The 144,179-nt window shown below is 41.0% G+C and overlaps 1 protein-coding gene and 1 non-coding gene across 8 annotated transcripts; one reads left to right on the top strand and one right to left on the bottom strand.

Moving 5' to 3' along the window:
• Positions 1–70,176: 70,176 nt before the first annotated feature.
• AKAP11 (A-kinase anchoring protein 11) lies at positions 70,177–118,427 on the bottom strand. 7 transcript variants are annotated; one of them, XM_065901599.1, is made up of 13 exons: positions 118,316–118,423; positions 112,897–113,026; positions 107,339–107,448; positions 101,540–101,656; positions 98,338–98,385; positions 96,713–96,847; positions 91,645–91,909; positions 86,127–90,624; positions 83,811–83,966; positions 80,606–80,689; positions 79,777–79,823; positions 76,327–76,487; positions 70,177–73,959 (listed from the first exon to the last, which is right to left on the bottom strand). In XM_065901599.1, exons 3-13 carry the CDS (start codon positions 107,396–107,398, stop codon positions 73,819–73,821), a joined length of 5,712 nt encoding a protein of 1,903 aa, XP_065757671.1. In that variant the 5' UTR covers positions 107,399–107,448; positions 112,897–113,026; positions 118,316–118,423; the 3' UTR covers positions 70,177–73,818. The 7 variants fall into 7 exon arrangements, with proteins under 7 accessions (XP_065757671.1, XP_065757670.1, XP_065757672.1 ...); XM_065901598.1 differs by lacking the exon at positions 112,897–113,026 and having other exon boundaries at positions 118,316–118,427; XM_065901600.1 differs by lacking the exons at positions 112,897–113,026; positions 118,316–118,423 and adding an exon at positions 118,286–118,305.
• A 15,664-nt stretch (positions 118,428–134,091) lies between these two features.
• On the top strand, positions 134,092–134,164 carry TRNAR-CCU (transfer RNA arginine (anticodon CCU)). The gene has a single exon. It is a non-coding gene; the product is annotated as a tRNA-Arg (tRNA).
• Positions 134,165–144,179: the final 10,015 nt, after the last annotated feature.

Raw genomic sequence — 144,179 nt, 5'->3', positions numbered from 1 at the left:
CTGGGTTCGATGCCTGGGTCAGGAAGATCCCCCAGAGAAGGGAATGGCTACCCGCTCCAGTATTCTCACCTAGAGAATTCCACGGACAGAGGAGCCTGACTGGCTACAGTCCATGGGGTCACACAGAGAGTTGGACATGACTTAGTGACTAAACAACAACAAACAATACTGAATACTGGAAAATTGCTAAGAGAGTAGATTTCAGGTACTCTTACCACACACATACACACACACACACACACACACACACACACACACATACACACACAAAGGGTAACTACTTGAAGAGATGTATATGTTAATTAGCTTAACAGTAGTAATCATTTCACTATGTATAGTCAAACCATCATGTTATACAACTTAAATACATACCATTTTTTATCACAAAATTTCAAATGTCTTCAGAGCTCTGGCACTGTCTCCCTCTGCTGGACAGGTGCTCTCCAGAAGGGTGGAAGATGGTTGCCAGCTCAGAGGCCCAGTAAAAGGAAAGTATTCGGTGATCGTTATTCTTGCCTGGAGAATTCCAATGTACGGAGGAGCCTGATGGGCTACGGCCCATGGGGTCGCAAAGAGTCGGACACGACTGAGCGACTAACACTTAGCAGAAACGTCCCAGGGAGACTCTGCTTAGGTCCTGGGCCATTCCTGAACTACTCATGGGACACACGGCCACCTGAGGCAGGGTGGGCTTGGCTCAGGGAGTGGAGTGTGTTCACCTCTTGAGAAAAGCATTCACTTCCTAGAAGGGTGACAACCAATGCTGGACAGGCAAAAACATGCAATGTCTCTTCGCCACCCTGAGCCAGTGAGGAGCCAGAACTACAGAGACCTGCAGCAAACTGGGTTGCCCCATGCACCCAGGATCCAGTCTTCTTATATGTTTCCAATGAAATCTAAAGAAAGAATTGAGGTCACGCTTTAGCGATGTGAAACGTGACACTGTTTTTGCTGCTTGACTCTTTTGCTAGGTTGTGTCTGACTCTTTGTGACCCCAGAGACTGCAGCATGCCAGGCTTCCCTGTCCTTCCCTATCTCCCAGAGCTTGCTCAAACTCATGTCCATTGAGTTGGTGATGCCATCCAACCATCTTATCCTTGGTCACCCCCTTCTCCTCCTGCCCTCAATTTTTCCCAGCATCAGGGTCTTTTCCAATGAATTCGCTCTTCACATCAGGTGGCCAGAGTATTGGAGCTTCAGCTCCAGCATTGGGCCTTCCGATGAGAATTCAGGGTTGAACTGTGGCACTCTACTGTTTTCTATAGTTGGATAAGGCTCTTCCAGTTTGGTGAAGTTAAATACAAATAGCCATAGATTTTGCTGCAATTGTCAAAATGTTTCTATGACTCATGGGATGAATGAGAAAAATACACAAAAAGGTCAAACTTACACTGAAGTCAGATCATAATCACGTCCCTGAATTGTGACAACCCACGAATCAAGTTTCCCACTGAGAGCACATTACTGACTTATTTTTCTCCATGGAGGGTGCTTGACTACCCTAAAGCAGATTATCTATGAATTATCTGAGATCAGCTTTACACCCAGGTTGGCATCCTGTCAGCAGTCTACACAGCTCTTTCCTCTACCACTGAGTCAGCCTGCTGAAACTCAACTGTGACTCCCTGACCCAAGAATCCAAATGTGAAACTACCAAATCACCTAATGAGACACGTGCATGCATGCTAAGTCATTTCAGTCATGTCTGACTCTTTGAGATGCTATTGACTGTAGCCCTCCAGGCTCCTCTGTCCATAGGGTTCTCCAGGCAAGAATACTGGAGTGGGTTGACATACCTCCTCTAGGGGATCTTTCCAGCCCAGGGATGAAACCAGTGTCTCTTAAGTCTCCTGCATTGGTAGGCAGATTTTGTTTTGTTTTGTTTTTTATTACTAGTGCCATCTGGGAAACCCCCTGATGAGCCAAAGATCAACTTAAAAGACAACACTCTTTCGTTAAACACTGATACTGAAGGCCTTAAGAGAGTGATGATGTCTTTCTACGATAAGATCAGGACTATCTCTAGAACTAAGGACACTCTTAACACCCTGATGGTCTGCCCGTAAGTAGGGATTTCTGAGGTAGGTAGGCTTTATAGTCAGAGGAGAAGGTCTCGGATACCCTATAGACTGTGTAAAACCCAGCTCAACCAGAAGAACTTTCCCTGACTTTGTGGTAAGTTAATTTTTCTCACCCTCAAACCTCTGCCGAACAGATCCATGTCTTAGTAAAAACAAGCTCTCAAAACTCATAGAGGACTTGCCGTGTGACCAGAGTGAGAACCCAAAGATGAACTGGAAAAGGCACCTCTAGGTGAGACGCCACTGTGAGCTCAAGCTCCAAGCTCTCCAACTCCAGACACAGCAAGGATTCAGGAAACACTTTTCAAAATAAAATCACACTGCAATATCAAATAAATATTTTCCATGGAAGAGAAACACACGGTTGTAAACAGGTCAAAGCCATGAGCTTCAAAGTTTCCCAGTTAAGAAGGCAGAGAGGGGCAAAGTTTGACTCCTCCGGGCTGATATTCCCCTGGGCTGATAGGGAATGAAGACTTCCAGGCTCAGCACAGGGCCTGAATAAGGATGGAGCCTGAAGCCACAGGTGCTGCTGACCTTCCTCAGCTATAAAAAGCAGCAGGAAAACCATAGCCACTGCCCTAAACCACTGGCCTTTTTATAAAATCCAGGAAGCTCCAGCGATGAAAAGAAACAGAGACAGCATGGAACCCCATTCTTTTTTAATTGAAGTAGAGTTGATTTACAAAATTGTGTTAGTTTCTGGTATACAGCATAATGATTCAATTATATCTATATAATTAAATTATATATATATATAATTTTTACAGATTCTTTTCCATGGCATGCTTAGTCGCTCAGTCGTGTCGAATTCTTTGCGGCCCCGTGGACTGCCAAAGATATTGAGCATACTTCCTTGTTGGTTATCCATTTTATATATAGTGGTGTGTATATGTTAATCTCAAACCCCTAATTTATCCCTCCCCTCCCCTTCCCCCTTCTATGTCTGTGAGACTATTTATATTTACTAAATAATTTCATTTATGTCTTTATTTTAGATTCCACATAAAAATGATATCATATGATATTTGCCTTTCTCTGTCTGGCTTACTTCATTTACTATGATAACCTTTGCATGTGAATGTGCTAAATCGCTTCAGTTGTGTCAGACTCTTTGTGACCCTATATGGACTGTAGGCTCCTCTGTCCATGGGATTCTCCATCCGAGAATGCTGGAGTGGGTTGCCTTGCCCTCCTCCAGGGGCTCTTTCCAACCCAGGGGTCAAACCCACGTCTCTCACATCTCCTGCATTGGCCGGTGGGTTCTTTACCACTAGCACCACCTGGGGAGCTCCACAATAATCTCTAGGGCCATGCATGTCATTGCAAGTGGCATTATTTCATTCTTTGTATGGCTGAGTAGTATTCCATTGTAAAAATATAGGGCTTCCCTGGTGGCTCAGATGGTCAATAATCTGCCTGCAATGCAGGAGAAAAAACATGAAAATGAATCCTTCAGTAGAACATTTTATTATTATTTAGAGTTTAGCTAGCATGAAGAGCTAAGAAATGAAAGTTAGTCACTCAGTCATGTTCTACTCTTTGTGACTCCATGGACTGTAGCCCACTCTGTCCATGGGATTCTCCGGGCAAGAATACTGGGATGGGTTGCCATTTCCTTCTCCAGGGGATCTTCCTGACCCAGGGATAGAACCCAGGTCTCCTGCATGGCAGACAGACTCTACTGACTGAGCCACCAGGGAAGAGCAGTGCAGACCAGGGTTCAAATCCCTGCCCATTGCATAAATATACCACATCGTGTTTATCCATTCATCTGCTCAAGGAAAGCTAACTTGCTTCACGTCTTGGCTATTGTAACTAGCGCTGCTATGAACATTGGTGTGCATGTATCTTTTTGAATTAGAGTTTTCTCTGGATATATGCCAAGGAGTGAAATTGCTGGATCATTTGCCAACAAAGGTCCGTCTGGCCAAGGCTATGGTTTTTCCAGTGGTCATGTATGGATGTGAGAGTTGGACTGTGAAGAAAGCTAAGGACTGAAAAATTGATGCTTTTGAACTGTGGTGTTGGAGAAGACTCTTGAGAGTCCCTTGGACTGCACCGAGATTTAACCAGTCCATCCTAAAGGAGATCAGTCCTGGGTGTTCATTGGAAGGACTGATGCTGAGGCTGAAACTTCAATACTTTGGCCACTCATGCAAAGAGTTGACTCATTGAAAAAGACCCTGATGCTGGGAGGGATTGGGGGCAGGAGGAGAAGGGGACGACAGAGGATGAGATGTCTGGATGGCATCACCAACTCGATGGACATGAGTTTGAGTAAACTCCGGGAGTTGGTGATGGACAGCCTGATGTGCTGTGATTCATGGGGTCGCAAAGAGTCAGACACGATTGAGCGACTGAGCTGAACTGACTGATGGTGGGTAATTTTATTTTTAGGTTTTAAAGAACCTCCATACTGTGTCCAGTCTGCTCAGGCTGCTGTAGCAAAATACCATAGACTGCAAGGCTTAAATAAGAGTTTTATTTCTTGTAGTTCAGGAGGCTGGAAGTCCAAGACCAGGTGCCAGCATGGTTGGGTTCTAGACTCACATCCTGGATGTTTTCCATAGTGACTATACCAATTTACATTCTCCACACCCTCCCTGGGCCCCATTCTGAGTGAAGCCACCACACTGCTTGGTGGCTGCATGTATGCATTCCCAGTACATGGGCAGGGAGGAAGCCCAGCCGTGAATAGTCAACCTGGTTCTGGAACAGGGCCTCTGGGAGCTAGGTAGAGTAACATTAAAATCACTAAACAGGGAAGAAAATAACCCAAAGCTAGAGAGAAGGATAAGCCAGTCAAGATGAGCATGCTAACCTAAATTTTAAAGGAAATCTAGCCCCAGACCTAATAGAGAAGAAACCAATTCCCCTGGGGTGCCCTGTGTGAATTCTGACCCACAGGAATCATGGGCAATAATAAGTGACTCTTGTGGTTTTCAGCCAGTCCACTCTGGAGTGATTATTATGCAGCAGCAGATCTCAGTCAGGCAGCAAGGTAATTTTCCCACCTCTCCTGCTTGCTGGCTTTCCCACTGTAGCCAGAACATTCTTCTTCACAAACAAAGGCAATTCAAGAAGTTTGTATAAAAAAAGAAGAAATTGAAATGGAGTTCTGTGAAGAGGGTGAAGGGTTAAATAAAATGGTGATTTAAAAAGTGAAGTGGTTAAAAATTAACAGTGAAAATATTAATATAAATCAAAACTACATAAGAGAAAAGAAAAAATTTAAAAACTAAAGTATAAAATTTGAAATAAAAATTAAGAGTAATATAAAGAAAAAGAATAAAAGAATTTTAAAATGAGAAAATCCAAAAAAAATAAAGGAAATCTAACTTAAGGAAGTCAGCTAACAATCTGAAAAACCAGAACGATATTCTCAAAAATGGAAATACCTGAGTGATCTCAAAAACTATCTTAAATAAGTGTGCTTGAAACTTTCAAAGAGATAAAGCAATTGCATGCATGAAGAACAAAAGTGAAAGGCTTTTCTTCTGTGTATAATTAATATAAAATGCTGTTCTTAAATAAGGCTTTAAGAACTAAGCTTAAATTTCTGATAAATAATCAGGACATGTGAAAAGGAGAAATCAGCCTCCCTTTCAGAGGAGAAATTGGGAAACTGCCAGTTTTAAGTCAAAAGTTAACAAAATTTCTTAAAAAAAAAAAAAAAGAAAACACCAAAAAAGCCCAAAACAATTTATTAGGACTGTTCCACTTTCAAATGACAGAAACTCAAATCAAAGTAGCTAAAAAAAAAGGAGACTTTATTGGCACACTTGACTGAAAAGTCCAAGGGATATGGATTTGGATTTAGGTATGGCTGGATCTAAGTGTTTAAATTATATTATTAGGAGTTTTCTCCTTAATTCTGCTAAAGCCTCTGCTGTGGCTTTATTTTAGAGGGTATCCCAGGTGGCACAATGGTAAAGAATCTGCCTTCGAATGCAGGAGACACGAGAGATGTAGTTTCCACTTCTGGGTGAGGAAGTTCCCCTGAAGAAGGAAATGGCAACCCATCCAGTATTCTTGCCGGGAAAGCTCCGTGGATAGAGGAGCCTGGCAGGCTACGTCCACGGGGTCACAAAGAGCTGGACACAACTAAGTACACGCAAACCACACACGTGACTGAAGAACACCTGGTTCTGAAAAATAACCAGTTACAAATCCTAAAAATTAAAACTACATTCATTAAAATTAAAACCTCATAGACTGGATAAATACTGAACATAAGTGATGAGAGAATTAGAAAATGGAGGACAGTTCTGAGGAATTCACCTAGCGTACAACACAGGAGATAAAAGGATAGGAGACCTGAACAGGAAAATGAGAGACATGGAGGACAGATTAAAGCAGAGTTAGTTTACTCTTTCCGAGCCTGCGGTGAGGCAGGCACCGTCATCCCATTTTGCAGAAGAAACTCTGCAGCCAGAGTGTACAGATCCTGCCTCTTTTTTGCTAAGAATCATTGATGAATGCTCATTCTTGGGCCAAAGAAATTGTACTGCAGCCACGCTGAACATAACTAGATCCTGTGGACCATTGCCATGAGCCCAAAGCTGAAGTTATGAATAATTTTTTAAACATTTTGGGTAGAGTGTGATAAGTAGAATTTGCTTACCGAGGTACACTTGGGAAGGGAAATGTCTAGCCTTTTCAGGCTGCCATAACAAAACACCATAGACTACAAGGCTTAAACAACAAGGTTTATTCCTCACAGTCCTGGAGGCTAAAAGCCTGTATGGTTGGGTTCTAGTGAGGACTCACTTCCTGGCTTATAGACAGCCACCTTCTCACTGTATCCTCACAAGACCAAGAAAGAGTTCTGCTCTCTTCATCACTGTGTATGGGCACCAGTGTCATCAGTGGGGCTCCACTCCCTGACTTCATCCAAATCCAATTACGTCCCCAAACCCCACCTCGAAACACCACCACCTGGGGAGAAGGGCTTCAGCACACGAATTTGTTGAGGGGACACCAACAAATAGTCCATAGCAGGAGGAAAAGCATAAGAGGAAAAGAAGGAGGAAGAGAAAGGGAGGAAAAGAAACAAGAGATGGTGGGGATGGAGAAGACTCGGGGGCACCAAGGACTTGGGCCAGAAATGCACGACCACCACAGGAAATTCTCCCCAGGACCCCAAACGCCTCCCCACCAGAAGAGGAGACGGCTCACACCTGGCTTCAACAAAGAGCCCCCCTTGCAAACCCTGCCTCAGTCTTACATCAGTCACAAAATGCTGGGCTTTTTAAGACCCAAAAGGCAACTTGTCTGGCACTCAGCCTCTTGAACTACAAACTCTGTATGTTTTGGAAGCAGTAGATTTATTGACATTCTGCTTATTAAAATGATGTTTGAGAAAAAAACGGTCTGCTATTTAAGATGCCCAAATTGAAATGCCTTTTCCAAAGAAGAAGATGCAGGTAGAAAAGCACACTGATCATTCATTTCCCACCTCCCCCCACCCCCATCTTGGTCCCTGACACATTCATTATTCAGTGGACTTTCAAGTTAGACCAAATGCTCCTTCCACCCTCTTACATTCCGCTGACGCAGGCATTCAAGGAAGATGCTTTAATGACCTTTCTACATCCTCTGGCCTAGCAGCTCTATCCTATACCATTTGAATATTCTCCACTTTATTGTCTGGACTTGGGCAAAAGCCATTTTCAGTTCAGTCATTTATGGCTTTCTTATCTTTGTGATGAAGTTATCATTAATACCATTTAAATAGTCTCTGTTTTATCATCTCTGGATTTTTATGGACTTGAGCAAAAGCCATTTTCCGATTGGTCACTTATGGTTTCCTTAATCTCAATCAAGTGAGAAAAATTTCGTTTAAAACTGCATCTAATTTAAGGCTTCAAGATCCAACTATGTATTTCTACTTACCTGTGGTTCCAAATGATTTCAGTATTTCAACTTTTCTTCAAGGCTCCCCAGATCAGCAGAGATCACCTTTCATCACCCCCTCCCCACCTTAGCCAGGAAACTGGTGAATGACTTTTTCCACCTAAGACCACAATTTCTGAAACCACTTCCTCTCCTCACTCTCCTTGACCTCGCTTCAGCATTAGGCCCTATTAACTGCACTCTCCTTAAGACCCTCTCTTTGGCTCTGTGTTGTATGTTTGTTAAGATCGTGGCATCCACAGACCTGAATTTGAATGGCCATCTGACACTTTCTAATTGCAAGACATTGGGGAAGTTGTTTAAAACCTCCAAGCCTCAGTTCTCACACCTCTAAAAGAAGAATGATAACTCCCACTTCAGAGGAAGTATGGTGAAGACAAAATCAACTCCTCATAGAGTGTTTAGAAAGGTCCACAGTCTCTGTGAGAGCTCAGTAGGCGGACCCTCCCCACTTCACATGCCACCTCCTGAACATTAATTAACTCAACCCAAGCTGCTTCGGTCCTCAGCCACCTCCTCACCTCTGAGGCTCCCCTGCCTCCCTCCCAATCTCACCTGGGGACCAGCCAACTAGCCTCACAGTTTTACATGCCCTAAATGAAACTCGAAGAGATGACATCCCCTCTGGTCTCAATTTTCATGTCTGTAAAGCAGATGCAGAGTGAGTGAATAAGTCAAGATTCCTCCTAATGCCCCTTCCTTAATAATCGAAGTCACTTCTCCTGCCTCTTCTCCAGCCCTTTTCTTGCCCCTTCTTTCTTCCTCCCCTCCCTCATTTCTGAGGTCTGGAACAGAATTTGGATAGTTAACCAGATGACGATAGTCTAGGCTGGGAAATGCTCGTATAAAATTCTGGCTCTCAGCCTCCACCACCTGGCGCAGCTTTGGCTCTGGAGGTGTGGGCTAACACGGATGCTTCTGATAGAAGTGGTTCTTGAGAACCTTCTCAAGACAGTCCAGCTTGCAGGCGTGCATGCTAACTTGCTTCAGTCATGTCTGATTGTTCGTGACTCTATGGACTGTAGCCCACCAGGCTCCTCCATCCATGGGATTCTCCAGGCAAGAATACTGGAGCAGGTTAGAATACTGGAGCGGGTTGCCATGCCCTCCTCCAGGGGCTCTTCCTGACCCTGGGATCCAGCCCGAGTCTCTTATGTCTCCTGCATTGGCAGGCATGTTCTTTACCCCTAGCACCACTTGGGAAGCCCTAGTTGTTTTGTGAAGAGCATAAAATCCATAGGGAGATTAGGGTGTTTCCCCCCACCCCCGGCATTAAGCTGACTACGTATGTTAATAAATTATTTCCTTGAGAGAGAGCTTTGTGTAGCCACTCTGGAGAACAGCAGGCACTATTTAAGAAAACACTCCTTCCTGACACCCTGCTATCCGGCAGTTCCACTGAGGTACAAGGATCCTAAAAAGAGCTGTGTGAGAATGGCCACCATGCCAAAGATTTGGAAGCAGTCTTGGTGTCCACTGAGCGAACAGATTGATAAAATGCATACGGACTTCCCTGGCTGTTCCGTGGTTGAGACTTCGCCTTCCAGTTCAGGAGGTGTGAGTTCAACCCCTGGTCAGGCTGCTAAGATCCCACAAGGCTTGTGGCCAAAAGAACTAAAACGTGAAAGAGAAGCAATATTGCAAGAAATTCAATAAAGATTTTAAAAATATTCCGTAACAAAAATCTTAAAAAAAAAAAAAGGAAGCAACCATTTGGTTTAAAATATATATGTAAACATAAAATGGGTAAATCATACTCTGGAATAATATTCAGTAAGTAGAGGCTAAGAAGTAAATGTACACTACAGTATATACACAACTGAGACATGAATCTCATAAACAAAAAGAAGGAATCAAGAATTTATCCTGGCCTTCCTCTATGGGTTATACTGTGAATAACCAAATAATTTATCACTGGAACTTTTGTTATAGAAGTGCTCCAGCTAATAAACAAAGAATGCTAGAATTAGAAGGTCACCATCTTTTAACACCAAATTGTGGCAGACTCTAAGATGACCCTGTTTATCTCTGGTATTCACACCCTCGTGTCATCCCATTCCCTTAAATACCGATGGGACCTGTGACTTGCGCCTAATCGATAGAATACGGTAAGGTGATGGGATGTCTCTTCCCTGGTTACATTACATGTGACTGTCCTTCCATCTTTCCAGTCTTTACAGACTGTCTCTCTTGGCTGGCTTTGAGGAGGTAAGCTGCTAGCTAAAGAGGTCCAATGGCAGGCTTCTAACTAACAACTAACAAAGAAATGAGACTCTCTGTCAGACTCACCCAAAGGCTTGAACCCTGCCAGCAGCCACTAGGCTTGGAAGCAGATTCTCCTCCAGTCAAGCCTCAGACCACACTCTAGCCCTGATCAACACCTTTTTTGCAGCCTTCTGAGAGACCATGAAGGCAAGGTCTCAGCTAACTTGTGCCAGGACATCTGACCCATCACCATGAGATAATTAATATGGGTTGCATTTTCCTTTTTTTTTGCAAACCACTAAGTTTGTGGCAATAGTGTTATAAGCCAAAAGACAACTAATACATTGATAAACTAATAAGATCCTAGGTTTTGGTTACCAGGGGCTGCTAATATTACACACACACAAAAGAGAAAACCAAATCTGAGATGCTGATGGGAATAACACAAGACAAACTGTGAAACAGTCTTGTCAAAAAAAAAAATTATGTATGAGTCTGATCAAGTGTCTACCTTCAGCTACCTACTTAAAAGAAGCACAGAGATGAATCACACTGTGGTAAATCTTATAGGACAAACAGCTTGTGTTCTTCAGTCAATAAATTGAAAGGGAGGAAAAAAATAAACACAGATTCAGTGGGAAATTTATTACTTAAAAGAGACTTAAAGAAATATCAGTCAGTCACCATGTATGAGCCTTAGCTGAGTTCTGATTCGTGCAAACAAATTATGGAAAGAAATGACATTTATGAGAGGATTGGAAATTTGAGCACTGTTTAATGACATTCAGGACATATTTCCTTTTAAAGCTATTGATAAGGATATTGTGGTTATGTTATCTTATACAGACACACACTGAAATATTTCTGGATGAGATGATCCAATGTCTGAAAGGAAGGAAGTGGGTGGACTGTAGATGGGATGGGCTTGGCAACAGGCTAATGGTAGTTGAGGCTGAATAATGGGTACAGGAAGTTTACTTACTCTTTTATTTCTTTTGGGGTATATTCAAAATCCCCAATAATAAATGGTTATTTAAATTATAAGTTGACAAGAAAACAATAAATATGTTGCAAGAACACTTATAAACAAAAAGATAGAAACCTTAGAATAGTTTCATATGGAGAAAGAAAGGAGATAGGAGAATGCAGACAAAAATAAATGAGTAAAGCAACCCCACTCCTGGGTATATATTTGAAGGAAACAAAATCAGAATCTTGAAGAGAAATCTGCATCCCCAAGTTCACTGCAGCCAAGGTACGGAAACAATCTATGTGTCTATTGATAGATGAATGGATAAAAAAGATGCAAGATATACATATATATAAATAATATTCAGCCATAAAAAGGAAGAAAATTCTATCATTTGTGACAACTGACTGAATCTTCAGGGTTATTATGGAAAGCGAAACAGATCAGACAGGGAGAAACAAGTATCTTATGACATCACTTATATGTTGTTATTGTTCAGTCACCCAGTCATGTCTGACTGTAAGCCCATGGACTGCAGCACACCAGGCCTCCCTGTCCCTCACCATCTCTAGAGGTTTGCTCAAGTTCAAGTCCATTGCATCAATGATGCCATCCAGCCATCTCATCCTCTGACACACTCTTCTCCCTCTGCCCTCAATCTTTTCCAGTGTCAGGGACTTTTCCAATGAGTCGGCCCTTTGCATCAAATGACCAAAATACTGGAGCCTCAGCTTCAGCATCAGTCCTTTCAATGAGTATTTAGGGTTGATTTCCCTTAAGGTTGACAGATTTGATCTCCTTGCTATCTAAGGGACTTTCAGAAGTCTTCTCCAGCACCACAGTTCGAAGGCATCAATTCTTTGGTGTTCTGCCTTCTTTAGGGTCCAGCTCCCACAACCGTACATGACCACTGGGAAGACCATAGACTTCACTATATGGACCTTTGTTGGTAGAGTAACGTCTCTTTTCAACACACTGTCTAGGTTTGTCATCGCTTTCTGGCCTAGAAGCAATTATCTTCTGATTTCATGACTGCAGTCACCATCTGCAGTGATTTTAGAGCCCAAGAAGAGGAAGTCTGTCACGACTGCCACCTTTTCCCTTCTGTTTGCCATGCCTTAATGGGGGTCGAATGCCATGATCTGTATTTTTTTTATTATTTAGTTTTAAGCCGGTTCTTTCACTCTCCTCCTTCACCTTCATCAAGAGGCTCTTTAGTTCCTCTTTGCTTTCTGCCATTAGAGTGGTATTACCTGCATATCTGAGGTTGTTGATGTTTCTCCCGCTTATCTTGGTTCTACCTTGTAACTCATCCAGCCCAGCATTTCTCATGATGGGCTCAGCATATAAGTTTAACAAACAGGGTGACAGCAGACAGCCCTGTCATACATCTTTCTCAATCTTGAACCAATCAGTTGTTCCATAAAGGGTTCTAATTGTTGCTTCTTGACCCACATACAGATTTCTCAGGAGACAGGAGAGATGATATGGTATTCTCATCTCTTTAAGAGCTTTCCACAGATTGTTATGATCCACACAGTCAAAGACTTTAGTGTAGTCACTTATATATGAAATCTAAAAAAGCTAGATTTGAGACTTCCCCGGTGGCCCAATGGTTAAGATCCCACACCGCCACTGCAGCTCAGGTTCAATCCCTGGTCGGGAAACGAAGATCCCACATGCCATGCAGCATGGTCAAAACAAGAAAAAAAGCTACACTCACAGAAACAGAGAGTAGATGGTTGTTACCAAAGACTGGGGGTAGGGAAAATGCGGAGATGTTAGTCAAAGTACAAACTTCCAGGTACAAGATTAATAAGTTCTGAGAATCTAATGTACAGAATAATGGCTATAGCTTACAGTATTGTTGTACACATGGAAGTTGTTAAGAGAGTAAATCTTAAATGCTCTCACTTCAAAAATAAAAAGTAACTCTGGGAAATGATGGATGTGTTAACTACCCTTATTGTGATCATTATTCCACAATATATACATATATAAAATCATCAGGTGGCACACCCCAAGCTTACACAATGTTATTTGTTAAATATGCCTCGATAAAGCTGGGGCTGGGGAATGAGTAAGCAAACAATGAATTAATAAAATAGGTAAGAACCCTACAAGAACCAGTGATGACAGCAGTTATAAACAGAAAAGTATGAGGAGCTCAACTAACTGCTCATTGAGCTCCAAAGGGAAAAACTATGTGCATACAATCCTGTGTTCATTTCCCCCCATTCTCAGCTTTTCAGGGCTTCTTTATGACCTTCGACAAATTTGTCAATCTATTCCTTGAGGGCACTGAGCCCTCTGTCAGCACCTTCAGGGAGGCCTCCTGAGCAAAGTGCTTTCCTTTGCAGTTGGTGGTTGGAAAATCATTAAAAATTGTTTATGAGAGAGAGAAGAGAAAACCGGGTGTGATGGGAGAGGGTGGTGCGCGGGGCACTTCTCGGGTCCCATAAGGTCCTATTTCTTGACCTAGGTGGTGTTTGCACTCTATGTTCACTCCGTCATAACTCACCAAGCTGAATATTTGTGATTGATGCACTTTTCTATACAATATTATATTTCAGCTATTTGCATTTTTAAAATATACATTTCTTTCTTGGATTTTCTAGGAAGTCTCAGTTGTCTCAGACTTGATGCCCTGGACCCCATCACATTCAGCAGAAGTTCTATATGCTCTCTCCCTCTCTCTCTGTTTTCTTATAGCCAATTGTTGAATTCTAGTCAATTAATTGAGAATAGGATGCGAGTAGGAAAGTAGCTTCATCACTCTCTTGCTATGATTTCTGGCAAAAAATGCTTAACCTCCCTCCACATCATCTTCTCGTCTATAAAGTGACGGTAATAATAGTACATGACACGTATAAAATTTGCTTAGAAAAAGTAACTGACACATAGTTTGCATTCAACACATCTGAATTTTTTAAATTTCCTATTTGCCATCTTTCCTTAAGCAAATTTCCATCAGGACTCTCATCAGAAGAAACAGTTCAGCATCCACGGAAGATTCATGACTCTGGATCCTTTGAGCAAGACCTGAACCTCATTATCTCTTCTAACACTCTCCTCCCGTTCAAACTCCTCTAGTCCCCCAGGCCCAACTCCCATGCATGCCTTTGGGAAGGTTTCCCTAAACATTCCTGCCGCTATGCTTTCTCCTACCTCAGAAAGCTCATCAAATCATTGGGACCCACACCTCGATGGCCCACATCATCTCTGTTGGAGAAGCCTTCATGAATCCTGGAGGCCACAGCAACTTCACCTACATCTACATGAGAAAAACATCTGTGTCCTGTAAGACCCTAAGGTTCTAAGTGAAAGATCTGAAATCAGTGGCTTGCCTCTGGTCCCCAGCTTCTTTCCTGTCCCCTTTCCAGTCCTTCTCAACTTCTCACTTACCTTCCTGGTGAGGTAAGTACCCAGAAACACTATACTTCTTTCACCATCTCCCTACCAGACCAGCAAGATTTTGTAACCAGTCAATCACACTTGTGGATTGTCCAGTTTGCACCTTTCTTGAAGTTTATTCACATCTCCAGGGGCACCTCAGCTGGATGTTTATATTTGAAGCCATTGTTACTTGTATTTATATATGTATTTGAAGTTGTTTAACTCTACTTGTAGAGCAGTAGGTTTCTCCTCCTTTATGAAATTTCAAACACCAGTAGACAGATGATTAATTAATTTGAAGAATATCTTTAAAATGATCTACTCTTTTGAAAGATATTCTGACCTAAAAATAATAATTATTCCATTGAACACTTTCATTGTGCCATTACTGTGATGCTTAACAGATTTTAAATAATTTAGTCCTCCATTGATGAGATGATTGTTATTTCAGTTTTACAGATGAGAAAACTGAGACTTGGAAAATTAGAAGACTCAGGTCATTACAATGACCAAGACTGCGCAGTCACAGTTTGTGTATGACTAATGAAAAGACCCTGATTCTGGGAAAGATGGAGGGCAGGAGGAGAAGGCGGTGACAGAGGATGAGACGGCTGCATGGCATCACTGACTCAATGGACATGAGCTTGGGTAAACTCTGGGAGCTGCTGATGGACAGGGAGGCCTGGCGTGCTGTGGCCCATAGGGTCACAAAGAGTTGGACATGACTGAGCGACAAAACTGAACTGAACTGAATGGAATGAGAACTCAGAGCAATCAAAGTGTCCTAAAAGGACACTTCAGGAGTGATTCATGAGTAAGGCAACACATGGTCTCTCCTTCCCATCCCATCCCCAGATATCTCCTCTCTCACATCCCCCTGAAAAGTCCTCTGGTGTGTTGGAGTCTGTGTCTTTGATTTTTTCCCCATGACCTGGGAAGCCCTGACACATGGTCAAACTTTCTCTCCAAACCCTGCTCTCACCACTGTTACCCTTTTCCAAATGTGCTGTGCCCTTTCATTCATATATTCATTCAATCAGTATTTATTGAAAACTTATTATGTGTCAGATGGTAGCCCTGAGAACAGAATGGTTAGCAAGACAGATATGCTCCTTGACTTCCTGTTGCCCACAGTCTGGTCTTTTCCAGACCGCCTCCATGCTGTTCCCTCTATTCATAATCCTCGGCCTTCCTACTACTCCACACTCCACCCCCCAGCAAAGCAAAGTCCTACTGAGTCACAAGATCCAGCCCACACTCTTCCTCCTCTGCCACCTTCCCCAACACCCTGGGGATGACATTCAAAGTACTGAGCAGCCAGTTGGGCAATCATAATGGACACCAACTGTCAGCCACCAGTTTTCCAGAGCTCCAAACTTTATTTCTACCCTGTCATAGCCCTAGTCGGAGGTCATCATCCTGCCTGTGGGACCACACAAATATTAAAATATTTAAAGTATGTTCTCCATGTCTTCTTGCCTTATCCTCCACCTACTCTCCCCACTGCACTCACAAACACATGCAAATGTGCCTGTGAACTTCCCAAAGGCAAGAATCTTTTTTATCTAGGACAATAGCATACATAATCCAAGTACTACCTAATAGGACCTCAATGCATCTATTAATATATTAAATGAATGAGTTGGGGTAGGAAGTAATCTGGCCTTCATCCCAGAGAATTTTCTCAAATACCATCTCTCTTCAGATCAACATATCTTACTTGAAGACTCAAAAAAAAAATGTTTTAATTTGTGTTAGGCCCATTTTCCTTTTCCTAAAGTGCACCAGTCCTTATCTAATACTTTGGAACACATTCCTATGCTTCTTCTTATTTGCTACCTCTGGTTATCAAGTTATAACAAAATAATTCTGGTATGGACTGAAATGGTGTCTCCTCCCATGTGTTGAGGCCCTAAGCCCTAGCATAAATCAGCATATGACTGTATTTAGATATAAGGTCTTTTGAGAGGTCATTACATTAAAATGAGATCATTAGTTAGGCCTTAATCCAACAGGAGGCGGGCATGGCAACCTGCTCCAATATTCTTCCCTGGAAAATCCGCATGGACAGAGGAGCCTGGCAGGCTACAGTCCAGTAGGTCGCGGAGTCAGACACGGCTGATCGACTAAGCACAATCCAATAGGACTGGTGCCCTTTATTCAAATTTTTTAATCCTTTTAACATCTATGTTAATTTTTAAATTTTATCTTGGAGTACAGCTGGATAGCAATGCTGTGATGGTTTCAGGTGGACAGCAGAGGGACTCAGTCCTACATGCACGTGTATCCACGCCGCCCAGGCTCCCCTCCCACCCGGCTGCCACGTAACGTGGAGCAGAGTTCCCTGAGCTCTAGATGACTGGTGCCCTTAAAAGAAGAGGAGATTAGGACGTAGTTGCTGAGGGAAGACCATCTCAAGACCCTGGGAGTAGTCAGCTCTTTGGAACCAAGGAGAGAGGCCTCAGAAGAAATCAACCCTGCTGACACTTTGATCTGGGACTTCTAGCCTACGAAAGCTGTGAGAAAATAAATCTCAGTTAAGTCACACAGACTGTGGTACTCTCTTATCGCAGCCCTAGCAAACCAATACAAATACCAATCTCCCTTGCGATGAGTTATTGCTGTAGCAAATAACACAACTTTTCAATGCATGTGTACTATGTCCAAGTAAATTAGAAACTTCCTGATGTTAGTGAATTTGACTTATTTCTTATAGAATCTCTCATAAAACATCATACCATTTACATGCACAATAGATACTCCGTGAAAATTTCTCATTTCTTAAACTGCAGAATATATGAGAACATTTCTTTGCCTTCATTTATCCCGGGGCTTCTCGAGATCAGCATTATTGACATTGGAGAATGCTTTGTCACGGGGGCTGCTCTGCGCCTTGTGGATCTTTAACAGGCATCCCAGGCTGGACCCACTACACACCAGTAGCACCAAAGCCCTGCTCTCCCCATGTCGTGACGAACAGAAAGTTCCCCAGACATTCGGAAATGTCCCCGAGAATCCAAGACACTCCTGGCTGAGCACTATCAATCTCTGGGGATGCTAGCCTCGCCTCCCCTCCTGGATATCGTGCTCAAGTTCATACACATCTGGGGATCCCTCGGAGACGTGTGCTATGAATCTCAAGCATCAGAAGGGTAACAAGAAAAGTCCAGATTGATTGGCAGGAGGGCAGCTGGCTCAGCAGAAGGTGAGCTGGTAGAGCTATCTGTCCAGTTTGGCTGTAGGAAGAGGAGTCCCTCCAGTAGGACCAAAGAAGAGGCTAAAAATGTCAGACGGCGGTTTCTGCTGAGTCAGAGCCCAGCCTTCTCTTCCCAAGACTTTGCCTCCTGCTCACTGGTCACTAGCTAGGATCAACACAGACAAGGAGTTATTTCTATCTCCAGGAGGATTGACTATTTTAAATGAGTTTGTGGTTCTGGGCCATTTCTTAGTGGAGGAGTCTCCACATCACACAAACCACCAGGGAAATTGCCACTAATTAGCATGCTCGTTACGGACCTTAGGAAAGAAGGTGGCGGCTGAAAGGGCCGGCGCCCCAGCACTGTGGTCTTCCCTTTGAGGCCGGCCGGGCACACGGGGGCTGAGGCTGGGGTTCAGCAGACAGCACGGCCTCTGACTCCTGAAACCACCTCTTTCTTGGAGAACCATCTCGGGATGATCCTCTGGACCCCGTCAATGAGAGACTCTCAGGCGTGGAAAAAAATCCAATGATGACGCAAGGAGGGTAACCCAGCTGGTCTTCTCCACCAAGACGCTGGAAGAACGATGGATCGTACTATGTGGCCAAAAACTGCAGTCCAGTCTGCTGGTTCCAGTGTCTCTACTGTTTGAGATCATACCCCCATGAGGCAGAAGCAGAGGCAGGAAATAAGACGGACTAGGAAGGGACTTCTCATACCAACAATCAGGAATTTGGACTATCTCTGGACTCGTCAAAATTCCCATGTTGAGAAGTCTTTTTCTCTGATATTTCTGGGGGAACCATATTTAAGACACCAGTGACTTCAATTCTGTAATCCTTTTTAAAAAAAAAAATTTTTTTTTTAAAGAAATTTGACCATACTGCACAGCATGTAGGATCGTACATCCCAGACCAGGGATCGAACCTGTGCCCCCTGCATTGGAAGCATGAAATCTTAACCACTAGACCACCAGGGAAGTCCCAAATCCCTGAAATCTTGTGCTACAAGGATTCCCAGCATTTAAATAACTGTAACAGAGACAATTAAAAGCTCCCCAAAGAGGAGAAGGAAGCCTGGTATTCTCCAAGTTTCTCTAGAATTTCATTTTTTGCTGCAAAACCCAATATCAGACACATCAACGCTTTCCGTTTCCACTTTCTGAATGACTCACCATGCTGTTTACCATCCCAGATGTACCAAGGGTATCAGTGAGACAAGACGTACCCACACTCAGACTTCAAAGGAAGTCTGTGCTGGGTTCTTACTGCAGACCGTCACACCTGCTCCCTCTCTCTCATCTCTGCCCTGGGAGACAGATGCAAAACTGAGCCCGATTTGACTAAAGGGCACCCACACATCTGGAGCTGGAGTGAATACTCACAGGCCACAGGCTAAATATGTCGAGGGGAGTTTCACAGGGGCCCCCACAGCTTCCCTATTTCCTTTTAGCAAAACAGCGTGATGCACAGAGTTCTGCTTATAGGATGCAGCTTGGGGACTTAATAAAGGCAAGGGACTTCTTGCATCTCTTTAGGGAGGGGTTAAGTTTAGCTGTCATCAACCCTAATGCTCGATACAATTTCCTTTGTCTTTGTACCATTTTCCATTGCATGTTGAATTGCCCACTGAGGTCTTACTTATCTAGACAAAGACAATAATGGCCCCTTGACTTAGAGCTTACTAGAACAGCGTTACTACTTTTGTAGTAGGTTGTAATAGCTGTAGCATGGTTATTGTTCATTTTATTTAACAAATAAGAAAAAATAGAAAGGCACCAAAACTGATACAGATGCTAGAGAGGCATAATAAGCTAAAAGGACCCATAATGTGAAGTGGGGCTTTGTCTACCATCTTGGAAAAGAGTGTTAGAGAAGTCATTTTTCTTTTTCCTTTCAACATATACCGTGTTCCGTGAGCACCTGATCCAACGAGAAAATAGCAAGTGTGGAAAATTTAGGATTTAGCCCAAGCTGCTGTAGCACGGCTACCTCAAAACACAGCCCCTCAAACAGAATGGACACGTACTTCCTTCCATTGGAGGAGTGCAGGGGTTTGGGGCAAGTCAGAGCAAGAAGCTAACTTTGTTCCATGAGGTCCTCCAGGAACCCAGGCTCTTCTTATTTTCTTCATTAAGTTTTAATCTACATAGAGTCCAATTTACTTTTTTTTTTTCTTCAGATTTTGTTTTTGGATGTGGACCATTTTTGAAGCCTTTGTTGAATTTGTTACAGTATTGCTTCTATTTTATGTTTTGCTTCTTTTTGCCAAGAGGAATGTTGGATATTAGCTACCTGACCAGGAATCGAATTTGCATCCCTTGCACTGGGAGGCAAAGTTCCAACCACTGGACCATCAGGGAAGTCCCCAATTTACTCTTTAAATGTACCCTTCTACCTTGGAGCTTCACTCTTCCCCCAGAATGTTACCCTCATCTACAGCACCTCTTCTCCACTCCACCCCACAGAAAGGATGAAAGACAGCCAGGCTGTTTTTTGAAGGGAGTTCACATCCCATGGACCAGAATGTAATCACATACTAGCTTCAGGGGAGCCTAGGAAATGGAGCCTGTGTGCCCAACTAAAACTTGGGAGATTCTGTTACTAAAAGGATAAAATGAAAAGTGAATACAACAGGAGATTATGCCACAATATCAAAGTCTTAATGAAACTTATGAGCAGGGTTATTTACCAACATCTTTTATCAAGTGAGAATGTTATTCAGTCACTAAGTCGTGTCCAACTCTGTGACCCCATGAACTTCAGTATGCCAGTCTTCCCTTCCTTCACTATCTACCTGAGTTTGATCAAACCCATATCCATTGAGTCGGTGATGCCATCCAACCATCTCATCCTCTGTCGTCCCCTTCTCCTCCTGCCTTCAATCTTTCCCAACATCAGAGTCTTTTCCAATGAGTCTGCTCTTCGCATCAGGTGGCCAAAGTATTGATGCTTCAGCTTCAGCATTAGTCTTTCCAGTGTATCAGGGTTGATTTCTTTTAGGATTGACTTGCAGCCCAAGGGACTCTCAGGAGTCTTCTCCAACATCTTTTATCAAATGAGAATAAAATACCCTTTAGTCAAATGAGAATACAATACTAGTATTTGTATTAGAATATGATTTGTAAGCTATCAACAAAGCAAAGGTTTCTTGCAGCAGTATCCCTTATTTGTTGTAAGTATCCTTCCATTTTTTTCCCAAAGAATCTGAATCAGAAGTATGAAATTTTCTGTCAAACACAGGAGGCTGTCACCACATAATGTCTTTGATATTTTCCTTTAGCTAGATCTGAAATTTACTTTCAATGACTCTGGCAATCATAAAAGGAAGAAATCTGTGGAGAAAGAATCTTTTCAGCCCAAAGCAATTCTGCAGTCTACGGTTCAGAATTTATCTGGCAACAACAAGAAAACAAGCCGGTGCTGTTCTCTGAATCATATATTTCCTGCGCTATCAGCGTTGACTGGGATCAGATCTTAATTTCCCATGAAAATGCAAGAAGGATGAAGTTCTGTGGAACATTCATATTCCTTTAGGTAGTTGTTGCTTTGATGAAACATGACTAATTGTTGGCAGAAAAAACTTCTGATTGAGAGTAGGAAAATAAAACATGCTATCAGTGTGTTAATGATGAGATTTTTATGGTGTTCCTACAAAACAAATATATGATAATGTTGATTTTAAATGATCGAAATAGTAGTGACTATGATGTTTATCTGTTTAGAAAATACCAGCGCCTAAGAGCAACATTTCTGTAATCCATTGTCATGATGTATTGAACTGAGTGGTTGACTCAGCAGAAGGAGACATCCTTCCAGTCTTAATAGCAGGAATAACAGTAACAATAACAACATCAATAATCACAGCAGCTGTAATTTCTTTATTCTACTATTTATTGGCCACTATGCTAACCACTATTTATGTAATCTTTCTTATAATTGTCACTATGATTTTGTTGTTGTTCAATCGCTAAGTGTGTTCGACTCTTCGTGACCCCACGGACTGTAGCGCACCAGGCTCTTCTGTCCTCCACTATTTCTTGGAGTTTGCTCAAATTCATGTCCATTGAGTCAGAGGTGCTATCTAACCGTCTCATCCTCTGCCACCCCCTTCTCCTTTTGCCTTCAATCTTTCCCAGTATCAGGGTCTTTTCCAATAAGTCAGCTCTTAGCATCAATTGGCCAAAGTACTGGAGCTTCAGCTTCAACAGCAGTCCTCCCAATAAATACTCAGGACTGATTTCCTTTAGGATTGACTGCTTTGATCTCCTTGCAGTACAAGGGCCTCTCAAGAGTCTTCTCCAGCATGACAATGAAATGGCGAGGTAAATACAATGGGCATTATTCTCATTTTGTGCTTAGCTGCTTAGAAGTGTCTGCCTCTTAGCGACCCCCTGGACTGTAGTCCGCCAGGCTCCTCTGTCCATGGGATTTCCCAGGCAAGAAGACTGGCGTGGGTTGCCATTTCCTTCTCCAATTCTCATTTTAGGCTCAGAGATTGATTGCCTAAGCTTACCCAGTCACTGCAGCGGTGGACATGATGGCGGACATGGTGCTTTCTCTGTGCCAGACCATGTCCCGCAAGCAGTGAAGCTGAATTCAAATCCATCGTATGTGTGAGGCGTGTGATGCCTCGCAAAACGAGACTTCTGTTGTCAGAGTCAAAAGCCAGAATCATCACAAGCCTCAGGCTTCCTCCTGCTGTATGCAGTCACTAAAGAGGCTTCAGATAGTGCAGCTTTGAGCAACCTAACAAGTCCAGGCAGTGGCGTGGGATTCTAAAGTAAATCTGAACCCTGGAGCACCTGCCTTCTCCTATAACCAGGTACACGTGGTTGAAGTGGGTGAGGGCCAGGCTGGCTGCAGAAATGCTGGACTGAAACTGTGGCTGCCAGCAGCTGTGCTCTCCTCCAAATCCCACAAATTTGTCTGAAACAGATAAATAAAATGCCGATCTGAAAGATACACCCCACACCCTCAAATATTCGAAACGGAAACATTGAAAGGAAGCCACTATGAACCAAGGGAGAGAGATTCCATACTGCTTTTTAATCCCTTCTAGTACTTAACAGCCCCACTCCAGTGTCCTTGCCTGGAGAATCCCAGGGACGGCGGAGCCTGGTGGGCTGCGGTCTGTGGGGTCGCACAGAGTCGGACGCGACTGAAGCGACTTAGCAGCAGCAGCAGCGGCACTTAACAGACTGTCTTTCCTGTTGTGTGTGTTCCAGAACGCTCAGTAAATAGTTGTGATCGTCTTTAAGGAGGGAAAAAGTAAACGGGAGTTGACTAAGCCAGCGACTTAGGAGTCTTCCTTGATTTTAAGCAATGGATTTATGACTAGGCACTTTAACCAAGAGTTTTGGCTGGTTGATGAAATAGATGATGGTACCGAGAAAGGTTAAATGACAGAGTTCTCTGTTGTGACTTCCTTCCATCACATAGATAGAAATAAGAATGCTCTTGGTTGTCAAATTGTTTTTAATTGCAACAGCCTGCATTCACTCATCTAGAATGTAAACTTCTGGATGTGGTATGTACATATACAGTGGAATATTACTCAGCCATAAAAAGGAACAAAATTGGGGCATTTGTAGTGATGTGGATGAATCTAGAATCTGTCATACAGAGTGAAGTAAGTCAGAGAGAGAAACATGTGTACTATATATCAACACATATATATGGAATCTAAAAAATGGTACTGGTGAACCTATTGGTGGGGCAGGAAGCAGATGGAGAGAGCAAGCTTGTGGACACGGGAGGAAGGAAAAGGTGGGACAGGTTGAGAGAGCGGCATTAACGTATGTACAGTGTGCTGCGCTCTCATAGTCGCTCATGGGCACTCAGTCAGGTCTGACTCTTTGCGACCCCAGGGACTATAGCCAGCCAGGCTCCTCTGTCCATGGGAATTCTCTAGGCAAGAATACTGGTGCAGGTTGCCTGGCCCCCCGCCAGGGCATCTTCCCAACCCAGGGATCGAACCCAGGCATGGCAGGCAGATTCTTTACCATCTGAGCCATCAGGGAAGCCCATGAATACTGGAGCGGGTAGCCTATCCCTTCTGCAGGGGATCTTCCCAACCCAGGGATCGAAGCCAGGCATTGCAGGCAGATTGTTTAGCAGCTGAGCCACCACGGAAGCCCATATACACTGTCACGTGTAAAACAGATAGCTAGTGGGAAGCTGCTGAGTAGCACAGAGCCCTGTAATGACCCAGTGGGGTAGGATGAGGGCAGGAGGGAGGCTCAAGAGGAAGGGCATATATGCACACATATAACTGATTTCCTTACAGCAAAAATTAACACAGTGTCGAAAAGCAATTATACTCCAAAAAAATAAGAAAAATGCAATGTAAACTTCTGTCTGTAAACTACGCTTCAAAAGTTTCTGGAAATTCATGATACATGGCTAGTGGAAGATACATGGACATTCACAAATTATACTAATATTAATTACTTGGGCTATAACTAAATTTAAAATAAACTCGCCCAGTATTATTATTGTAATTATTAGTATTAGTAATTGTATTTACTTGAATCATACCACTCAATGTCTTTGTCCTAAAAAAAAATTTTTTAACCCATAGTTTTCAGTTGTTGAGACAGCTTTTACAATTTCATCTCCCTTCTACAGAAGCTCATGATTATAAGGGTTAATCAAATATTAATAATAGTGCCTCAGACACTATCTAACTCTAAACATTTATACTTCAACATGCTTTCCATCATCTTAGTGTCTCCCACCCACACAGGGAGGTTTTGGAGGGTACAGGTTCTGTCTTATAAGACATCATATTGAATCCACCGTATCACGACCCCGATAAATTCCCACAAATCTTTCTAAAGAGAATAATCACCTTAACTTGTAAATTCCTTGAAGGGAAAGATTTTATATCTTTTTTTATCAGTAGTGACTACGAAGTCATGTTCATGTGGGATGTTTGATCACTACCTTTGATGAAAAGAAAGAGAAACCAGAGTAAACACGTCAATCATCACATCACTTGATAAGCAAACTGAAGATGATTTCAAGTGATAAGTACCAACAAGGCAAAGAGATGCTTGACATTTTCAGTCATACCCAATATTTCAAAAATGCAGCTACTGAAGTGTGAACTCTGCCTGTGTATTCAAGGTCCAGTGTTGCCTCAAAGACCCCAACCACAGAAAAGCAGTTTAGAAGCTTAATGGTGACGTTCACATTAATTCTGTTTATATTTACTGAGCAACTTCTAAGTCCAGCGCTACTTTGGGAGATGTGAGAAATACTAAAAAACCAATGAGATTCTACAAAGAGGAGAGTACTAATAATTCAAGGCAATTATCTCAAAAATTAATGGTATATATGGCCTTGTTTCTCCTGGTTTACTAATGCTTTGTTCTTAGGACCCCTTTAAAATTATAGAGAAACTCAAAAAGCTTTATTTGTATCTATCAATAATTACCATGTTAAAATAGAAAACTGTTAATATGTAGTAGTTCAGTTAAAAGTAACAAAAGTGATACCACTGCTTATTAATAGAAATAATATGTTCTTAGGCAAAATAACTATTTTTCAAACAAAAAAAGTGAAAAAATACTTTTCTTTGAGAAAAGTATTGCTGGTTCACATTTTTGCACATTTCTTTAGTGTCTGATTTAGTAGACAAGAGTTGGATTCTCAAATCAATGTCTATTATGTGAAGTTGCTCAGTTGTGTCCAACTCTTTGAGACCCCATGGACTGTAGCCTACCAGCATCCTCCGTCCATGGAATTTTCCAGGTAAGAGTACTGGAGCGGGTTGCCATTTCCTTCTCCAGGGGATGTTCTCAACCCAGGGATCAAACCCAGGTCTCCCACATTGCAGGCAGACATTGCTTATTGGTTCTAATAAGAACCAATCAAAAGGAGGCTCGTGAGTAAATTCCAGCATAATGAAATATTAAATAGCCATTAACAATAATGACAAAGACTTCTACTTTTTTCCAATAGAAAACTAAGATATAGATATATATTGTTGAGTAAAAATGCAAGCTGCATAATGCCATTTAGGTAAAGTTGCATACATATACTCAAATTATATAAATTCATAGAAAGATGTCTGGATAAATGTGTATGGATTTGTTATCTGAAAAGATTTGGAAATGAGATTCTTTCCTCCTCTTTTCTAAATTAATTAAATGTTTATATTAACCATGCATAATCTAAAATGATTTGTTTAGTGTAGGACTTTTTTCAAAGAAGGCATTTCTTTAAGCTTTGCAACAATCCCACTCCAGAACTGCTTCTCTCCTGGCCACTGGAGACGTCTTTGGCCAGCATACTCAAACTTGATCCTGCCTCAAGAAGCAGGATATCTTCCTCCAAATTTCTTCCTTGAATGAGCTTTTTTTGCAAATCACTTTTTAACTTCTGATTATATTTGTAATGGATTTCTTCCCTGATGACTCAGCAGGTAAAGAACCTGCCTGCCATGCAGGAGACACAGGAGACGTGGTTTTGATCCCTGGACCAAGAAGATCCTCTGGAGAAGGAAATGGCAACCCGCTCCAGGATTCTTGCCTGGAAAACCCCATGAACCGAGGAACCTGGCGGGCTACAGTGCATGGGGTTGCAAAGAGTCAGACATGACCAAGCACACACACACAATACTCGTAACAGATGTTGTTTGGAGAAAATCACCAAGAATATTGACAAGCATCACTTCCATTGAGTGGCTCAATATCTCGTTGCAGTTTCCCCTACTCTTTCCTAGTCATTTCTTTCCATGTTTTCTATTATGAAATTTGAGAAATGAATCCAGGAAATCCTATCAACCAGCTCAATAGCCTCTTTCTAGAAGCCCTTGCTTTTGTTTATGTAGCAGCAGCTACTGGACAGCTACCCTGACAGACCCACTTCTGGGTGGAAAATGCTGCAGAAATAAATTTCCTGACATGTAACCTAATAACCTGACAATATGTAACTTAATTTCCTGATATGTACCTCTTTTGAAGCTTCGTCCAGGGTCTGGATCTCTTGTCACACATAGGAGGTGGTACCTATACTCAAAGTGCTTCAGTGACTGGGACATGTTCCACTTATAGAGTAATTATATCTCATTTGGAGGATGAGAGAACCAACCATGGAAAGGTTCCTTTCTGTTTCCATAAACATTTAGAAAACATACACGTACCCCAGTGTAGCAGCAATATTCACAACTGCCAAGACATGGAAGCAGACTAAATGTCTGACAGATGAATGAATAAAGAAAACGTGGTATGTATTTATATATGGAATATTACTCAGTCATAAAAAAGAATGAGGTCATGCCATTGGCAGCATCATGGATGGACCTAGACACTGTCATACTAAGTGAAATAAGTCAGACAGGGAAAGACGACTATCATATGATATCCCTTATATGAGTAATCTAAAGAAAATGATACATGTAAACTTATATACAAAACAGAAATAGACCCACAGACATAGGAAAAAAATTAATGGGGACTTCCCTGATGGTCCAGCAGTTAAGAATCCGCCCGCCAGTGCAGAGGACACGGGTTTGATCCCTAGTATGGGAGGATCCCACATGCCGCAAAGCGCTAAGCCTGTGGGCCACCACTCCTGAGCTCCAGGGCCCGTGTGCAGCCATCGCAATGAGAAGCCACACACCGCAGGAAGAGTGGCCCTTGCTCACTGCAACTAGAAAAACCCTCATGCAGCAACAAAGACTTAACACAGCCAAAAGAAGAAAGAAAGAAGACAAGCTTTCGATTATCAAAGGGGAAAGGACAGGGAAGGGATAAATTAGAAGTCTGGGATTAACATATATCTGCTATTCTATATCAAATACATAACTAACAAGGACCTAATGTATAGTACAGGAAACTATGCTCAATGTTTTGTAATAACCAAAAAGGGAAAAGAATCTGAAAAAGAATATAGATAGATGTGTGTGTGTGTTTGTGTGTGTGTGTGTGTGTGTGTATATAATTGAATCACTTTGATACCTGAAACTAACACAACATTGCAAATCAACTATATTTCAATTAAAAATAAAAAATAAAAATTACCCCCCCCCAAAAAATATGGGTAAGATCAGATGAAGGGAGAGTTATTAACCAGTGCTAGATACTTCCCTGTATATTAGATGGAAAGTAAAAGTGAAGTCGCTCAGTCGTGTCTGACTCTTTGTGACCCCATGGACTGTAGCCTACCAGGCTCCTCAGTCCATGGAATTTTCCAGGCAAGAGTACTGGAGTAGGTTGCCATTTCCTTCTCCAGGGGATCTTCCCAACCCAGGGATTGAACCCGGGTCTCCCACATTGCAGGCAGACACTTTACTGTCTGACCCACGGGAAACCTCTCAATAACCTAAATTTATACTTCAAGGATAATTCAATATTCTTGAAGAGATGAAAGAGGAGTGGAAAATGTGAAATGTCCGTAGGAAACAAAATATTTGGAGCATTTTCTATATATGAGATGTTTTTCTGGTGTTTTCAGATACTCAAGAGGTATACATGCAACACTCTTGTGAGACTGTTATTTTTATCCTTGCTTTACAAAAGAGAAATATGAGGCTCAGAGAAGTAGAAAAATGTATCTTGAGGTCACAAAGCTGAGATGGTCTAAAACGTTCCAAAGACTGGGACAAATAAAAATATGTGTTGCCCTCAAACTAATCATTTAATTTCACTTGTATGAATCATCCAATGTGTACAAATTAATTTGAGTGAAAAGGACAGAGAGAGAAATAAATTCTTTGATTTTTAGTAGGGCTGGACTGTAAAACTGCAATGCACTTTACCTTAGCATATTACTTATTATTTTCCTCTTTGTACACAGCAATGTGCTTTATACCCTTGGAAGGAATAAAACTGAATACAGTTAAGTAAACTGCACATCAGAATATTACAATGAACTAAATAACCATAATTGAAGGGACATGGGAAAAGTATTCTTGAAGTTCAATTTTTGTCCAGTCTTTTATAGCCTACTTACCAGATTTTTTAAAAAAACAAAATATTTTCTTGGCTTATCTCACTCTTTTGACTAAAGAATGTAAATTTTCAGGGGCCTAATATTTGCTGCCACATCTGCTTTTCTCTGCTCATCAGCTAATCTATGTATGTTTTCCTGACTCATTGACTTAACACATTCTAACATGTCCTCCCACAATATGACAGATTGCCATTCTGATCAGTACTAACCAACTGAAGATAGTTGGGAGGAGGGCAATGCCATCATAACAGAAGGAGAAGCAGGCTTCACAGGCATCAGAACACAACGCGCTTGATTTGATAATTATCACAATTAATTACCATGAGAGCAGCTGACTGTGCTGGACCCAGTACTGACATGGGATCTAATTTTGGCACAAGAGGTCATATGACTTTAGAGAAGCCACTTCAACGCCCCCCCCCCCTTTTTTTTTTTTTTTGTAGATAAGGAAACAGAGATCTGAGGAGTTAAGATGTTCAAGACTTTTCCAGCTTTAAGGTGCCAAGATAGTAAATTCATGTCATTTTTCAAAGCCACTATTTAACATGGATATGCTTTATTTTTATTCAGTGTTTGATTTACCAACCAAATCACTTTTTAAAAGAAACACTTTTGTCAACAAATATTTTAGAGTATGCTCCAATTTTCCACCATGTTTCTGCATTCTTGTAACCTGAGATATTTTTACTTTGTGTCCATATGCTGGTTCTCATCTTTGGACAATAATTGGGTGGGCTACTGACTGCTTACAACACTAAATCTTTCTGATAATGCAGGAAACTATAGGCCTAAAGTTACTTCCATCCTGTCTTCTAGTTTTATTCCCACATAAATTATAATTTTCAATTCAACTCCTCAAACATTTACTAAATGCCAACACATAAGCCAGGCAAGGCTTTGAATTCAAAGAATAAACGCTTGCTAATAGCAAATACTAGACCACCTGACCTGCCTCCTGAGAAATCTGTATGCAGGTCAAGAAGCAACAGTTAGAACTGTACATGGAACAACAGACTAGTTCCAAATGGGGAAAGGAGTCCATCAAGGCTGTATATTGTCACCCTGCTTATTTAACTTATATGCAGAGTACATGTAAGTACTGGGCTGGACGGAGCACAAGCTGGAATCAAGATTTCTGGGAGAAATATCAATTACCTCAGATATGAGGATAACACCACCCTTATGGCAGAAAGCAAAGAAGAACTAAAAAGCTTCTTGATGAAAGCGAAAGAGGAGAGTGGAAAAGTTGGCTTAAAACTCAACATTCAGTAAACTAAGATCATGGCATCTGATCCCATCACTTCATGGCAAATGGATGGGGAAACAATGAAAACAGTGAGAGACTTTATATCCTTGGGCTCCAGAATCAGTGCAGATGGTGACTGCAGCCATGAAATTAAAAAATGGTTGCTCCTTGGAAGAAAAGTTATGACCAACCTAGACAGCATATTAAAAAGCAGAGACATTACTTTGCCAACAAAGGTCTGTCTAGTCAAAACTATGATTTTTCCAATAGTCATGTATGGATGTGAGAGTTGAACTATAAAGAACGCTGAGCACAGAAGAATTGATGCTTTGAACTGTGGTATTAGAGAAAACTCTTGAGAGTCACTTGGACTGCAAGGAAATCCAACCAGTCAATCCTAAAAGAAATCAGTCCTGAATATTCATTGGAAGGACTGATGCTGAAGCTGAAGTTTGGCCTCCTGATGCGAAGAACTGACTCATTGGAAAAGACCCTGATGCTGGGAAAGACTGAAGGCAGGAGGAGATGACAGAGGATGAGATGGTTGGATGGCATCACCGGCTGGATGGACATGAGTTTGAGTAAGCTCTGGAAGTTGGTGATGGACAGGGAAGCCTGGCATGCTACAGTTCATGGGGTCACAAAAAGTTGGATATGACTGAGTGACTGAACTGAATGCTAATGGAAAACAGCAAATAACAGCTGACACATATCAAGTACTTACCAGGCATTATTCTAAGGACTTTATGTTTATTACTCATTTAATTTTCACAACTTGTAAAGTAAGAGCTATTTTTACCCCCATTTTACAGACAAAGTGTTAACTGCTCAATTGTGTCTTAACTCTTTGAGACCCCATGGACTGTAGCCCACCAGGCTCCTCTGTCCATGGGATTTTCCAGGCAAGAATACTGGAATGGGTTACCATTGCCTTCTTCACCATTTTACAGGTACGGTGAAGAAAATTACCCAAGATGACTCAACAACCACATGGCAGAGCCAGGATTCACAGCCAAGTAATCTTGCTCCAGAACCCTCGTTCCTCACTATCACAGAGAAATACCAACTCATAAACAATAAATTTCATCTGAGAGGGCTTCTCCACTCCTGTGGGATTAGTAAAAGCAGAAGCCAAACCCCCTCCCAAACCTCTGAATCCAAATTTTTAGCAAAAGGATTCAACCAGCATTATATGTTTTAAAAAAAAAGAAAAGAAAGAAAGAAAAGCTCCATGGAAGAGACTTCCCTGGTGGTCCAGTGGTTAAGACTTCACCTTCCAATACAGGGAGTGCAGTTTCAATCCCTAGGTGAGGAGCCAAGATCTCATATGCCTCTGGGCCAAAAAAGCAAAAGAAGCAATACTGAAACAAATTCAATAAAGATTTTAAAAATGGTCCACATCAAAATAAAATCTTTAAAATTTTTTTAATTAAAAAAACAATCAAAATCCTCCACAGATGATTTTGGTCCAGTTGAAAAGCGCCATCATACAGACCCTAATAGACTTACAGTGGAATTGGAGGCATGGTTGGGGGCACCCAGAGTGGTTCGATAAGGGGTATTCAGGAAAGACTCTCCAGAGGACTGACACATCCTTGCATGCTAAGTCACTCAGTCGTGTCTGACTCTTTGCGACCCCATGGACTATAGCCCCCCAAGTTCCTCTGTCCATGGGAATTGCCAGGCAAGAACATTAGAAAGGGTTACCATGCCGTCCTCCAGATCTTCCCCACCCAGGGATCGAGCTAGAGTCTCTTACATCTCCTTCATTGGCAGGTAGGTTCTTTACCACTAGCACCACCTGGGAAGCTTAAATAACACACGAACAGGCTCCGAAAGAGTGAGTAGGAATCTTCCAGAAGGACAAAGAGAGAAAGAGGAAGGAGGTCATGTGTGGAGAGGCACAGAGGTGTCTAGTACTGGGGGACTTTAGTGTGGCTGAGTGTAATACTGAGGGGTGAGCAGAGAAGTAACTTGGAGACTTCATTATGGACTTATCCAAGATAACATTAGCATCCAATCTGCATTTTTGAAAAATGCCTTTGACCACTGTATGGAAGGATTAGATGAAGGGAGATTGTAGGTGGGACAATTAGAGTCTGTCAGAAGCCCAGGAGAGAGGCATCTCCTCTCTCCTGGAATTAAGTTGGAATTAAGAGGAATTAAGTTGGCCAGCCATTTTAGGGATGAGGAGGAAGGAACAGTTCAGGAGAAGAGAATCAACACAACTTAATGGTGTGTTGAGGTGAGAGGGAAGGACCAGTCAAAGAGAACTCTACAGCTTCTGACCTTGGTAAATTGATGGCTGATGGTGCTATGAACCAGAATAAAGGAGAAGAGAGAAATTCTGAGGCTCCGCAGAGCTTCTGCAGATGGCAAAGAATCTGCCGACAATGTGGGAGACCCAGGTTCGATCCCTGGGTCGGGAGGATCTCCTGGAGAAGGGAATGACAACCCACTCTACTATTCTTGCCTGGAGAATCCCATGGACAGAGGAACTTGGCAGGCTATAGTCCATGGGGTGGCAAAGAGTCAGACACAATTGCATGAGTAGTTTGCAGTGCCTAGGCAGCATGCAGTCAGATATAGAAGACTAACACACAAGGAAATAAAGAGTAGCAAGCTTTCAGGGCACATTATCTGACGTGATAGCATGTGTATGGTCCAGTAGACACAGATATCTGAGGAATACAGGGTGTCCTTCAAATTCCAGAAAACCTCCCTATCCACCTGCCTGTTAGAGAGGTTCTGGACACATGTTGGCCACATGGCATGCAGGATCTTACTTCTGAACAGGGATCAAACCCATGTCCACTGCAGTTAAAGTGCAGACTTTTAACAACTGGATCACCCGGGAATTCCCTCCATGTACCTGTTTGTAGCACTCTCTACCTGGTACCAATGAGTATACCTATCTGTCCCCTCTAGTAGGTGATGAGTTGCTCAATGCCAGTGATTGCATCTTTGACTCCCCAGCAGCTAACAAACACAGTCATAACTCAGATGTCCCTATCTGTGCTTCTGCGGGTAAAATGTCACTGCTCCCTTCTTGCAAAACATGGGGCTCATCCCCGCTGTGAAGTGCAAGGTCAGGTCTCAAGAGAGAGATTAGCCCTTCATTCATTCATTAACTCAACATTTATTCACTACACACTTGGGAGAGCTTTGGGCAAAGCGATAAAAGAAAATTCCAGGGCATGGGGATCAAAGGTGGTCTGATAAATGATTGCAGGAAAAGTTCAGGGTCAAGTGGGCAGAAACCTTTGCCCCCCTCACCCCTGCAATTTTTCTCAACTCAGCAGCCAGAGTGATCCTCTCAGAACATAAGCTGGTGAGTTGATGGAGGCTGGCTGGTTGGGGCTAGCCTTGTTAGGCCAGTGGGGGACCACTGGGGCATCTCTCCCCATGGTTCTTCAACAGCTACCTGGGAGGACTGCTTTGTGTTTTCAGGGTCCCCAGCAGGAATAGTGGAAGCTCCATGGTCTCTTGAGACATAGAGTCAAAACTTCCTCAAAGAAATTTGGTCAAAGAAGAAATACAAAGGATGGGGAAGTAGAGTTCATCTCTTAATAAGAAGAGTTGTGGGAACTTCCCAGGTTGCCTAGTGGTTAGGATTCTGGACTTCCACTGCCATGGCCCAGGTTCGATCCCTGGTCAAAGAACTGAGATCCCACACACTGCAGGGTGTGGCCAACAGCAAGAAATTAAAAATAAGAAAAGGTGCAAATTCTCATTATCAGAGAAATGCAGATCAAAACCACAATGAGGTACCATCTCACACCAGTCAGAATGGCTGCCAAGTCTACAAACAATAAATGCTGGCGAGGATGTGAATAAAAGGGAACCCTCTTACACTGTTGGTGGGAATGCGAACTAGTACAGCCATTATGGAGAATAGAGTGGAGATTCCTTAAAAAACTGGAAATAGAACTGCCATACCACCCAGCAATCCCACTGCTGGGCATACACACCAAGGAAACCAGAACTGAAAGAGACATGTGTACCCCAACATTCATCGCAGCACTGTTTAAAATAGCCAGGACATGGAAGCAACCTAGATGTCCATCGGCAGGCGAGTGGATAAGGAAGCTGTGGTACATATACACCATGGAATATTACTCAGTTATTAAAAAGAATTCATTTGAATCAGTTCTAATGAGGTGGATGAAACTGAAGCCTATTATACAGAGTGAAGTAAGTCAGAAAGAAAAACACCAATACAGTATACTAAAGCATGTATATGGAATTTAGAAAGATGGTAAGGATGACCCTATATGCGAGACAGCAAAAGAGACACAGATGTAAAGAACAGTCTTTTGGACTCTGTGAGAGAAGGTGAGGGTGGGATGATCTGAGAGAACAGCAATGAAACATGTATATTATCGTATGTGAAACAGATCGCCAGTCCAGGTTTGATGCATGAGACAGGGCGCTCAGGGCTGGTGCACTGGGGTGACCCAGAGGGATGGGATGGGGAGGGAGAGGGGAGGGGGGTTCAGGATGGGGAACACATGTACACCCGTGGCTGATTCATGTCAATGTGTGGCAAAAACCACCACAATATTGTAAAGTAATTAGCTTCCAATTAAAATAAATAAATTAAATTTTTTTTAAAAGCAGAGGTGCAAATCACCATGGCCATTTTGAAAACCAACCTTAGAAGGAGACAGAAGGAATAACTGAACTCTACCATGCTGAACTCAGATTTTCCCTCTAACTTTTTATCAGTACTGATTTTCTTATCCTCAACCCCCATTCCAGTCTCCCTCACCTGCCCAAGGGCAGCCATCCTGATTTGTTCACCGTGCATCTTTTCTTCGTATGCGTGTATGTGCTCAGTCGTGTCTGACTCTCTGTGACCCCATGGACTGTAACCCACCAGGCTCCTCTGTCCATGGAGTTCTCCAGGCAAGAATACTGGAGTGGGTTGCCATTCCCAACTCCAGGGGATCTTCCCGACCCAGGGATCAAACCTGCGTCTCTTGCATCTCCTGCATTGGCAGGTGGATTCTTTACCACTGTGCCAGCTGGGAAATCCGTTCTCGAGATTCATGTATCGGTGTTTTGTGTGCACAGGCTTTTACTTCGTGTTAAAGGTATTTCATGTGTATCTCACCCTGTTTCTCACTTTACTCATCTTTGTACCTTTAAGATAGATCTATGATGCTCCATCTAACATGCTTGTGTTTGTGGATCTACCTCACTTGATCATGATTGATTTATAAAACCATTGTTGGATTCAGCTAACATTTTAAGAATTACGCATCTACATTCAACAGTGAAATGGGCCCATATTGTTTTATAGTTTTAGAATGTAGTCTATATGATACTAATTTTTGGTTCTTATGGCAATTTCCTTTATGGCTTAATAAATGTTCCATTTTCTTTCTCAGTCTCTGCCTGTGTCCCTCTTTTAAAATGTCTATGTGTGAGGTTCTCTTTATCTTGCTAATGGGTCTTTTAATCTTTTATCTGTAATTCTGGGAAGTTAGTCTCCATGATTTCTCCATAGATTTCTTTTTTTATATTTTTCTCTTTCTGATGATTCCTATCAGATGAATAATGGCATTTCTACTTCGGTCTTTGGTGCCCTTGGATTTGACTTTTCTCTTAAATTTCCTCTCCAGTTTCCTTCTGGCAAAGTCCCTCAATCTTATATCCTAAATCATAAGCTTGGTCTCAGAGGTACTATTCCAAGTATTTATCCCTTCTCTGTGTTACTGATTCAACTATTAAATTTTTCATACATGCTTCTAATTTTTTTTTAACTCCTCAGTTGGTCTTATCTTATAGTTCTAATACTGTACCTTATCATATATATTTGGTTTCCCAAGCGGCACTAGTGGTGAAGAATCAGCCTGCCAATGCACAAGATGAGAGTTCGATCCCTGGGTCGGGAAGATCCCCTGGGGTAAGAAATGCCAACCCTCTCCAGTATTTTTGCCTGGGAAATCACATGGATAGAGGAGCCTGGCGGGCTACAGTCCACGAGGTTGCAAAGAGTCAGACATGATTGAGTGACTGAGCACATCCAATATATATATAATGTGCCATGCGTTCAGTCATGTGCTGTATATCAGGGACAGTTGGGTCAGTTGGGTCTCTGTCACTATATGGCCTATGCCATCTGACTCATCTTTTAGGCAGTAACTTTCAGGTTCATTTCCTTTGGGACCAATAGATTCTTTTTCTGGGCATGTGTTTTGGAGACAAGTCCAAGCCCTAGTTTGTGTCACTGTGGGTGATTTTCAGGGGTGAGGACGAGCTTCACGTAGGGAGCCCCAGGCGTCATAGAAGCATTATTGCTTGCTCCCATTTGCTGCTCCATCATCAAACAACCACTGTAGCCAGAATTTTGCACTTAAATCCCTAGGGATGGACAAAGCTGGAACGATATCACCTCCTCAACCCAAGATCTGTAGGGAGAGGACTGGACATCAGCAGGTTGTCTACACCTGTTTCTTGCCTCTTCCATCCAGCAGGACTCTTACCCTGCCCTGCGGTCACCCCAGACCCCTGGTACCAGCCCAGCCACTGCAGAGTTCCCTACTGAGGCTGTAACAAATTCCCACAAACTTTGTGGCGTAAAACAAAAGAAATGCATTGTCTTATATGTCTGGAGGTCAGAAATCCAAAATGAGATTCACAAGGCTGAGGTCAAGATGTTGGCAGGGCTGGCTTCTTCTGGAAGATCCAGGGGAGAATACACTTCCTTGTCTTTTTCAGCTTCTCATGGCCACCTGAATTCCTTGATGTGTGACCTTTTCACCTGTCTTCAAAGTGCATCACTCTGACCCCTGCTTCCAAGGTCACAGCACCCTCTCCTCTGATTCCTCCTGTGTCCCTCCTATGTACCAACCTCCCAGATAATCTAGGATAAGCTTTTCCTCTCAAGATCCTTAACTCAATCACATCTGGAAAGTCCCATTGCCATATAAAAACAACACAGATTTCAGGAATTAGGATGTGAACTTATTTAGGAGTCATTATTCTGCTGACCACAACCATATCATAGAAGTAGGCTGAGGAATCTCAGGTTATACAAACACCTCTTTTGTGCAGAGTATTACATTAGCAGGGTGTTTGGAAGCACAGAGTTTATAAATAAAAATGAGATGAAATCTCTCCCTATAAAGAAATATATCTTACAGATAACATTTAGAAAACAGATGTGTAGATTAACAGGATGTGGGCTGTTTGTGAAATTAACCAGCTTCAAGATTCAAAAGCTCCTATACTTTGACCACCTGATTCAAAGAGCTGACTCACTGGAAAAGACTCTGATGCTGGGAAAGAATGAGGGCAGGAGGAAAAGGCAGTGACAGAGCATGAGGTGGTTAGATGGCATCACCAACTCAATGGACATGGGTTTGAGAACACTCTGGAAGATGGTGAAAGACAGAGAGGCCTGGCATGCTTCAGTTCACGGGGTCACAAAGAGTCAGACACGACTTAGTGACTGAACAACAGAGGTTCAAACTTGTCATATTTCAGGTCCATCCTGGTGGCACGGCTGTGCTGGGCCCTTCAGATTCTGGAGTATCACCGCTCCCCTGGACTTGCACTTCTTGTAGTATCAGTCTTTTTTTTTTTTTATGGAAGGATAGGAATTTACAATATTGTGTCAGTTTCAGGTATACAGAAAACGGATTCAGTTATATATAAATGGGCTTTCCCCGTGGTGCTGGTGGTAAAGAACCTGCCTGCCAGTGCAGGAAATATAAGAGACACAGGTTTGATCCCTGGGTTGGGAGGATCCCCTGGAGGAGGGCATGGCAACCCAATCCAGTATTCCTGCCTGGAGAATCCTCATGGACAGAGGAACCTGGCGGGCTACAGTCCATGGGGTCGCAAAGAGTCGGGCATGACTGAAGCAACTGAGCAGGCACACATATATATGTATGTGTGTGTTTTGGAGAAGAGTTGAAGCCCTAGTTTGTCAAAGTCCCTTTTATTTCAGTTCTTGTTATCGAGCAGGTTCCATGCCAGTAGATTCTCTTGGAATTCAGAATCAGAGAAGTGCGGGAAACATGCAAGAAGCCCGGCTCCTGTCCTCAGAAGGAGCTCCATCTGTTGGGAGACACACATAATGAATGGTGGAGAAGACCACCATGTATGGAGCAGGGCCATCACCAAGTTCCAGGGGGGTCTGGCTGGCCACCAGCGGCCAGCCTCAGTGGAAGCCTCACCTCCTTCCCAGCTGGGGAGGAGATAAGAGGGAACCGCAGCTACAGAGGCCCGGAGACGTCCTGGAAAGAGTGAGTAGGAGGTGCGTGGGGCCATCTCAGCGGCTCTGCCCTCCTCCAGCGCTGTTAGGAAGAGATCTGCATCAGAACCCTCCCTCACCGCCCCCTCCAGCCTCCTGACTCCCCTCCTTTCTTCTCGCCTCTTTCCCTAGAGGGGGAGCCAGGCAAGAGGCGTTACAACACAGGACATTTCCCCCCATCAAGTCCTTACATTACAGCCAACCCAATGCCAAGGGCTTAACAAAAGAGGGGGGCTGCGGGGCGGGGGTGGGTTGGGGGCGGAGGGAAGCAGTTGCACAGTGTTATCAGCCCTCAAAGGGCCTCCTGACCAGCGTTTCGTCTCCGGAAACTTTTTATCTCACGTTATTACAGCACCTGCCTTGAAAGGCCCAAGCGCCTCACAGACGCTATGCTGCCCCTTGAACGCAGACAGGGACTCAGCCCTCAGATCCTCGCTTCTCAGCTGAGAAAACGAGCCACGCAGATCTCAGATCTCCCTTGCGGGTGGCTCAGAGAGCTGAAGGGCGCTCAGCCTCGGAAACACTCCCGACTCTGGGACATCGAACCCTGACGGATGGCAGAGGGTGCCTAAACTGCAGCTTTGTTATGAAAGACAGAATCTGAAAATCGTCAGGATTCTCCCAACTGTCTTCTGCCTTTCATTGTTTGCAGCCCCGCCCTGTAGCTTAGAAGGGAAGAAAGACGGAAAACACGTCCCTCGTTCCTCTCTTCCGTGGAATTCATTTCCACGATGTCAAAGAGGAGAATACATTGAATTTTTCAGGCCGTGGAAAATGAAAAATGATGATCCTATGATATAGATTGAACCAGATAACCTCATCAGATATCTTAGCTCATTACGAGTATGTCTCCTTTATAAACAATGAATCAGGAAATCCACAAAGACCAGACTGACGTCATAATTCCTTTCTGGCTAATAACAACTCCTTAAGCAAAGAGAAGTGTACGGCGCCCAGCTCCTGGTGCCAAAGCCCCTGTGCACAATCCCTTGCTGTGAGGACCCTGGGAGACTGACGGCCTCGATGGGTTTATAGACTGCTTCCTTCGGGCACTGTGTCAGGGTGCAGCAAGCGTCTGCTGTAACCCCGCCCTGACCTTGTGGGCAGAATTCCCGGTGCGGGAGGTTCTGATGCTGAGAACTCAGCTTTGATCTGCGCGTGCGCACTGGGTACGCGCAGCCCAGCCTCCAGGGTCCACGTGGATTACCAAAAACAATACATTCAGGTCAGGGAGTGACAGTAGGTTGGCCATGACTCAAGACCAGTTCAGAAGCGGAGGGGACTCTGGCAGATCTCCCATTGTGGACTGACTGGTGGCATTCAGAAAACCACCATCACGAAGTCACTATGGTAATTTTATTCACAATTTCCAGTGGCTTACTTGAATGGGTTATGTTTGTTCCACAAGTAACACAGAATGCGCTGCCATCTTTTCACCCCAGATGTGGAATCACCCTTCCCGGCCGTGTCTGTTTTCTAAGCTTAAAAACAAACGATTGTATCTTCTAGGGGCTTCCAGGGAGTCTGTAATTCCCAAGCATTTGATCCACACCCACTTTAGCATCTAAGGAAATATCTGAACCAGATGACATGAGGTGAGAATTTCTAAGAACGTGGGTGCTCTTTGGAAGGGCATTTTGAAAATTATAAGGGAACAAACTCAATGATTTTCAGGCTATGGCTTAAAATAGATTGAGAAAGAAAGAATTGGGGGGCACAGGGCAGGGTGGGAGCAGGGCAAGAAGAAAAAATTAATAATAATAAAGAAAAATTAGAGTCAAAATTAATCTGTACCCTCTGCAAGGGTCGAGAACCATTCCTGACTTTTTCAGTTCCCTTGCATCTCCTGATGTTAGACCCTAACACAATGGGTGCAAAGTAGCTGTTGCCGACATTCATTCATTCTATTCAAAAACGTTTTTTGAGCACTTATTATCAGCCTGGCACTATTCTAGGTACTGATGATACAACAGGGACCAAAAAAGATCAAAACCCCTTACCTTGCAGATCTTATACTTTAATACTTTTGAAATCATCATCAACAGGATAGAGACAGAGGATAAAAAAAGCATTGAGATCACAGACCCTATGTCTCCTTTGGCATCACAGCTCACCCTAGGACTGGTGAGCCGGAGGAGAGTGCGTGGAATGGAATGGAACTTAGCAGGGAGGTCACTGATTGACTGGGGCCTGAATTTATCACCGCTGTTTACAAGGCTGTTGTAAAATAGATAATTGCTTCTATTGCCTAATCTTCTTTTGAGAATCTCTGAATAGTTTCTTTTTCTTTGCATGGTGCAAATATAAATATTTAAACGTCTTATTTCAAATAATGCACAGTCACTTGGCTAGCCGTATGAGTAAAACTGGATTGGTCAGGCAAAAGAACCCTAACTCAAAATACTTAGGAAAAAAAGGGGAACTTATTTGCTCACATGTTGAAGACAGCTAAGAGGTCATGCTAGCATCAGACTCATTGGATCCCAGAAGTTCACAAGGTCTTCTTTGGGACGCCTACTCTTTTCCACAGTTTCTCATCTCTACCTCCTTCCCTCTTGGCGTCATTTTTGGCAAGCTCCCTCCACACAGTGGCAAAGGTGGCCTCCTACGATCCCAGCTTTGTGTGATCCTCTCCCTTGTAATTGCAAGCGCCAGAGTGACCTTAAGAACCCCAGGGACTCCAGAAATGTAATCAGATCATCCTCTCTGTACCCCCCACCCCCGCCAATCTGAACTCGGCTTCTCTCTGTGTATCAACTTCATTATCCCTCCTATCAGGCACTTCCCTAGGCAGAAGGAGAAGGGGAGCTTGGGGTCAGAGATAGTTCCAGTTTTACATAATCCCAGCTCTGCAGCTCTGAGAGAAAAAGAGAGCTTGCCCTCTCTGCAGTCATATAAAATCCCTAGAGGCACTCCTGATTGCTCTGGCCTGGGTATGAGACCATCAGGCCAGCTACCATGGCCTTGGGGAGAATCTACCACAATTGGCCAGGCCTGGGTCATGTGCCCACTACTGTAGACAGGGGCAAGGGAGAGTTAAGTTCAGCTGGCAGTTCTATCAAATTCAAATGCATTCCTCTCCCTTACCTCCTTCTGATTTGCATTGCTTTTAGGAAAATGACCTAAAGCTTTCCTCACTGCTCCTCAGTTGCACTAACTCAAGTGTAACTTTCAAGTGCTCAGTAACCACCTGGAGCTCTGGCTTCCATATTGGACAGTGCAGCTCCAACCCCCTGGCCTGGCCTCTCTTCTTTTACCCTGGGGAGTTCAGAGCATTTTTTTTCCTCTTTCTTTTTTAAAATGTATTCATTTATTTTTAATCGGAGGATGATTGCTTTACAATATTGTGGTTCCTACCACATATCAACAAGAATCAGCCATAGGCATACATATGTCCCCTCCCTCTTGAAACCTCTCTCCCACTTCTCACCCCATCCCACCCCTCTGGGTTATCACAGAGCACCGGATTTGAGCTCCCCGCATCAAACAGTAAATTTCCACCGGCTATCTAATTTTATATATGGTAATGTGTATGTTTTCAGGCTACTCTCTCAACTCATCCCACTCGCTTCTTCCCATCTGTGCCCACAGGTCTGTTCTCTATGTCTGTGGCTCCATTCTTTCAAAGCATTTGTTTGAACAGGAAGCTATTGTACTAGTTTACTACTGCTGTTGTACAAATTACTATAAACTCAGTACCTTCTTAGAACCTTCTTAGATTACAGTTCTGGAGGCCTAAGTCCAAAAGGTGTCTCACTGGCCAGAAACCAAGGTGCACAAGGGCTGTGTTTCCCTCAGGAGGCGATAGAGAAGAATTCGTTGTTTTGCCTTTTCCAGCTTCTAATGCTATATTCTTTGGCCAGGACATCTCCCTCTGTCTCCAAAGCCCGATCACAACCTCTTCAAATGCCTTCCTGCTTCCATCATCACATTGCCTTCTGCCTTCTATGTCAAATCTCTTTCTGTCTCCTGGCGATTCCATGTAGGGCTCATTTCGGATAATCTCCAAATTTCAGAATCTTTAACCATATTTGCAAAGCCCCTGATACCGTATAAGGTCGCGTTCATGGATTTCAGAGATTTGAACCTGGAATATCTTTGGGGGACATTATTCAGTCTGCTACAGGGTAGGTAGAGGTAGAATGGGCATTTTAAACAGAAGAAACAGCCTGCACTAGGACCCACTTGTGGATTGGAGACAGTGAGTCCTTAGAAGTGCAACACCAGTGATACTGAAGTGTAAAGAGAGAGGAAGGGTGAATGAGACGAGGCCAGAAGAGTGGGCAAGAACCAGACCATTGAGAACCCATGCCATGAGAAAGAGCCTGTCTTTTTCCTAAGATAAACATAAATCCATTAAGGATGAGGGAAAGGAGTATATTTGCATTTTTAAAAGCATCACTCTGGGACTTTCCTGGTGGCCCCACAGTTAAGATGCTGTACTTCTTCTACAGGGGACATGGGCTCAATCCCTAGTTGGGGAACTAAACCTCACATGCTACAGCTAAGATCCCCCATGCTGCAGCTAAGACCTGGTACCACCAAATAAATGAAAATAAATATTAAATAAAATTAAGTCAATAAAATAAAAAAATAATAATAACATCACTCTGTGTGTAGAAAAGGGACTTGAGGAGGAGGGCCCGCGAGGATGGCGGAAGACCAAGTCAGGATGCTAAGGCGGCAGTCTTGCTGAGAGGTGGGGCTGGCCTGGACTGCAGTGGGACCGTGGAATTGGAGAAGTGAGACAGAACTGAGAACTAATTAGTGGAGACACTGATAGGAATTGGCAATGAGCTGCACCCAGAGAAAGAGGGAAGGAGAGAGCAGTCCAAAGGATGAATCCTGGATTTTTGGCTTTCATCGATGATGTCATTCAGAAAAACTGGAAGAAGATCAGGAAAGGGTATTGGGAGAAGGGCAGACAGGTTGAATTTAGTTTTGGACCTATATTTGTAGTGCCCTGGAGATGTCTAGTAGGCATACTGGCCTGAGGCCCAGAGATATGAATTTAAAACTTATCAGTATAGAAATAGCCCCAGAAGCCTTTGTTTCAGATGGTAATGTATTGGAAGAAAGAAGGAATGAAAAGAGGAGAGTGTCTAGGACCACACCTTAAGAAATACCAATACTTGATGGCTCAGTAGAAAGGGGGACGTCTTTTTTTCTCTTTTAACTTTATATTGTAGTGGTTTTTGACATACATTGACATGACTCAGCCATGGATTTACATGTGTTCCCCTTCCCGATCCCCCGTCTGGCCTCCCTCACCATCCCATCCCTCTGGATCTTCCCAGTGCACCAGCCCTGAGCACTTGTCTCATGCATCCAACCTGGGCTGGTGATCTGTTTCACCCTTGATAGTATACTTGTTTCAGTGCTATTCTCTCAGAACATCCCACCCTCGCCTTCTCCTACAGAGTCTAAAAGTCTGTTCTATACATCTGTGTCTCTTCTGTTTTGCATATAGGATTATCCCTATCAAGCTACCAACAGTATTCTTCACAGAACTAGAACAAATAATTTCACAATTTGTATGGAAATACAAAAAACCTCGAATATCCAAAGCAATCTTGAGAAAGAAGAATAGAACTAGAGGAATCAACCTGCCTGACTTCAGACTATACTACAAAGCCACAGTCATCAAGACAGTATGGTACTGGCACAAAGACAGAAATATAGATCAATGGAACAGAATAGAAAGCCCAGAGATAAATCCACGTACCTACAGACACCTTATCTTCGACAAAGGAGGCAAGAATATACAATGGAAAAAAGACAACCTCTTTAACAAGCGGTGCTGGGAAAACTGGTCAACCACTTGTAAAAGAATGAAACTAGAACACTTTCTAACACCATACACAAAAACAAACTCAAAATGGATTAAAGATCTAAATGTAAGACCAGAAATTATAAAACTCCTAGAGGAGAACACAGGCAAAACACTCTCCGACATAAATCACAACAGGATCCTCTATGACCCATCTCTTGGAATATTGGAAATAAAAGCAGAAATAAACAAATGTGACCTAATTAAACTTAAAAGCTTTTGCACAACAAAGGAAATGATAAACAAGGTGAAAAGACAGCCCTCAGATTGGGAGAAAATAATAGCAAACGAAGCAACAGACAAAGGATTAATCTCAAAAATATACAAGCAACTCCTGCAGCTCAATTCCAGAAAAATAAATGACCCAATCAAAAAATGGGCCAAAGATCTAAACAGACATTTCTCCAAAGAAGACATACAGATGGCTAACAAACACATGAAAAGATGCGCAACATCACTTATTATCGGGGAAAGTCTTTTTAAAAAATTGAAAAGGGGGACCTCCCTGGCAGTGCAGAGGTTAAGATTAAACCCTCCATGCAGGGGGTGCAGGTTTGATTACTGGTCAGGGAACTGAGGTCCCTGGCCTCGTGACCAAAGAACCAGAACATAAAATAGAGGTAATACTGTAACTAATTCAATAAAGACTTTAAAAGTGACCCACATCAAAAAATATTTTTTTAAAAAATGGAAAAAGAATAGTCACAGAGAGAGGACTATATTAGAAAGGCCAAGGGAAGAGTATATTTCAAGGAGAAAGTGGCCAACAGGGTCAAATATTGGTGAGAGATTAAATAGGATGAGGAGTAAAGACTACCCATTGGATGTGACTGCAGCATCTGAGTGCTATATTTTTACAACCTCTCCTCACCATCAATAACATACACACATGTAGAACCTTGCATGTATTCACTAAATGTTGATGTATTACTTTAACAAATATGCACTGCAAAGTAGGAGGCAGTGTGTGTGGTACAGTGGAAAGAGCTTTGAAACCCAGTCCATCCACTTGCTAACTGTTGTGAATCAAACCAGTTACCTCTGAGTCTTGGTTTCCTCGCCCATAAAATGGGGATGGTAATGGTGAGTTTAGTAACACCACTTTATTCCTCAAGGTATTTTCTGGTGTGTTTTATTATCTGACCTTTGTGTATGTGCTAAATTACTTCAGTCGTGTCCAACTCTTTGTGACCCTGTGGACTGTAGCCCACCAGGCTTCTCTGTCCTTGGAATTCTCCAGGCAAGAATACTGGAGTGGGTTGCCATGCCCTCCTCCAGGGGATATTCCCGAGTCAGGGATCAAAACTGCATCTCTTACAACTCCTGCATTGGCAGGTGGGTTCTTTACCACTAGTGCCACCTAGGAAGCCCATCTGACCCTTAGCACAACCCAGTGATTTTTGGCAAACTATAGGTTAAGCGAGGCATCCAGGGCCCAGAGCTGGTCAGTTGCTGAACCAGGGTCTCTTGACTGCCAGTCGGGTGCTCTCATAAGAAAAAAGACTCTCAGGATCTCAGAGTTGTTGCTTTTTATTCCTAGAGATGGATGGCCATTCAGCAGTCATTCCAGGGGCCTGATATGATAGATTCTGAGTGTGAAGCTAGAGATATAAAGGTGAGGGAGAGACAGTTCCTGCCCTCTAGGGGGTCATGGTACCATAGATGAGACAGATACTATAAACAGATAATTATAAAAAAATCACACAATAAACTGTCCAATGTGGAGCCTTTAAGGACAAAGCACTGTGGGGACACAGTGGGAGGAATGGTGAGGTCTGGAACATAAGAAGAGAAAAAAGACCTGGAAAGTTTCAGCAAATGAGAATCAGGCTTAAAAATACATCTTTGGGCTTCCCTGGTGGCCCAGTAGTGAAGAATCCACCTGCCAGTGCAGGGGACAGGTGTTTGATCCCTGGTGTGGGAATATTCCACATGCCTCAGGGCAACTAAGCCCAAGAACCGCAACTGCTAGAGCTCTAGAGCCCATGTTCCAAAACAAGAGAGGCCACTGCAATGAGAAGCCCATGCACAGCAACTAGAGAGTAGGCCCCACTCTGCAACTAGAGAAAGCCCTCCTGCAACAACAAAGACCCAGAGCAGCCAAAAGCTAAATCGATCAATCATTTAATAATACATCTGAAATTAAACTATGGTTTTCTTTTGTTTCACTAGAATCATGGGATTTGAGAGCCAGAAAAGACCTTTTAAAATTAACACCCTTGTATACCAAAGATGGCAGCATTGAAGACGAGAGAGTAACATGCCAAGCTCAAGAGCTGGAAAAAAAATCCTGGAACCGGCCTGTTGGTTGCCCTCATCTGAAAGGGGCCACTGGAATCATGAGGGCCTGAGCCTGGGGGCATTGCTGGGTATTCACTGGAAAGTTATAAGAAAGATACCATCTTTTGTCTATGAGAGAACAACAGCAGTTTCTCCTTTTGAATAACTGTATATCCTATAGTAGAAAAACAGGGGAAAACAACAGGCTGGGGGAGATCCACCAGAACTTTCATTAACATTGGGGAAAAGAACAGATTGCGAATAAGGAGAAATGTCTACTCACTGTGTCTAGATCAAAGTAGGAACCATGGCAACCAAATCTCCACATTTTAAAAAAATATTGAAATGCAAGCTCCATAATTTCAAGACTCTTCAACACAGTAATTATCAAAATTGTATAAGGTGTTAGTTAAGTGAAATAAAATATTAACTTCAATAATCCAGACCCATTTAAAGAATGACAGAGGGTTAGGAAGAAAACTCCACTCTTCAAAAACAAAATAAAATCTATCATTTCAAGCAGACTAATAGATTGCTGTCAAGTAAAGCCCTTGGAAGTTAACAGGAAGATTGTATAGATCAGTAACGTCAGACCTCATACCATTTGCTTGTGAACATACACCTGTAACAAAACTTGATGACCCCTAAGAGGTTAGCTTCCATCCTCTATGTCTATGTCTCCGTTCCTTCCCTGTAAATAAGATCATTAGTACTATCTTTCTAGATTCCATACATATGCGTTAATATACAATATTTGCTTTTCTCTTTCTGACTTACTTCACTCTGTGTAGTAGGCTCTAGGTTCATCCACCTCACTACAACTAACTGGAATTCATTCCTTTTATGGCTGAGTACTATTCCATTGTATATTGTGGACATAGTGGGGGAAGAAGAGGGTGGGACAAACTGAGGAAGTAGCATTGACATATACACACCATCGTGTGTGAAATAGATAGCTAGTGGGAAGCTGCTGTGTACAACACGGGGAGCAGAGCCGGGGGCTCTGTGATGACCTAGAGGGAGGGCGGGGGGCTTCACAGGGAGGGGGCTTACATATGTATATATATAATATATATGCAATTATGACTGATTTGCACTGCTGTACAGCAGAAACCAACACAACACTGTAGAGCAGTTTTCCTCCAATTAAAGAATAAATAGTTTCCTGAAAGTCAAACCTAAGTCATACACTTTGTAAATACTATCTTTATAGATTGTGAAAACATAAGCTTCTATCAACCGCTTTCTGAACTGCAATTCCAAGTGAAATTCAAATAAATTATTTGGAAAGTCCCTTGAATTCTATGGAAAGGAATTAGACCTGTGGGTCATTTTCCTGATTCTTCTTGTGATGCTTTCTTAAACAATTTGAACAAGGAGGGAATAGTATAATCAAAGACAGTTAACCAAGTAAGGAGCACACAGATCTGTCTGAAGATAGCGTTTTTAAAAGTAGATGTTTAAGAAGACTAGAAACAGTAAGGCCGTTTACCCAGTGTTGTTAAACAATGAGGCTGTCTATACAAGTGCATTTTCCAAATAGCAGCTGGTTTCCCCTTAAATGACAACACTTCAAAAATCATCTTGATGAAGATTATTTTAACATGTACTACAAATTTCCTCACTAGCTCACTTGAGCCAATTCATTATGCTTTCGCTAAGCATTTTTTTTTCAATGACTTAACATTCCCAAATATTAATATTTATTGTGATAGTGGTACAACTTCTCCCCGGGGTTGACTGGAGTTTCTAGGGTTTTAGAAACCCTATGCTATGCTTTCTTAATTCTTCTGTGGCCCTTACCACAATTTGTCCTTTTTTTCATACAATTGTCTGTGTGCCTTTCTCCAGCAGTCTACTGGACTGTTATTTTTATTTGTTATTTTTAAAAAGTCTTATTATTCCCCTTTTCCATTGTGAAATAACACATTCATTCTATAAAACTTGAAAGATTGAGGAAATTTTTAATTAAGACCCAGCACAGCCAAAAGAAATAAAATTATTTTTTAAGATGACCTTTGGAAAGTTGTTTGCAACACAAGGATTGGAGGCAATCTTATTATTCCATTTATAAGGGAGTGGATCTACAAATATATGTGAAATGAAATACTGTGTTATCATTAAAAGAATTTTGTGGGTCCATATTGCAGATGCAGAATGATCACTAAGATGTGTTATATTCTGAAAATATAAAGTGCAAAACAAGACATATATGTATATATGGGATCTGTGTGTGTGTATCCACACAAAAGTATGTGTGGATACACACACACACACACACTTACACACATTTGCTTCAGATTCAGAGAGAGGGGAGCAGATACATATATGTGCTCCAGAAACTCAGGCTGATTCTGCAAGGATACTGAGAAATGTACCAGGCACTGTCTCAGGCTTGCTGGGGGGTGTGGGCAGGCATCGGGAGGCTCAGGGTGTGAGTTTCATTGACTAGTTACCCTCTGGTACTTACAGAGTGTTCTGGCTGTTGCTTTATCCTGGGTACATATTACTCTTTCAGTTCTTTTGACACCAATATGAATAATTCATTTTGTTTTCAAAAGCATCATAATGACAGTGGAAATTTATCTTTTACCCTGTGCCAGGCAGTAAGGGCTTTTACATGCATAGTTTTATTTAATCCTCACAATAACTCTGAAAGGTACATACTATTATTATCTCCATTCTACAGATAAAGAAAGTAAGAAACCCGGGAGCTAGGTAATCTGGTCTTCATCACACCTCTGGGATGCAACAGAGCCATGATCTAAACCCAGGCACACTGGCCCCCAAGCCTGCATTCTTAAACCCAAAACACACAGGCTACAAGCACAGAACAAAAATAAAAGGCATCAAAGCATTTATAAAGTCAGAACAGAGTTAAATAAATTATTTTCAGGGACAAAAATTTCCAGGCAGGTACAAGGATACTGGTGCATATTTTTTTCCATTTCTTCCAGAAAGTTCAAAACCAGAAGTGACATTGGAGTGGTGAGTGACAGCCGCCTTCACACTGAAAAGATGCTGAATATTTATATAACGTCTAATGTATATATAGAGTATTTCCCAGGTGGCTCAGTGGTAAAGAATCCACCTGCCAACGTGGGAGACACAAGAGACCCAGGTTCGATCCCTGGTCAGGAAAATCCCCTGGAGAAGGAAACAGCAACCCACTCCAGTATTCTTGCCTGGAGAATCCCATGGATGGAGGAGCCTGTCAGGCTGCAGTCCACGGGATCACAAAGAGTCGGACATGAGGCTGAGGGCGGACGAAAATGTATATGTGAAGTACTTTCTCTATTGTGGTCACTTGAATAACGAGGAAGACACTCATTTGTAAAATCCCTCAACAGCGTCACTCCTATGTGCCTTCCCAGTCCTTCTCCCACGTCTCTTCCCAGGGGCCATGCTGGGCAGAGAAGCAGTCATGTGGCTCTACACGGGGTCCTGAGGACAAGCCCTGCAAGGCCCACTCCTGAGCTCCGCTGTGCCGGAATCACTCTTTCAATGGTGTCTTCCTGCCAGTCACAGTCCTAGACATCCTTCAAGGTCACGACCACATGCCACCTCCCACAGGAAACGTTCCTGACCGTCTACATTAAAGCTCCCCCTTCCCTCCTCTGGAGCTCTCTTAACATTCGGTTCACTAGACATGCAAACACAATCAGTGGCTCGGAGGAAACGTAGATGACTAAAATGCCTATCCAATGGCCCCCTCTGCCTTGCACCGTGGGTCTCAGAAGAGCAAGAATAAAATGTTTTCTTTAATTGCACTACCCCCCTCACCCTGTCTGGCGCAATATTTGAATAGCAATTCATGAAGCTTTGCAAGGAATGGTGCACAGGGAATGGCATGAGTCATTAAGAAAACCTGAAGTCGATGGAAATGTGGGAAGTGTGAGCAGTCACCCATGGGCTCTGGGATGTTAGTCATCTTTGCTCCACTCTGAGGAGATGGAGGGGTCCCTCATGTGAGAAGCAGGGATTTGCTGTCCGAGGAAGTACACATTTTGAAACAGAGGTGACATCCTGCTTTGTGTATGTTCAGTTATGTCCAACTCTTCGTGGTCCTGTGGACTCTAGCCCACCAGGCTCCTCTATCCATAGGATTTCCCAGGCAAGAATACTGGAGTGGGTTGCCATGCCCTCCTCCAGGGGATCTTCCCCACCCAGGGATCGAATTCGTGTCTCTTGTGTCTCTTGCATTGGCAGGCAGATTCTTTACCACTAGCACCAGCTGGGAAGCCCCTGCATCCTGCTTTAGGGCGACTGATATAACCCTGGCTTCCCTGGTGTCTCAGACGGTAAAGCATCTGCCTGCAATGTAGGAGACCTGGGTTCGATCCCAAGTCGGGAAGAAACTCTGGAGAAGAAAATGGAAACCCACTCCAGTATTCTTGCCTGGAAGATCCCATGGACAGAGGAGCCTGGTATGCTACAGTCTGTGAGATCACAAAGGGTCAGACATGACTGGGCGACTTCACTTTCCTTTCCTTTTCCAAAATTAAATAGACCTGAGAATTCCTCAATTCTAAATAGGCCTGGAGAATTGCTAATGGCACAAAATGAGCTTCTGTTCACCCTTACTCTCTCAGCCTCACTGCTGGCTTTGTGTGGTGTGCGTTCAGGATGGGAAGGGCTTGGCAGAATACATATCCACTTGATATTGGCAAGAGGAGTGTTGGCGGTTGCTGTTGTTTTAGCTTTAGGGGTCCTTGGCTCTGAAGTACGTTAAGGATCCAGAGTTAATAGAGTTGGTCCACATCTAAACAAGAAGAGATGCTCTCCTCGCTGCAGGATGAAGCAGAACCCTGAAGGAGAGATGCAGAAAGAGCAAGGGGGCAAAAAGCCAAGAGGGGAACTTCCCTGGTGGCCCAGTGGATGGACACAGATTGTGTTCCTGGTCTGTGAAGATCCCACAGGCCATGGAGCAACGGTGCCCCTGAGCCAGAACTACTGAGCCTGTATGCTGGAGCCTGTGTGCCCTAGAGTCCGTGCCCACAACAAAGAGGCCCATACACTGCAATGAAGAGTAGCTCGCCGCTAATAGAGAAAGCCCGCACAAAGGAATGGAGACCCAGCACAGCCAAACAAACAAAAGAAGTCAAGAGGAAAGGGGGCTTCTTGAAGCCTGTACAAGGTCAGCTTCCCTTGTCCAAAGAAAACTCGAGAAGATATCTCCAAAAGAAACACATGTGCCACGCTCTGCCCCTGGCAGTGCTCCTAACAGGTCATGGGGGAGAATGGACGCTGTGATGATCAATCAAGCCCACTCGTGAGCCTTGGCAACCACTGCAGGATAGGATCCAAGAGCCAGGTCTCAGCATTTAATGCTTAGTAGTGTTCTAGCTGCTTTCTGTCAGTTTGGGAAGAAGAAATGGGTGAGGGGTTAGCATGGAATCCCACTGAGATCCCCTCAGAGGAAGAGAATGAAGGAGTTGACTGCAAGGTCAATGCTGGGTGGCTGGAAGCCCAGAGGAGCACCCTTGGGGGGCAGACAGGAAAGTACCTCCTCAGTGGGGGGTAGATCTGGAGAAGAACTGGTCAGACGTGCAGAGCAGCTGAGGCCAGAAGAGACAGAAGCCCCAGGAGAAATACAGAGGCAGACCCTGTGCAGAAACCCTGGACCAGCATCCTAGGAAAAAGATGCTTTGTTCAATCCAGGAAGATAAGCAAGGATCTTTCTTCCCTATTTCTGTATCCATCCTTTGACACCAGCCCTCTTTTTTTAAACATAATTTTATTTATCTTGGCTGTGTTGGGTCTTCATTGTAGCGCAGGCTGTTTCTAGTTGCAGTGAGTGGGGGATACTCTCTCGCTGTGATGTGACGACTTCTCATTGTGTTGACTTCTCTTGTTGCGGAGCACAGGCTCTAGGGCACGCGGGCTTCAGTAGTTGCAGTCCCCAAGTTCTAGAGCATAGGTTCAACAGATGTGGCACACGGGTTTAGCTGCTCCTCAGCATGTAGGATCTTCCTGGATCAGGGCTCAAACCTGTGTCTCCTGCACTAGCAGGCAGATTCTTTACCACTAAGCCACCAGGGAAGTCCCAACACCAGCCCTCTGATAATTTGGTTACTTGGTTTATTTACCTTGATCCTCCAATCAAATTATCCTTACACACTTTTAGCAGTTTGATGAGTTTAAAGGAGAAAAAATAAACTCTTCAGCATCAGTTTTCTCAGCCATAAAGTGGAGGTGATATGTCTAGCTCATAAAGTTATTGTGAAAGCCAAACTAGGTAAAAGGGTTTTTTATCCAATTAGACAGATTTCAGCAAACATAAGTTACTTTATTGCCACTGTTAACATTACTTATCATCATTACAGACTTGAGTGGAAACTCAGAAGAAGTCTTCCCACTGACAGATCTTTCTAGACGTAGCTAATCATGCAAGTTGTTAGAATTGCTTTGGTGCAGTTGTTGGATTGGTTGGCACACGCTGGCATCAGATAATTTCAGATGTGGGTTTTTTTTTTTCCTTCTTTACTTTAGGAATGAAATGACAAATTCCTCCCAGGTGGCAGCAAGAGAATTAAAAGTACAGCCCATCTGCACTCTTGCCTCAAATGGAGGAAAAAAAAAAAGACAGCAAGCCCATTTCAAATGAATCTCTGCCATAAACTCCAGCCCAGCAACAGATGGAATAAAAGCCCCATGAGACAAAACACAACACCCCTAATCCCCAATAAAAAAAAAATGATCAATAAGGCTAAAACACTTTAAAAAAAAAAAAAAAAAAGGAGTTCTTCCAGAATGCTACAGGGTGCCAGGAATCATACCGGGGACAGCTGCTGCTGACAAGGTAGCCTTCAGGGGAAGGTTGCCTGGAGGAGGTTCTTCCACATCTTTGGCAGAACTGAGAGAGGATGTGTGTGCTGGGGGAGGATGGGGGCAGGGAGAGTGACAAGGTGTAGAGAGGAGGAAGAATCATCAAAGTGGATAATGTGGGGCTACACCTAATAATAACTAGTGGTTCCTGGTCATGAGACTAGACATTCAGCAGCTTAAACACGCCATGAGGTCTATGAGTACATAAAATTTGTTGTGCTCACTAATTAGAAATGCTACCAGATGCATTCTGTAAAGGTAAACAGATGTTCAGACATGGCGGAGGAGCCAAAGCAAACATGGAAACCAAGGAAGAGCCAAGAAGAGCAGGAGCCGGTTGCCTTCCTGCTGGGATGGTTCTGGGTACGGTGGTTGCACTTGCAACATCACCGTAGACGGTTCAACAAGAATCAGAAATGTCTGTGGATTCAGTGTATTGACACAGCATCCATGGCTTCGGGAACAAGTTCTTGGTCTTGGGACTCGCCTGGCCCTCGGAAGGAAGACTCCACCTTGCAATGCAGAGGCCTGGGTTCCAATCCTGGTTTGGGAGTTAAGATCCTGCACGCCTCGAGGTCTGGCACAAAACAAACAACAAAAAAGACAGGCCCTCGGTCTAACCCAGTTATGAAGTATAGAGGCCATAACTAAGGACGGCGGGAGAAGTGCTCACCCCTCTGCACGTCTGCGTGGACACACACAGTGGCACGCACTCAGCTCCCTGTGCAAACAGAGACACCTCCTTCCCGTTCCTACAGTCCTGCCTTCTCTCTACAATCCACCAGAAGGACACCGAGCCCAACCCCGCCAGCCCTCAGCTTTGCTGTCCAGGGGTCTTCTCTGACCCTCTCTCAGGGAAGTCACCGGGAAGCCGCTGAGACAGCTCCAGCTCCTCCCTGCTGGTGACTGAGACAGCTCAGAGCATCCTGTCACCCAGAAGCCCTGCCAGGCCCAGCAAGACGCTTCCCTGATGCTGTCTCAGGGGATCCCTGGTCTCTTGATTGGATTTGAATGCCTTGGCTTCATATGTGACAGAATAAACTCAGAGAGACTTTGAAGATACAAATTATTCTGTAACTTCTTTTTAACCACTTGGTCCCACATTTAAATAAGCAGGCCATTTGGAAATGTCTGGTTTCCATGGTTGGAAATGATCAATCTTCAATTTTAGACTGTGTTGGAGACTATTTTTAATATGGATATTTTTTATGTGGATATTGTTTTTAATGTGATTTCATATATATATATACATACATATGAGCATATATATGTGTGTGTGTGTGTATATATATACACACACACACATAAAATTAAATACATTTTAAAACGTGGATTCTTGGAGCAGCCTTTGGTGGCTGAAAGTCTCAGAAGTGCACCCACTAAACCACAATAATCGGACTATGTCGAAAGGATACAGGAGCCAACTTAACAAATCCCCAATATGCAAAGCAGGAGGAATTTGATTAACAAACTACTATTGGATTATAACCCAATATCTATGAGTCCATACTGATATAGTAAAATGATTGAACAGATCAATGGGGGAGAATAGACAAATTCCCTAAGCAGAAGAATCCCAGTTCTACTCCCCCAGCAAGGAGGTGGACTATATATAACTCCCCACTCTCTCAGTGTGGGCTACCCACAATGACTTCCTTTCAAAAAAATACAGTATGAAAAGGTGGGGGAAAAGAAAACTTTATAGTGGAGAAACTCGTCAAAACCGGCTCAGCCGGATGATCAAGGTGAACATCAAGCATGAGTCATGTTGATGCTACGAACCCCTGATGGGATGTGATGGGAAGGGCACTTTACCTCTGTGGTCTTCCTTCCCCAAACCCATAACCCCAGTCTCGCCATGAGCAAAACATCAAACAGATCCCAATCGAGAGACAGTCTACAAAACTGTCTCCAGGACTCATCAAAAGGTCATCAGAAATAAGGAAAGTCTGAGAAACCATCACAGCCAGGAGAAGCCAAAGGAGACATTTATCTGACAATCAAATGTAATGTGGTATATCGGACAGGATCCTGTCATGGAAAAAAGGGCATAAGGTGAACAAAATGTGGATGTTAGTTAACACATCAGTATTGGTTCATGAACATTATAACATATGTACCGTATTAGTGTAAGAGCTTAATGAAGAACTGGGTATAGTATAAATGGGAACTTTCGGTGCTATCTTTACAACTTCTCTGTTAACCTAAAACTCTTCTAAAATTAAAAGTTTTGAGAAATTAGGATTCCTGGGCACCCCATTCCCAGAGGTTGTGGTTCAGGAGGTCTGGTGCAAGGCTCGCCCACGGACAGGTGGAGGGAGGGAACCAGGCGATGCCACAGCAGGTAGCCCTGCCATCTTTTAAAAGGCTACCGTCCAGACACATTTGCTTGAAAGTGTGTTAGCGGTAGTCCCTCAGTCATATCTGACTGTTTGTGACCCCATGGACTGTAGCCAACCAGGCTCCTCTGCCCACGGGATTCTCCGAGCAAGAATACTGGAGTGGGTGGCCATTCCCTGCTCCAGGGGCTCTTCCCGACTCAGGGACTGAACCCAGGTCTCCAGCATTGCAGGCAGATGCTTGACCATCTGAGCCACCAGGGAAGCCCCCATATTTGTTTGGAGAGACAAACAAACGGCCGACAAAATGTCTACCTCCCTCCACACTTGAGTACCAGAGGCTCCAAGGTTGAAAATGATGGATTCATGCCTGCCTGGCCCATGAATAACAGTCCAAGTGCCCAGTCACCCTGAAAATGTTGTCCTATTACCCCAGGGCCATTCACCAAAGGACACATTTCCTCAGGTTTTGACAACCCCCAATACGATCACATTCACTGTGTTACGCTTTAAACCGCGATGGTGATAACACACTGTCCTCTGGCTTCCAGCCCTGCGAGCTAGCAAGACAAAGAAAATAAAAGAGGAAACAAAAGACATTGCTTCCAGCAGCCCTCAAACTGAACACAACATCACATGGCCAAAGTTATGCGTTCACGAGGTGGGGAGCAGGGACGGGGTTTGTCTGTGTATACCTTCAAAGCTTGATCCACCAGGGCTTAGTTGTACATGGTCTCATGGTACACTTCAAAGCCCTAGGATATTTACTCTACATGTGGTCCATTCAGAGAAATACAATTTTAACTAAGGAGTGTCTTCAATTTTAAATAGGAGCCTTGAGACTATTGCATTTGTTTAGTCAGATAGCGAAGGACAGGAAGGACTGGCGTGCTGCAGTCCATAGGGGCACAGAGTCGGACACAACTTAGTGACTGAACAGGTTAGAGAGGATAAACATGCATGGCTATTAGAAATCTTACTGTAACGTTAGAAGAGATTGTTAGTGTCTGCTATGGAGTGGTCGGAGTATCTGTTATCCCTCTGTGGATAGGGAATGCCTTGACCTCTTTCTTCATATAGTTTGTTTTCTTACTGGGCAAATTATTCACTTCCTGCAAATATGAAATTTCCATATTGACAGAATGGTTAGTTACTCCCAGCCCATATCATTTGCCTTAACTTACAGGCTTTGCTGAAGCATCAGGAAAGACATAACTCTGTGTGTGTGTGTGTGTATGTGTGTGTGTTTAACCAAAACAGCCGCATCGCTTGCTGAAGACAGCCCTGTGAGCAGGGCAATGAATGTGAACATACGCTGTCTTCAATTACCTGGTCATCAGCACTTTCTTACTGGTCACCCGGCCCCAGCATGGTGATCAGACTAATGAGCTTATCCTGTGTACCAGCAACAGTCTCCCAGACAACGTTTTCATGACTAGTTTGCTTCCTCCCTCCTGGGAATGAATTGTAACACTCTCTCTTTTTGACTAAAAGGCAATAAATTCTGAGCCTAACCAACCTCAGAGGAGGGCTAACGGTAATATCCGACAGGACAGCCGTCTTTCAGAGGGCCCATGATTATGTTTGCTTTTGGAAAACAGCCTAGAATTGGAGATTTGGGGTCTGAAATAGAGAACCACGGAAAAAAATTCATTGAAGAACTTCAGTCCACATCCACGTTGCCAACCTCAAATGATGAGTTTCCATATAGAAAACAAAAATAAAGACAAGGACAAGATAAAGTTTATGACATGAATCATCAGAACCAAGTAACCAGGATATTTCCGTCCACAAGACCTCAAAACAGACTCAAATAGCACTGAAATCAATTGCATTTCCCCATTTTTAATGGCACAAATTTCATTTGACTTAAGCAAATGATATCATATGGTGGGGTGGGGAACAGTGACATTTAGCTACATGCAATCATGGTGGACAATTTCCAATATGACATTTTTGACCTCTAATAACTTCTGAACCTCCAAAATCCCATGGACAGAGGAGCCGGGTGGGCTACAGTCCATGAGATGGCAAAGAGTTGGACATGACTGAGCAACTAAACAACAATGAATGGTTTTGGGGGTGCTTTCTGTTCTTACAGGATCCCAAAGAAAGCTGATTGTCTTATACGTGGACAGCATACATTTGTATATACAGGTATTCCTGACTTTCATAGCTTCAGTTTTGAATCCCAAAATACTCTGCAAATGCCAAATTCAAGGTTGCAGCTAAGCAACCAATAAGATCCCCAATCCTGTTCCCAGGACACAAATTATTCCTGATATTTAAAGAACGCTTCTAATCACAGTCACTAATTAATCCTCACTGCGCTCGGTACTGATCAATGTAAACATTGGCCTCTTCATCCTGGCATGATGAAGGGAACTACAGGGAAGTAAATTCAGCATGGAGCACATCCATGGTGAGAGAACCAAAATTTCAAATGAAGAGTTTGTCTCTTGGTTCTCAGCTCAAGCCACTTTTCTCGGCGTTACTGAGAAGTTGCCGCAGAGACAAGAAACGGGCCAAGCAGAAATCACTCTATGGAATGGTTCTTGGTACTTAGGCTCGCAGACATCTGAGGCTGCCTCTTGGTTTCTCTTTTTGACATCTTTCTTTGCTGGAAATGCTAACAGACCTTCTCCAGGATGGGAAAGACAGGGGAACAAATACTGGCTAAAAGGGAAAAAGACTCAGTCATTGCATCCTGTTTTCTGTTAGACCACAGTGTCTAGGTCTTTTGGAAAAATTGCTCGAGACAAATTTATCACCTTGTTGTGCCTTGTCAAAGCACCTTCTAGGGTCAGCGGCGTCTGCGTGTGCTCTGCAAACAGTCTCCGCATAAGCTGGCCACTGTATTAGGTGAGGATATAAAGACCCACGAGACACCTTCTCTTCCAGGAAGTCCAGTACAGGAAGATAGAGGGAAGCCTGACCCATCCTCTTGAAAACCTATACCTGAGTGTCCCAGCTCAGCGCTCAGCTGGAGAACTGTCTGCCCTTGAAATGGCCACCTCTTATCCTTCAGATGACAGCAGAAGGGTTGACTCAGAAGCACAATGCAAGTCACAAATGCAAGCCATGTATGTGGTTTAAGTTTTCTACTAGTCACAGCTTTTAAAAGTTATTTTTAAAAAAGTGAAATGCTTTTGAATTATTTTTTAATTTAAATCAATATGTCCAAAAGCAGTATCATTTCAACAGCTAATCAATAAAAATAAATGGTTCGTAATTTTTTTTTCATACTGACTCTTTGAAATCTCTGTATATTCCTCACATAGTACTGATTTTAGACCAGCGGCCTCTCAAGTGGCTACCATGTTGTTTAGCCCAGCTCTAGCACTCTGCCTGGCCTCTCTCTCTCACTCTGGGGAGCTCAAAGCATTTGTTCAAACAAGAAAGTAATGCATGTAGAGACATGGATGGACCTAGATTTTGCCATACAGAGTGAAGTCAGTCAGAAAGAGAAAAACAAATGCCGTGTATTCACACATATATGTGGACTCTAGAAAAAAGGTATATGTGTGTGTGTGCTAGCTGTTCACTCACGACCAGCCCTTGGCAATCCCATGGACTGTAGCCCAACAGCCTCCTCTGTCCATGGCATTCTCCAGGCAAGAATACTGGAGTGGGTAGCCTTTCCCTTCCCCAGGAGATCTTCCCGACTCAGGGATCAAACCTAGGTCTCCTGAATTGCAGGCGTATTCTTAACCATCTGAGCCACCAGGGAAGCCAGAAAAATGGTATAGATGATCTTATTTACAAAGCAGAAACAGAGACACAGACATAGAGAGCAAATATATGGATACCAAGGGGGACAGGGAGGGTGGGAGAAACTGGGAGATTGGGACTGACATATTGATACTCTGTATAAAACAGACAACTAACAAGATCATATTGTGTAGCTCAGGACCTCCACTCACTGCTCCGTGGTGACTGGAATGGGATGCAACTCCAGAAGGGAGAGGATAAGTGCATATGTATGTCTGATTCATTTTGCTGAACTGTAGCAACTAACACAACTTTGTAAAGCAACTGAACGCTATACACCAATAAAAATTAAGTTAAAAAGAAGAACAGGTCATGCATTAGTCTCCTGTCGCTGCTGTAACAAACTGCCATAAATTGAGTGGCTTAGCACAAATTTCGCCCTGCCACAGGTCTGTAGATCAGAAGTCTGACTTCGGTTTCACGAGGCTGAAATCAAAGCGTCATCAGCACTGCGTTTCTTTTAGAAGCTCTGAGGGGGAGCCCACTTCTCTGCCTTTTCCAGCTTCTGGAGATAGTTTGCACCCGTTGGCCCTTGACGTCTTCCTTCACCTTCAAAGCCAGCCATGCCCTGCCTCTCACTCCTCCTCTCTGACCACATCTTGGCCCAACAGCAGCCAAGAAAGGGTCTTCTAATTCAAGAAGGTTAAACTGGCCTACTCGGATATTCCAAGATACTGTCTCCATCTCAACTTCACCACATCTGCAAAGTCCCTCTGGCCATATGAGGTACCATAGTCACAGTTTCTGGGGAGAAGAACTTGAACTTGAGGGGCCACTACTCTATTTACCACAGGTATCAAGTTTTGTTATCCCTTGTTACAGAGAAGAGTAAACATTTAAAATTGAGGACTGGGACTTCCCTGGTAGTCTAATCGTTAAGACTTTGCCTTCCAAAGCAAAGGTTGTGAGTTCTATCCCTGGTGGAGAACGTAAGATCCCACATGTGGAAAAAAAAAAACAAAAAAACCCAAACATAAAACAGAAGCAATATTTTAACAAATTCAATAAAGGCTCTTAAAAATGGCCCACATTAAAAAATCTTAAATATCGTTTCGTAAAAAAAAAAAAAAAAAAGACAGCCTTGATTAAAAATTAATTAACTGATTAAATAGAATTGAGGACTTGGGAGAGAGTCCTTCCTTTTGTTCCCAAGCTCATTTAGATTTCTGCTCTTGGAAAAGAAAGAGAACTACTTTCATGAAGTTCTACCTATGTCTCAGGATGAGTCTTTTCTCTCACAGGCCACTGGCCATTCACTCAAAAAACATCTGAAGGTTTTCTAGATACCAGACACAAGCCAATCCTACAAAATAATCACAACCAAAGGAAAATCATGACATTGGGTGATCATTCTTCTTCAACGTTAAGAATTTTCATATTATTAATAGTATTTTATTTTAAAATCTGCTTACAATATTGGAAGTGAACTAGAAATATGATATCTTCTTGAAAATAGTGTTACTAATTTTCCAAACCTGTAGGTGTGTCTCCTATAGAATATTTTCAACTCTTTAAATAATCATAAATCACTAATGAAAAGAAATAACCAAGGAAAACTCCAAACGAAGAACAAGAATTTTTTTAAAAAACCCTTTATCAGAATAATCAGAATCATTAATAAATGGAGTCAGAGGTCAAGGTGGAAATTAAGCAAAAACCAATGCATCCAATATTTTCATAGGAAAATGGTTTTTTTAAAGACAATATTGTGAAGCAATTGTTTTTATCCACATATATAAATGTATCTTTTGATTCTAAGTTATTACTTGCAACAGCTTTCTGCCAAGAAAGCATGTTGTCTGTTACCTAGCTAATGACCTCAGCACCTTTGGGAATAATTATAAAACCAAACTGGTCAGGGCAGGAACAAACACCAGATCACAAAGTCCAGCCCCCTCACTTTACAAAATAGGAAACAGGCCACACTGGGAGATCTAGTTACTTGCTCAAAGTCCACTAGTGGCTCAGTTGGAGCCAAAACCTCAGCCTCCAAACCCCCAGGACACTGCTTTTCCTTCTGGCCTATTGGAGAGAGGCAGATCTCTCTATCCATCCCTGCATCCATCCATCTCTTCATTCATCCCTCCATCTATTCATTCATCCTTCCATCTATCCATCCATCCTTTCATTTAAGAAACATTTGCTGAGTGCCCACCACATGCCAGACACTGTTCTAGCATTGAGGCCACAACAGAGAAGAAAGCCGGGGGGACCTCTGCCTCAGGATGCATCTCAGGGGTCGCACAGAGTCGGACACGACTTGGTGACTGAACGACAAGGCATCGTGCAAAGCTGTGCTAATTCTTGGGCTTTTTGGCAAGCCGTAGGCAGGGCTGCTCTGCCACCTAGCGGCTCAACGTGAGACTGCAGCCTTAGGACGGCGGCCCCACCAATGTTTCAGCTGGGTTCTGCGGCCCCGTCCCCAAGACTGCCTCTCGTCGTAATAAAGTGCCCGATGCCCCAGGGCTGGCTATGGGGTTTCCCTGCTGTGAACCCCGTGGGAGAGGCTGCGAGGATACCTGCAGGAGAGCAGGGCCTCCAGCCCGCCTGTTCTGTGACGGGTCCAGCCTGGCAGGGGCGCGCAGAGTACCACCGTGGAGAAGCTGCCAAAATGACCACCTCGGCCCGGAGCTCGGGCTTCTGCGGTTCCTGGATCACGAGGCAGCTTCCCGGGAGATCAGCGTTTCCCTACTCCTGGCTGAGGACACACTCGGCCGGGGCGCTGCGCGCTTCTTCAATCCCCAGGCTAATTGATGTCCTTTCACCCGGCACTGCTGCCTGTTGACCGGGCTAGCTCTGGCTTAAAGCCTTCCTGCGTCCTTCCCTCCCGACCCCACCGCCCTCCATCCCCTCCCGTAGACCCAGTCCCTTTGCAGGGCCACAGGCACTTCTTGCTACAACCTCAGAGTAAGAGCGGACAGGGCTTCCCGGGAGGCGCGGTGCAGGAGACACAGGTTCCATCCCTGGGTCAGGAAGCTCCCCTGCAGGAGGCAATACCCACTCCAGTATTCTTGCCTGGAGAATCCCATGGACAGAGGAGCCTAGGTGGGCTACAGTCCACGCTCGGTCCCTCAGACGTCCGACTGTTTGTGACCCCATGGACTGCAGCCCGAGAATACTGGACTGGGTTGCCATTGCCTCCTCCAGGGATCTTCCCGATCCACGGATGGAACCCGCGTCTTCTGCCTCTCCTGCACTGCAGGCGGCCACGAGGTAGTAAAAGAATCGGACACAATTAGTGGCTAAACAAGAGTGGGTAAACCCAGCTTGTGTCAGCAGCTGGCGTGGAGTCCAGATGTGGGAATACAGACCAGGAAATGCAAGACAGACGTAGAGATAAGACAGCCATGGCTTCTCTTCCCTCCTCTCCATAGACAGCAGTCTCCTCCCTCACTGCCACCTACCCCAACTCTAAAAGGCTGACAAGCAGAAATCCTTGGTAATGTGTACCTTTTCAGGGCACAATTTGGGAAACAGAGACATTTTCAGCTTTCTTCCCTTAATCTTCAGTTGTGCTTAAAAACTGAATCTTTCTTCAAAGTTGTTTTTAGAAACATTTGAGAAAACACCTAATTAATATGCCCCACAACCTCTTTGAACAAATTATGTTGAGTAATCTATTTTGAATGAATATTTTGGGTGTGAAATTTTACAGCGTTATATAAAGCATGTGTATAATTTGAAGAAAAATAATAAAGTGAACATTCAGGGATCTACCTCTGATAAATAGAACATCACTGGTACCTTAGAACACTATTACATTCTCTCCCTATCCAAGTCCCATCTCCACGGTAACTCACTATCCTGTTTTGTATTAATTACTCCCTTACAGTTCTACACACATGTACACATATTTGACTATTAAGTGGCTGTATGGGACTTCCCTGGTAGCCCAGTGGTTAAGAATTCCCTGCCAATGCAGCGAACACGTGTTCAGTCCCTGGTCTGGAAGATTCCACGTCGCGGAGCAACTAAGCCCTTGCACAAATAGAGTCCAAGAGCCCTAGAGCCGTGCTCGAGAGAGGCCGCTGCAGTGAGAAACCCATGCCCCTCGACAAGAGAGTAGCCTCCAGTCACCACAAACAGAGAAAGCCTACATGCAGCGACGAAGACCCAGCACAGCCGAAAGTACAGTAAAAAATTTTTTAATGAATGCATGGTATATATACATATCTGTGTGCACGCATGCTCAGTCGCCATGTCGGACTCTTTGTGACAGGCTCCTCTGTCCATGGGATTTCCCACGCAAAAATACTGGAGTGGGTTGCCATTTCCTCCTCCAGAGGATCTTCCCGATCCAAGAATCAAACCCACATGTTCTGCGCCTCCTGCATTGGCAGGCAGGTTCTTTACCACTGAGCCACCTGGGAAGCCCACACATGTATGTGTAGATGTATATATTACAACATAATTCAGTCATCATAGAGGATTCCACAACTCCCTTGTATGCCAAAATCTACAGATGCTGACATCCCTTATATAAAGTAGTGTAACCTAATATTTTGGCAACCCACTCTAGTGTTCTTGCCTGGAGAATCCCAGGGACGGGGGAGCCTGGTGGGCTGCCGTCTATGGGGTCGCACAGCGTCGGACACGACTGAAGCGACTTAGCAGCAGCAGCAGCCTAATATTTGCACTTAACCTATGCACATCTTCCTGTATACTTTAAATCAACTCTAGATCACTTATAATACCTAATACAATGTAAATACAAAGCAAATTATTGTAAACACAATGTAAATACTATGTAAATAGTTGTAGACATGCAGCAAATTTAAGTTTTGCTTTCTGGAACTTTTTAGGTTTTTAAAGAGGTATTTTCAATCTGCAGTTGGTTGGAATCCAGGGGCACGCAACCCACAGATATAGAGGGTCAACTGAACATAGTTTTGCCTGTGTTTGAACTTTATGTAGATGGATTCACTCTTTTATATTCTTCTGTAACTTACTTCTTTGGCTGTTTTTGCAGTGTGTCTATGTTGAAGCATCTATCTGTCTTCCTTCTTTACCACTGTGGACTATTCCATTGGATGAACATATCATAACATACTATTGATGAACACTGTACACATCTCCTGGTCTTCATAAGCAAGATTTTCTCAAGAACTTTCATCTAAGGGTAGATGTGTCACAGGGCACACACAAGTCCACCTTGTAATCATCCTTTTCCAAAGCAGTTGTCCTCATTTCACAGATCAGGTTGCCCTGCACACAGACCAGGATGTCCCTGGAAGGAGTTTACTGGGAGGGTACTCTCAGGAACAACTGTGAGAGATGAGGGAAGCGAGATTTAGATCTACCATCTTATTTTGTGCTTTTCACTTTTTGCCCCAGTTGTTTTTCTATTTTTTCTTGGCTTCTTTTTTTCTCCACTAGTTTTAAATATATATAAAGTTTATATTCTTTTACTGGTAATCCTAGAAATTTATTTTAGCTTGCTGCTTGAATAATCTGGAAAAGTAGACAAGTATGTGTAAGCTCTTCCTGGGAAATCTAATATGTATATTGTTTTTACTGAAGAATTGTTAGGTTTTTTTAAACTGTGAGTGGTTCATCCATCATTTCTAGAAAATTCCCAACAATCATCTTTTCAGCTATTGAGTCTGTTCATGCCCTATTCTCCTTTTACTAGTTCTCCTTTCCCTCGAGGTCACTTAACTTATAATCACATCTTTGTCTTTCTACATTGCATTCTGGACAATTTTTTTCAATTCAATATTCTACACCATGACTAATCTATTAAACTCTTAACATTGAGTTTTTCGGCTCCATTATTTTTTTAATTTTAGAATTTTTTACTTGTTTTTTAAAACTATTTCCTTGCTTTCTGCTGTTTTTAATTCAAGTTCCTGATATATAATAATTTTTATCACAAAAAATTCATCCTTTCAAATATAAAATTCAGTCATCTTTATTCAGAGTTGTATAACCACTTGTTATGGTTTTTTAGTTGCTAAGACATGTTGGACTTTCAGTCGCTAAGTCGCAAAAGTCCATCTCTTTGCAACCCCGTGGACTGCAGCACACCAGGCTTCCCTGTCCTTCACTATCTCCTAGAGTTTTCGCAAACTCAAGTCCATTGAGTCGGTGATGCCATCCAACCATCTCATCCTCTGTCGTCCCCTTCTCCTCCTGCTTTCAATCTTTCCCAGCATCACTATCTTTTCAAATGAGTTGGCTCTTCACATCAGGGGTCCAAAGCATTGGAGCTTCAGCTTCAGCATCAGTCCTTCCAGTGAACATTGATGGTTGATGTCTTCAACCACCACCTCTGTACAATTCCAGAACATTTTCATCACCCAAAAGAAACCCTGCACCCATTAACAGTTATTCTCCATTCCCTTCTTTCTCCAGACCCTGGAAACAATTAACTGCCACTATGGATTTGCTTATTCTGGACATTATATATAAATTGCATCACACAACATGTGACCACTTGTGTCTGCCTTCTTACACTTAGTATAGCATTTTCAAGGTTCATCCATGTTGTAATGTGTATCGCTACTTCATTCCCTTTAATGACTGAATAATATTTTATGGATAAACATTTTGTTTATTCATCAACTGACAGTTGTTTCTACTTTGGGACTGTTATGAATAGTTCTATAAATATTCATGCACAAGTTTTTGTAGAGATCTGTATTTTCATTTCCCTTGAGAATCTCCTTAGGAATAGAATTGTTGAATTATATAACTTTGACTTTTTGAGGAACTGCTCACATGACAGTTAGCCTATCAAGTCTCACGAAAGATTTTTAACTTGAGTTACTGCCAAAGTTCTAGAGAAGTTTTCTTCCAATCCTCAGGGTGGGAGAGTTGTTCTCCCAGCCCCAACTTCACTTTTATACTCTGGGTGTAGTCATCTGAGGTCTTCGCTTTGGTCATGCCCAAAAGTTTGGTGTGATGGTTAAGGAAAAACGCTTCAGTTTGGCTAGGCCACAGGGCCAGATACTTGGTCAAACACATCTAGAGTGCAGGTATATTTACCTGAAAAGGAATTCTTTTTAATGAGATGAAGATTCAAATCAATAGATTTTGAGTAAAGCAGATGACACTGCATTGTGTGGGTGGGCCTCACCCAGCCAGTTGAAGATCTTACGAGAAAACTGACTGAAGTCCCCTTCCTCTAAAAGAGGGAATTCTTCCAGCAGACTGCCTCTGGACTGCAGCTACATCAACTCTTCCCTGGGTCTCCAGCCTGCTGCCTGCTCAGCAGATTTTGGACTTGCCAGACTTCACAATCATGTGAATTAATGCTTTAAAATAAATCCTTCTGTGGTACATATACACAATGGAATATTACTCAGCCATTAAAAAGAATACATTTGATTCAGTTCTAATGAGGTGGATGAAACTGGAGCCTATTATACAGACTGAAATAAACCAGAAAGAAAAACACCAATACAGTATACTAACGCATATATATGGAATTTGGTAACGATAACCTTCTATGTGAGACAGCAAAAGAGACACAGATGTATTGAACAGTCTTTTGGACTCTGTGGGAGAGGGTGAGGGCGGGATGATATGGGAGAACGGCATTGAAACATGTAAATTATCATCTGTGAAGTGAAGTGAAGTCACTCAGTCGTGTCCGACTCTTTGTGACCCTCTGGACTGTAGCCTACCAGGCTCCTCTGTCTGTGGGATTCTCCAGGCAAGGATACTGGAGTGGGTTGCCATTTCCTTCTCCAGGGATCTTCCCTACCCAGGGATCAAACCCGGGTCTCCTACATTGCTGGCAGACGCTTTACAGTCTGAGCCACCAGGGAAGCCCATCATATGTGAAATGAACTGCCAGTCCAGGTCTGATGCATGAGACAGGGTGCTCAGGGCTGGTGCACTGGGATGACCCAGAGGGATGGGATGGGAAGGGAGGTGGGAGGAGGGATCAGAATGGGGAACACATGTACACCCATGGAGGATTCAAGTCAATGCATGGCAAAATGGCAAAAACCAATACAATATTAGAAAGTAAAATAATAAATAAATTTAAAAAAATTATTTTCAACAGAAGATAAATAGGTATCGATAGATACAGATAGATATAAATAGACAAGTATCAATAGATATCAATAGATAATATAGATACATGTAAATGCACTCCATGGACAGAGGAGCCTGGCGAGCTACAGTCTAGGGGTCGCAGGAGTCAGAGACAATTTGGCAACAACATGTATTTTTACAGGTGGTTTCATCATGTTTTTGTATTTTGGTTTTTAATTATGGTGAAACAATGTAGTGTGATGAGTAGAACTTAGGCTTTGGAGCCTGGCAGATCAGGGCATCACCACTATGCCTGCTGTAAAAAATTTTCAACTTCTCTGAGCCTGAGTTTTCTCATAGGAAAAATAGGTATCATAACAAGATTGATGACTGGATTCGATGACATGGAATGTTTGCCATAAAGGTAAATAGGATTATTATGTGAACAAGTGTTGCATTTGGGTGGCTCCTTTCATTTTCTATTTTAACTATTTTTTAAAATGTTGCTAACCCTGTTTCCTTAGAGTTCAATTTCCTTCTTAGGAAAATAGTATCCACTTCAGTAGTTTTTCTTCTCAGCAGAGGTAAACATAAACTCTTTCAGTCTATTGGGAATTACGTTAATTTTTATGATCACTCTTGAAAAATAGCTTAGAAAAATATGAACTTCTGGATCTGATGGTTAACCAGCACTTTGAAGTTATTCTCTTTCAGCACACAACTGTTGAGCAGACTGCTAATTGAACTCTTGTGCCACCTCAAAAAGTCAGGAAGCCACAGTTTGTCATTCCTTTCTCCATATAAAATGCCTCATTAAAATAGATACTATATCTCTGGTATTCCATCATGCCCGCCGGATAGTTCTGTTGAAAAAGGAAATGTAAACCTGAATCTGCTCCTGGTAAACCCAGGCTGGCTTCCCCTTCTTTCATCTCTACATGCTCTTAATAATTAGGATCTGTTCTCTGTTCAAGAGCAATAAAGTCACCAAGTCTGTAATTTCTAGACTCTCCTTCCCATCTCTGCACAATCCTGGAGAGGTGAAGAGCTGCTAGAGAATCATTCAGATTTTCTAAACACATCAAGTAAATCATCTGCTTTAAGTCAGTTTGCATCTCAAACACCTATAGGGCCCCAAAGTGCAGCATGTCCGGCCACAGGCCAAGAGAAACACAAGGCTGGACCACAGGAGCAACCATTATGCAGCCCCTGTCAAACTGCTGCCTCACGGGAGTCCAATCAGAGCACGTGTGCGTGCAAAGTCGCTTCAGTCGACTGTTCCAACTCTCTGCGAGCCAGGGGACTGTAGCCCACCAGATTCCTCTGTCCATGCGATTCTCCAGGCAGGAACATGGAGTGGCTTGCCAAGCCCTCCTCCAGGGGACCTTCCTGACCCAGGGATCAAACCAGTGTTTCTCGTGTCTTGTGCACTGCAGGCGGGTTTCTTTACCACTAGCAGCACCCGGAAGCCCCCAGTCAGTACTCCAGGGCATCCAACGCTTCAAGAGGTGCTGAAATACAGAACCTATTTAAGTGTGAAATCTCATTATTTTTAAGCATTGGCAATTGTTTTAAAAATCAGATCTCACATTGGACCAAAGCAGAAGCTTAACAGTGGGCTGAATCCAGAACACAGGAGTCCAGTTTTAATCCCTTGCTCTAAACTAAAAAATCGAAGTGTCTTTTTAAAATATGACATGGGGCAGATGACGGGGAGAGGCAGGAAGACCTAAAACATCAAATATGAAGCTCCAATCCTCTTGAAATGTCTCATCTTTTTCCAATCTAAAATATTACCCTTCTTGCTCCAGAGCACAAAAGTAAAATGAGCGAGGTGATTACAAAACTACAAAGGACAGAGGAAAAAAAATACAACCACCACTCCACTCCCAAAAGGGCAGCCTTCCTGAACTCTTGTTTCTGCTGTAAATGATGCTGCTAAAGGCTCTTAGGGTTTTACTCCAACCCTCTTTGCATAATAGCACCAACAGTATATTCATCCTGGGATATGTGGCTCTTCCATCTTTCATATTTTAAATGTGAGGTAGTTTGTAGGTAGTTTGTGAGGTAGACCATTTGTCTCTCATCCTCCCTCCTTATCCCAGCTAAAACACAGATTACAAATGCTAAGAGAAAAAAATGCAACCACCACTGCACTCCCAAAATGCAACTTCCTAAACTCTTTACTGTTTCTGCTGTAAAGGATGCTGCAAAGTTATTCAAATGTCATTTGTCACAAGGTCCCATTCCTTTTGAAATCTTTCTCCTCTTTGGAATTACAGTCAAAAGAATATCATTTCAGAGCATTTTGTTTTCTTGGTTCCTGAGATGTACTCATAGCCAAGCCATTATTGTTTCCTAACATTTTGAAACATTCATGAAAAGCTAGAAAATCACTAATTCCAAGGCTGAAGACACTTAACATCAAATTCCATTAGTAACAAATAATCAAGCACCTAGCTTTGAAGTGCCTGATAGCATAACAAAGGTCTGATCTCTATACCCTACCGAAGAAGTGCTCAGTCCAGGCTGGAGAATTCCCTAACACACTTACATTCAAGGCAATCACAATACTCATTTTGCACCAAAATCCAAAAAGCAAACAGCCTGTCAAGTCATCCTGTCAGCATTCAGAGGAACTCTAATAAGAACTTAGGATTCAGTGTCCAATTAAAAATACTCTAGCTTCTGTTCTTCTTTAAAATCATGTCAGAAACACAGAGGGTGTTTGATGAACCTTCTATGCTTTTGTTTTAGTTCAGTATTGAGTGTGTTAACAAGATACTACAGATTGAAAACCAAAGTCAGGCATCTCTTAAGTTTATTGGGAAATTCTTAATTGGGAGAGAAAGATCACAGACTTAAACAATTGGAAAAAATAAAAGAACAATTGATTGCAAATTATCACAAAGGTAATTTCTGAAATGTTTATTTTTGAGCCACTGCAAAAACAAAATTTTAGTGCATCCTGAAGTTCATATTTTGATAAATAAACAAATTACTGAAAAAGCAAAAGAAAAAAGTTACTGTTATACAAGATCTTAACGGAATAATTCAGCACAGTCAAATAAACAGTTATAATTATTCAAAGTTGCTTTTGCTTTATAGCTGGTATATTAAACAAGAATGTGAATTATTACTATTAACACTGCACAAGTAACAAAAGGTAGCAAATCCAGCAATATTAAAACCTGATATTAAATAGTGTTCAAACATTACAACAAAAAACAAAACAATGAACTTCTAGAACTATGATTCTACCCATGTGAAAGGAATGTACACGTATGATAGGAAAAAAATAAATAAATAAAGTGACAAGTGTGACCAACACTGCATCTGCATCTCCAGAGCAGGAATACGGTGAGTCAATATATGCAGGGCCTCAAACAAGAGTGAGAAAAAACGCATTTCACTTGAGCACAGCTTTGTAATTCCCACGGGAGCTCTACTTCTCTTGTGCTGGTGACAGGTGGACAGTTTGAAATGAAAAGGATTTTCCCTACATCCTGAATATGGATGCATTATTATTTTTCTTAATTCTGGGGAAAGTTTCCCTTGGGAAAAAAAAATTTAAAGCAACAGACTGATGGAAAATTGATCATTTTAATTGTGAGAGAGTAATATTTACTAATCTGAATCTAGATCCTGGTAATGAGTCAAGGTTAAACACCTGCATCTGGGGAATGTGCATGATATTAAACCACGTGGGTAAACCATCTTTTACTTTATACCTGGTGCATTTAATAAGTAACTTAACTTCTCCTACCAGCAAAATAAAACCTTTATTTAAGCAAAATGAAAGTATTATGAGTTAAATTAATTCATATCAAATATCTAAAAGGGTAAATGGAATGGTTGTCAAACTATGAAGATGTTATCACATATATTCACTAAGTAAATGTTCTCAAAGATTTTAAAACTCCATTAAACCATTAAACTGTGTTAAACCATCCCATAGATACTGTAATTTTCTTCTGTGATTTATAAACGAATCATTCCTTCTGTGAAAATCAGGAAATAAATCAAAATCAAAATGAGTTAATACCCCAAATATAAATGGAATTTTACACTTGGCTTGGAAAAAAAAGTTCTCTGAAACAATATTCTAAAAACCCCGTCCAAGTCCTCCTTCACTTTTTTTTTCACAGTTCTCCAATGGTTCTGAAACTGATAAACAGAAAATTCAACCCAAAGCACGTCACAACTTTTAACAGTTCTGAATAAGACATGATATTTCATAAGGGCCAAAGTATGCAGAATGGCACTATTACAGTATCATAATAAAATTACATCAAATAGATTTTTAACAAAATAAGACAGAGTCATCCTCAACAAACAGATCTGTTCTGAAGGCTAAGCAACCAAATAGATCTACATCTTTGGAAAAATCACAAAGTGCCTTTAAACAAAGTAAGTTTAGACTGTTCTTGATTAAAAGATACTGTTCTAAACTCCAAAGTTCTCTCTCTATATAAGGAAGCTTAACTCCCACTTCTTTTCACATTTGCCAACGTTTAACATTTTTCTCTACATCCCTGCACTGAACCAATACTTGTGGAGCTCCACTGTGATCAGTACTATACACGCTAGTGTCCGAGGACTGGTCTGCTGGGCCACAGTGGCTGAACAGGGAACTCGGAATCCAGCACAGCTCCAGAAAACGAACAAAAACAAAGACAGGAGGAAAACCTTACCATACAGGAAATCAACATTTTCAAGTAAGAGTTTTACAGAACATATTGTCATTTTAGCTTAAAAGAAATTCAGAACTGCTGTTAATAACACCCGTACACACACTAAAGATACCAAATTTGATAGCTATACACTTGTAAAAATTCAACCTAAGCTTAACAATCAATTAATTTATGTTATATCAACCTGCTTCCTAACAATTAAGAACCTAGTCCAGTGCTGCTGCAGATCAAATTCTAAGCTAAAGACAGACTCAAATCTGCTTACATACATTTCCTACATTTCTCCAACCTTAAAAAATACCCGAAGAAACTTTAGAAAAATTTATTTTTAAGGCCTGTTCTATTTCTTCATCTTAAATTGAGAAAAATAGAAGCTTCTGTAAGTGTAACCTCAAAACATTTAAATAGATTTTGGCATTTTTCTTAAGAAGCAATTATTTCTCTGCCATAACTATAATTCAAATCAAGGCAAGTGCCCTGTTCCTTGTCCCCTGGCAGGTGCTACTGTCCTCAATACTTTGTGCAGCTTCCAGAAGAGTCAGTTCTCAGGAAAAAAAGAAAAAGTGAGAGCAAAACCAAAGCCTCCAACAAAAAAATGATTTCCTCTCAATTAAAAATCTGCTAATGGAAGAAACAAAAATTCACACGCACATACCCTCATATAAAACACAATCCTGGTCCTCCATTCAAGTCAACTCACAGTTACTAAAGACGAGTGGTACAAAATGCAGAGTCCAAGAAAGACCGTATCAGAGGACTTTACAAAATAGTAGATACATTTTACTGGGGAAGGGGTTGGTGGGAAGGTCCCATTTTTTCTAGAAAAAGCTTATCCCTGCTAAAGTGGAGTTTTAATTTAAAAATCCTTGCTAAAGGATTTTTTAAAAATCCCAACAGAGAAAACAATTATTGGGCTCCTCTAAACGCATTTCCAAATGAACATTAAGTTTTAAAATTTCAACATGTTTTGCACCTTTATTTTCATTTAAAGAATAAATTGGGGACTCAAAATAGTCAAAAAAGAAAAATTCTTACTGCACAATCTTTGTAGACATTTTATTTTACAGCACCTTTTTAATGTTAACAGTGGGTTTGTAACCAGAAAAGAGTGAAATAAAAGAGGGCACCCACCACTAGCAAGGTTAAAGTTCTCCTTTACACACACACACACACACACACATTCTCACTCACTTTCATGCCACAGCAATTGGCAACATTAGCAAATAAGATCATTTAATGAAAGGCTTGGGAAACTATCATTTATAGTATTTATAGAAACCTAAACTACTGTTTATAAGAAATTAAACAACTAGGGGGATTCAAAAAAATACCAATAGCTGAACCATGAAAATAAAATTGACCTTTAAAAATAGAAAAAGATGTCAGAAAAATAAATTAGCCTCAATGCTGTTTTTTCGATGTCAGATTTTGTTATTAACAGGAAACCATTTGCTTGAAAAGGAGTAAAATTATAACTCTTTATCCCTGGAACCCACCTTCAGCCACCTCCGTGCAATTTCTAGCAGCACTATTTGGATGCGAAAAGAACGCCGTCAGTCAATGTTCCTGAAAGTCTCACAGTCAGACCTCCCTTCAAATTCATGTTCTTAGGGTCTTAACACAGTGCACATGTGTACAGAAGAATAAATGAAGATAATATATGACAGATTACGAAAGTATGAACTATATACACCATATGATGACACTACACACTTAATAAGCGCTATTTACTTTCCTCCCAATTCACGTTGAATGTTAATATTCACTACTCAAATTTTACCCTATGCATCTTGATCTGTTTCTTCCTCTCCCAAAACAAATAATAAAATGTACTGGTTTGGAGTTTGTTCTATGCATTTTCCAAGAGCCAATCAAACAGGGACTTGCATCTCTCCTCACTGGACATCTTCTCCATCACCTCATAGTATTTAAGCACGGCCTGCAGGAGGTCTCCCACCTTCCAGCCTTTTTCCTGTAGCCGTCTTGAAAGCTAGTAAAAAAGGAAGATAAGCCAAACATTAACCAAAAGCAATTTTTTAACAATAAAGTTTTCATTTTTATTTAGAACACCAGAAGAAACTGCTGTTTGCAGCAAAATACTCTTTCCCAGTTATAACAAGGTATTCTCCCCTAAACCGCCAGTCATTACACAAATTAAACATTTTTCCTTCCTGGCTTTTATAAATACTCTCCTCCAGAGTGACACTTTGGGATTGTGGGAGCCAGAACCCCACAAACCTCACCCAGCACAGAGTCTGTGTGGGCGTGGAGAGGCTCCATCTCTACAGGAAACTCTGAACTGAACTAAATACATCTGCCACACCCTCAACTGGGAACATAAAATAATAAAAAACGATGTCAAGATTAATAAAAGGATATGGATTTTCCTTCCACAACATACAGTGTGGCTTTCTCCCCTGGAATACGCACTCCAGCCTCAACAGAAACACATAAGAAATGTTCATGTTTCAGAAAAAAAGTAAATAAATATTAAATACTGTGGCAATCATTTTGTAATATGTACAAATATCATTATGTTGTTCACCTGAAACTAATAAGGTGTTATATATAAATTATACCTCATTTTTTTAAGTATAAAAATACAGGTTTAAATAAACTATCATCACTAATCTGAACATGTCTTCAACTCAGATTTTTTCCTATTTAGTTCTATAAAAACTAATTGTAATACAAATATGCTTAACCTTTTCAAAAATAGCTTTACTGTGATATAATTCACATACCACACAATGCACCCATTTAAAACAGACCAGCTAATGATTTTTATTGAATTCACAGAGTTGAATGCAACATCACAACAAACAACATTAGGATACCTTTATTACCCAAAAAAAGTCGTACCTATTAATAATCACTGCCCATTCCTCCCAACCCCGTAAACTCAAGATAATCACTAATCTACTTTCAGTTTATAGGTTCTCCTATTTTGGCCATTTTAATGGAATCACAAAATAAATGGCCATCTGTGACCTGGCTCCTTTCACTTAACATGACTTCAAGGGTCCTCCACCTCCAGGGTGTAGCATGTCTCTACTTCAGTCCTTTTTACTGATAGACAACATTCCACTGCATGGACAGACCACGTTTTATTCATCAGCTAACAGACATTTAGGATGTTTCCACTTTGGCCTATTGCGAATAACACTGCCTTGGACATATGTTTTCATTCCTCTTGGGTACAGACCTAGGTGGAGAATTGCTGGGTTATATAATAATGCTGTGTTTGACTTTCTGAGGAACTGCAAGAATGTTTTCTTAGGTCATGTGGGGATGCGGCTTTCTTACCTCAGCACCATTACACTCAGCTCCGCCTAAGGCCTTCCTTAGCCCTCAATTTATCCAAGACTAAACGACTTGAAAATGCTTGCCTCCATATAGTCAGTTCTAACACTTTTCCTACCCATTCTTTCCCCTTGACAATTCATTTCCTGAACATCCCCTTTCTGTCTTATTTTCTCCCTCTGCCTCTAAACAGAAATCTATGCTGGAAAAATTCAAGAAGTCTAAATAAAAACAAAATACAAAAATCATTTTTTTTATATATCTTTATCACATACTTCTTTCAATAATATTTTTGTAAATTCTGAACCGGAAATCAAGAGTAACTTGACAATTTCTTTTTTGTTATTATTAATCATTTTATATTGGTTATTCTTTGAACTGCTCTACATTATATAGTAAGATTAAATGAAAGTTCTGATAAAGAAAAGTCCTGGACAAAAACCTTAAGGGTGCAAACTAAAAATTTTGGCTAATAATGTAACTGGTACACAGTAAATTATCAATAAAAATATTCTACTAATGCACCTAATCTGAATGTTTTATTATTAGAACCCTACTAAATGCTCAAGGTGAACTATTGTCCCTTATTAAATGTTTATAACCCCTTACTGGCTTTTGCTTATGCTAGCTTCTCATACTAATGACACTGGATTAACAGAAGAAGAGACGTAATTATGCATCAACTAAGTACAAAGAATAACTCAATCTTTTCATATGAGCACATGAAATGCTTATTCAAGACACCCAGCTTTGAGGACTTAGGATGTGCCAGGCACTGGATTAAGCACCTTTTAACAGTGTTATATCTAATCCTCACAAACCTCTGCCAGGTAAATTCTATGCTCATTTCCACAGCCCAGAGAAAAAGACTGCGACTGGCGAGCCTGCCCAAGGCCAGACTGCGAGAGTGCGGCAGAGCCGACACCTGAGCCCACGCACCGGACTCTAATGCCCGCGCACCTGCCCACTGCTATCAGTGGGCGCCTATCAGACCAATGTCTGACACAGGGCGGCATACACTGCGCCCTCCACCCCCCACAAGGCAGGCACTTACTTGTATAAACTCCTTCTTTGCAGAGTCATGAAAATAAAGTTCTGCAACTTCTGCCTCAGAAGCAACGAGCCACTGAAGAATAATCCTTAGCTGGGGGTCTACTGTGCATGGCTCCATGTCAATATTTGTAATTAGCAGAGTCTTTCCATCTTGCTCCAAACCTAAAATTTAAATTTTTAAGCAATAAGCAGTGAAATCCATCAATTCAACTCTCAGTACACTGGTTTCTAAGGATATATAAGGCATTTTCTATTTCTTAAGATTCCAAGGAATTTTCCAAAAAATCATCTTTTTTGCACCATAACACCAACTAAAGCATTCCTTTGAAAGGGCAAAATAATGCTAAAATAAAGAAATAGTTTGATCATCTGTGACAGCACAGTGCAAAACTCTATTCTGAGGCACTGAATTCAACTGGCAATTCACAAATGCCATAATTTATGTCAAAACATAATCCACAGGTATGGCAAATAAAACTAAAATGCTACAATTACAATCAAAACACAAAAAAATATATTAAATGGACTTTCAGAAAGCTTTCTGAGAAACAGCAGCAGGAGGGAATACTCGGATCACACATATTACAGCCTAAGAGCTCTTCTAAGCTCTTTAGACACAACAACTCCCTCACCCCTCACAAGCACCCTAGGAGGAGGGAACCACTTTCATCCCATTTTACAGGTGAGGGATCAGGGGGAGAGACAGACCAAGAATCTCACAGCTGGGACACAGCTGAGTCAGGATATTAACATTGGCAATCTGGCTCCATGCTCTTAATCACTTCACTTTTCAGGCAAAATATGGGCAGGGGTGGGGGAGTCATATGCAACCACTTACATCCACAAAAACAAACCAGGGACTTTTCTGATACACTCTTGTAAGACACTATTCTCAATTTATTTATTTTTAATAAAAATTATGTTTTCAACATAAAAAAAGATGAATTTCTGTTATAAAACTAAACCAATATCCTGTGTTGAATACCACTGCTTAGTGGTGGCTGAGCAACCAGCAGTGCTGAGGCCCGGGCCTCCCCAACAAGAGGCAGGCAGGGGGGCATGCGGGCAGACACCGCACCGATTTGCACCAGTAATGGACATTTGCTGGTGAATGTCCCTGAGTTTTTTTTTTTTACAGTTGGCAGGGCATTTTAGACCACTACTAATTTTTAGGGTTCCTACTGACCTGTAAGATTTTTCATTTAAAAAAACTGGTTCATGCTATTCTCTTAAAATAAATGTATTATCATTTCCTTCCTTTCCACACTCTGATTCTCAATCAAAAATGGGTCTGGCAAACAACAGTACCATAGTCTTTGGGCCATTCTATAAATTCTGCAGAGGTCATGGAGTTGAAAGTTTCTCTGTACCACTAGATTTTTCAGTTCAGGGTGTCTGGCTGCCTAAGAGTGATCTCTAAGAGAGGTCATTCAACTCTAGTGAAAAGAGAAAGAACTGACATCCTCCAACTACAAACAAAAATAAATAAATAAATAAAGCTTGTTGCCTTAGGATTTCCATAATTCTGAATTGTTTTTAGTCCGCAAAAAATAAAGCAAATATTCTCCCCTGGCTGGCTCACACGGTAGAGAATCTGCCTACAATGTGGGAAACCTGGGTTCGGTCCCTGGGTTGGGAAGATCCCCCAGAGGAGGGCATGGAACCCACTCCAGTATTGTTGCCTGGAGAATCCCATGGACAGAGGAGCCTAGGGGGCAACAGTTCATGGGGTCGCAAAGAGTTGGACATGACTGAGCAACTAAGTATAAACAAACAAACAGTCTATCAAAAACTCTAAAAATACTGCCTGATCCCCCTGGAGAAGAAAGGCTACTACTTCAGTATTCAGGCCTGGAGAATTCCAAGGACTGTATAAATCCATGGGGTCTCAAACAGTCCGACATGACTGAGTGACTTTCACTTTTACTTTCCCTTTTTACCCCTACTTTATATCTGATGAGAAAAAAACTTACTTCCAGAAACCCTATATGAAAAATGGTTACTTAGGAGTGGTTTTAGAACTAAAATAATAATAATCTTAGGTCTGAGGATTTGGACTCAAAACTGATACATGACCTTTCTAAACAAAAAAATACAATTGGTAATAAAACAAACTGGAAACCCAGGTAGAAAAGTACATTTTAAGAAATTTGTTCTTGCAATTTTCTGTTTGCCTATTTCTAAAGAGATGATTAAAGAATCACTGGTTCAAAAACTAATGTCTAAACATGAACATTCTTACATGCCACTCTATAGAAGACATTATCGGTATTTTCAGAATTAAGGGAAAATAAGATTTTTGGGAAAAAACTCAACACCCATCTAAATATAATGAAAACTTAGGTTCAACATGAGAAGTTTTTAAGATCTGCTAAAGACATTCTAATATATTTAATTAAGAATTACAAATCACATTCCAGAACTCTAGTCTTTACATATTTGAAACCAAGATCATTAAAGGAAGAAATGAGTAAGTATATTCTTCAAATATATGTGTGAGTATAAGACTGGAACTAATGGAAGGGAGAACTAGTTTAAAAATATCTTTTTTTTTTTTTTAAATATCTTTTATTTATTGATTTTTATAAGACTGACATCAAATACTAATTCTAGAAATAACTAGTTTGAAAGGAAAACAAACTGACATGTGATAATTATAATATTTATAACTCATAATATAAGAATTTTATATTTTAAACAAAATAATTATATGAAGAGACTATTGTAAGTTTCTCCCTCAAATGACTGAATACTTCTTTTAATGTAGTTCAGTCTTTACACTGATGAGTACCCCTCCTCTTAGTTTAACAATCAAATAACACAAGTTGCTCAGCAAAAGATCTGACATTGGATAGATTAGTTCAAGAATACCCTGATTTGGAATATTTCTTCATCTTTCAATTCCTTTATTATCTGTGTAATAAGAAATGTAGACAAGAACTTCTCCTGGGTCTACTCCAATTGCAAACTTCTGTAATTTTAATGGAAAACAATTTAAAAATAAATCAACATTTGTTCTAATAAATAATTTCAAGTTACACTGAATAGTTTAAATGAGTAACATTGTGTTGAAGGAATCTCAAAACACAATAATAACCAAAAGGGAAGGGGAAAAAAACCATTATGGAATTATAAAATGATTTTTTTCTGTTATTATTAACAGTCTTCAGTTAGTATTTCCCATCTGATAGGGCTCCATCTAGGTTCTTATAAATGTCTTTTTTTTGGTATGTTTATATTGTTTGAATGTTCCAAGTCTAGTAAAATAGCACATAAATTAATGAATTCAAACAAAACAAAAAAGAATTTGTTTTGTAATGTAAAAACCATGATAACTCAGCAATAATACAATGTCTATTTGATGAAAATGCACAAATATTAAAGACTTTCCTAAAGAACCTTATACAAAAAACAGGCGAACACTTTAAAAAACAAACAAACAGCCAGTTACCTTCTACATCAGTCTGATGCTCCTCTTCTTCATCATCTGGCCCATCACTTACCAAATGAAGCAAAAGAAGCAGTTAAAAAGAAAAAACTTTAATTAATAATGGTATTAAAGCCAATTCTTAAAATGTGACCAAAAAATGAATGTTACAATATGACATATGACATTTAAAAGGGGGAGAAATGACAATAAAAAAGGAAGCTTTGCTTCTCACACCATTTCATGTTAAAATCTCAAGTGCCAATGATGCCTAAAGGGAAGTTATCAGTAACAGAATTTCTACCTGACCATGATATACAGTGTCAAGTAATTACATAATAAAATTTAAAATAATTTAAAGCCGAAGTATGCTAATTTGGCTTTAGATAACACAGCATTTGAATATCACAGAATGCCATGAATAATTATTTATCAGTGCTTTGGTTGATGCCATTTGTATATTTTTAACAGTTAAAAACACATCTTTTCCTATACTTTTCTTATAAATGAAATAAAACTATATACAGAAACAAACAAACAAAAAAAACCAAAAAAACAGAAATCCTGTAGGAAGCAAGCTCTTTTTAATGAAACAGTAATTGGTAGAATGAAAAATAGCAAGCAGTGCAACGCATGCATAAAAGTAACACGTTTTACAATTAGGTGTCAGTCATATCTTAGCAGAGTTGAATTTTTTCATTAGATGTAAATTTATCAAGCAGAATCATGTCAAAGATAGGAGAAAAGCAGGTTGACACATGTTGGCACTCTAACCCACATTCTTTTAAGAATATGATATCATGCATTAGTGGTGAAAGACTCATCAGTGTTTAGATTTCTGGACTGGACCAACCTGTCTGATGTTGGAAAGGATAAATTGTCCTCATACAAATCTCCTTCTAAACCAAGACTGCTCCAGCTACTGCTGTTACCATTACTGCCAGAGGAAGAAAAGAACAGAGCTGAACTAGAAAATGAATGGTAAAAACAACCCTGGTTTTCCTTGGAATGGCGTCCATCACTGATAACTGAGGATGTTCTGAAGCTGCCTCAGTGGGCACAGCATCCGTGGAGTTATGTGAAGACCATCATAACTACTACACGAGGTGTTCAACAGCTTCAGAGATTAGGGAGTTTTCTTACTTGTCCTCAGCAGTTCATGAAAATTATTCTAAATTTATATTTATTTTACAGATTCAGACAGTGACTTTAGGACAGTAAATGAAAGGAAGAACGAAAAAGTTTCACAATGAAATTAACATCTATGGCAAAACTTAGGACATAATTTGTAAAAAGCTAATGCTCTTCAGTTTGGATAAAGTTTACACAGGTTAACTTTCTCTCGAGTCTTTTTTCCCCCTGAGTCTTTAAAGAGTGCACACAGTGATGGCCAGGGTGGGGAAGGAGGATGGGGAAAGGATGAGAAGGAAGACACTGAAACATATTCCCAAGAAGACCTCGTCTAACTACGGGGAGAAAAGATGTTCATTATTATGTCAATTACCTTCATTTCATACATTATGTATAATTCAGCAGGTGGCAAATAATACACATTTTCTTGAGAATATTGCATAGCCAAGGCCTAATCAAGCATTACACTTGACAGATCAGCCAGTCACTAACACTCCACAGATACCTTCCTACACTGCCTAATCGGAAGAACGCAACTACATTCTACAAGTGCGGCAAAGCGACACACACAAAAAGCAACTGTGTTCGAAAACAAAATCAAATTCAGTTTTTCAGATTAAAATCTAAACATGCAATTTTAAAAAATTCTTATCATAATTAGTAAGTAAATAGTGCTTACTTAGCTTAATTAGTAAATAATTAGTAAGCACATTAGTTTGCAGTGATAAGCAGCTGCGTTTTCCCATAGGAGGCTAGGCAATTGTAAAAATATTTACACAACACAACATTTGAGTTCTAAAAATGAATTAACATAAAATCATCTTTTATGCATCAATAAATGTTGATAAGGTTACCAAAAAGGGGCTGATTAATTTAAAAGTTCTAAATAGTTTCCAGGCTATCTCAATAATTAACATGTACATATTAGCATTATCCAACTGTCACAAACCGTAATGCATTACAGAATAAAAATTAAAACTGATCAGTGTCTTTTCAGCATTACATTCAAACAAATATAGCTCTAGTGTTAAACTATGAAACCAATTTTGCCTACATAGTCTGGTGACAGACAAACCAAAAACGAGAAAATATGGAAATACAGAATGGTTAAACAGCTGTGAGCCAAAGAGAGAGAAAATTAATTATCTCAAACACCATATTTACTTCTATTAATAGAATGATTAAGCACAGAAAAAAATTACAAAATTAAAATTTTTACCCATTTTTACACTAAAGTCATGTATCTTAAGTGTGGTCTCCTTTAAAATCATCTGAGGCACTTATCAAGTATGCAAAATCTTGGGACTGCCAATGACCCAGTGAACCTTAGTCTCTAGGAGGCAAGCACACCAACCCTAAATGAGCCCCACTAAGTTTTTCTTCGTGCCGGAACCTTAAATTCACACAGTATCATTAGTTCTTATTAATTCTATGGTCAATTAAACCACAGGTTTTTTTTTTTTTTTCCAATGCTATCAGGTCAGGTTTTTCCCATTCAAGTAATTGATTCTCTGAACCTAAAGATATTTCCTCACATTAAACACAACTGGTCTAGCCTCAGCCTGATTTGGTCTTTCTGAACCCTGGTTCTGTTAACAGGATTACCTTTTCATCTCTGTTTTGAGTCACTCACCAATAATGAGTGTTCTACACCACCGATAAAATAACACAAGAGGAAGAACCAACAGCTGACCCTGGTAGGCGCTTCCCTTCTTTTCATCACATTGGACAGCATTCCATATTGAGTCATTCAACCAGCTACAGTCCTTTTATGGCCACTAGCCTCTAAGTTCTCCCACTTTAACACCAGGATTTCATAAGCAACAATGTCAACTCCACTGAAATTCTAGAAGCCTGTTTCTCAAAGTGAGAGAATTTAGTGTAAACATTCTAAAGCTGTGGAGAGGGCCAAATGATAATCTGTGACATTACCCCACTTCCTACTACCAGTTTTAAAGACTGCCTTCTTTGGATTTAAATTTTGTAAAATACTGGCAGCTTGTGTCACATTTTAAAAACTATGACAATAAAAATATAAAATTATTAAGATTCACTGGTTAATCCAAGCATCAAACCAAGTACTCTGAGATGATGTGTTCCAACAGCTGAAAAGCCATTTCCTTTCTTTCTGCTTCCTCATCCCTTCTTCCCTCCCCCTCCTGGTAAGTCCATTCCAAGGGTCTGTTCTGCAGGAGCTTCACAGGGTCCTTTCTACATTGCCCGAAACCCCCTCCTCTCCCGAGGCTCAGCTATGGTCAGTGTTTACTATTTCCAAATATCACTTAATGTGAATAAAGATTTTGTAATATTTTATAGGTTAATCAGGAAGGTCTGTACGGCATTAGGAATAAAAGAAATAATTGTATTATAATTAATAAAATATTCTAAAACTGGTTTTAGGAACAAGGTTAACTGAGAGAATGATATATGAAGCGCCTTCTGTTATATCATACTGGATTTTTGTAATGAGTTTACGTATTTCCAGTCATTTAAGTATAACTGCTCAAGTTAGTCCTCCTGAATGGACAAGTAAGGAATCCTTCTCCTAGAAAAAATTACTACTCTAATATCAAGAAAATACAGGACCATTTTAATGTCTTTTATAGATAACTATTCTTTTTCCGGTCCTTTAAAGTGAGAAAGAAAATTTTTTTCTCAAAAGTTCATGAGAAGACCAAGTATAGCATGATGCATATAAAATCAAATGTATATTTTTCCATTATTGGCACAAAGAAATTTAGTCCAGCTAATTACTATATTTAATAAATGTCAAACCATCAGAAATAACGTTGTAACAAAATCCACTATGATAATAATGGTTAGGTTTACAAATTCAGAATTTTAAAATCAAATTCAACATAAATTTAACTTATTTCTGAGGAGTCCGTGTACCTAAACTACACAATTACATGCAAAATCATAGTTACCTTTCACTTAGATGGTGAAAACTGCTGCTTTCATCCTGGTGTTCATCTTCGAAACTTAAGTTGGACCAGCTCCCAGTACTGTCCTCACCAATACTGAGATGCATCTGCTGGCTACCAAGAGACTCAGCTGACTGAAAGTCTTCTGTTTCCTTTGGACTAGAAAAAAGAAAGAAAATAAGTCCAAAAGCATCAGGTTCTGAATTGTATTATAAATAGAAATATCCACTTGATAATAATGATGACAAAAACAAGAAATGGGACCTTCAGAGTTAGATCAGTGGTCGACCTAACCCTTTGTTTGGGTCTGCTAATAAAGAGACTTGGCAGGAGAGCTTATTAATTTCAAAATTAACTGAGATACCCACTGATATTCCTAACCTACTCTGTTCATCTATTATGGGTCCATCCCAAGCACATCATTTATTTAAATTCTCTTCAAAGCAGTTCATATTTTCAACTGGGACACTATGAAGGAGCACAAGTTCCTAAGTCTGCCACATCTGCTTTGTAAAACAGTATTTTTATTTGTACCCAAAATTACCCCTTTTCTGGCTTTAAGAACAAAAAAAGTAGTTCAAGGAATTCTAGACTGTCAATCGAGGCTACAGTCAGGCTAGCCAAATCTCTTCAAGACTCTGAGCATGGATCATAATCCCTCTCATTTTTTTCTCAATGAAAAAACATTACATCATAGTTTTATTCTATCTTCACAAGAAATTCCATTTGCTGCTCAATTACAGTGTATGCCCCTTCTACATTTTATTCTTGACTAACAGTTTAAAGTGATGTTTTAACTTTTTGTTGAAGTACAGTTGATTTACATTATTTTATTAGTTTCAGGAGTACAACACAGAGATTCAGTATGTTTGAGGATTATATTCCATTTAAAGTTACTACAAAATAATGGCTTATATTTATTTCCCAATGCTATACAATTTATCCTTGTTGCTTATTTTACACATAGTAGTTTGTGTCTTTTAACCCCATACCCCAATCTTGCCCCATATTTTCAAACATGAAGAGGGGAAGTGTTAGTCTTCTGATCAAAACCTTCCAGCAGCTTCTCATCAATCAAAATAAGAGTCCAAACCCTTTTAACATGCATCTGGTATTATAACCTCTCATGCCCTCCACTGGGCTCCCGCTCTCTCTGGCTCACCCGCCTTAGCCACACAAGCCTCTCTGCTGTTTCCCCAACACGCAGTCCCACTAACCTTGGTTGGGAACCCCATTTCCCTGACTCCCACTTAGTTCATTGTCTCTCCACCTTTGTCTCACTGCTCAAATGTCACTTTGTCAGAGCTGCTTCCGGCTACCTCTTCAAAACTGCACGCCCACCCCCGCCTGCTGCTACCCACTGCCTCCTCCAGCACTAGCTCCCTGCATCTCCCTATCTTAAGATGGCCAAGAAAAGAGGCAGTGCTTGTCACAGCATTGACAAAAGCTACTAAAATATCCTGGGTTACCATGTGGCTCAATAAAATTCCTTCTCAAGAAATTTTCTTTCCATGAGACTAACAAAAATAATCCTACAAACTAATAACACAAGTCAGCCCTGATGTTTTCCCAGGGAGAGAGAAGGTTAAAAGTGAAAATGTTAACTAAGCTGTTATGATCACTGAGCACAAGGCACAGTCTCTGAAACACACAACACTGGAGGACTATCACAGAGGACTGTCCCTTGGACAGCGGCTTATCAAGGAGTGGTGGCAGGAGTGAGCTATTTAGAGAACGTCTGCTTTCTTCACGGGGCTTCCCTGCTGGCTCAACTGGCCAAGAATCCACCTGCAACACAGAACCCTGGGTGGGTAAGACTCTCTGGAGAAGGAAATGGCAACCCACTTCAGTATTCTTGCCCGGGAAATCCCACGGACAGAGAAGCCTGGCACGTTCAATTATGCTCTTTGTAAGAAAACTACTTTGTGAACAGAAATAAAAACATCATCTCAGAGTGGTACATTAATATGGTGATACTCCGTATTGGCTGTATGAACTTCTCCAGCTGTTTCCTTGAGTCAACCTTACCTACTCTACAGCTGTGTCAACTTGGGCAAGGTGACCATCCCCTCTAAGCCTCACCTTCCAATTGAGGAAATGGCTCATACCTTCCTTCCCCCAAAGGGCTGCTGGGGGATAATGAGACAGTGTCTATGAAAAGTAACAGGTAGGATATAAATGATATGCAAATACAATAGGGAGTATTTCTTTTTGTTCATTTAAGATTAAAAAGAATCACATCTTTCTGAACATCTTTCTAAGACATAAATAATCAAGGTAACTCTTTATTGCAAAACCCAAAAGAAATCAGAAGCTTACCTGCTGATGGCCTGTCCAGCACTGACCACTGCTGACGTTAGTATCTCTGTGCTGAGGCTTTCAGCAAAGCTGACGCCTTCCTGTCCGATCCCACTGTCAGCTGCCTGGCTGGTACTGCTCAGCTCTCTCTCTGCCTTTTCAATCGCTTCAGCAACTATCTTCTCAGCAAGCACTGTCTTCTTATCGAGAGCAACGTGAATCTGAGGGACATCGAGATGAAAAATCCTAGATTTCTGACAGAAGTTGCTAAGTTGTGAATTAGAAACTGCCTTACTACCAGCAAGCAGATCCAGCCTGGGAAAGCGAGGAGACGAATTTCCAGTGCAGTCATGGAGCTCTTTACGGCCACAGTATCGGCAAGCCTGACCCACCAGAGGTGGCAGCTTTTCTGTGTTCCTATCGACAGCTTTTGCGGCTTCAGACACGTGGAAGATGGCAGATCCTAAACCCAGCTCTAAAGTGTCGCCCACGACTTTGTTAGCATACTGCTCTATAGCTTGAACGACAGTCTCTCCATAGCCACACCCACTCAAGCTGCCTGTACTCTGAGAAAATCTGTGATTCTGTGAAGAAGGCTGGAGAGACTTGGGAAACTCTGGCCCAACGTGAATCTCGGTATCTTCGTCACATGCGTTTTTTCCATAAAGACAAGAATCTGTTAAGGATTTTGGCAAGCCACCTGTCGATGCCATCAGCTCTTTTGTAACATCTCTTGTGATGCTGTGAGCAAGAGAGGTTGAAAAACTATGTAGTTCCGAGCACTCATTTCTGCACATATCCCGTGTCCGTTCACACGTCTGGTTTTTATGAAGGTAACTTCCACCACTTCTACTTTGTCTTTTTTTATCTGCTTCTTGCTGGTGTTCTTTATTTAAAACCAGTAACAGTTCATCATCGGTTTTCACCTGTGAGCTTCGCACAGGGAGTATCTTGGAGCCGCACTTCACTCTGGCTGCTTTAGCCGCTTCTTGTAAGCCTGACTTGACAGACCGATAGGCAAGTCTGTTGGCGTACTGGTCCATTACTAACTCACCACTGCCACCTTCCTGTTTGAGTACTTGGATAATGTGACCTGCATACTCATCTGTCACACTTTCACAGCTGGGATACTTGTATGTTAGACCTGACAGACAAGAACTTGGTGGTAAAGGAAGAATAAACGGATCTATTCCTCCTGGGTGTGCTACAGCCTCTACATCCAACTTCTCTTCTGATCTATAATCTTGATCACCATCAACACAACTGTTCCTCTTCCTCCTGAAAAACATAGAGCTCCTAATTTTTGCTATTTTTTCAGCTTCCGTAATGACTTCTGCTGCCATATCACCTGCAAAACTGCATAATGCTTGTAAGCTTTCATCTGAGCAATTTAAAAAAGCGGGAGATAGGCTTCTCTGACTCTCCACATTTAAGGAAGGGCTTTTCACCCTGGCTTCTTGAATCACCTTATTATCCAAATGGGAAGCCGCCATTTCAGTTGCAAGGGAAACGATGTGTGTCGCTAATGCATCTGCAAACTGAACTTTCTTCCCCGCTGGCTCCGACTTCACGTCCACCTCTGGCAACTCTTCGCCTTCACTACTTTCAACTTCTTCTGAGAGAGACCGCATGAGCTTCAACATGAACTCTTCTTTTTCTATTGCATTTTGTTCATTTTCAGACAAACTGCTTACAGACGAGTTGTGAGGTGTGGACGGTGGTGTGGCCGGTGCAAACTCTTTTGCTAACTCCCCCTTAAGTTTTTTGGTTAACTTCTTGATATCCCACTCAGAAGGAGCCTGGGATGGAACCAGAGGAGTTGATGGAGGGGTGTCAGGTATTATGTTCCCATCTCTCATTTTCTGTTTATCTTCCATGTGCAAACCATCTGCACAGGTGAGCACTGTGGATGAGAAAGTATGTGAATGGGGAAAAGAGTTTTCCTGCCCCAAAGTCAAGGGCTCAAGGGCTGAATTATGCAAATTCTGCTTTTTCACAGATTTGTCCTTAGCAATTTCCTTCAGATTGGGTTTCTGGCCTGCCACCGCTGGACAAGGTGGTAGTGTCTCCAAAGAAAATCCAGGAACCACAGAACCTTTACCTTCTGGAACACAATCCTTTCCTTCTGAAAGTGAACAGTGAGTTAAATGATCTTGAGCTTCAAGAAACTTGGGGAACTCTTCCAAGATCAACTGTGACTCGTCTCCAGGAACAGGCGAGTCTTCCTTGAGGAGGACATTTTTATCTACATTTAGGATCACTGACTTGCTTTCATCTATGGAATGTTTGATAATAGATTTAGATAACCGTTCAGCAAACATGTCCTTCTTGCTAGCCTCACACTGTGGAAGTGCCACTTGATCCCAGTAGAAAGAAGGGATTTTTCCCTTCCCTGTTTGAGTTAAACAATCTGTGTGTTCTTCTGTTTTTGCAACTTTGGAAGACGTCACTGAATCTATAGTTTCATTTACTATTTTATGCACCACTGCGGCAGAAAAATCGCTAATAATCACAGGATCATTTGTTAACTTTGAAGAGCTTTCTGTTTCAACAACATCACTAGTTGGTTTCACCTCACTCTGGCTACCAGGGTTGTGGTCTGAAGGTAAACAAATATTCCTGAGACAAGCTAGCTCCTCTTCTTTGTTTTTTGTGGCAACACCCGCCGGGGTTGGACCACCATTCAAATGACTATCATCACACGATGGATGAGACTTTGTCTGATACGTATTAGAAGAAATGCGGTATGGGAGAAGGGCACTTCCTGCCAAGGGCACTGGTATTGAAGTGACAATTCCTGAAGTACAGAACAAGGCCTGCTGCACTGTGTATTCCTTTCTATACTCCTGCGCTGGTTTTGTCACCATACCTGTCTGACTGTCAGGAGGAGGGGAACACACAGAAGTCTGTGTCACTGACACGATATCTTCTGTGCTCACATCCTTTATGTTTTCTGGGGAAACACTAACTGCTGCCTTTGTGGTGAAGGTAACATCAACTTGAGACAGCTCAATGAATGCTTCCTGTATTACAGATTCAGACAGATCTCTTGCATAGGACTTCACCACTCTGTCTTCATAGTGAAATGACCGATCCTGAAGAGAGGCAGGTGCTGGAGGATAGGAGAACTGACACACTTCCATGATGCCTTCAAAAACAAGCTCTTCAGCGAGATCTGCAGCAAATCTAGTGACGGTGTTAGTGAAGATCTGTTTCTTTACATACTGCAGATCTTTTAAAGCATTTGAGAATGCCTCACTCACCAAAAAACTAGCCAGTCCACTAATGGCTCGTTCTTTCAGCGAAAAAGCACGTTGCCTTCTCAGTTCGTTAAACGCCATTTGAAAAACGGATGACGTCAATTTGATGGCTAACTGGCACAAGGCATTGGTACACGAAGAGACCCCTTTCTGTAAGTCTTTAAATGCACTGCCAAAACTTTTTTCCACGAGATCTGCTGCAAACTTCTGAATGCTATCAATCATTAAGGGTTTATTTTTAGATTTACTTTTTTGATCAAGGCTTCCATGCTGAAGAGCTACCATTTTATTTTCTCCCTTTTTAATACTATTAGTGTTGGATGTTGCATCAGTATGTTGGCTATGAAGAACTGAGCCCAGAACTTCAGAGGAAAGGCTATTTGCATAATCTTCATAGGTGTAAAAAAGAGAATCAGGATTTTCATGAATCCTATCTCCACCAATATCTGTTTGGCAAAAGCATTCAGCTGGAGTACAGCCCCCAAGAGGACTGAAAGCAGAGGATCGAATAGGGCTAAACAAACCACTGTCTTCCCCTGAGGCCTTCACGGGGCGGGGAGAATCGGGGGCATCACACAGGTTACTGTAAGGGGATTCTGGTTTACGAGGAGTTGGCTTCCTAATGTTAGCTGGGAGAGCTGGCCGATCAAACTTGAATTTTTGAGGATTCATAGTAGTGGTTACAGAGCACAATTTTTCATGTTTGTGCCCTTTCTTTTGTGATGGTTTCCCTACAGCAAGATCTTTCAGAAACGGACAAGCAGTCTCTAAAGTTTGTTCTAGTTCATCAAACTGATCGAAACTATCGAAAAACTCACTCACTTCTGAGTCTGAATCTTCAATATCATCTTTTGTCACAGGAATTTTAGGTAACTCAAGTTTTGCTTTCAAACTTTTTTGATAACCTTCTTCATCCAAGAAAATAACAGGACTTGGACTTGAGCACTCCGATTCAGACGAGTAGGCAGGAGAAGAGGAGAACAGTGGTTTCTGGGCATCACTACCTTTCTCTGAAGCAGCAAAGGACCTATAGAAACTCCTCTGGACCCACGGCTCAGAGACTGATGTTGTGACTGAAGTTCTCACTGGAGGCAGTTTTTTATGTTCCAGAATGTTTATTAAAGAAGTTGAAGGTTTAGCCAATGACTTCTGCTGCTCAGAGCCAACCAGAACCCTGAAACCATGGGTATCCAAACGGCGACCTGAAACAGTCTGTGAAGCAGCATCACACTGGCTCCTTAGTGCAATTATGTTTAATCCTAGAGGAAAAGAATAAAATGATTATTCTTGAAAAGAATTTTTTAATTGATTTAAATCAATGGGAATAAGTAGACTTGAAGCATGAAATACTCATTTGTATTTTAAGTATCTTCTATACTATTCTGTTTTAACACAGGGATCCCCAACCTCCAGGATGTAATGCCTGATGATCTGAGGTGGAGCTGATGTAGTAATACTAGAAATAATGTGTACAATAAATGTAATGCACTTGAATCATCCCAAAACCACCCCCTTCCTGCCCCAGTTCCATGGAAAAACTGTCTTTCATGAAACCAGTCCCTGGTGCCAAAAAGGTTGGGGGCCACTGAATTAACAGATTCATCTCAAGCTATATTTAAGAGCAAGTATTCAGTTCAGTTGCTCAGTCGTGTCCAACTCTTTGCGACCCCATGAACCACAGCATGCCAGGCCTCCCACCCTCCCTGTCCATCACCAACTCCCGGAGTCCACCCAAACCCATGTCCATTGAAGGTGATGCCATCCAACCATCTCATCCTCTGTCGTCCCCTTCTCCTCCTGCCCTCAACCTTTCCCAGCATCAGGGTCTTCTCCAAACAGTCAGCTCTTCGCATCAGGTGGCCAAAGTACTGGAGTTTACCCATTACTAAAATATTCTCATTCTACCCCACATCTAGGAATACCTGGTCTATGGAATATCTAGCAAGCTGTCGCATATTAGAAACACTAATATTTAGGTGACCCTGCCAGCTAACTCAAGTCTGAACTTAGGCATTTTCCAAACAGTTAAACTAATAAGGGAAACAGTGTCTGAACAGTACAACCTAATAAAAGAAAGAGCAAAACTAAAAACCAGGTAACAATGACCTTAAAGGACACAAGAAAGTTAATTCCTCAATCAGAAAAAAAAGGTATCAATGCTTAAATTTGATCAAATTTCTAAATAAATTTCAACTGAACAATCTGTCTTAAAACTTTTAAAACTGAACTTTAAACCTTAATTATCTATTTAAAGAAAAAAAATCTAGTGAAGAACAAACCATCATTATATGGTTTCGAAGTCTCTTCCTCCTCTAACTGCTCAAAAGCAGTGACAAAGTCATCTTCGATGGAAGACACAGACTGGTTAGTATCATCATCGTCTTCATTGGTGGCCTCGAGTTGGTGCTTGTGATGCAAATATGTGTCCAGGGTGTATCTTATGCCAGTAGCGTATTTACTTAGGAGACTAAAGATAAAATCAATTTTAAGTCTTGGTAATGTAGGTGACACTCTCATGACACAAAGCATTCCAGGATGTTGACTCTGGGAAAAGATAAAAAGATTATAACAATTTTAATTTCAAAATATACTATACTTACAAGACATATTACCTGGAAATGAAGCCCAGAAATAACACAATACCATTTTTACAAAAGGAAAAAAAAAAGAAACACATGCCTCCTAAAAGGCTGCCTGACTTTGTAATGTTTAATTACTTTCTTCATTCTTTCTCCACAACACGTCTCACTTTCCAATCTCTTTTTCTGCTACCTTTCTCTTATCCATGTACTCAAATTCTACCCATTACGTCTCCTTAAATGTCAGAAGAACTTGCCATCCATTTCTGTAGCAATCATGCTTTCCTGTATCACTATACGGCCCTGTGCTTTTTCTTAATCATTCACGGGGTTCACCAACTATATTAACTGCTTGAGGACAGGAACCAAGTCTTAGTCTTCCTGTATCCCATTTTCCTGTAGCTTTCAGCATGATAACACATTCTCGTCTATCATAAAAGAACTGTCCCTTCCTTTCTCCTAAATTCCCCTAGCATTTCAATTTCGAAGGTTTATAGCTTTGATTAAAAATAAAAAGTCAACAGAATTTTCCCGTACATATTATTTTTTAAAAGACAAATGTTGACAAATGACTTGTTCAAAGACTAGAAATGAGATAAAATAGCTGATTACCTCTTCTAGTAAATAAAACAAAGTAAACATAAATGAAGAATCTAATTAAGGAAATGAGAACAGTTCTACTCTTATCTGTAAATCTCATAAAAAACACAGTAGTCTACAATACTTGAAGGAATAAGTAATGTAAATTTAAACCTACTGATTCAATTTTTAAGAGGGAAAATATGCAATGCATTTTTGTTTGATGCATTATCAATAAATTAACACTTAGTAAAGAACTAAATGTTCAATGTTATGAAACTAATGACCTCACTGAAATGGTGACATTTTTGCTTATAAATAAGGAACACATCTTCAGGTATTGATTTAACATGAAATTTTTTAAACCAGAAAATGAGTTAAAGTATATTCTTTAAAAGATACAGCTCAGTATTTACATAAATTTGGAGTTGGAAAGAAGAGGGAAAATTTTATATGATTTACACACAGGTAAAAATTCAAGAAATCCACAAATAATCAATTTTCAGGAAAAAATTAATATGTCTTACATATCACTTATGGAGTTTCACACATGGAAAATCTAATTTAAAGCTATGACCAAAATTATTTTACCCTTCACTGATCTCAAAGATTCATAAGTTAGATTTCTTATGGATTATATTTCCTTGAGATGGTATTAAACAAAAAGAAGCTTCACCCAAGCATTTTAAAGTTTAATACTCTAAATTAACCTCTTCATGGATTGCAGCCTTGTTGTAGCAATGAGGCTTATGTAACTCAATAAAGCTATGACCCATGCCATACTGGCCTACCCAAGACAGACGGGTCATAGTTGAAAGTTCTGACAAAATGTGGTCCACTGGAGGAGGAAATGGCAACCCACTCCAATAATCTTCCTGGAGAACCCAGCAACACCATAAAAAAGGAAAAAGTTATGTCACCAGAAGATGAGCTTGCCCAGGTCAGAAGGTGTCCAATATGTTACTGGGGTACAGGAGAGGGCAGTTACAAATAGTTCCAGAAAGAATGAAGACCAGGGGCCAAAGCAGAAACATGTTCAGTTTTGGATGTGTCTAGTGATGAAAGTGAAGTCAGATATATAAAGAATAATACTGCATAGGAACCTGGTAGGTGCATGAATCAATGTAAATTGGATGTGGTCAAACAGGAGATGGCAAGATTGAACATCAACGTCTTAGGAATCAGTGAACTAAAAGAGAAAGGAATTAGCGAATTTAATTCAGATGACCATTGTATCTACTACTATGGGAAAGAATTCCTTAGAAGAAAAGGAGTAACCATCATAGTCAACAAAAGAGTTCGAAATGCAGTAACTGGGTGCAACCTCAAAGATGACCGAATGACTTCGGTTCGCTTCTAAGGCAAACCATTCAACATCACAGTAATCCAAGTCTATGCCCCAACCATTACTGCCAAAGAAACTGAAGTTTACTGGTTCTATGAAGACCTATAAGACCTTCTAGAACTATCACCAAAAAAAAAGATGTCCTTTTCATCATAGGGGACTGGAATACAAAAGTAGGAAGTCAAGAGATACCCAGAGTAGAGTAACAGGCAAGTTTGGTCTTGGGAGTGCAAAATGGAGCAGGGCAAAGGCTAACGGAGCTCTGTCAAGAGAACATGCTGGTCACAGCAAGCACCCTTTTCTAACAACCCAAGAGACAACTCTACAGATGGACATCACCAAATGGTCAATACTGAAATCAGATTGTTTATGTTCTCTGCAGCCAAAGATAGAGAAGCTCTATAGTCAGCAAAAGCAAAACATGGAGCTGACTGTGGCTCAAATCATCAGCTCCTTATTGAAAACTTCAGGCTTAAATTGAAGAAAGTAGGGAAAACCACTAGACCATTCACGTATGACCTAAATCAAATCCCTTATGATTAAACAGTAGAGGTGATCAACAGATTCAAGGGATTAGATCTGATAGAGAAAGTGCCTCAAGAACTACAGAAGGAGGTTTTTAACACTGTACAGGAGGCAGTAACAAAAACCATCCCAAAGAAAAAGAAAGGCAAGAAGGCACAGTTGTCTGAGGAGGCTTTACAAATAGCTCAGCAAGGAAGAGAAGCAGAAAGCAAAGAAGAAAGGGAGATACACACCCAATTGAAAGCAGAGTTCCAGAGAATAGCAAGGAGAGATAAGAAGGCCTTAAATTAACAATGCAAAGAAATAGAGGAGAACAACAGAACCAGAAAAGACTAAAGATCTCTTCAAGAAAACTGAAGATACTATGCAAACATTTCAAGGAAGGGCACAAAAAAGGACAGAAATGGTATGGACCTAAAAGCAGCAGAAGATATTAAGAAGAGGTGGCAAGAATACACAGAAGAACTGTACAAAAAATATCTTAATGACCCAAATAACCACAATGGTGTGATCACTCACCAGGAGTCAGACATCCTGGAGTGTGAAGTCAAGTGGGCCTTAGGTAGCATTTCTACAAATAAAACTGGTAGAGGTGATGGAATTCCAGCTGAACTATTTCAAATCTGAAAGATGATGCTATGGAAGTGCTATACTCAACATGCCAGCAAATTTGGAAAAGGCAGCAGTGGCCCTAAGACTGGAAAAGGTCAGTTTTCATTCCAATTCCAAAGACAGGCAATGCCAAAGAATGTTCAAACACCAGATAATTGCACTCATTTCACATGCTAGTAAGGTTATGCTCAAAATCCTTCAAGCTAAGCCTCAGCAACACATGAACTGAGAATTTCCAGATGTACAAGCTGGATTTAGAAAAGGCAGAGGAACATGAGATCAAATTACCAACATTCGTTAGATCATGGAGAAACCCAAGGAAATTCCAGAAAACCATCTAATGCTTCACTGACTACGCTAAAGCCTTTGACTGTGTGGATCACAACAAAATGTGCAAAACTCTTAAAGAGATGGGAGTACCAGACTACCTTACTTGTCTCCTGAGAAACCTGTATGCAGGTCAAGAAGCAGCAAATCAGACAAGGAATAAGTGATTGGTGCAAAACTGTGAAAGGAATATGTCAAGGCTGCATATTGACACCCTGCTTATTTAACTTATACGCATAGCACATTATACCAAATTCCAGGCTGGATGAACCAGAAGCTGGGATTAAGACTGTTGGGAGAAATATCAACCACCTCGATATGCAGATGATACCACTCTAATGGCAGAAAGTGGAGAGCAACTAAAGAAAAGAGTCTCCTGCGTGGGTGCTAAGTCTCTCAGTTGTGTCCAACTTCTTTGCAACTCTGGACTGTAGCCCGGCAGGCTCCTCTGTCCATGGGATTCTCCAGGCAAGAGCACTGGAGTGGACTGCCATGCCCTCCTCCACAGGAGCTTCCCATCTGGGACTGAACCAGAGTCTCTTATCTCCTGCATTGACAGGTGGGTTCTTTACCACTATCGCCATCTGGCCAACCCAAAAGATGGTCAAAGTAGAGAGTGAAAAAGCTGGCTTAAAACTCAACAATGAAAAAAACTCATGGCATCTGGTCCCATCACTTGATGGCAAATAGAAAGGGAAAAGGTGAAAGCAGTGACAGATTTTATTTTCTTGGGTCCAAAATCACTGCAGACAGTGACTGCAGGCATTAAATTAAAAGACGCTTACTCCTTGGAAGGAAAGCAGTGACCAACCTAAACAGCATATTACAAAGCAGAGATAGTACTTTACTAACAAAGGTCCATCTAGTCAAGGCTATGGTTTTTCCAGTGGTCATATACAGGTGTGAGAGTTGGATCATAAAGAAAGCTGAGCATGGAAGAACTGATGCTTTCTAACTTGGTGCTGGAGAAGACTCTTGAGAGTCTCTCAGACAGCAAGGAGATCAAACCAGTCAGTCCTAAAGGAAATCAATCCTGAATATTCACTGAAGGACTGATGCTTAAGCTGAAGCTCTAATACTCTGGCCACGTGATGTAAAGAGCTGACTCACTGGAAAAGACCCTGATGCTGGGAAAGACTTAAGGCAAAAGGAGAAGCGGGAGGCAGAGGACTAGATAGTTAGACAGCATCACCAACTCAATGGACATGAATATGAGCAAACTCCAGGAGATCATGGAGGACAGAGGAGTCAGACATGCAAAGTCTGACATCTGCAAAGATTCAGACAGGACTGAGCGAGTGAACTACAACAGTGCTAAATTAAAAGTTATTTATAAACTGTGCCAACAAAAACTAATTAGAAATAATATGTAAAAGTTACCTGGTTTAGAGGATCATGGTTTATGTCTGATGATTTATTTATATCCTTCATACAAATAATTTCATTTTCATTTAGACTGCAGAAGTGCAGTGAATTCAGAAGATCTGGGAGTTCCAAAGAAACTGCAGCCAAATCCTAATGTAAAGCAACAACACAATAAATAACACTTTAAGTCCCCTATATTGTGGCCCTGAACTAAAATCGTATGGTCTATTTGTTATTGCTGTTCAGTTGCTCAATCACGTTGGACCCTGCACAGCCCCGTGGACTGCAGCACGCTAAGGTCTACTAGTTAGTAAACTTTCCAGTTCATAATAGCTAACACTTGCAGTTTACTGACCACCATCGATTGTTTAGAAACTCAAAAATAAAATGTACTAAAACATTTTAAAATTGACAATTTTTGTAGCATTTTAAACATAATGATACCAAGCTGTAACAGGATTTTACATGGTACCTCACACATCAACAACAACAAGGCATTTAATAGTTATCAGCAGCAAATGTCAAACCTGGAGTCCTCAAGTTTAACCATGAAATTTCTCAAATGGGATTCTTGCTTTTATTTACACTTCTTTGGCGGTTAAGTTACATATTTGTATAATCCACGTCTATTTTTCTGCCTTTCCTCTCTTTAGTGAAAATTTTATGAAGATGTAAAGAAAAAGAAAATGCTTGTTTTTCTTTCCATTTGCCCCTTTCATATAACTGTTTTGCCCAGTGCAAGAATTATTACCATCTCTGACCATTCATACACTACTTTCCTTCGTAAACATGGTTTTATCAGTCATTCTTAAAGAGGAAGTAGAGTATGAAAGAAATAACTTTGGATAAGTCTTTTCAGCCTTACATTCTCGCAACTGTATCTTCTCTTGTGCCCTCTGTCTAAACTTTTTCCTTTAGGCAAGGGCACAATCAAGACACACAGCAAAGGTTTCTTTTCTTATCACCAGACACGCATTATCTTTACAAACAATGCAGTGCTAGTGCTGCTGCTTCTACTAAAAGATGCTTTACTGACACAAAAGGAAGCACGACAAGCACAAATTTTAAGAAGCAGTACACTATCACATCTACCCGAGCTTCAACTCCTCTTCACGTAAGTGTGCAGCTTTCCTCTACTGATCCTAATCTCAACCGTCAGTCCCCCTATAAACACCTGCCTAAATCAAACAGGCTAAAATTTTTACACTGATTCATTATTTTTTAGAAATTTCCTCTTACTTTAACAAATTTAACTCTTTTCTCAATTAAAAGCATAAGAATATGACTGCTGAAATTAGATTATAAAAATCATCAAAATAAAAAATAAATCTTCCATTCTACATTATGACAGATGCAGAAGAAGTTAGCCTGTGGTTTGCAACCTTCTCAGATAAATGACTTTTGCGGTCCCCCAACCTAAAACTGCTTTCCATAACAGAAACACTCAGTGGAAACACTAAGCAAAAATGTCGAGGACACGCTCAAAGTTGACCTCAAAATGTCATCTTTTACCTTTAAATAGGAATGATAACAGAAGAGTTTAATGTAACTTTGGGCTAATAAGGCAAATTTTCCATGCTCTCAAAATCTGTTTCAAATAATCGCTCATGTCCCTTTCCAGTTCAATAAACTGACCATACCTGTATACGAGCAGCATCTGTTTCTTCATTAAAACCTAGAAATGTGACCTGGATAAAAAAGGAATAAAGGTCCATTAAGGTTTTAAGTCTCGTCTCGATCAGATTGTTGACAGAGCTGAGAAACAGAAAGCAAAGTACACAAAGCATTAAAATGCTGCTGCAAGACAATTAATTCTTTCAAAGATGATCACAAATGTTCTTCACCAAAGGCCTGGCTCCATAATTAGGGTTCCTGAACCTCTCCCACACCCACTCATCAGAAAGTTCCATCCTCGCCCTCAAGCATGAAGCAAGCACATGACTCTCCTCTCCACAGCCTCTGCCGCCACTCCCCCCACCACACGGCCCTGTCCTTTTCCACCTGCCTTGGGGATCATCCTGTCATTTCCCAGCCAAAACCTTTCCAAGCTTCTCAGTGCACAGTCCTAATGCAGGTCCCAAGGCTTCAGCTTAGCTGGTGGCTTCAACTTTCCCTCACCTTCATTCAAACACATGGGCCCCCTCTCTGGGTCCAGGACTTGCCTGATTGTTCCTGCCTAAGGGCTTCAGAGTGGTGCCTTCAACCTGGACCCCTATTCCTTAGATGTTTACCTGTCTAGCTTCTTCTCGTTCTGCTGCTGCTGCTGCCAAGTCACTTCAGTTGTGTCCGACTCTTGAGTGACCCCATAGACAGCAGCCCACCAGGCTCCCCCATCCCTGAGATTCTCCAGGCAAGAACACTGGAGTAGGTTGCCATTTCCTTCTCCGATGCATGAAAGTGAAAGGTGAAAGTGAAGTCACTCAGTCGTGTCCGACTCTTTGTGACCCCATGGACTATATAGCCCAATAGGCTCCTCCGTCCATGGGATTTCTCAGGCAAGAGTACTGAAGTGGGGTGCCACTGTCTTCTCCTCTCGTTCTTCTAGTTCCAACCTAAACATCACCTCCTCAGAGAGGCTTCCCCTGGGAACCTCCCAAGTTACCTCCTGACTGACTCTCTGTGATATCACATTTATTTCCTTCAATGCCTTTACATGGAGATTTCTCTACAAAAGTTTATAGAGATCAAATTTTTAAAGACAATCTAATGGTCTGAGGAAACGTCATATTATTAAGCAAAAAGGACAAGTTATAGAAAAATGATAGGGACTATACACACAATTTCAATCTTATTTTTAAAAATATACACCAGGAAAATAATTCTGGAAGTTAATATACCAAATTATAAGGAGGGATTAACTTTCAAAGATGGAATTATATGTGATCTTATTTTTCTCCACTTTTTTCCCCCTATGATTTTTTCTTTCCTCACTTACAGGATTAATGACATTTTTTTAATATACTTTCAGTATTTCTTATTTTTCTATATGGAATATGTACAGTTTTATAACCTGAATAGCATTACTTTAAAATTTTATATTTCCTTGTCTTTGACATCATAAGAAGAAAATCTGGCTGCTTGAAGCTAGACTAGTAAACTGTCTACCAAGTAAGTTCTGTGACTAAAAATATGAAATAAGTGGCAACAATACAGAAAATCAATTCTCAAGAATTAATGGAAAACAGCATAGTTAAAATACAAAGCAACACTCAATATACTTTTGACATCTTTCTGATGACTCAAAAGCAAGTCAGAATCTTAAGATTGTTGCAGAATCTTTATTCTCATTAATTATGAGTACTGCCTTCACAGAAACATTACAGTTAACTTCCCGGTGTCCAGGTAAGCCATTCACCTGCAGGAGCCTGTATCCTTACATATAAATCTTTAGGCAACACAACTCGTCTCCCACAGTTGTGAGGGTTAATAAGAGAACGTGGAGGAAAGTGCCCAGCACATCACAGGCACTCGATAACAGAGACACTCAAATAACAAGATTCCTTTCCTCAACAAAGATACTTGGGAAATATATACGCCCTCACATGAGATAGAAATGCCTTCTACTCTCTCAAGTTTCCTTTTACTGAACACAAGAGAGAAAACAGTCTGGCACGGGGTTTGAAGGTGCCAGCAGAGCGCTGCATCTTGCAGTGCTTAAGGAGCGTGGGCCCACAGGGGCACTGCACAAAGAGCTGGAGCGAGGCGGCTGGGAATCCGGCTGAGGGCAGAGGACACAGACTTGTCACACTCGGCAACAGCTGAGGAGATTAAGAGTGGCTTGGCTTGACTAAAATAAAGTAAAAAGGGATAACAAACAGGAGAACAGCCAAGAGCCAGAGAACTGAGCTCACACAGAAAGAAGAGGGTCGGGTCAGAAACCACTACAGGCCTGAAAGCCGTGCTCACCATCCTATGCAACTACTTCAGACACAGTTTCTCAAGGAATATGAAAGAAAAGCATACCCAAAATAATAATCAATATTTTTATTAGAACCCTGATTTCAAAAAAAAAAATTTTAATCAACATATTTATCAGTTTTGAGCTTTAATGACCCCAAAACCCTGTCTCTCTTCTTTGGTAAATAAATGTATAGATGGACTATGGTTATATATTGTAGAAAAAAACTTTACCCCTTTTTACAGTAATAAATTCAAACAAAGATTGGAAAAATTGACACAACAGAGAAAAAGGTGAGCAAATAGTATATCACATCCTTAAGCGGCAAATATCTTACTTCAAAATAAATATATCACTACTATTTCATTTTGAATCAAAGCGCTGAATTTAAACAACCAATAAATGAGTATTAGAAATAAGTATATATTTTGTTTCAGAGTAGAAAATTTCAGCATGTAAGTCCCAATTACTGAACATAGTAGAAATCGCCTGATACAGAGCTGTATGTCTGATGAGTGGTCAGTAACGTCTGTGCACTGAATTAAATGTGTGCATTATAATACACTAAGATGACTATGCTGTGTGTGCGTGCTAAATTGCTTCAGGTGTGTGGGATTCTCTGCGATCCCATGGACTGTACCCACTAGGCTCCTGTGTCTGTGGGATTTTCCAGGCAAGAATTTTGGAGTGGGCTGCCGAGCCCTCCTCCAGAGAGATCTTCCTGACCCAGGGATTGAACTCGCATCACTTATGTCTCCTGAACTGGCAGGCAGGTTCTTGACCACTAGTGCCCCCACATTAGCAGGTACTTAAAACAGGTACTTCTCACACATGAATTAACGTGCAGAGATTTTAGGCATTTAAAAACAGACCACGCAGTTCTAAGATACATGAAAATACAGTGTGCTGTATTAGGAAAGGGTATAAGCAGTAATCTGTCAAACCTCAGTCAAATTGGCATGTTCATCCTGCTTCAAACAGTCCTCAGCTGATACACTGCATAGTTCCTTATCACTCTGCAATAAAGACTTCACAGACTGGAACACATCTTCATTGAAGCTCTGAAAACAAAAGATATTCTTAATTTACTTAATTCTAAGACAATGTAAAAGATCCTGGTGATCGATTAAATGTAGAGTCACTAACTTTCCAATGAATATTCACTGGGCACCTTTTGATGTAACAGAACTCAACTCAACTGAGAGAAAGAACGAACAAAAGGCTGAAGCAGAACTCCACACACTCAACACACAACAGCACAGGCTCTCAACCTGCTGGAGACCTGAGGCCCTCAGCCAGGTCCTCCTCCTTTCACCCTGCGCTGACACCGATCGCATACCTGATTTCCAAGTCACTGGCAGAACAGAAGCAACAATTTATAAGATGATGATGGGGATGGGCTTACAGTAAGGTATGCTAACAATGTGATTAATTTCATAGCAAAGTTGGAGATGGAAAAATGAAAGAGGTAATAACCCAAAATAAGGCTTTTAAGGGTTCTTAAAGCAGCAATATAATGAAAGAGGGAAGGCATTCCAGGTTTGAAAGAAAAGGGTGACACCACTACAAAGAAACAGAGGAGGAAAATTTCATAAAGAAATGAGTATTATAGTTGGATATAAAGAGAACATTAATTTCTCTCCACCTATTACCCTTCTGATTTGTTGATCTGCAATTCTAGCAAAAATGTCCTTATTCTCTAATGTTGCCCTGTAGAAATCCTACATATTCCAAGACCTGTGAAGATTTCCCATCCCTCAGTCATAATAAAGCTCTACCAAACTTCCTACTGTATTTACACATTAAGATCATTTCATCTATATCACAATGTATTATAACTAGTGCTTTTGTATGTATGTCTTTCCTACCTGTTAAACCAAATTACTGAAGTAATTGTCATTTACTCAATCTATTTCCCCAGATTTCAGTACCTCACACACAATATGAACTCAACAAAGAGAAGCGATGCAAATATGAAATCAAAGCAATTAACAAAAAAAAAAAGCAATGTTAAATCTGAACTTTCAATATGAACTCAGGACTCTTCAAACATATGTACTACATTTTTTCCATTGATAGATCATAGAATCAATGACTCTTAAGAGCAATGAGCATACCCAGCAGACAAATTTTGGTTTCTAAATACCATTCACCAATTAAAAGAACTAGAAGTTCCCAGAGTGAAGGAATTCCAGGTCTGAGGTAGAAATGTATGAAGTGCAACTCAACATCTTACTGTGACACAATGGAATGAAGTGTCTCAAAAGAACACAGAAGCTTGAAGAACACTTGAAGGAATTCCAATTGGCCAAATATGGGATAATCTAAGCATCACAAGAATACAGATGGTAATGGAGTACAACAGCTGAGTTTAAAAGAAACTACAAGTCCATTAAAAGAGACAGATAAAAGGGTAGGGGTTGGAGGACTGTGCTACTTACCTTAGAACGCTGGCTAACAAATATGAACAGAATGACAAAATTTAAAAATTCCATTTGTAACTCCCAATATAACTACTGATTCAGGAAAGGACTATCAATGTATCCTAATCCACCAGATTAAAAGCTACTAGGGAACAAGATACAGTGTTTTGCCACATTACCCTACAGATTACTTATTAACAGCATTAATTACAAGGGGATTATGTGTCTTTATGCTGGAGATAACTGGTGGTTTATCAGAGAGTTAAGGCAGTTAAGGGTAACTAACTACCTGGTCAAGCCTGGCCTTAACAAGCTGCACCTTCTGATCTGACACACTAGAATGACCATGACATCATCCGTGAGGTGCTCCTACTGAACCTAACCACAGGGAAAAACAAGTGAACTCAGAACATGGAGATGTTCTACAAGATAAGTGGTCAAACTCTTCCAAAGATTTGCCATCATGAGAAAAGAACCTAGACCAGAGATGGAGCCGATGGGGGTGGGGAGATCAAAAAGATACAATACCCAAGTAGAGAATGTCAACCTTGCTTGACTCCTAGTTGAGAGGCAAGGGGAAAATCACAAGGATACTGAGACAACTGGGGAAATTTGTGCATGGATTGCACATTAAGACCATGCTACTGAATTAATGATTTTCTGAAGGATGGTAATAATGCTGATGTTCTTAAGAGACGCATGCTAACATATTAAGACGAAAAGTAAAATAATGTCCATAGCCTAGTCTCATTTGGTTTCAAAAGGGAAGTGTGTATGTACATATATACACACACAGATAGAATGGGTTTAGTAAAATATTAACAGGGTGAATCTAAGTGAAGAGTGTATGTGGTGTTCATTGTACTGCTTTCCCCCCCAATATTTGAATATTCAAAATTTTAAATGATTCTCCTTTCACTAAAGAGTGGAAATTTTCAGGCTAAATTATGAACATGAACTCAAAAAAGGAAAAAACATGAAATGTGAAATCTGAACATAAGCAATTAACATAAACTCATGAAAGTAAAAGAACAACAGTCACAGTTAGTACCCAGATCTTGATTTCTAAATCAAGAGGTTCTGTGGAGAAAGAGCCCATTCCAGGTCTGAGGAAGGTAAAGCAGAAACAGGTCAGTCTTGTACTAGAAAGCAAGGAAGCAATTAAAGAATTATAAGCCTGAGACAATAGGACTTTGGCATTGCCTGAAGGGGCTTATAGGGACCAAGTCTGGGGCAATCTGAACAACTTAAATAAACGAGTGAATAAATAAATGATTGCAAACACATAAAAGATGAGAAAACATAGTTATTTTAAAATCAATGCTTCCAGAGCAACACAAATAAATTAAAACTACTTGCTTCCATTTAAGGTGACTATTCCACCAAATCATTCATCTGAAAATTGGTAATCACCATTTTGCAACTTTCAGGAAATAGGTGCAGGATAGGACCATCAAGGGATGCAAAAAGTATTAGATAAAAGTCGAAAGAACAAGATGCTTGCACACTGTCAAGTATCATCCCATAGATATCTGCTAACTAAAAAACAGAATATACAGTTTTAAAATGGACAACAGTTACTACTCTAATCAACTGATCAATTCTAGCATCACTAATCATTAGGAAAACCTGCAATTTTGTCTTCTCACTACCCTTTAGTATCCTGCCTAAAAATTTTTAACTTGAATCTAAGTTAAGCCTTTACACCTAACTTCTAGTTTATATGAAATATATAGAGAGGGGAGAAGAATAAGTTAAACAGCACTGTGAGAAAACAACCAGACAAATGCAGAATGTGGAACACTGTACAAGAAACTGGCCTGGCCCATTCAACAAGTCAGTCTTGAATTTAAAAACAAAAAGAGGAGAAACTCTTTTAGAACCACTCCTCAAAAATATAAGTCATAACCATCAAATGCAATAGGCGCCTACACCGAACCCAAATGGGAGTGGGGCGGATGAGGGCCTAAAAAGACATTTTCAGAGTAATAAAGGAAATTTGAGTATGGCTGGGTATTAGGTACAAGGGGATTATATTTAATTTTCTTGAATGTGATCATGTTTGGAGTGAAGAGACATCAAGAATGTTAACTTTTACAAGGATTTACTGTATAGCACAGGGAATTATATTCAACATCTTGTGATAACCTATAATGGAAAAGAATCTGGAGCTCTACACCTCAAATTAATACCATACTGTAAATCAATTATAGCTTAAAAAAAAATAAAGACCATTAATTTTCAAATGGTTCTACCAAAAATTAAATACACACACAGAAATAAAACAAAAATATTAACTGCTGAATGGGGTGGTTGGTATGTAGGTTTACATGTGGGTGTACTATAGTTTCTCCATATGCTTGAAATTTACATAATAAAATGTTAGAAAAAATTAATGGAATAGAAAGTGCAGTTCTTTCTGGTTCTCACAGTCCTTGATTCCCAATAAATATTCAAAGTATCTCTTTATCTTTAATGTAAAGTAAAGTGAAAATCTAGAAAATCTGAGTATACCTTTCAATTTCCACATTAGCAAACAGGGAAGTTTTTGTCAGATAGATATATAGATATATAGATATATATACACACACACACACATCTTTTGAAATAAAGATGTCAAAAGTTGTACTATGCATGCAAAACACACATACATACAAAGAGTACACGTAGTATTCTTTTGAATATTGAATGAATGAACAAATTCATATACTACTATCTAAAAGGGTGTCCCAATATTCAAGAGAATTCAAACCAGAACTTTATCATGTGTCTAATATAAACAATGGGCTAATAACTATTAAATTAACAGCATGAAGTTTCAGCTGTGGCTGAATACACTGGTGAATTCAAATTAAATAGGTAGGTAGTACAATGCCTGGAGTACATGGTTTCTAGCTCACTATTTTATTTTCTGTATATGTGTATTTCTTAGTTCTAATATTAATTTAAAGCAATCAGTACAATTACTAATTTAAAGTTATGGATTCAATGGCTAATCTGAAAAAACTGTAATATACCTATAATTTACAAAAAGTAAAAACACAGAGAAAATAGTTTTTACTGTGAAGTGAAGTCGCTCAGTCGTGTCCAACTCTTTGCGACCCCATGGACTGTAGCTCATCAGGCTCCTCCATCCATGGAATTTTCCAGGCAAGAGTACTGGAGTGGGTTGCTATTTCCTTCTCCAGGGGATCTTCCTGACCCAAGGAGCGAACCCAGGTCTCTTTTTTCAAATTAAAAAGGGGACCTACTAAGTTTAAAGGTCCCTGAAAACACAAGGGACATATTACTTAAAAACATAATTACTACAGAAACTAGCACAATATTATAAAGCAATTATCTTCCAATAAAAAAATATAAAATAAATAAGTTTACTTTCTGCTTTCCAACTCTGCAGGCACCTTTTTCGACAACCACTCTATTCCAGTTAGCAGTCAAACCCAAACATTTCTTAGATCTCTGAAGAAATGACTAGCTAAATGAAAAGGCAGGCCTCGCAGCTTTTAAGAACACTAGCAACGAGAAGCTGGAAAGAAGATCGGCAGAGGAGACAAGAGCCACCACAAGAGAGGAGAGAGAGAAAGCTGCAATGCATGCCGTCAAAGAACATTGATCAAGCAAGGACTTGTCAACAGCGTCACATAATGCAGGAGATGAAGCTAAAAAAAGGGCTGACAAAGAATGCTAACCATCCCCCAGTGTTCATTCTCCCTTTCGTCAAGTGACACCCCCACAGTGTCAGTCAAGAAAACTGTCAAGAATGAAAGGGTAACAAAATCATCACAAGAGAGGAAAAGAGAGAGGGTTCTTCCTCAAACTAGGAACCCAAAAGCATCAGGAATCACATTTCATTTGCCCGCTCTTTATTTTCCACCTGCTACCTAGCCTAGGGCAAGGCATACTAGCAGCCCTCAAGTTTCTATCTGCTGAGTGAATCAGTGAACAGTAATATTTTGAGGTAAAGCTAAAGCTATGTAAGAAAAGTCATACCTGATGCTTATATTGTGAATAAGAGGAAAGAAAACTACTGAGAAGAAATAGGGAGAGATTTTGATCTTTGGGAAATAACGTTTATTGTCTCCATGATTTCATATCACTATTTTCATACATCCCAATCTCTGCATTTTATCATTATTGATTTCAATAATTAAGATTCATTTAAAAACAGTAATATCAATTCCTTCTTGGCCTTTTGGCTAAGATCAAGTGTAAAAACAGTAATATCATAACACAGCTGCTTAAAAAGACTTTGACTTCAGATAAAGGATCAACATTTTTATTAAAACTATCACTAAAAGGAATCTAATATAGTGAACTTACTTTTCTGACAGATGCTCTAGTTTTCATGTGATTGTTCCTGAAAGACTGGAAGGTCGCCATAACTATACTGCTGTTGTATGTAGTCAATGAAGAGTTAATCCACTAAAGACCTAAAGAAAAAATAGTAAAAGAAACTAATTTATTGATCAGAGTAATTCAGGCAAGCATTTTGTCCTAAAATAACTTCTTCAAATTCAGTCACTTAGAAAAATGAAAATAAACAAAAATTCTCAGACATAAAAATGTATTCAACAGTCTAACATGAATATTTGAATATTCATGAAAACTATGAACACTGGCACCTTAATGAGATCAAATTATTACAAAATGTTATTTTTAGGTTCAAAATCATTATATATTCAAAATTACCCATATCTAGTCAGTCTTAGTCCTTTTTAATTACAAGTAATATCTGAAAGCCTTAATAAGAAATATTTCAAAAACTTTCAAAAAACCTAAAACATAAAATTTCACAGAAAAAGCCTCAACCTTCTTGTCTCCTAAAAGTGACTCTATTCCTACAGCAACTGTAAATGCTTTAGACATTCTTATTTCTTGGGGAGAAAGGTTTAATAATATACAAATGAAAATATGAAATCTGTACATATCAAATAAAATCAGATAAAAACAAATCCCTTCTACAGGAATCTTAAGAGCATACCAATGTCAAGAATTCAAAAACATCCAATTCAAATCATTAATACCATAGTATTTAAAACACACACACACATACCCTTCTTGGTAGAAAATGCTAGAGCTATGTCACTTTTTATCAATGCTTTAATGAAACACCTTTGAGAGCTTAAATCAACTTGGGTATTAACCACTGAATATCCACATTTGACCACCGTAACTTGTCCCTTCATTCAAAATTTATGAGCACCAGACACTATGGATACAGGTATAGAACGAGGCACATACAGCACTTCTGCGTCAGAGCCTTACAAGGAAAATGCTTTATTACTATAAAGGGCAGGAGTGAGAACTGAATTCTAAATCCTTAATACTAAAAAAAATCTGAATAGAGATTGAAGACATGCCTAATCAGTTTCAATCAAATTGGTCTTATCAAGAATTACCTAGTTGAGGTTTTCAAGACATTTGGTTGATATTAATTTATACTATGAACAGACTTATACACAAAACCAAACTTCAAACTAGTCCCCCACAGAACTGCAAAAAAAAAAAGAAAGAAAATCTAAATTATAGTGGAGTTCTAATTTTATATTCTTTCGCTACAAAGATAAAACTGAAGTTTCAGTGCCTGCACACACATGCACCTCACTTTAGGGATTCCCTGATTCTAATTTTTCACAAAGAATTATATTTTTTATTTTTTATTTCTTGGGGGGGGGGGCCACACTTTTGGGGAGGATATCAGCTTCCCAAATAGGGATAAAACCTATGCCTTCTGCAGTAGTAGCGCAGTCTTAACCACCAGACTGCCAGGGAAGTCCCAGAATTTAATTTTTTTAGACAAAGAATTTCTATTCTGAACTAAAATAAACTTCTATTCTACTCTGATCTCTTTAACAATAAAACGTGATTAATGACTGGAATTGAAGCAGAGTTGTCAGAAAGACAAGGAATGTCCAGATAGCACAAGATAAAGAGCGATACACTGGATGCAGAAAAATAGCATTTGTACCTGCCTTGTGACTCTCATTAGCTCTAGGCAAACTGCATTATCTCTGGATCTATTTCCTCTATGTATATATCTGGGTGTATATGATGTATATTAACCTCAATGTATACTATCTTACTTACTGGACAAGTTTATTGTAAGAATCAAATAGAAATTTATAAGAGGCACTTTAAAAACTATAAAACATAGGTAAAAGAAGAACTAAAATATTTACTTACAGACCAAAATGATTAAGAGGACCAAAATTCTCAAAACAAGGTATAAATATAAAGGTTTATGTAACCAAAGCAAAGAAATAATCCTTTTCTTCGTCCCAGTCCAAGACACTCTCCCTTCCCCCACGTCTCCCGCCCCAAGTTCTCTACAGCTACCAAAAGCCCTCAGAGACAAGTGGACTTGCCTCAAACTTCACATAAAACATATAAAATATTAGAGGCCAACACAAGGATGCCACAACAGTGAAAGTTTAACTCAGCTCCTGAGTAAACTGGCACCACCTTTCTGGAGGGAAATTTTGTAATGCATGTCAAAACCCTGAAAACCCCCCTACACTCTGACACAGCCACTCCACTTCTGGGAATTAATCAAAGGAAAGAATGTCTCTGGAGCAGCCAGGGTTCTAAGGAGAGCTTAAAACAAAACCAACAGCTGTGCTAAAAGATTTCCTTGCACATATCATTCAATCCTTAGGACCAGCAGAATCCAGTTCTACAGTGAGAAAAACAGGCGAAGAAAGTTAACCACTCACCAGGCCCACACAGTGAGCAGTTGAGGGCTGAGACGCAAATCCAGATCTTCAAACTCTAGCACACAGGTGCTTACCCTCCTCTCTAGAGTGCACAGAGACCTGAAAAGCTGTTCATCGCACTTTGTGATAGCAATAAGAACCACCCCAGATGTCAGAAACAGAAAGACTGAGTGCCTTCCCACCATGGCATAATGTTGGCCATGGTACACAATGCGCAAGGACAGACAACCAGCATGCAAAGCATCTTCACTTTCTCTGACCCCTAATCTTCCCCAAGAGATGGAGTTGCTAAAAGAGATGGGAGACAGCAATTACCTTTGCAGCTGCTGAATAAAGGCAACACAAGCAAAGACTAAACTTGAACTCAATGGCGGCGTCACCAAACATGAAACTGAACCATTACCTCACTGGAAGGTGCACACGGCAACAGGACAAGCCCCCGAGGCAAGAAGCAGTCACAAGGCCTTCGGGGAAGGCCAGGAGCCTCTGATACAACATCTGTATCTGAAACCGTGTGCTACCCCAGCTCACTACCTGAAATATTCCTGAATGGCAGACCTAAATAGGACACCCTTCTCAAAGCTGAGAACTAAACAATCCAGTATGAACCTACAAAGAATCATTCACACACACACACACACACACACACACACACAGACACTGAAGGGAAAAAAAAAAAAAAAACTCCAAACACATTCAAGCCACCCAAAACTCACATTATCTATTTTTAGAATTCAAAGAAACTAGTTTTAATCCCACATTTACACTCTGCTTCACTCACTGAAGAAAAATACTTGCTGAATCCTACTCTACTTCTGTATTTCACTTAAAACATAAGCAAAACATTAACCTTGCAGAGAAAAGAAATCTATCAAAGAATATCATTGAAACAGTCCATATAAGTGAATCCAGCATGAGATGGTATGACTCATACTTCTGATAAAGCAAAGAAACAAAAATCTCTTTAGAAAAGATACAAAGGCAGACAGAGGGAGAAAGAGTGAGAGAGTAGGGTTCCTCACTATCTTCCATAATTACAGAAGATGTACTTTCAAACAGATTTCACAAAAGGTGCAAAAATATAGTATTTTTCCCTTGAACATCTTTATGTTAGGATAATAAACTTTTCCCTTAATGCTTTTTTGTTTTTGTGTTCCATTCTGGGTGAATAAACAAGTCCTAAACAGGAAACCACTAAGGGTTTTTCTCTAGAGTCAAATAAATTAAAGTGAACGTGGACAATGTTTTACTAAGCAGCTCAAAGAAAAGAAAGTAGAGATGGACAAGCCACACGACTGAAAAGTAAGCTATTAGAGCTCAGGAAAGCCACAGGGTATAAAACACCACCATGAAATAAATGAAATCTTGTGAGAAGCAGAAAAAGCTGGATACTGCTGAAACGGAAACAACCAAGAAAGTTTTAAGAAATATCACAAAGGAAAAATAAATACCACAGGATGTAAAAGATAACAAATGAAAACTAGAAAAACGATTATAAAGAGCACAGAAAACAGGTATCGGACACTTTGAGTAAACTGCACCTATCCTGATCCTACGATTTCACTTCTTAAAATTTATCCTATATACATACTTGCACAAAATTCATGAGGATATATGTGAAACAATATTCACTAAGATAAAAAAGGATGAAAACTAAAAATAACCTAGAAGCCCAACAAGTCAAATAAATTATAATAAATTCATATGACTCTGTTGGAAAGAAAGCAATATATACTGACAATAGTCCAGCATGTTCACAATGTATTAAGGGAAAAAATAAGCTACAGAACAACGCAAACAGTGTGCTCTCAGTGATTTTTAAAAAAATCATATACATATAATTTTTTTAAAAATTATATACATACAAAACTGACACTGCATGCTTCCCTCTTTTTGAGTTTTGAAGACAAAAGTGTGTTATTGTATTTGTATTCAAGCACAGTAAGCATTCAAACATCTAAAAAAATTAAAAAATATTTTTAAAGTACAAAGTAGACCTTTAAATGTTGAAATGGATACCCCTACATTTAATGAATTATTTCTGAAAATATGTCTCCAATAAATTCTAATTTTATAATATTTGGGAACATATTTATAATAAATACTCCAAATACATATTTTGGCCAAATCCCAAATATCCAGTGTTAAAAATAAATATTCTGTTGAATATAAATACAACTAAATAGGACAAAATATATGAAACATTAGTTTCTGACACTATCACACAAGAGACAACACAAGACTTGATCTATGCAAGACTATGATCCAAGAGGTCATAAAACAAGGAGACGCATGCCAAGCAGTATGGCAGTCTCACCGAATTGAAGAAACAGGGGCCAGAGCTTGGAAAGGCCAAGGTGCTTAGAATTTGCAGGACAGAGTACTGGAGGAAGAACTCAGAGTAAGAACTTTACAGATCTGCAAGGTGGGCTTCCTATGGTCCTTGGTCTACTGTCGATATGTGCTGAGTAGCTGAGGATGGGGAAATAATTTCCAGAGAGCAATAGGCCAAACAGTACCTGGAGCCACACAGGACTTGGAATAAGTCCCACCAGCTAGCGTGGGAAAACTCTGTAACATATCAGGCAATGGCTGGACTCCTCAGAAGGAAATTTGCCTCAGTTGAGGAACTAAATCAGCACTAAAATCCGTTCTGGACTTACCCTAACAAAGATAAAAGTCAAGCCTCAAAACAACCCAACAGATTCCAAATAATCTAGCTGTATACTCCAACTAACTCCACCACTTAAGGAATACAACAAAACTGAGCAAGTAACAGCATAAAATTCAATGGCTGGCACACAGTCAAAAATTATCAAATATACAGAGAAAAATAATAAGACCCATAAGCAGGAGGATAAAAGTCACTAAGTGCAGATCCAGAAATAACCGAGACAATAGAATGTACAGAAAAGATGTTAAAACTATATTACAAATGTGTCCCATACAGTCAAGAAGGGAGTGAAAACATGATTACGATATGGAGAGAAACGGAAGATACAAGTGATTCAAACTGAACTTCTAGAGATGAAAATAAAGTACATCCCAGATGCCATTAATAGCAGATTAGACACTGCGAGAGAGAAGCTCAGTTAATTTAGACATAGCAATAGAAACTACCCAAAATGCTGTACAGAGAAACTTAAAAACAAACAAATGACTCACCGTAAAAGATAATAACTGGAATCCCAAAAAGTGTGGGAACAAGGAGCAACATATGAAGACAAAATGGCTCAGAATGTCCCAAAGTTGATGAAAACCATAAACTGACAGATGTAAGGAAGATTAACAAACCCTAAGGAAAACAAACATGAGGAGGACTTCACTAATACATACTATAACCAAATTTCTGAAAACATGTGATAAAGAGAAAACTTTTGAAAGCAACCAGAGAGAAAACTACACATTACATACATACATACATACATACAGAGGAACAAAGGAAACAAATTTCTTATTAGAAACTATGCCAAACCATAAAATAAAACAAGAGGGAAACATCTAAAGAGTGTCAACCCAGATACCCATTCCCAAATATCTTACAAAAATTAAGAGAAAATAAATTTATTTGAACTAAAAAAAGCTATGAGAATTCATCACCAACCATCACTATAATCAGCGTTAAAAAAAATTTTTTTTCTACAGGCAAAAGAAAAAGAATACCACATGCAAATCTGGATCCAAACTAAGCACAATATTTCAAAGGGTTAATATAAGGGTAATACAAAAAATATTTTGTTTTAATTTCTTAAAAAATAACTTAAAATTGAAAATAACAATGAATTATGGGGTTTACAACATACAAGATGTGTGACAAAATTACACATAGCATATCATGTGTTAAGAGCTGAAAAAATACTGTTATACACTATAGAAAAAGTGATATTGATAAGTTATCTTGTTAACCCCAGAGCAACCATCAAATACAAAGCAAAGTGGTGTGAAGGAGTGCTATCCTCTTTTTGCAGATGAGGAACCCAAGGCTTCCTCTTCACAGAATGGTTATAAGGATACAATTAAGTAATACATTTAAAAACAGTACCTGATGTAGAAAGAACTGAAAAATGTTAGCTTTTTCCTTGGGTACAGTCCTGCTGTTTGATTTATAAAATCTAAAAATATCACAGCTATCAGTTACTACTTTGTCTTTCAAAACAATCATCATTCATGTAAAAAGAAGTGTGAATGTAATCTCATTATCTACTAAGATATCTGCTTCTCTATAATTTCCTGTATATGAACAACAAACACAACTTAAAAAAATATCCTAAAATACTGAGGCTGTGCATTCAATGTGAACACGCTTCCTAGAAGGTAGGGTAATAATATTCTTAACCTTCTGCACAATCCCCACCTACAAGATTATTCTTAACAAAAAAGTATGTTCAAAATTTTAACTCAGGAACACATTCCTCCATGTCAGTGGCATCTGTGATTTCAAAGCTCTAAGAATATACTGCTAAAAAGGCACTTAAGCAGCTCATGCAAATAATAATAAAGTTCAACCCCGAACTGCCAGCAGGAGGAATGAGTGAACACATCCTCTTTGCAGATGGGCCCAGTGCTTGGCACATATGAAGCATTCTAAAATTCTGTGCAGAACCTATTAACCAAGAGAATACATGAGGCATAAAAAAGTGTGAAAGGTAATTTTAAGGTTTCAAGCTTGGGGAGCTGTAAGTGAAGCCAACAAGACGGTAAGTGGAAGATAGCGTTATTTTATGTCAAGATAATATCCAAAGAGCACCTAAAAAATACATTTAGCTGTGGTAGTCAGAGCTAGAGACGCTACTCTAGGAATTATGTGTATATACAGAGCTTGAAAGCTGACCCTAGAGACTCTGACAAGACAGAAGACAATCACGATGAACAGTCCTCAGGCAGGTAAACGAAGAGCCACAATCAGTGACAGTCAAAGCAAGTGAGGTAGCAATTTAGGAGAATTTAGGCGTCACTGAAGTCAAGAAACAGTTTTAAGTATAAAGTGGTCAGCACTAGACTTAGCCAGCAATGACAGTTTCTTCTGCAAATGCTGCAGAAGCCACACCACAGTACCCACACACAGCGTGCCCTCAGTCAGTCACACCACATCCCTTACACTCTGCCAGGCAGGCACTGTTTAATTGCTGATAAACTGAATTTATATTTTTCACAATAGAAGTTGCTGTTTTATACCCATTTTTACATAAGAAAACTGAAGCACACAACATTTACTTCAGCGGTCCTCCAACCTTTCTGGAACCAGGGTCCAGTCTTGTGGAAGACAATTTTTCCTCGGACTGGCAGGGCTGGGGAGAGGGGGATGTTTTCAGGATGATTCGAGCACATTATATTTATTGTGCACTTTATTTCTATTATTACTACATCAGCTCCACCTCAGATCATCAGGCGTTAGATCCTGGAGGTTGCAGGCACCTGATTTACATACACATTTGGCCCTCATACACCTAGAACCTGTCCTGAAGGAGACCATTGCTGAGAGCAAGTTCAGAGTGCTAAGGGGAAAATTCTAACTGTAGGAGGTCAGAGTACACCGGAAGTACCCACCTTTTCCTGCCTGTTCACACCCTCTTTACTACAGAACTTGTAGTACCCAGCCTGAAAAAATAGAAACTGTGGGACTTTTTTGGGACTTTTGTGTAGGGCACACCTACATCTTCTCCCCCATCTTTCCCCACCCTCGGCCAACAGGACTACAAGTAGGTACCTGACCTATTGGACTACCTATCTCTCCAGAAATTCGGAATTAAGACGTGGAGATATCTCGAGAGAACCACACTGCAAAATCAAAACATCTTGTGTTGGCACTAAAGCAAACCAAAGTCTCATGCAAACCAAAGGTATGGGGAAGCAGAAACCAAGAACTTGAAAGAGTCAATCTGAAAGAAGTCGAAAGAGACATTACAGAGTAACAGAGACACAACACCCATGTCATGGCTTCCCAGAGAAAAACTGGCTGGGTAACTGCCCGAAGATGTTCTGGTTTCCAGAACGCTGAGCTGGACTTCAGACACTTCTGTCTGATAAATGCCCTTTTTAAGTAAGTTAATTCAAATGGTTTCTGTTTCTTGCAGCCCAATAATCAAGACATTAAAAGAGGTCAAAGAAAAAACACTGGGTAAGCAGTTACTATGTGCTTCACAGTAACTAAGGTTTTAAAACCTCTCCTGTCAGGGATGAAGAAAAAGAGGCTTTGTAATATCAACGAACAGATCTCCTGGACTCCCAAACACAAACTCTTTATTTTACACTGTAGCTCTTTTTCACTCAAGTAATATCTAATCTGTTCCAATCCTCTATGCCATTTATCTATTTTTTCCCATGAAACATGGTCTGATTAGTACAAAAATGCTAACTTCTTTTCTCCTGTCCAGTCTCTAACCTATACATTTCAAATAAATTTATGCTAGTATTTTATAATAAACATTAATATATGAAGATGAGTGACAGAATAAAGTCACTTGGATCTGTCTGATTTGTTTGTAAATTGAAGTAATTTTCTTTCCTTACTTTACCAGTTTATACACTAACCCTGAACTCAAGCCCAGGCCAGCTTAGATCTTTTCCTAGCCTGTCCCATTCCTCATTTCCTCCAAATCATTGATTTTACTACTAAAATGCAGGCAAGAAAAAGAACAGTTTAGCTTACCTAAATGATCATCCTACCCAAAGTGACTTCAGTTACAAGTATCTACATCCTAAACCTGAAAATCCTGCCAAAGTGATAAAAACCAGTAAAAAAACAAACAAACAAAAAAAAAAACTGTTTTTCTATCCCTGAAAATCAGCTTCCCAAGATGAAATGGCAGAGAACTTCTTAAATCTATACAAGTCTCTTTCACCCATTCTCAAAAAGACGTTGAAGTTTTTCTGTTTTCTCCAAGTAGAGACAACAGCACAGCCTACTTCATTACTGGAAATTTCCCTAAGAATAACCTAAACTGCATCATCTGATTTGGTTTGATTTCCTTTTCCAGACAGTTAAGTTCCTGGAATTTCTCATTTAAAAAAAAAAAAGAAAAACAAATATACTATCCTTCTTCCAGCCTTGAAAGGCAAAGGAAGACTTCTTCAGCTTCTAGACTTCTCCAAAGAGTTGAAACGCTAGAGAATTTCTCACTGTGGCTCAGAGTCTTCGGCAGGTCCCATATCCTCAATATTGGGAAATATCATTAGCCTGGAGGTAGACCACTAGGCCCTTATTAACAGAGCAGCTATGTGGGTACAGATATTCATCACTAGGTACCAGTTCAATTTGGGGAATTGGTTCTGACTGCCTTTACATTCTCAGATTTCTCATAAACTTCTGTTACAGCCAAGAGTGAAATTCAGTCAACCTTTGGGTCAGTTCTGCCACAAGGGCCATAAAGAAGTATGCATTAACAGGGTACTACTTGAAAAATATAACTGTGTATTTAAAAAGCTTCATTAAAATGGCACTATCTAAACTGACAGTGATTGTGCTGGGCACTGGGATGCCATTTCCTCTAAAACCACAAATAAGACAATAATATGACATTAAAATAACTGCTGAGAACCCTAAATTTTCTGAGGACATTTCCTATTTCCAGACATACCAAGATCAGCATCAATCAATATATCATCCCTAACAAGGTGGAAAGAAGCTAAGGAAAGCTTATGAGTTTTCCAAGGGACTGAGGAATTACAAAGCTGAAAAGCGAACCAGAATGTTTAACGCCAGGCTGCAAAAAGGCCATTAGATACGTGTCTCAGCAGTATTTCTCACCCTGAAATTTCCTTAGCATCTTAAGCTTAACCACCTCCAGTTTAACAGGGGTTTCAGTGGAAGGAAACCAGAAAGACTGTCACCACGTCATACACTGTGGTTCAGATTCTACTGCCATTGTTATTCTGCCAACGTTTTTAACACTTTGGTCACACCCACGTATTTTTTTTTAATAAGGCAGTTTAAGTGCCTGGAATAAAAGAATAAGTCTACCCAGTCCATTCAGATGAGGGGTGGTGGTCTGCATTTGAGCCGTTTAACAGCGCTGAAAGAAATCTGAGACCAGATAAATCCAAGGAGCACGCCGAAGAGATGCTTGCCGCTTCCCGTTTGTCCCAAGATTTAGGGTGTACCCGGTTCCAGGGCTCAAAAGGGTCTGACAGAGGAGGATGGCTGTTGGTTCGGGGGACAAAGTGCATCCTCCTTTACCTCGCGCAAAGGTTTCTTTCTGTGCGTGCTGCACGCAGACCAACGAGACACACGCAGCAGCACGCACGGAGGGGCCCCGGCTCTGAACACCACCTTGGGGGACGGAAACTAAGCCTGTCACCCAAAGGGCTGCCGCCCCGCCGCCGCCCTCAGACACCAGGAAGACCGTTCCGGAGGCCGAGGACGTCCGTCCCCGTCCCCTCAGGCCCAGGGCCTCGGGCTTCCTCTCCTCTCCCCGCCCCGCTCCTCCCTCCGCCGTGCGAAGGCTCAGCTCCGGGCAGCCCCAAAGTCTGAGCCGGGACTGTGGGCCGCTCCCGGCCGCTCCATCCAGCGAGGCCCCACGCCCCGCCGCCGCTCCGGCCAACGGGTGCCGCTCACCTCAGCGGGCGGACCCGCGCCAAGGCTCACCTGGGGGGGCGCAGCCTCCGCAGCTCACAGGCATGACACCCGCCCGCAACGACCAGCGGCGCGAGCGGCCGAGGAGGCGGGCGCCCCCCTCCCGCAGCGGCCCCCAGCCCTCCCCCCTCCCCGCCCCACGGCCGGCCCGCCCGCCCCCGGCTTCCGCCACCGCAGCTCCAGCCCGCAACACCTCCGAGAGTCCTCACGCCTCCCACTCGCTCTCGCGAGAGAGCGCCCCGCCTCTCGCGAGAAGAACTCCGCGACCAAGCCCGCGCAAAAAGTGGGTGGGCTTTTTAAACTGGAGAGAAGGAACAGGAAAAAGCCTTCCCACGTGCCCCGGGGCCGCCAGCCGGATGGCCGCGCGCGTCACGTGACCACGCCCAGCGGCGTTCCCATTGGTCAGAGTCCGTTCGGGCCACGGGAGCTTTAAACTCGAGGCTGACCTACGAACCTCCCGCAGAGGTCTTGCGCGCTTCCTGGTCCGTTACCTGGGAAACCGTTTAACCCTTTCCTCGGGCAAAATATACAAATCTTGGCTTGCTCTGCGGTTCTTGTGTAAGGCCCTGCCTCCTTTCCTTCGTCCCCTAGGTTTTACCGCCGGAGGTCAGCTGGGCTCCTTCTTCGCCCCAGATTACCTTGTGCTTGCTTCTGATTCCGGGGGCCCCTGCGGCAGCCCCTCGAGATCCGACGGCTCCAGAAGGGCTCATCCTCTGACACAGCTCCGCCCCTTCCCCCCAGCATTTCCAGGGAGGACCACTCACAGCGCGCCAGGCCCACTGACCCCATCCAGACCTCAACAATTGGCATCGAGGGATCTCCAGGCCCTAATGCTCACCCTTCCGTCGTGAGGCGATGTCAGAATCGGGAAGTAAAGCCTTGATCACGGGGAAACCAAGACCGAGATGAAAAGCTAGCATGTTTAGAATCAAGGTAGAATCGGAAGGGCTAGTCTAGTGAAGTTGCAGTCTCCTCGAAGACATCTATTCCTCAAGAGTGGAGATACCTGATAGATGAGAAGGACAGTTTTAAGTGTATCTTCATTATGAGTTTTGCCCTGGGAGAGAGGAGGGCAAGGAAGAAAGGGCATATTCATATGTTCGTTTCCTCACTTAACAAATTTTTGTTGAGCTTCTATGTTAGGGACTATTCCAGACTCTCGATTGAGCACCCTCAAAAACACGTAAATCTAGGTTCTGGGGAGTTTACGGGCAGGGGAGAAAAAATATCTTGGTGTTAAGCTCCACGCAGAAGAAATTCAGGGAATGATGTGATGACGATTGCAATGGCCCTTTTGAGGAGGAAACATTTAGGAAGCGGTTTGCGTAACAGGCATGCAAATATCAGAGAAGCTTTTGGGGCAAAGGAAACTGCTAATTCTAAGGCCCTAAATTGGGTTTGAGGGGGAAGGTTTGAAAAAGCAAAAGGAAAGTAAGCTTGGAAACACTTGGAGAAGTAAACAAGCATAGGTTACATCCTGTAGGGTTTTGTAAGCCGATATAGGATATTAGTTTATTCTGAGTGCAGTGGAAAGCACTGGAGAGTTTTAAATAGGGAAGAGACACCTATGGTTTAATAATTTTAAGCTCTTCGCTGCAGAGCACGGATCTTAAGAAGGCCACAGAGGAAGAAAGGGGATTAGAGGATTAGTAATCTATGTAAGAAGGAGCCCCGAAATTTTTAATTTCCGATGACATTGACATTCCTGTTCTAAAATCTGTTAGGTCAAAGTCCTGGTTCTGTTAGCCATATTTTGTTAAAAAAAAAAAATCTAGGTATTCTTCAGTTACTGCTGTTTAATTACAATTGGAGAAATAAATTGGAAATTTTGTTACACGGGAAAACGAATGGCCCAAAAAAAATCATTACCTTTGATTTTTTCCCCTCCATTGACAACACACAGATAACCACCTCTTCTGTTCAAAGGTCAGTTCTAAAAATAGCCAACATAAAATGATGTTCAATGCAGATATTTATTCCTGAGTATAAGATTTGAAAAGGTAGAGGTTTAGGGCTAGAAAATGGAGATGTTTCACTAACAAAAACAGAAATCAGGAGAACTGAGTTCCAACCAGAAGATCTCATTAATTGGTGACTCAGCCAAATCAAGCAAGGTACCTTATCATCTGTGAGTCTCAGTTTCCTCATGCATAAAACAAGGCAATGAACTAGCCTGCACGCAAAGTGGTTAAGCCTGAATTACATTTTGGCATCCACACACCAGCAAGAGGGAAGCTGGAAAGGGAAATGAAATGAATTTTTATAAAAACCTAACAGAGTCAGCACAAGTCAAATGAAATTAGAAGCTCGTACACACACACACACACACATACACACACACACACACACACACACACACGTATGCACGCACATACAGCAGCTGAGAAACTATCAAACTGATTAATACAGATACCAGGAATGCTTCCCTAAAAAACCTTGGCCTTCTCAGAGTGTGAAAACAGAAACATTGCCACCTGCTCAACCTCCTATTCCCTTTCTCTGTAGCTATTTTGAATCTATGTAGTCTTTAATAAATAATGATTCACATATTCCTAATCAAAATTTAAGAACTAGAAAAGAAATATTTAAAAGATCTGGGGCAATATTTTAAAATTAAGCCAACACCTCGATTTTAATGAAAATAAGATTTCAACACTATAGGGTTATTTTTTTTGAAAGGAAAAATACTGAATGAGAAAGAGTATTATTTTAACATATTAAGAGCATTCATTTAAAATGCTGAAGGAACCAAGTACTCTTTGAATACTGTTTGCAGTCCTTATAATGATTAACTGAAACAGCTGCTCAGTACTGCTAATTTAATGCCCAATGGGCACAGCTCTCCCATTCTAATCTAAACTAATACAGCAATAAACCCTCCCAACTCAAGCTAGCAAGACAGTCACTGTTGTCTCTTGCCAGCTACAATTATTTCTAGGCCAACGAATATAAAATGGGAAGAAATTAGGATTGAAATCCATTTCTACAGGTGTCCCTAGTTTCTAGATTTTTTTATTTTCTTTTTTAACAGCTTTATTGATATATAATCCACATATCATACAGTGTTCAAATGTACAATTCAGTGGTGTGGGTATACTCCCAGAGTTGCCCAATCATCAGCAAAATCTAACCTTGGAACAATTTTTTCCCCCAAAAGAAACCCGTTATCTATTAGCAGTCAATCCTCCACCCTGTCCCCAGCCCTACACAACAGCTATTTTTTTTATAAAAAAATTTTTTTATAAACTTTCCTTTACTGGAAATTTTGTATTAACAAAATTATTCAATATGTGGTCATTTGTCTCACTCGGGTTGTTTAATGTTTTCAAGGGCCATCCATGTTGTAGCATGTATGAGTACTTCATTTTTAATTGCCCAATAATGATTCCATTGTATGGATATAGCACATTTTGTTTATCAGCTTATCAGTTAATAGACATTTGTTTTGTTTCCACTTTGGTGCTGTTTGTGTGGATGTTGTGTATTCTTTTTTAACACTTTAAAAAATAATACATATCCAGTTTACAAGTCCATATTTTTTTCTCCTAGCACAGTTACTTTGCTCCTTGATATTTAGTCACTGAGTCATATCTGACTCTTCGGGACCTCATGGACTCTAGGCTGCCAGGCTCCTCTGTCCATGGGATTCTCCAGGCAAGAATATTGCAGTTGGTTGCCATGCCCTTGTCCTGGGGATCTTCCCAGACCCAGGGATTGAACCCAGTTGGATTCTTTCCCACTGGGCCACCAGGGAAGCCCCTAGCTTTGTCTTTTTTGCCTGCTGTTTGAAATCTGCACTCAGCCCCAGAAGGCTGACATTTCTACTTGGGTGTTTCACATCTGGCCACATCACTGCCCTGTTTAAACCTTTCAGTGGCTTTTGCTTGGCCTGCCCATGATCTTCCAACTTTCTTCCCTGCTCTGACCTGATCCTCTCTCTCAGATAGTCTTCGTTTCAGGTCCTGGACGTAGGACCAGACCCTCCTTGCTTCAGAGCCTTCCCACAAGCTGTTCCTTCCTTATAAAATGTTCTTTCTCTCCCCATTCCCCTTAGCCTCTGAATGAATGCCTGTGAATCCGCCAGCATCCTGCCCTACTCTCAGTTCGTCAAGAACTCTTCCTAACCCCCCAGACTAAGCTCCTCCTTATCTGGGACTCTCTACGTTTTCTTCAAAGCATTCATCAACTTAAAATGATTTCTATTTGAGTAATTGTTTGGTTATTGTCTGTCTCTTTCCCCTGCTAGACTGCAAGATCCCTGAGCAGGAACCACATCTGTTTTTACTTAAACATGCCTGGCACATAGGAGGTGTTAGTAGTTATTCAGCAACTATTCAGAGGAGGTAAGGGAGGGAGGGAAGGAAGGAGAGAAGAAGAGAGGAAGAAGGGGGAGGAGGGGGAAGGAAGAGGAAGAAGAGAAAAATAAGAAGGAAAGGAGGGAGGAAGAGAAAGGGAGGAGAAGGAGGGGAGAGTGGAGGAGAAAGAAAGAGAAGAAGGAAGGAAGAGAAGGAAAGGAGAGTTCTATTTTTCCCTCTTTTTCTAGACTTGAACTAAATTTTAGGCCCACCATGGAGACTCTTGGGCCCACAGTACTACCTCAGCAAACCAAACCTTAGAGAACTTTCATGTTTCTGTAATTCATCCACTAGACCAGAAACATATATTCAGTCAGACAAACCCCTCTGTTCTTGCCTGGGGAATCCCATGGACAGAGGAGCCTGGCAGGCCACAGTCCATGGATCGCAAAGAGTTGGACATGACTGAGCAACTAAACAGCAACAAATCCCCAAATGCCAAGGCAACGCTGAGTTGATGTCCTTGTTCCTTCTCACCCCAAGCAAGGTTAACAGTGTGGCCCCAGGCACTCGGATATTTTCTATTTTTGTTTTTCCCTGTTCTTTAACCTGTAAAAGCTTCCTGCCTTTCACTCCATTTGGCAATTCTCGGAATGGAGGCTGTCTACTTCATGAAGAGTTAGCTCATTTGTATCACCTAAATTGTTTAAGCATTTTTTTAATACCAGAAATCTTCAGCAAAGTCCTGATAAATATTGTAAGGCCAGTCTGTGCTGTGCTACAGGAAATGAATAGAAAGCCTGGCCCAGGCTTGAGATGGTGTTGCAGGGGACGCACATATCCCCTGCCCCTTGATGCCTACAGAGAGGGTGATGTGCGGAAAGGAAGGCAGGGGTGTACAGTGAAGCTGAGGCCTCAGTGTGACAAGTCAGAGAACACCGGCTGTGTCTGCTTTATCTAACATATGCCAAGGAAAGCCTCAGCGGCCCCCAGTCCCCAGGACACACTTTAGTGGACTGATTCCCAGCAGTCAGGTTAGTGGCTGGTGGATCTCCTCCAAAGTAGTCTTGCCATTTAATGAAAATGTTACTTCCATTTGTTTGCATAGCCTAATGGATCCAAGACATTTGAGTTATAGGCGCATGAAAGAATGCTAGCCCAGCCTGGATGAAAGATTTGTTCTGCTCACCTGGGGCATTGAGCATTATGTGTTGTGGCTGTTGTTTAGTGAGTCATGTACAACTCCTTTGTAACCCTCCAGACTAGCCCGCCAGGCTCCTCTGTCCATGGGATTTTCCAGGCAAGAATACGGAGTGGGTTGCCATTTGCTCCTCCAGGGGATCTTCCCAACCCAAGGATCAAACCGCATCTTCTGCACTGGCAGGCGGATTCTTTATCACAGCCCCCTGGGACGCCCGCTGAATGTCATGGTTCTGACTAAAGTTAGCTCGTTCAGTCTGGTTCTACCTTTCCATGGGACTAGGCATGCAACACAAAGCCAGCTGTCAGTGTAATCCCCCTAATGACCTTTTGACGACAAAGCAGGCATCATCTTTCCTCCGGATCTCTGGAGCTTTACACCAGCAACCTCTGACAGCCAGGAGTAGATTCCATGTCGCTTCCTGTTTGAAAACTTAAGTCTCCCTTTGGCCCGTTGGCTGAATTCCTGTTTCCTGTCTGAGTGATGGTGCCAGCTGGCTGTTCACTTGTGACAGAGAGATGTCAGTCCTTCTTTGCCTCGCTGTTCTCTGTTTGGAGATTTGGGAGGCTTTAGTGATAATCAATACTCACACGTTATGTAGAATATTGGAAAATACAGGAAAAGAGACTAGAGCTGATTCCCTTTCTGGTGGTTGCTTTACACACATTACCGTTTCCCTCATGGCTTAGACTGTAAAGAATCTGCCGGCAGTGCAGGAGACGTGCGTTCAGTCCCTGGGTCGGGAAGATCTCCTGGAGGAGGAAATGGCAACCCACTCCAGTATTCTTGCCTGGAGAATCCCACGGACAGAGGAGCCTCGCGGGCTAAAGTCCATGGGGTGGCAAAGAGTCGGACATGACTGAGCAACTAACGTTTTCACTTTACGTACATTGTTTAGTAATATTTAATAAACCAACTTTGGAAGGTGGGAAAATATGAAAGTTATAATTTCAGCAGCCAGTTAAAAACATAAAAATACTTTTAAAATTTAAAAGATGAAGTATCTCATTCATGACTTTGTTTTGCGTGAGTGATTACTCAGTCATGTCCGACTGTTTGTGACCCCATGGACTGTCACCCACCAGGCTTCTCTGTCCGTGGGATTCTCCAGGCAAGAATACTGGCGTGGGTTGCCATTTCCTCCTCCAGGGGATCTTCCTGACTCAGGGATTGAACCCGCATCTCCTGCTTTGGCAGGCAGATCCTTTACCACTGAGTCACCTGGGAAGCCCTGACTTTGTTTCACTAGTGTGTGTATTACATCACAATCTGTTGTGTCATTTTTTTTTTTTTGTGTGTGTGTGTGTGTTTTTTTTTGTTGTGTCATTTATAACACTTACCTTACTCGTTTGTAATGAGTCTCCTAAAGGACAAAAGTTCATCTTAACCTTTTGTATAAAATGACCCCTAGTTAACATTTTTTGTTGTTTGTTTTTACTGCAGTATAGTTAGTTTACAATGATGTGTCTGTCTCAGCTATACAGCAAAATGACTCATAGACATATATACATTCTTTAATATTCTTTTCCATTATGGTTTATCCCAGTAATGATTTTATGTATAGTAGGTATTTATTAAATGCTCTGTGACTGCTAAAATCCTGACTATAAGTATTAGTAAACAGTACAGAGGATAATGCAGAAGTGCCACTCCAAATTAAAGACATATTGAATTGGAAAAATATATTTGAGTGCTATTATATATCATACTAATATATAATAATTCTTCTGATTTAAAACATCATCAGTTCAGTTCAGTTCAGTCACTCAGTCGTGTCCGACTCTTTGCGACCCCATGAATCGCAGCACGCCAGGCCTCCCTGTCCATCACCAACTCCCGAAGTTTACTTTGGAGTTTACAAACTCATGCCCATCGAGTCGGTGATGCCATCCAGCCATCTCATCCTCTGTCGTCCCCTTCTCCTCCTGCCCTCAATCCCTCCCGGCATCAGGGTCTTTTCCAATGAGTCAACCCTTTGCATGAGGTGCCAAAGTATTGGAGTTTCAGCTTCAGCATCAGTCCTTCCAATGAACACCCAGGACTGACCTCCTTTAGGATGGACTGGTTGGATCTCCTTGCAGTCCAAGGGACTCTCAAGAGTCTTCTTCAACACCACAGTTCAAAAGCATCAATTTTTCGGTGCTCAGCTTTCTTCACAGTCCAACTCTCACATCCATACATGACCACTGGAAAAACCATAGCCTTGACCGGACAGACCTTTGTTGGCAAAGTAATGTCTCTGCTTTTTAATATGCTATCTAGGTTGGTCATAACTTTCCTTCCAAGGAGTAAGCGTCTTTAGTCATAGTCATAGCTAAATTACTAACTTAATTTCCAATATGTAAAATACAGGTATACCGTCTTTTAAGAAAACATAATGTATAATTGTATGAAATTCAAAAACAATGTCTAAATGTAACTGCTTCATAAGACAGTTTTTAAAATATCAATGCCCTACTTATTTTGCATGGTTGGTATAGAGTTAATTGTGGGCTTTCCAGATGGTGCAGTCATAAAGAATCTGCCTCCCAGTGCAGGAGACACAAGAGACACGTGTTCAATGCCTGGGTCGGGAAGATCTTCTGGAGGAGGAAATGGCAGCTCACCCCAGTATTCTTGCCTGGAGAATCCCACGGACAGAGGAGCCTGATGGGTGACAGTCCGTGGGGTCGCAGAAGAGTTGTACGTGACTGAGCGCAAGCACAAAGAGTTAATCATAAAATATAAGAGCAACGTTTTATAAAATAAATTCTTAATACAGCGACTTCCCTGGTGGCTCGATGGTAGAAAATCCACCTGTCAGTGCAGGAGACACAGGTTCAATCCCTGCTCTGGGAAGAACCCACTTGCCAAGAATCAACTGAACTCATGCGCCAAACTATTGAGCCTGCTCTCTAGAGCCGGGGAATCCCAAGTGCTGAGCCCATGTGCCACAACTACTGAAGCGCCTGTCCTCTAGAGTCCATGCTCCACAACAAAGGAAGCTTCCGTGATGAGAAGCCGGAGTGCGGTAGCGCTAGCCCCCTCCTGCAGACCACAGCTCTGTGATCCAGCGGGTGTTGGCAATTGGGTCTCTGGTTCCTCTGCCTTTTCTAAATCCAGCTTGAACATCTGGAAGTTCTCGGTTCACGTACTGTTGAAGCCTGGCTTGGGGGATTTTGAGCATGACCTTGCTAGCATGTGAGATGAGTACAATTGTGCGGTAGTGTTAAACATTCTTTGGCATTGCCCTTCTTTGGTATTGGAATGAACTCTGACCTTTTCCAGGAGCTTTTCTGACGTGGGTAGCCATTCCCTTCTCCAGAGGATCTTTCTGACCCAGGCAGGATGGAACCTAGGTCTCCTGCATTGCAGGCAGATTCTGTACCATCTGAGCCACCAGGAAAGCCCTGCCTTTTGAAAACCTGTCCATATCTCACATTTGATTGTACAGGTTGCTATCCTTATCAGTTGCTGTAATAAGATTCTTACAAGGATCTTGTTATCTTGAAACATCATGCTTAAAGGCAAGGTGTAATGGGTGTAACATGATTCTTACAGAGCTCCTGTTTCACACTTTAATAGCCTGTAACACTCTTTTTCAGGTGCATCCATGCGTGGCAAGTCACTTCAGTTTTGTTGTTGTTATTTAGTCACTAAGTCGTGTCTAACTCTTTGTGACCCCATAGACTGTAGCCCACCAGGCTCCTCTGTTCATGGGCTTTCCCAGGCAAGAATAGTGGAGTGGGCTGCCATGCCCTCCTCCCGGGGATCTTCCTGACACAGGAATCAAACCCTCATCTCCTACATTGGCAGGCAGGCTTTTTACCACTGGCACCACCTGGGATGGTCAGTAGCTATTCTGAAATTCCTGTATAAACATCTGATGAAAATAAGATCCTTAGTAAAGTAAAATCGACAGAATACCACACTACCTTTTGTGAATGGATTGCGGAAATGTCATTCTTTTATGCAAAATAGAAGTCAAGACTTCACTAGGTTGGTGCAAAAGTAATTATGGTTTTGCACTGTAGAGCTTTGCCATCTGACATTGGAATACAGTCTTAAATAAATGTGGTTATGTTATACATCATTTTTATGCACATTTCTCACTTTATGTTTTTTTGCTAATGACACTACTTTCTGTTTATTTTAGACTATAGCAATGATGTTAGACAAAAAGCAAATTTGAGAGATTTTTTTTTCAAGTTCAAAATGGGTTGTAAAGCAGTGGAGACAACTCACAAGGTCAGCAATGCATTTGGCCCAGGAACTGCTAATGAATGTACAATGCAGTGATAGTCCAAGAAGTTTTGCAAAGGAGACGAGAGCCTTGAAGATGAGGAGCATAGTGGCCAGCCATGGGAAGTTGACGACAATCAAATGAGAGCCATCATCGAAGCTGATCCTCTTAAACTACGTGAGAAGTTGCCAAAGAGCTCAAAGTCAACCATTCTGTGGTCATTTGGTATTTGAAGCAAATTGGAAAGCTGAAAAAGCTTGATAAGTGGGTGTCTCATGAGCTGACCACAAATCAAAAAAATTGTTTTGAAGTGTCATCTTCTCATTCTATGCAATAACAACGAACTATTTATCCATTGGACTGTGATGTGAAACAAAAACTGGATTGTAGACACCGACCAGAGACAACTAACTCAGTAGCTGGACCAAGAAGAAGCTCCAAAGCACTTCCCAAGGCCAAACTGGCACCAAAAAACATCATGGTCACGGTTCAGTGGTCTGCTGGCCTGATCCACTACCGCTTTCTGAACCCCAGAGAAACCATTACATCTGAGAAGTATGCTCAGCAAATCGATGAGATGCACCAAAACCTGCCATGCCTGCAGCCGGCATTGTTCAACAGAAAGGACCCAATTCTCCATGACAATGCCTGACCACATGGCATGTCGCACAACCAGCGCTTCAAGAGTTGTATGAATTAGGCTACTCTCACCAACCAGCTACCACTTCATCAAGTGTCTCGACAAGTTTTTGCAGGGAAAATGCTTTCACAACCAGCAGGAGGCAGAAGATGACTACCAAGAGTTCATCGAATCCCAAAGTATGGATTTTTACACTACAGGAAAACAAACTTATTTTCTCATTGGCAAAAAATGTATTGACTGTAATGGTTCCTATTTTGATGAATAAAGTTGTGTTCGAGCCTAGTTATAATGATTTAAAAGTCACAGTCCAAAACCACAATCACTTTTTAATCAGTCCAGTACTAGGTACTTCTTGGGCTTTAGTGTCAAATCCTGTGCCTTGCCAACTTTAATATTAGTCTGATTTTTTATGACTATTCTTAATTATTATGAACATTCCTTGCTCACTGTACTCTTTATGTAATGCCAAGAATTCAGCTAAATTCCAGGAGGAACTAAAGCCCTCGGTGGATGTCTGCTGAAAGGTACGTTATCCTATTCGATTCTGAATCATTATTACCTCCTCATATTGACATCCTCCAAAGTGCCTGCATTTCTACCTGGTGTCTACCAAAAAGGTCAATGCAGCCTTCTGCTACAGCATCCTTCATTAAAACAGAACTGGACAATGCCATTTTGCAAACAGACAGTGCTTTCTGAAGAAATGATTGATGCTTAGATGCCATTTGGAATCTGTAGGACATGGTATGTAGGACATGGCATGTCTTTCTGCCAGGACATGGCAAACACTTCCTCTTCTTGTTTCTAATGATGTGATTCACCACCTTCCCTGGAGACAGGGTTTTGTGACACCAAAATGTTCCACCCTCTGATCCAGCCTGTATTCCACTCTTATCCCTCATCCAGAAATGACAATAATATATGAAAAGTCTTAGTTGATCAGTCATGTCTGACTCCTTGCGACCCCATGGACTGTAGCCCACCAGGCTCTTCTGACCATGGAATTCCCCAGGCAAGAATACTGGACTTGGTTGCCATTCCCTTCTCTACAGTATCATTCCGACCCAGGGATTGAACCCTGGTCTCCTGCGTTGCAGGCAGATTCTTTACCATCTGAAGCCCATAATATATGAAGAGACCCAGCAAATTCTCTGCCTTCCCTCAAACAGAAGTCTCTCTCAAATTACCTACAAGTCAGAGAAGATTGTTATGAATTGCCATGAATCCTGACCTCTGTTCATTTGTTAACTTTGGCCAACTTGGGTTCTACTCTTCATGACTCACAGCTTCTGATACCTGCAGGTCAAAAGGTGAAAGTAATGAAACATAAAGATGCACAAGTATACACAAGAACAAACACCTGCTGGGAGAAGCCAAGGCTTTCTGTGTTCCCTGCCAAGAATTCAGTTTCCCTGTCCACCTTCATGATGGATTTCCTCACTAAGCTCCCTCCTTTTCAGTGATGTAACACCAGTTTCATGGCTGTTCCAATAACAAGTGGTTCACGTCCACCTATGCCAGGAGCCACTGGGATATTCATATTGGTCACCTTTTGCCTCCAGAAAGGCATCAACAAAACTGCTGTAGTCTAAGGACCACGCTCTCACCCCAGCCCCAATATTTATATTCAGGATCACTTTACATGCTGTTTTTGCCTGGTACAATCATATACCATCCTGATATAATCATGGTTCTTGCTTGTGATCAGTGCCTCTTTTCTTTCTTAAAAAAAATCTCAGTTTGTAAAATAAAGTATAATGACATTGTATGTATGTCCTGCTAGACAGACCTTTTCTTTCCTGCCAAGTAAAATGGATCTGACCTGGGGTACTTACCAGAGAGAAATAACCAGCCAAATCCTAAAGTTACAATCTTCAGTTCTACTCTTCCCCCAACCAAGAAATCTAATTGGTCATTTCTCCTTCCCACCATCTAAACTGAAATATCATCCACACTTACCTCAGAATATCAAATGTGCAGGAACTACATTTTCTAACTAGGGTACTTCCTGGACTTAATTTTCTTTGTCAGCATTTGTAGCTGTAAAATATGGTGAGGAATTCTAAGTCACAAAAGATAATTGACAAGCTTTCTCAAGGAAGCCAAAGTGACCTTCAAGTGATATGTCAGTAGTGGTACCTAGGGACAACCCTACCAACATGTTACTAATCTCAGTAGCAACCTGGTACTTTCTCTCTTTAAAACCGTTTGCAAAGCTGCCTGACACCTGTCTCATCTTCTCAACATTAAGCCTGTCATATTGGTTTGATCTACAACTACAGCTCCTAAGTGCTCTCAAATTCTACAGCTCTCAAATCTAGCAGCCTCTCCTTCATCCTGCCAAGCACAATCCCACTGTTCCCACTAATAAAGGATATTTAGGAATATGTAGTTCATGTCATACCAGATTTCTTGGATGTCCTGGAAAAAATTCCAGTTCTTCAATAAATGGAATACAAGCAGAAGACCAAGGCTGGGAGCCTGCCTCCTCATCTCTGCTTGCCATTTGCAGTCCTAGGCCATTAACCTATGCAGATCATGCAGAGTCCCATAATTCTGAAGTGTCTATTGCCACCTGGGCCTGAGAAAACTAACTAGTCCACTTAGAGAAAGTGGCATCACTACCTATCCCCAAGGGTCTAACCCCCCCCTGAGAATTTCTGAAAACTCATTTGTCAGGAAACCTCCATGGGATAAATTTTCCTCCACTCTGATCCTGCCCTCTTCACCCATTATTTTTGCTTCATTCCAACCTGTTTGATAGCTGTGCCACTTGAAGGCAGGCAGGGATTGTGTGTTGTTTATCATCGACTTTCCCCATGTCACAAAATTAGGCAAGGGGCTTCCATAGTGGTGCAATGATAAAGTGCATTGCCTGCCAATGCAGGGGATGTGGGAGACACAGTCTCGATTGCAAATGGCACCCCACTCTAGTATTATTGCCTGGAAAAAAATCCCATGGACATGGAGCCTGGTGGGCTATAGGCCATGGAGTCGCAAAAGAATCAAATACGACTGCGTGCCTAAACAACAACAAAGAACTGGGCAATGAGCATCATTTAGGCAGCAGACTCATCCCTGCTGCTTCACTATATCTTGTAGCTCTCTGTTTTCATATGCTGGCCTCGAGGCTCAGTCTGAAAAATGGGAGCAAAAAGCACTGGAAAAAGAGATGTATGTTTTCTATATATAAATGTTTTTCTACTTCTGGTTATTTTACAAATTGAATCAAAATCTGTACTCTAGCTTCTTGTTTTTTCTCTCACAACCATCCAGGGTTCTTTTCCTTCCTTCAGTAACGCAATTATGTCAGGCCTAGAAATGGAATGGCCCAATGAGACCAAATCACTACAGTTCTCCATTATCATATTGTGGCACACCTTCTTTGGAACAGGGTTGAAAGAACTCTATGGCCACATCCCTGAATGTTATTGATCCATCGGCCTTGGTTTTAGACTTGCAAGAGCTGATCAGTCCTCAGGGTTCCTTTACCAGAAAAAACTCAGAGAGATCAAACATGTATTGGTATTTGCCTTTCTCTGTCTGACTTTACTTAAAATGGGGCTTCCCTGGTCGCTCTGCAATGAATCTGCCTACAATGCAGGAGACTCGGGTTCAATGTCTGGGTCAGGAAGATCCTCTGGAGAAAGGCGTGGCTACGCATGCTAGTATTCTTGCCTGGAGAATTCTATGGACAGAAAAACCTGGTGGACTACAGTCTATGGGGTCACAAAGAGTCAGACACAGCTGAGCCACTAACACTTTTACTTACTTTCACTTTCTTTACTTAATATAATGCCCTCTAGATCCATCCGTGTTGTGGCAAATGGCAGGATTTCCTTCTTTTTATGACTGAATAACATTCGATTGTATATATGTCGCATTTAAAAAATCCATTCATCTCTTGAGGATCTCTTGTTTCCATCTCTTGGCTATAATAAATGGTGCTGCATTTAACACTGGGGTGCTGATATATTTTCAAGATGTGATTTTGTTTCCTTTGGATAAATATCAAGAGGTAGAACTGCTGGGTTATATGGGAGTTCTAGTTTTGGTTTTGGGGAGACTCTCCACGCTGTTTTCCACGGTGGCTGCACCAGTTTACATTCCCTCCAGCAGTGCGTAGGGGTTCCCTTTACTCCACGTCCTTGCCAACACTTGTTATTTCTTGTCTTATTGGTAAATGACCAATAAGGTGCTATTTTATTGTAGTTTTGATTTGCATTTGCCTGATTACTGATGATGTTGAACTCCTTCTCTTGTACTTCTTGTCCATTATTGTGTCTTCTTTGGAAAAATGTCTCTTCTGAGCCTCTTCCTATTTTTCAACTTGGATGTTTGTTTGGTTTTCTATTAAGCTTTAAAAGATTTTTTAAAATATATTGTGAATTATAAATCAACTATATTCCAACATAAAAAAAATTGCTTTTAAAGCAGTAGAGCTCTGGGATCAGAGTTAGTAGCCTTGAAGATACTGGGGCTTCAGTTTAGGTGTGATCCAGTTGCTAACGGATCTAAATCAGGCCTGAGCTGTAGTCATCTCTAAAAGGGCAATAAACAGGAGTCTTAGAAGAAGCAAGAAGACAAGCTAGTAAAGCCAGAAAGAACCTTCAGAGAGCAGAAAGACCACGCTGTTCAATGCAGAACTATTCAGGAGACCTTGGGTGAAGTGTTGTATTTCACAACACAAGTAGCCTGGAAGCATGCTGTCCCGGGTATGTGCTTAAAGGACTCATGGTATCCCAGTCTTCTCTAAGACAGAGGGTTATATTTCCAAGAGGCGCTTTAGGTCTGAGGAGTAAGAGAAGGTTAAGAGAGACAGCTGTGTCCTAATAAATGAGTTTCTGTTCTGGATGCCTGGATCTCAAGAGTGTTTAATTTGATCAGTCTGACACAGGTTAGTAAGGAAGTCTGAAAGCTTAGCAAGTGTGGAGAGCTGTAAATTTTCATCACTGTTAGCTGAGCTATCTATTACACTCATTCACTGGACTGGGAGAGGTTTCAGACAACTGAGCTGGGAGGAAATCCAGTCTGGGACTCAGAGTTCCATATCCCGAAATAGTTCACGAATGCAGCAGGTGTCAAAAGATCTAACAACAAGTCTAAGAGGTGATTCAGAAAGCAGACAAATCCAGGCTCAGGGAACCTAGGCTCCGGAGATGTTCAGAAATCCAGGCTGACAGCTGGCAGGATGTGTATCAACAAATAAAATAATGTCTCTCCATATGGGTGCAGAAGTGGGACATCAGTTTTGGAAGAGAAGTGGCCCAAACAGGGGAACTTCTGTTCCTAGATCAACACCTTAGGTACCCAAGAGCTCAGGTTCAACAAAAAGAGAGGAATCAATTGTGTGAATCAGCAATCAAGTTATTAAGTTGAGACATAAGATCAGGGCCAACACTAAGATATTTGGGGGACTTCCCGACTTCCCTGGTGGTTCAGTGGTTAAGACTCTGCACTCCTAATACAGGGGATCCAGGTTCGATCCTTGGTCAGGGAACTAGATCCCAGAGGCCACAACTAATACCTGGCACAGCCAAATGCATAAATTAGTTAATTAAACAAAATACTAGGATGTTTTGTATACCTTAAAGAAGTTTTGAAGTAAGGATGAATTCTAGAACCCGGCTCAGCTTGTTCTGCAGGGACATGATGGAGGCAGGTGATGGGAACTAGGTATAGTTTTAAATTAAGAAAATTTACAAGTAACTGCAAGTAATATAACAGATTTTTTTTAAAGAAGTAAAATGTTCCAGGTACAGTTAAAGCTTTATTCTCACTATGCTTTCTTCTTCTTTTCTCTTCATAGGAAACTGCCATCCTGAAGTTGATGCATATCTTTACCACAAATGTTTTTATACTTTTAGTGTATGAATTCATAAACAATATGTGCTATTTGAGTGTTAAAATTTTTACATAAATGGTGTCACGTGGTCACATGGTGTGTATATATTTGACAACCCACTTATTCTTTCATTCAGCACTAAAAAGTCTAATATACTGATTGATGGATGTTTATAAGATTCATTCAGTTGTATTAATAGACAAGTTTATTTACACATTCTCCTTGAGCTTCTCTGTTGGCTCAGATGGTAAAGAATCCACCTGCAATGCGAGAGACCTGGGTTCGATCTCTGGGTTGGGATGATCCCCAGTAGAAGGGATAGGCTACCCACTCTAGTATTCTTGTCTGGAGAATTCCATGGACAGAGGAGCCTGGCAGGCTATAGTCCATGGGGTCGCAAAGAGTCAGACTGAGCGACTGAGCGGCTACCACACACATTATTAAATATCTAGTTTTCATGAAGGCAATATTGCAATATACACTGTTATACATATCTCTTTGTGCCCATGTGTATATACCTAGGAATGGAATCACTAGGTCATAGACCAGAGGTATCTTCAACCAATAAGGTATTACCAAATAGGTCTCCAAGTGGTATACTGATTTACATTCCCATTTGCAGTGTGTATGAATTCCTATTTTCTTTTGCCCTTGCCAAAACCTCTGTTATCATACAGTTTTGCCAATCCGAGGGATCTAAAATGATCTCTCATTTGCCTGCATTTCTCTGACTACGGTAGCATTGAGCATATTTTTTGATTTTGTTAATATTGATTATTTGAATTCCTTTGATAGAAGTTGCATTTTCCATTCAAATTGCCCGTTTTTCTAATGGATTATTTGCTTTCTGAAATTATTTTATATGAATTTATACAGATGGAAAAGAATCATATGAAAAGATGATCAATATCACTAGTCATTAAATAAATGCAGAGTAAAACTATAATGAGATAAGCTAACCTACTAGAACTTACCCATTCACTGGGCTCAGTCACTTGATTGTGTAGGACTCTGCGACCCTGTGGACTGTAGCCCTCCAGGCTCCTCTGTCCATGGAATTCTCCAGGCAAAGAATACTGGAGTGGGTTGCCATGCCCTCCTCTAGGGGATATTCCCAACCCAGGGATCTAACCCAGGTCTCCTACATTGCAGGCAGATTCTTTACCATCTGAGTCACTAAGGAAGCCCAAGAACATTGGAGTGGGTAGTCTATCCCTTCTCCAGGGGAACTTCCCAATCCAGAAATTGAACCGGGGTCTCCTGCATTGCAGGCAGATTCTTTACCAACTGAGCCACCAGGAAAACCCATATGTGTATAATAGATACTAATTCATGGTACAATAGCTTTTATGTTTGAAAGTATTTTTCCAGTCTGTGGTCTATCTTTTAATTTTTATATGTCGTTTATTATTGAACAGAACCTTAATAATTTTGTTTAGTCAAATTGTGAATCCTTTTTAAAAAATGGTCTATGCTTTTTATACCTTATTTAAAATAATCCTTCCCTAGTCCAACAACACAGAATATTTTCTTATATTTTCTTTTAAGAAGTCTGAAGTTTTGCTTTTTACATTGATGCATTTTATTTATTAGAATTAATTTTGAATATGATGTAAAGAAAAGGATCTAATTTTTTCTTTTTCCTTGTAGATGTCTAATAATTCCAGCACTATTGACTGAACAGATTTTCATTTCCCTCTTAATTTTAAGCATCAAATTTCATTCTTAGAGTCTAAGAAACATGCCTGACACTGCTTTTTCTACATTCATATTTTGTCCTCTCAAATAGCATGATGTTCCACAAACCCAAAATCTTGTCACTTCTGAGAGATGGCATTGACAGCAAATTAAGTGTTTATTAAATACATCCTTTTAGAATAAAAATTCTAGAAAATAACTAGAACTTGAAGTCTCTGCTCCATGTTAGTTTTTTAAAATTTCTTATTCAATTAAAAAAATTAAAATCTCCATGTGTGCTCATAAAAGCTCTACAATGTATATTAAGCATCCATAAAGTACAAAAAACTAATGGTGTGATTAAAAACAGGTGCATTTCCTAAATAATACTACAGACTGGATTATTTAAACCAGTACAGTCTAAAAGAAATTTAATTCAAGCCATGCATGTAATTAAATTTTTTTCTAGTAGCCATATTAAAAAGGTAAAGAAAAATATGAAAAACTAATTCCATAATATATTTTATTTAGCCCAATATATTAAAAATATTATCATGGCAACATTTAGCTAATACAAGAATTATTATTGAGGCATTTTACATTCTTTTTTTCATCCTAAGTAGCAAAATTTGATGTGTATATCTGAATTCAGACTAACCTCATTTCAAGTGCTCAATAGCCACATGTAGCCAGTGGTTACCATATTGGATAGTGCATATTGAGGCTCAGACAGTAAACAATCTACCCACAATGCAGAAGACCTGGGTTTGATCCCTGGATCTGGAAGATCCTCTGGAGAAGGGAATGTCGACCCACTCCAGTGCTCTTACCTGGAGAATCCCAGGGAAGAGGAGCCTGGTGGGCTACATTTCATGGGGTCGCAAAGAGTCAGACAGGACTGATCAACTAACACTTTCCCTGTAAATAACTAAAAATGTTGGATAAAATCTAAATGAAGGCAGAATTCTAGAGAGTTAAGCTTATTACTGAATTAGATTTTATCTGAGGGCATTTGCCAAAATGCCTGAATGAATGGCTATTTTCATGGCTTCCAGGATCTCAGGAGAAAGACTCAAGTCAGGAACCACCCTAGGTGAGGAGTCTAGCAGGAAATTGTTGTCATTGTTGTTGTTTAGTAGCTCATTCATATCCGACTCATTTGTGTCCCGTTCCCCCTCCCTAAAACACAAAAAGGCTGCCCCCTCAACCTCATTCAGGTGAGTCGGAAATTAATCCATCTCACAGGCTATGACTAGACCATCTCCAGAATGAAAAGCTGCCATTAACACATGTATTAAAATCTTGTGAATCAAAGAAAAAAATCATGAAGTAAATTATTATATGCTTGAAGTTGGATAACAAGGCTGAATGTTAAAAGTTGGGGGATACGTGACACCTTCCCAGCATCAGGCTCTGCCTTGCCATTTCAGTCCTGAGCAGGGCATGGGCCTCTGTCTGTTGGAGGACCTATCATACAGCGTTAGTATGAAATTGCAGGTCTGGTGGCTGGAGGACTTGCTCTCAAGCCTGAACACCCGCAGAATTTTTCCACTGAACTCCAGCTGTCTCCTGCTTCTACCATGCTGGGTTGGTTGTCTGATTGGGATTCTGCCTGAGTTTCCTAACTGAGGTTAGAGACTTGTCCTAAGTCTCAACCCACAGACCTCCCTTAAGTAATTGAACTTGTCCAGGAAGTCCCAGACAGGCAGATGACTACCTTGGACCTATCCATGTGTGCGTGCTCAGTTGTGTCTGACTCTTTGTGACCCCACTGACTAAAGCCTGCCAGGCTCCTCAGTCCATGAGATTTCCCAGGCAAGAATACTGGAGTGGGTTGCCATTTCCTCCTCCAGGGGATCTTCCCAACCCAGGGATTGAACCCACATTTCCTGCATCTCCTGCATTGGCAGGCTGATTCTTTACTACTGGGCCAAGTGAGAAACCCCATCTTGGACGCATACATGGCCTCTAAAAATAGAAAAAGAAAAATACTGTGGGATGCAGCTAAAATAGTACTTAAAGGAAAATTGATGATTTGTATCCTTTTTTAATTAATAAAAAGAATATACTAAACATCCAACCCAAGAAGTAGAAAACTAAAAAGAGAACCAACTGAGAGGTTCTTTTTTTTTTTTCTTGAGAGGTTCTAAGAAACTAAGAACCTAACAACTAAGAAACTAAGAGGAAATAAAGTCATGACTAAATAGTTTTACTGGTAACTCCACTGTATGCTCAAAGAACAGACAACTCCATTCTTAAACTCTTTCACAGAATAAAAAAGAAGAAATGCTTTCTCAACTCATTTTATGAGTTACTGTAAACTTGACTCTCAAACTAAGCAAGGGCAGTGAAGTGTCACTTTTGAACATAGATGTAAGAATTTTAAACAAAATATTGCAAGTAAGATATCCTCTTCACTCATTGAATAGACATTTTTTGAAGATCAACTAGGAGCCAAGCTTTGTTCAATGTGATGGGGACAAGATGAATAATATATGCTCTTTATTCTTAAGAAATAGCAAATTTAGTGGGAAGAGAGATGCATTAATAATTATGCTGTAATATAATCGCTCTAGTCAAGAACAAAGTGTAATGGGAACAGAATGTCTTAAGTTTGCCTTGAGAAGGTCGCATTGGGAGATCTCCTGAGCTGCGACTCTATGGATAAGTGGAAGCTTGACAGGTAGACAAGAGGTGGTGTTGGTAGTGGATCCAGGGAGGAGAGTAGGTGTGTAATCTAGGGTACTCTGTGTGTGTGTGGGGGGGGGGCGGTGTGGGTGTGGTGTGTGTTGTATGTGGGGGGCAGGGGAAAGGATGTAGACAAGGATGAGGGAAAAAACATCAATTCAGAGGTAGGCTTGAAAGCTTTCCTCTCATGTAGACTCAATATACAAGGGAGATAAGTGACTTTATGCTGTGCTTAATCACTCAGCCGTGTCCAACTCTTTGCAACCCTATGGATTGTAGCCCTCCAGGCTCCTCTGTCCATGGGGATTCTCCAGGCAAGAATACTGGAGTGGGTTGCCATTTCCTCTTCCAGTGGATCTTTCCAACCCCGGGATCTAACCCAGGTCTCCCGCATTGCAGGCAGATTCTTTACTCTCTGAGCCACCAGGCAAACCCAAGAGTATTGGAGTGTGTAGCCTATCCCTTTCTCCACGGGATCTTCCCAACCCAGGAATCGAACTGGAGTCTCCTGCATTGCAGGCAGATTCTTTACCAGCTGAGCTACCAGGGAAGCCCTAAGTGATTTTAGTTAATACCTAAACTACTCTGTAATTAAAGTTATCAGAGAATGCAGAATATCAGAGAATGAGTCAATATAAAATGAATATAAACTAATATTTAAGTTCACAGAGTTTACAATGAATTGATTCACTAAAGTTAGTTTGACTTCCAATTTTTGCTAGTATCTATTTTTACTCATTTTATTGTTATTGATGTCCCTATATTAAAATAGATAGAAATTATATTAAGCTAATTTCTATCTTGATGAAAATAGAGATTGAATTTTACTTTTAAATTTAGAAATTACTTCTGGCCAAAAACAGTAAAGTATATTTCCAGGATTCTATAATCATTTTCAAATCAGCTGAAGTGCTCTTTAATAATTTGATTTCCAGTTGAAATTTCATACTTCATCAAATCATAATTAAGCTAATTAAAGTGTTACCTACCAGTGTTTCTTGATGGTCAAAAAATTGTCATCATCGAATAATGAGCTTTTAGACATTCATGCCATTGAGCTGGACAAACTTTTATCATAGTCTTGAGATGTTTAATATTCTTAATTGTCAGTCTAATGGTCATTGGCTTCTGAACTTTAACTGGTTTTCAGTTTTGCTGATTTACTGTGGGGATATATTTTAAACAAGTTATGAGAGGTAAGTTTTATGCTCTGTTGCATATTTCTTGTTATTAATTTCCAACTTAACTGCACTATGGTTAAGAGTCTCTAGTTTGTATGAGTTGGGTTCTTTAAATTTGTTGACAATTGCTTGAAGCCCAGAACTTAGCCTTTCAAGAAGCTCTAGTTTATTTTCTGTAAACTAGAGGCTAAGGCTAGTAGAGACGTTGGATCAGATCAGTGATTCCTAAGCCTGGTCAGAGGTAAGAATTATGCAGGGAGGGTGATCAGAATGGCACACTGATCCCTTCCCCAAAGATTCTAGTTCCATAGGGCCTGGACATTTTGTAAGTTGCTTTCCAGATGATTCTTGGGAAGTCAGCAGAGCATTGGAAACTGTTGAACTAGGGCTGCATTTTTAAAACTGTAGAACTATGGACGATGACCCATTAGTGCAGGGGTCAGGCTGCCTTCTGTTTTGTTTTAATATTTATTTATTCATTTGGCTGCATTGAGTCTTCCTTGCAGCATGCAGGATCTTTGCTGTGTCGTGCGTGATCCTTTATTGCAGTGCAGGGATTCTCTAGTTGTGGGGCGCAGGCTCAGTAGTTGCAGCTCCCAGGTTCACTAGTTATCGTGCATGGGCTTAGTTGCCCAGAGCCATGTGGAATCTTAGTTCCCCGACAAGGGATCAAACCCATGTCCCTTGCATTTCGAGGTGATTCTTAACCACCGGACCACCAGGGAAGTCCCCTTGTCATCTGTTTTTTAAATAGCATTCTGTTGGAACACAGTGATGCCCATTATTCACATGTTGTCTGTGACTGCTTTTCTGCTGACACGGCAGCGTTGAGTAGACTTAAGAGTCCCACATGGCCCACAAAGTCCAAAATATTCACTATTAACCCTTTACAGAAAAAGTTTGCTGATCCTTTCACTAGTGAGTTATCAGATCATTCCAATAGGTTGCAATCAGTATTTTAAAAGAGAAAATAGAGGTACTTCCTTGGCAGTCCAGTGGTTAAGACTTTGCCTTCCGGTGCAAGGGGTGCAGGTTCGATCCCTGGTTGGGGAGCTAAGATCCCACATACCTCACTGCCAAAAATCCAAAACTTAAAAACAGAAAGCAATATTGTACCAAATTCAGTAAAAGACTTTTTAAAAAATGGTCTACAAAAAAATAGAAAATATTAAAGCACATTGCATGTGCTTAAGTGCTGTTTAGTTAAACTTGTTAACATATAAACATGTGTGTACATATGTATGCATACACACATATGTATATATTTGTGTTGTTCAGTTGCTCAGTCGCTCAGTCATGTCTGACTCTGCGACTGCAGCACACTAGGCTTCCCTGTTTTTCACCATCTCCCGGAGCTTGCTCACACTCATATCCATCGAGTTGGTGATGCCATCCAACCATCTCATCCTCTGTCGTCCCCTTCTCCTCCTACCCTCAATCTTTCCCAGCATCAGGGTCTTTTCCAATGAGTTGGCTCTTCGCATCAGGTGGCCAAAGTATTGGAGCTTCAGCCTCTGCATCAGTCCTCCCAGTGAATATTCAGGATCGATTTCCTTTAGGATTGACTGGTTTGAGCTCCTTGCAGTATTTGTGTATGTTGGAAAAAATATATTTTTTGGAAAAAATGAGTAGAATGCTTTAAAAAACCCACAGGATAATCTTTGGTCCCTTCTCTTCGTGGACTTTCTCCCAGTTGGTAGGGTGCTATGGCAGGGTGGATTGGGGTGGGAAGGAGGTGTGTGTGGGAATGGAGGTATTCAGAGAGTGTGCTTTACTGATACCATGCTTCTGGGGCTGCTTCCTACTTGGTAAGTCAGTGTCTGTCCTTTAAGGAAGGGTAATGCACAAAGCCCATATTGAACCAAAATATCACGGCCAAAAGTAGAGCCAACCAGAGTTGTGTGGAGGGTGTGAGAACATTTCCCATGGGACTAATGCTAAACTAGGTTTATGATGAAGATTAAGTGTACACGTGTGCATGGATGCTAAGTCTCTCCAGTCGTGTCCGACTCTTTGTGACCCCATGAACTGTAGTGTGCTAGGATCCTCTGTCCATGGAATTCTCCAGGCATGGATACTGGAGTGGGTTGCCATTTCTTATTCCATTAAATGTACATATAGTGCCTCAAACTAAGAAGTGCTATACAATTCTAGGCCTCTGCAATTTCTCATCTGTAGCCTCTCATTCTTGTGGCTGGAATCTACACCCCAGTCAGAGGCAAGTTCCAGGATGTTGCCAACCATATGCACTAATTGTCGCATTCTGTGAAGGCACCAGTGATGGGACAAGGACTGGGGAAGACTAACACCAAGGCTAGAGATAGGGAAGGAAAGATAAGGTTCAGATCCTTGGACTAATGGGAAAATTCTTGTTTCTAAAATAGTAACAATAATGCAGGGAAATTTACTGTATTTAGATTTCCTGGTAAAAAATTATTTTGCTAGCACTACACCTTGGTCTGAATGTTTGTTGAAATCCTAACCCTCAAGATGATATTAGGAGGCTGGGCCTCTTGGAGGTGAGTAGATCACGAGGACTGCGCCCTCATGAATGGGATTAGTGCCCTTATAAAAGAAACTCCTGGAGAAGGAAATGCAACCAGTCCAGTATTCTTGCCTGGAAAATCCCATGGACAGAGGAGCCTGGTGCAATCCATGGGGTCACAAAGACTCAGACACGATTGAGTGAGTGAGCACACACACAAGAAGAGACTCCAGAGAGCTTCCTGGCCTCTTCCAACATATGAAGACAGAGGAAGAAGGTGGTCCTCTATGAACCAGAAAATGGGCTCTCCTCAGACACAGAATTTCCTAGGACCTTGATCTTGGATTTCACAGCCTCCAGAACTGTAATCCATAAATTTCTGTTGTTTAAAATCTATCCAGTTTATGATATTTTGTTATAGTAGCCTGAATGGACAAAGACAGACTATACACCGTTAGCTGCCAAGATTAGGAAACTGACCTTCTGATTAAGGAAGAATTATGAGTCTATAAACAAGTTGCTGCTTTAAAGAATTTTTATAGAATATAATTTGCATTTTAAAGTAAAAATAATTTAATATGATGATTCAGAAAGTCCTTCAGACAGTATCTCAGGGTCACCATGGAAATGAATAAATGTTTCGGTCACTAGTGACTTGCTTTTAAAAGGATGCTGGATGACAAGCTTTTTTGTTGGAGTTTACACTCTGGTTCTTTTTTTTTTCTAACTTGGTTAAGATTCTGCATATTTTCCCTTTATATATAGCCAAATGCAAGATTAAAGGGCCCCCCAAGATGTTCTGCTCCTGTGATCTGATGCTTGAATTAATTCTTCCTTAGTCATCAAGCAGATAATGTGCATATACCATGTGCCAAGCACTGGTCCATACACTGGGATACAGTGGTTAAAAAATTTCTTGCCCCAAGGGTTCGGTTCACATCCTCTCAGGCTCTGAACCCTTCTCTTAAAGGGGAACTCATTCAATGAGACAGTCCAGTGCATCTTTGGACATCACAGTTTTTCCTGTCAATTTCACTTGTTTATCTCATTTAGAAGTGTCCATCAGTAGATGAATGGATAGAGGAGATATTTTGTATGTGCGTGTGTGTGTGTGTAATGAAATACTATTCAGCCATAAAAAAGAATGAAAATTTTGCCATTTGTAGCAACATGGATGGGACTTGAAGGGTATTATGCTAAGCCACACAGAGAAAGACAATACTGTTTAATATCACTTTCATGTGAAATCTAAAAAAATACAACAAACTAGTGAATATAATGAGAAAGAAGAAGACTCACAGATACAGAGAGTGACCTAGTGGTTACCAATGGGGAGAGAGGAGGCAATATAGGGGGGAGCAGGAGGTACAAATTATTGGTTAGAAGACAGGCTAGAGGGATGTATTGTATAATACATATATAGACAATATTTTGAAATAACTGTAAATGGAACATAAGCTTTAATATTGTATAAAATATTAAAAATTGTAAATTATGAATGATTTTATAATTTATTAAAGATTGACAAATAAAAGATAAATAATTTAATAAAAAATTAAAAATTAATGCAAGCCCAACTCCCTGTGATTGTCTTTCAAGTATCTTAACTTTTGGTCCAACCTCATCTCCTCCCACCTCT

Source organism: Muntiacus reevesi, chromosome 11, assembly GCF_963930625.1.
Source record: "Muntiacus reevesi chromosome 11, mMunRee1.1, whole genome shotgun sequence".
Classification (NCBI taxonomy): Eukaryota; Metazoa; Chordata; class Mammalia; order Artiodactyla; family Cervidae; genus Muntiacus; species Muntiacus reevesi.
The sequence above is the reverse complement of the archived record's forward strand: the minus strand, read 5'-3'. Positions and strand labels throughout refer to the sequence as shown.

Coding starts and splice junctions, on each gene's coding strand:
- AKAP11 (XM_065901598.1), bottom strand. CDS start 107,398: ATGGCGACCTTCCAGTCTTTCAGGAACAATCACATGAAAACTAGAGCA. Junction 91,910..96,712: donor ACCATGATCCTCTAAACCAG/GTAACTTTTACA, acceptor ATCTTTTCCCAG/AGTCAACATCCTGGAATGCT. Junction 73,960..76,326: donor CAAAGAAGGAGTTTATACAA/GTAAGTGCCTGC, acceptor CTTTTTTACTAG/CTTTCAAGACGGCTACAGGA.